At 39.3% G+C, this 118,445-nt stretch overlaps 2 protein-coding genes across 2 annotated transcripts in view; both read left to right on the top strand.

Annotated features, from left to right (window-relative positions):
- The first annotated feature begins 21,940 nt into the window (after positions 1–21,940).
- On the top strand, positions 21,941–91,801 carry SMCHD1 (structural maintenance of chromosomes flexible hinge domain containing 1). The gene is made up of 48 exons (XM_031052844.2): positions 21,941–22,150; positions 32,967–33,042; positions 33,506–33,667; positions 35,772–35,854; positions 35,957–36,087; positions 37,949–38,063; positions 38,203–38,322; positions 40,038–40,204; positions 42,304–42,397; positions 42,658–42,868; positions 43,188–43,317; positions 43,418–43,601; positions 44,092–44,289; positions 44,397–44,510; positions 44,957–45,063; positions 45,304–45,386; positions 45,537–45,650; positions 47,759–47,836; positions 47,919–48,038; positions 52,680–52,824; positions 53,059–53,155; positions 54,691–54,763; positions 56,358–56,497; positions 57,064–57,198; positions 59,592–59,819; positions 60,559–60,707; positions 62,284–62,372; positions 63,443–63,561; positions 64,248–64,415; positions 65,704–65,829; positions 68,200–68,279; positions 71,059–71,216; positions 73,696–73,811; positions 74,245–74,306; positions 75,022–75,109; positions 75,506–75,637; positions 76,861–77,010; positions 80,338–80,464; positions 80,607–80,726; positions 82,132–82,217; positions 83,283–83,405; positions 83,665–83,855; positions 84,627–84,736; positions 85,665–85,735; positions 87,256–87,427; positions 89,393–89,551; positions 90,263–90,380; positions 91,403–91,801. Exons 1-48 carry the CDS (start codon positions 21,977–21,979, stop codon positions 91,500–91,502), a joined length of 6,093 nt encoding a protein of 2,030 aa, XP_030908704.2. The 5' UTR covers positions 21,941–21,976; the 3' UTR covers positions 91,503–91,801.
- A 21,597-nt stretch (positions 91,802–113,398) lies between these two features.
- The window catches only part of EMILIN2 (elastin microfibril interfacer 2), a 26,418-nt gene continuing 21,371 nt past the window's right edge, over positions 113,399–118,445 (top strand). Inside the window, exons 1-3 of the mRNA XM_034060253.1 lie at positions 113,399–113,601; positions 113,768–113,890; positions 114,087–114,218. Coding sequence (XP_033916144.1) covers positions 113,477–113,601; positions 113,768–113,890; positions 114,087–114,218 — 380 coding nt within the window. The 5' untranslated portion in view covers positions 113,399–113,476. The remainder of the gene's footprint in view (positions 113,602–113,767; positions 113,891–114,086; positions 114,219–118,445) is intronic.

Consider the following 118,445-nt stretch of genomic DNA (forward strand, 5'->3'; position numbering starts at 1 on the left):
GGCTACTGATAGCTGTTAGTCTGTGCTTCTGTAACTGACTGGTCTGTTGATTAGTATCCACGGGTTCTTTGCCATGTGAGGTAGTTGGTAAACTGAGTAAATGAAAGCAAAATAAATGTCATTTACAAGGACTTGTACCAACCCAATGGTAATAGATTAAAGAATCAAGGTCACAACAACTTTTTCATGTACTGTGGCAAATGCAATATTCTGAAATTAGCCTTCAGTAATAAGAAGTCCACGTTTGTAATGTTGGCAAAATGTTATTGTTGTTGGGCTGTACTAATCTGTGTGTTAGTTAAACTGAGTTGACTCTAGAACCAGCTCAGGCTCTGGTCAAGGTTCTGGAAAATACTGTGGGCATTTTTATGTTGTATCACAGCACCAATTAATATTGGCCAATGTGTACACATTTTAGAATGGAGGGAATTTTTCAATATTTCTTGAACATAGAAATATAGAATAGTTAGGGTTGGAAAAGATCATCTAGTTCCAAATCCCCTGCCATGGGCAGGAACACCTCACACTAACCCATGTCAGTCAAGGCTCTGTACAACCTGACCTTGAACACCACCAGGGATGGAGCATTCACAGCTTCTCTAGGCAACCCATTCCAGTGCCTCACCACCCTTACAGTAAAGAACTTCTTCCTTATATCCAATCTAAACTTCCCCTGTTTAAGTTTTAACCCGTTACCCCTTGTCCTGTCACTATAGTCCCTAATGAAGAGTCCCTCACCACCATCCTTATAGGCCCCCTTCAGATACTGGGAGACTGCTATGAGGTCTCCATGCAGCCTTCTCTTCTCCAGGCTGAACAGCCTCAACTTTCTCAACCTGTCTTCATACAGGAGGTGCTCCAGTCCCCTGATCATCCTCGTGGCCTCCTCTGGACTTGTTCCAACAGTTCCATGTCCTTTTTATGTTGAGGACACCAGAACTGCACACAGTACTCCAAGTGGGTTTTCATGAGAGCAGAGTAGAGGGGCAGGATCACCTCCTTTGACCTGCTGGTCATGCTTCTTTTGATGAAGCCCAGGATGCAGTTGGCTTTCGGGGCTGTGAGTGCACACTGCTGGCTCATGTTCATTTTCTCATCAACCAACACCCCCAAGTCCTTCTCTCCAGGGCTGCACTGAATCTCTTCTCTGCCCAACCTGTAGCTGTGCCTGGGATTGCTCCGACCCAGTTGTAGGACCTTGCACTTGACATAGTTAAACTTCATAAGGATGCAATCAGCCAACTGTCCATGTCACTGACAAAGATGTTGAACAAGACTGGTTCCAACACTGATCCCTGAGGGACACCACTCGTTACTGGTCTCCAGCCGGACATTGAGCCATTGACCACAACTCTTTGCATGTGGCCATCCAGCCAGTTCTTTATCCACCAAGTGGTCCACCTATCAAATTGATGTCTCTCCAATTTAGAGACAAGGATGTCATGTGGGACATTGTCGAACGCTTTGCACAAGTACAGGTAGACGACGTCAACTGCTCCACCCCTGTCCATTATTTCCGTAGCCCCATCATAGAAGGTCACCAAATTGGTCAGGCAGGATTTCCCCTTAGAGAAGCCATGCTGGCTGTCACCAAGCACCTTGTTGTTTTTCATGTGCCCTAGCATGCCTTCCAGGAGAATCTGCTCCAAGATTTTGCCAGGCACAGAGGTAAGACTGACTGGTCTGTAATTCCCCAGGTCATTCATTTTCCCCTTCTTGAAAATGGGGGTTATATTTCCCTTTTTCCAGTCATCAGGAACTTCACCTGACTGCCATGATTTTTCAAATATGATGGCCAGTGGCTTAGCAACTTAATTTGCCAGCTCCTTCAGGACCTGTGGATGGATTTCACCAGGCCCCATGGACTTGTGTACATTCAAGTTCTTAAGATGGTCTCGAACCAGATCCTCTCCTACAGTGGGCCCAAGGTCTTCATTCTCACAGTCCCTGTGTCCGCCTTCCAAGACTTGGGTGGTGTCAGAGCATTTGCCAGTGAAGACTGAGGCAAAGAAGTCATTCAGAACCTCAGCCTTCTCCCAGTCCAGGATAGCCAGTTCTCCTGATAACTTTCAGAGAGGGCCCACATTGTCCTTAGTCTGTCTTTTTATTTGCAATGGACCTATAGAATCCCTTCCAGTTATCTTTCACATCTCTAGCCAAGTTTAATTCTAACTGGGCCTTAGCTTTATTATCCTGGGCCCTAGCTTCCTGGACAACATCCTTGTATTTTTCCCAGGCCTCTTGTCCTTGTTTCTGACTTTTACAAGCCTCTTTTTTCCTCTCAAAGTTTCCTCAGCAGCTCTTTATCCATCCATGGAGGTCTCCTGGCCCTCCTGCTGCACTTCCTTCTAGTCGGGATGCAACATTCCTGAGCTTGCAATGGGTGATCGTTGAATACCAACCAACAGTCTTGGGCCCCCCTGCCCTCTAGGGCTATATCCCATGGAACCTTACTAAGCAGGTTCCTGAAGACGTCAAAGTCTGCTCTCTTGCAGTCCAGGGCAGTGAGCTTGCTGCACTCTCTTCTCACTATCCTGAGGATCTCAAATTCGACCATCTCATGATTGCTGCAACCAAATCTGCCCAGGAACATCACATTTCCAACCAGCCCTTCCCTGTTGGTGAGCACGAGATCAAGCAGGGCACCTCTCCTTGTTGGCTCCTCTATTGCTTCCAGAAGGAAGTTGTCTTCCACACAATTGAGAAACCTCCTGGATTGCTTGTGCCGGGCCATACCGTCCCTCAAATGGATATCAGAGTAATTGAAGTCCCTCGTGAGGACAAGGGCCTGCGAGTGTGAGGCTGTTCCTATCTGTCTATAGAGCACTTCATCCACAGGTTCCTCTTGGTCAGGCAGTCTGTAACAGATCCCCACAGTAATGTCCTCCATCGCTGTTCTCCCTTTAACCCTGACCCACAAACTCTCTGTTGACTGCTCACCTGTCCCCAGACAGAGTTCTATACTCTCCAGCCTATCCCTAACATAAATACCAACTCCCCCTCCCCATCCGCCAGGCCTGTCTTTTCTAAAGAGCCTGTAACCTTCCGTTCCAACACTTCAGTCATAGGAGCCATCCCACCAGGTTTCTGTGATATCTATTATACCCTCATAGATGTGCACACATCTCTAATTCCTCCTGTTTATTCCTCATACTATAGGCATTTGTATAGGTGCATCTGAGCCACACTCCAAATGAAGCCAGCTCATTGGCTGGAGCTGCTGAAATATGCCTACATTGCTACAAGCATTTATTATAGGTGCGGGCAACTGACTGGGTGTGTTGGGATAGAATAATGCCCCCCTCCCCAACACATCTAGTTTAAAGCATCCTTGACCAGCCTGACAAGCCTCCTACCAAAACTGCTCTTCCCCTTTGTTGTCAGAGCAGTTCCACCAGCCTCCAGTAGACCTGGCCTCCCAAATTGACTCCCATTTTCTAGATACCCTAACCCCTGACTATGGCACCACTGTTCTAACCATTTATTAACCTGGCAAATCCACCTAGCCTTTTTAAGATCCTCCTTTTATTGGTATCTCAGGGAGGTGTTTGTTGAGTAATTAACAATAGCTGTTTTTCTTACGTAGATCAAAGTGGAAGAATTACTACTGGTCTAAAAGAGATTTGGAAACAAGTTAAAGTGTTTTACAAGGTTGCTCAGGATGACACCTCATGGTGATTTGAAGAAATCTGGAAAAAATTAACATCATGGCTACCCAATTTCTCCTGGTTAAAACAACTGCTCATAAGTGTGTTAATGATAATAGCTGTAATCTTGATCACACGTATCTCTATTCAATGCTTCTTTCTAGTGTTGTAAACAATCAATGATGAATTATGAAGAATGGAAGAGGAATAGGATAAAACATCAAGTAGAAACAGGAAAATATGTTAGAAAGACTTTGAGTGGTAATGGAATTACATAAAATAGTTGCAAAAAAATTTGCAAAAGGAAGTAAAAAGGGGGAATTTAAGATGGAGAAAGAACAGAATGAAGAGTAGCTCATTGTAAATAGAACAAACATTTTGCTTGTAACTAAGTGACCTGGATCCCAGGTAGACTATAACAATGATAAGGAAGAGAACTCTTCAGTTAATGTTTAGGGAAACCAGTTAGAACCAACTAAGGAGCTGGCAAATGGACAATAAGGCTGGCCAATTCCAAAGTTCAGCCAAAGGACAAACTGATGAAGAGGAAGATGATGAAGAAACAACCACCAGGGATCCCAAAGACCACTACCACATTATAGTGTGCATGCAGGAGTGAATATGTATGTTTGATGATTATATAATCAAGGCTTGTTTGGTGCTCGAGTGAGATGCACTAGGAAGAGCTATCCCCCGTGTCTCCCTGCTCCACAATACAGAATACCTGCTTGTCAACTTACACTTTGTTGGCGAGTTCTTAGGGTTTTTCTACAAATCAATCAGGAAGCAATAAAGAATGCCAAGTAGAGAAAATGGTCTAGATTTATTGCTCACACTTGAGACTATCCATGGTAGCGGTCTGACCATGAGTACCACATAATGCGTGACAAAAACCAGGTCTGGTGTGCTCCACTCCCTGTTGGAGAGCAGACCCTTTGTGAACCCCAGCTCATAAGGGTCTACCAGTCCCAGTATTTGCTAGAAATAGATGGGATCATCTTGTCTGACAACAGGATAACTGTTGGTATTGTCTCTCCATTCCTGAAGTCCTTATCAACAGCTTTGTGACAACAATGAGTCTTTGTGACTTGTGGTCTCTGTGGTGTTTTCCCTAGTTCTTCATGGGTGAGACTACAGTTTTAATTGGCAGTGTCTTATCTGCATTTCAGTCTTAAGAACCTTTTGCACAGGGCTAAAAGGCACATGAAATCACCTGTTATTCCAGTTTCATCTCCAGAAATCTTTACCAGTTTGGCAAGATTCCAAAGCAGAAGGAAAGACAGGTGGTGGTGGGATGTGTATAAATATTTTCAAACAAGATGTATGGAAATTTGTTTCACTTTTCATAGCAAGGTTGAGAAAAGTGAATGCCTTTATATCAGTAGAAATCATGTGGCCCTTTTGAGAACACTAGATACCAACACAGTCTTGTGTGACTACCGGTGCACTCAGCTGAAAGGAAAAGCTTTCATTATTCTGCCTCGAAAAGAGCATCTGGAGTTTGATTCAGAGAAAACTCCATGAACAAACTCGCCAACAGAGTTTCAAGTTGACAAGTAGGTATTCTTTATTACGGCGCCGGGAGACACGGGGGATAGCTCCTCCTAACGTGTGTCCCTGTACTGCTCTAGAGGCCATCCTTATATAGTCACTGGGAATATTACATCATTTCCAGAAAGTTTCCCGCATTCATACAAAAATGTGATGGTCGTTCCCAGCTTAATTAACATTACAGACATAGCAATAATCCTGTTCTTTTACTTATCAACAGGTTTAACTGCTCCCATCCTGGCCATCAGCTAGTCCCAGGTGCTACCCACCCCCTGGTCGTTTTCTATTCTGTTTTTCTCACACCTTTTGTACTGAGGTTCTGAGGACCTGAAACTGCCTTCAGGCAAAACGGTTACTTTTCATTACAAAGCCAAACTTATCATTACTTTAGAACTGATTACATTTTGTGCCTCCTTGTTTCAATCCCCCCTTTTTCTGTCCTTTTGCAAATTATTTTGCAACATTTTATATAATACCATTACCATCTAGAGTCTTTTGGAAGTTTCCTGTTTCTACTTGATACTTAAATTTCACTTCTTTTTCCAATCTTCATAACTTATCATAGCTCATTTACAATACCAGAAAGAAAATTTTGTTATACCACAAGTAATGAATATTAAGACAATATTAATATCCTGCAACCAGTTGCCTTAAACAGGAGAGATCAAGTAACCATGAAGTTAAATTAATGGAAGGCCCTGATCTCCTGATTCAGGCAACCGTGCACACACTCAACGGCCACTACAATTAACAATTTTAGCAACATTCTGCATTAATTTCAGGTATAAGTATTGGTCCCAAACTAGTATGCCAGTTATAATATAAGTTCAAATTATGACTGACACAATTTCATACACCAGGAGCCTGAGGGTTCAATCCACCATGTCTTCTCTGGTTCTGGTGCTTTCTTTATTCTTGAATAATGTATCCAATCAGGTTGTTCCTTTATCTTCACTGCTGTAAAGGTGGTCAAACTCTCAGAGATAGCCTTCTCCCACTTCCAGAAGACTTTCTCCTTTAAACTGGGACTGATACGGTCTTCCATATAAAATTTTACATGGTCTAGCCTTTTCTTTCGACCGAGGTTTAGTTCAAAGCCTTAATAGAGCCAGTGGTAAGGCTTGGTACCAATATTAATTTATTTCCTGACATATTTTACCAGTCTGATCAGATGAACCATCTTTTTTACTTGCCCACTGACCTGGGGCCTGTATGGTACATGTAGTTGCCAATCAGCTTCTATTTTTTGCTAGTTTCTTGTAACTATTTTGCTCTAAAGTGCAAGCCATTGGTCGGAAGAAATTGCCTCTGGTACTCCAAAACAAGGTATATCATACAACAATGTTCCAATTACTTGTCTTACATTATTTATTCTACAAGGGAATGCTTCTGGCCACCCTGAAAAAGTATCCGTTAACACCAACAAATATTGGTAACCTTCTGTTCTCGGTAACTCAGGAAAATTTATTTGCCAGTAATGTCCTGGGTAGCTTCCTCCCCAGTTGTACCAATTTGATTTCTATTTTCTCCTTCCTACAATTTGCCTAAGTATTTATACAAAGAGTTGCGACCCCAATGAGTTTTATTAGGTTCCTCCTGAAGTATCTTCCAGAGTTGATTACAGGGAATTACAATTCGCCCATCATGTATCTGAACCCAACCCCCTTTTTTCCTGTCCTTTGAGATCTTAAATCAATTTTCTATCCTCCTTTGAATATCTAGGTTTAGATTCCTCAATTGTTAGTTTGCCATCAAGGTTTAAAAGAATGATTTTAGATTGTTCAGCTTCTTGTTTGGCTTCAATATTGGCCAAATTATTTCCAGTTTCCTGATCAGAGTCACCAGCTTAAATTTATTTTTTTTTTTTTTAAAGTTTTAATTCTTTTCAGACGTCACCATGTCCATGGACCACAAATGCATATTTAGAATCAGTCCAAATATTTATCCTTTTGTCTTTAGACAGTTCCAGGGCTCTTGTTCAGCATGTTCCAGGTTTCTTTCAAATTTGGTAAAAACAAAAACAAAAAAAAAACATGAAGGAGATAACCAGTGGGCTTCTTTCTGTTCCAGAACTGCTAATACAACATGAGACACTAGTACGGTAATCTTTTGTCCCAAGGTAAATTTGCAAGCCTCTTCAATGTTCATGACAACTGCAGCCACAGCTCTTAGGCATCTGGTCTATCCTTTGCTTGCTTCATCCAGCTGTTTTGAAAAATGCACCACTGTCTTCTTATAGGGTCCTAGCTTCTGAGCAAGGACCAAAGCTATTCCCTCTTCATAGGAAATAGCCAAAATGATTTAGTCACATCCGGAAGTCACAGAGCTGCAGTTCTCATTAGCTCTGTTTTAAAGCCCTCCTCTACAGAATCGGTCTATTCCAAAGAGAGGTTTCTTTTAACAGTTCATATAGTGGTCTTACCAGAACACCATAATCATGTATCCATGTCTGCATCATCCAGTCATTCCCAGGAATGTACAGAACTCCTTGATGGTTGATGGTTGTGCCGTTTGATAAATGGCTTCTTTTCTAGCAGTTCCAACTTCTCTGTTCTCCTGTTGTTTCATATCCTAGGTAGGAGACTCAGGTTTGAATTAGTTTGGCCTTTTGTCTGGATACTTGATAATCATTCAGTCCCAGAAAATTCAATAATCCCACCATTAACGAGACATATTCTTCCTTTGTTCCTGTAGCAATTAATAGGTCATTCACATATTGTAACAGAGTCCCTCTGAGTGGGTGGATTCCATGTTTCTAGTTCCAATGTTAACTGATTTCAAAACTCGTTGCACTGGTTTAAAACCCTTCAGGTAATACTGTCCAAATTAGTTGAGTTTTCCTTACTGTGTCACGATTTTCCTTATTCAAAAGCCAATAAATTCTGGTTTTCTTTGGCCAATATTAAGCAAAGGAAGAGTCCTTTAAATCCAAGACAGCAAACCATTTGATTATTATTCAATTTAGTAACAAATGCCTATACCCCCCTTCCTTGGCAGTTCCGTAAAGTCAATCTGCCATTGTTGGCTTGGTCCATTTGTTCCCTTTTAGATTTTTCCAGATTGCAGGGTCACTTATATTACTCTCCATTGCCTCCCAGGGCCATCTCTCTCCCCGGTTATTTCCCCCACAAACACAGCAGTTAGTTACATTCAATGCTTTAGCTATATTTTCAGCAAGATTTAAAGAGATTTTTAGCAACTGTGGGAATTTCACATTGGACTCCAGTTTCCATTTCATGATAATACATGATGTTGTATTGACTCTTTATATTTTTCTTTGATCTTAATACTAATAATCACACCTGGGTCTTCTCCAGTTCCACATATTTTAAGTCCAATTTTAGTTACTTTTTTTCTGTTTCCAATTTTTCAGTTAAATTTCAGTTAAATTTACTGGCTTGCAGGCATGGGTTGTACAGCTATTCCTGCTATTAAACCTCACAGAGTCTTACATTGATAGTCATATCCCCAGCCTGCAGTATTCCAGCATACACAAGACCATCCTTTTCTTCCACAGAGGTGTGATGACTGATACCTAGCCGTTTGACTAGGTACATCATCAGGATTTATGTGACATTGGTATCCACCTGGGCAAATATATTTTGGTTGCCTAGCCTCCACTCTGAACTTCCACAATTAGTATCTAAATCATCATCTATAATATCACATGCATCAAAAATTATTGTCAGTGAGGTACTCGAATAGGTTATAACTTCATTATAACTTATTCCAATTAGTCTTCCTTCTGAATTTGTTCTCACTGAGTTTGATTGTATATGCAACTGCCTGTCTTTGTTCCTTTGCATTCATAAAAGGTGTGGTAGATCAGCATATGAGAGGTTACTCTCATATGTCTAGCTGTGGTAATGCATTCACTACAGTTGTTGTGAATGATTTTAGAAGCCATGGCATTTTCACATATGGTTCCTATCAGAACTGACACCAAAAGAGGTCCGGTCAGGATCATAGTGCTCAGTGGTCACAGCCCCAGGGGTTGCAGCCCTCACCAGACCTTTTCAGCTGCAGCACCGGTTCCCTCCGGTCTCGCCCTCTCTGGTAGGTTAAAGGTATATTCCCTGTTGGCTATTATGGCAATAGTATTTGACCCACAACAACTGTTCCAATGAGGTGGTAATTTCACACCGAATGCAAAAGAACTGTAATTGATTCCTCAAAAAATTGTTCCTGGTCTCCCCTACGAGTAATAATATACTTCAAACAATTGGGACACTTAGGTCTAATATGCAAATTGCAGTGTTTGCATATAGGACATGGACTGGTACTGGCCGTTATCCTATGGTTTCTTAAAATAATTTCAACTATATCTGCATTTCCTGTGTCAAATTTACAGGAGTCAATATGAATTCCCTCAGTTACTTATCCAAGTCCTCTTGAGGGTCAACTTGGCGTCTCTGGGTTCAGTCACAACTTTCCATTCTTTTATGGGTCCTTTTACTCAAGACACGTGTGTCCACCTTTTTTTTCAGCAGTTCTTATCGCAATTTCTGGAACTTCAGATGCCCATACTCCCAGATACACTTGATTAAGGATTTCTTCTATTTCAGGGAGGGTCCTCCTGTTCACTTTTCTGTTGAAGATATAAACTCAAAACTGAAATTAACTGATTTTTAACACTCAATTCCATTTTACCTTCTTTAAATGCTTCTTCTAGCCCTAATATAGATTTTGAAGAATTTAGTATGTATAAAAATTTATGCATTCCCGTTTGTTTTTCCAATTTGTACTGAAAGGGTTTCAGAAAGAATTTTTTTTTTTCCTTGGTGACCAGTAGCTCCCACATCTGTAACAAATTCTTTTCCCTCTGACTTAACGCTGAACAAGTTGCTCCCGTATCCACTAAAATTCTACTTTATTTCCTCTAGTCCCCGGTTTTAATTTAACCAGTGGATCTACTAGGGTAGATTACCCAGGTCCCCGTCAGTCTAGCTCCAATTCAGCCACCAGAGCCATCCCATGCACTTCCCCCAGCACTCATCCCACGCTCAACTACAGGAGCTGCCCAAGCTCCCCTACTTTCCTTCTTGGTTTTCCTTAACTTTAAACATCTTTCCCCAGTATCACGATCTGAACAACATCTCTCCAGCTTAGCTTTCAAGTTTTTCCCTGTCCTTTTCCAAAGCCAAAATTAAGGGATCTGGCAAAGGTATATTAATTTTGCATTCCGTCTGTCATATCTGCATACATTACTTAATTAAAATTTCCTTGCCACCTCAAAAACAACATTAATTATAACAATGTGTCATAATTCAAAGTTCCATTTTTAGGCCATTTTTCCTGATCTTTCAAACTATACAAAGGCCACCATTGGTTACAATATTTCAATGTTTTCTTATTTAGCGAGTCCCCAGAAGACCCTCCCAGTTCTTTCCAGTGGGCCAAAATGCACCCTAAAGGACTTTTTTTCAAGATTTCTCCACTCTGCTGATTTCCCATTATCAATCTTGCATTCACATACACACATGGGATCCCACACACACACTCCACACAGTTACAACACTTGAGACAGAGACTAAAATCGTATCAAACAATTAATAGTTATAACCTGTCACCAACACTAAAATCACAAGACGAAAATCATCACTATAATAAGCCACAGAATAGACACTCCACAGTTACAATACTTGAAACAGAGACACATTTATAGCAGTCTGTCACCAATACCAAAAATCACAAGACCAAAATCACAACTGTAATAAGCCACAATAGAAGTCAAATACCAGTAAAATCCAAAACCCTTCCTATAAGACACCCACTGTGTCTTGCAGGACCCAACTTGTTTTCTATAAGACACTCACATGGTCTTGTAGGACCCTAACCACAAGATGCCCACTTCCTCCTGTGATTGTAAACCACAGGACACCCGCTGCCTCTTGTTTTACACCTTTTGTACAAGACACCTACTGTGTCTTGCGGACCCAAACCACAAGATGCCCACTGCCCCCTGTGACTGTAAACCACAGGACGCCCACTGCCTCTCGTGCGTAAAACCTTTTGTACAAGACACCCACTGTGTCTTGCAGACCCAAACCACAAGATGCCCACTGCCTCCTGTGATTGTAAACCAGTAAAAACCTTTTCTACAAGACGCCTACTGCCACTGCGTCTTGCATGACCCAAACCACAAGATGCCCACTGATTCTTGTAGGTGTATACCAAACGGACGCTAGCAGCCGGGTATACGCCTTTACCCATGAGATTTCCTATCTAGATTTACGGAAGGCTTCCTCACCATGCGTACACTTACCAAACCAATTTACAATGCCTTCTACAAGACGCCTACTGCAACTGCGTCTTGCAGGATCCCCCCTTAAATATAAAAGAATACCTTTTATGAAGATGGTCCCTGTCTGCTCCTGCAGTGATCCGAATGAGTCGAGGGGTCCCTCCAGGAAAAACTCCCAAGGGCCCTAGGGAGCCCTGTCCTCAGCGGGTCCTGCAGCCGAGCAGAGAGGGTCCCATCTGATTCGGCACCAGAGAGGGTGCCAAACTGATTCAGAGAAAACTCCATGAACAAACTCGCCAACAGAGTTTCAAGTTGACAAGTAGGTATTCTTTATTACGGCGCCAGGAGACACGGGGAATAGCTCCTCCTAACGTGTGTCCCTGTACTGCTCTAGAGGCCATCCTTATATAGTCACTGGGAATATTACATCACTTCCAGAAAGTTTCCCGCATTCATACAAAAATGTGATGGTCGTTCCCAGCTTAATTAACATTACAGACATAGCAATAATCCTGTTCTTTTACTTATCAATATGTTTAACTGCTCCCATCCTGGCCATCAGCTAGTCCCAGGTGCTACCCACCCCCTGGTCGTTTTCCATTCTGTTTTTCTCACACCTTTTGTACTGAGGTTCTGAGGACTTGAAACTGCCTTCAGGCAAAATAGTTACTTTTCATTACAAAGCCAAACTTATTATTACTTTAGAACTGATTACATTTTGTGCCTCCTTGTTTCAAGTTACCAGTTCTAATTACCTGACAGGTCTTAATTAGCAAGGAACAGTATGCTACATTTGAAATGCAGAGAGGACACCGAAGTAGTGGGTTCCACTTGACTAATATATATGTATAGTGACTTACTGTCCTCCCCTCCTCCCAGCAGTTCGGCCATCAGTTGTAAGAGAGCCATAAGGAAAGCTGCAGAGTCAAGTCACACACCATAAGAAAGGGAAAACTACAGCAGAGGTTAAACTGTTCAGGCGAGTGTAGTTTTTTTAAGAGGGAAATCACCAATGTGGAAGACATAAAGTTGTAAAAGAATAAACAAGTAATTCAGCATCACAGATGATCTCTTCCAGCAATGATGAACCCTTCCCATCTGCCTGTTTACTCAGAAAACATTCCTCAGGTGTTTTATAATGGGTGCTGAGCACACAAATGCTTAGGCTAGAAGCTCCTTAAATCCAAACTCTTTTGTGTGTGCTCCAACAAAACCTCTGTGAGGCACGTCTACCGAATCTCTGCCCAGCAAGAGACGTCCATAGTAAGAAAGGCAGGGTAATGGTTACTGTGTCACCATCCCAAAATCCAGGGCATGAGGCAATGCCATGCAGAGGCATTTAGATGACTAAAGCATCAACCAGTCTTATCTGGCAGGTTGGCTTATACTCCATGGTGCCACTGCCTCTGGATCTGGTGCTGAAGGTATTCCTTGATGCTTCAAGAGAAAGCAACTAGGGGAAGGGGAAGAGTGTGAAAAGAGTGGCAAAAGTCAAAGGTGACAGGAAGAGTAGAAGGAGACTTCTAGAGAGGGGGAAGGAGACTTCCAGGGACAAAGCAAGTAGTAATGGTGTCCAGCTACAAAAAGTCTGAAAGATACCCAAATTAAGACTGTATAGCAGCAATATCAACTTGAAAAGCATGATGTCTCACACATGTAGTAGGACTTTTTTTCTGAGACATGGTATTTATGAATTTTTCCTATTTCTTGCACATCTTACAGGAAAGAATGATGTATTGTCTAGGAAGCTAGGGACCAGGATAATAAAGCTAAGGCCCAGTTAGAATTAAACTTGGCTAGAGATGTGAAAGATAACTGGAAGGGATTCTATAGGTCCATTGCAAATAAAAAGACAGACTAAGGACAATGTGGGCCCTCTCTGAAAGTTATCAGGAGAACTGGCTATCCTGGACTGGGAGAAGGCTGAGGTTCTGAATGACTTCTTTGCCTCAGTCTTCACTGGCAAATGCTCTGACACCACCCAAGTCTTGGAAGGCGGACACAGGGACTGTGAGAATGAAGACCTTGGGCCCACTGTAGGAGAGGATCTGGTTCGAGACCATCTTAAGAACTTGAATGTACACAAGTCCATGGGGCCTGGTGAAATCCATCCACAGGTCCTGAAGGAGCTGGCAAATTAAGTTGCTAAGCCACTGGCCATCATATTTGAAAAATCATGGCAGTCAGGTGAAGTTCCTGATGACTGGAAAAAGGGAAATATAACCCCCATTTTCAAGAAGGGGAAAATGAATGACGCAGGGAATTACAGACCAGTCAGTCTTACCTCTGTGCCTGGCAAAATCTTGGAGCAGATTCTCCTGGAAGGCATGCTAGGGCACATGAAAAACAACAAGGTGCTTGGTGACAGCCAGCATGGCTTCTCTAAGGGGAAATCCTGCCTGACCAATTTGGTGACCTTCTATGACAGGGCTACGGAAATGATGGACAGGGGTGGAGCAGTTGATGTCGTCTACCTGTACTTGTGCAAAGTGTTTGACACTGTCCCACATGACATCCTTGTCTCTAAATTGGAGAGACATCAATTTGATAGGTGGACCACTCGGTGGATAAAAAACTGGCTGGATGGCCGCATGCAGAGTTGTGGCCAACGGCTCAATGTCCAGCTAGAGACCAGTAATGAGTGGTGTCCCTCAGGGATCAGTGTTGGGACCAGTCTTGTTTAACATCTTTGTCGGTGACATGGACAGTGGGATTGAGTGCACCCTCAGCAAGTTTGCTGATGACACCAAGCTGTGTGTTTCAGTTGATATGCTGGAGGGAAGGAATGCCATCTATAGGGACCTAGACATGCTTGTGAGGTGGGCTGATGCTAACCTGATGAAGTTTAACCGTGCCAAGTGCAAGGTCCTACACCTGGGTCAGAGTAATCCCAGGCACAGCTACAGGTTGGGCAAAAAGGAAATTCAGTGCAGCCCTGGGGGAGAAGGACTTGGGGGTGTTGGTTGATGAGAAAATGAACATGAGCCAGCAGTGTGCACTCACAGCCCAGAATGCCAACCATATTCTGGGCTGCATCAAAAGAAGCGTGGTCAAAGGAGATAATCCTGCCCCTATGCTCTGCTCTCGTGAGACCCCACTTGGAGTATTGTGTTCAGTTCTGGTGTCCTCAACATAAAAAGGACATGGAACTGTTGGAACAAGTCCAGAGGAGGCCACGAGGATGATCAGGGGACTGGAGCACCTCCTGTATGAAGACAGGCTGAGGAAGTTGGGGCTGTCCAGCCTGGAGAAGGCTGCATGGAGACCTCATAGCAGCCTTCCAGTATCTGAAGGGGGCCTATAAGGATGGTGGTGAGGGACTCTTCATTAGGGACTATAGTGACAGGACAAGGGGTAACGAGTTAAAACTTAAACAGAGGAGGTTTAAATTGAATATAAGGAGGAAGTTCTTTGCTGTGAGGGCGTTGAGGCACTGGAATGGATTGCCCGGGGAAGTTATGAATGCTCCATCTATGGCGGTGTTCAAAGTCAGGCTGGACAGAGCCTTGGGTGGTACGGTTTAGTGGGTGGAGTCCCTGCCCATGGCAGGGGGTTGGAACTAGATGATCTTAAGTTCCTTTCCAACCCTAACTATTCTATGATTCTATCATTCTATTTCATTGCTACATCTGCAAAGAGAGAGGCTAAACGTGCAAACACACACACTGTTTTCTCAACTAGTTCTACTTTATTCACTCAACCATGGTAATATATAGCATACAGATATTGGTCCAAGCCATGAAGCCAAACAGCAACTACATCATTCCCAGCGACTGTAAATTCCATTCTATAAACAATCACTCCTTAGGCTGCTTCCCAACCCAACCTTGCACCCAAACAGTCTCTGGCTTACTCAATACCCAGGTGCACTATCAGCGATTCTTCTTCTTTAATTATCCACAGAGCGGGAACAGGGCAGCTTGCAGTTCCCACATTTCATCCCAGTCTTTATAACTTGTAAGAGTTGTGGTTGGAGTGGCTTCTTCAGACATGGTCTTAAAATAAAAAAAAATCTTTGCAAGTATAACAGCAAGATCATTCAATTCGAATATTAATGACTGAAGACATTAATCTTTTATTCGGACAGCCTTTACACAAATCAAGACCTGTCTTTATCACATACCTGTATTTATCACATACACATTTTCACATACTTGTTCAAAAATAATTCACACTTCTTTGTCTCACAAAGGAATAAAGGTTTTACAGTTTGGTCCATCATGACTGTATTTAGGGCTGCAGCGGTTTATTCCTGGTGGCTAAATGGCAAGAGCTTTTTGCTAGTTTTCACAGGGGTTTCCTGGTATTACCACAGTTTTCCTCAGAGTTCTGTGACAATCCCAGGAGAGCTTCAAGTATCCTTCTGTATGCCTAAATTATAGGTTCAAACTAACAATTGCATGTGTGGCTTTAAACTAACATAGTAAAATAGAGAAAACTGTTCTAACTTGCTAACATGCAGAGAGTAAGGAATGTCCAGCTGAAGGGGAAAGGAACATCATGGGATTGATAACAACTAAGTAGACAGCAAATAAGACCAAGGATGCCAGCCTTCAAGATAGCAGTGATGCCCACTGTGGAGTGAGACTGGAACAGAACAGAAGCAAGGACATATCACTGCTAACTCAGCACTAGGACCTTGTGAGCATGCACAAGCACTGAGGTCATTCAGTAAACACAGTGAGGAAGACTATCAGTAACCACCAGAGACCCTCACTCAGAAAGAAAGCACATGCATAATTAGGATGCAAATACCATAATTAGTTTTGGAAAATCTCATGAATATGTAAAACATTTCCTGGGAAGACTGTGAATATCCATGAGTATGCTAAATATATAGCTGCTGCTAGCAAGCAAGGGGTGCAATCACCTTTGCAAAACTCTTCGCACTGCAATAAAGTATGCCTGCTTTCTACAATTCCAAGTTTTAGAGTTTCTCCGACTGACTTTTGTGGTAACACTTCTAGTCTGGTATCCTTCCAAATATAGCTTTGGAAAATGATGCAAAAAGCTCTACAACAGTCAGACATGGGATGATTTGTTTTGAAACTTAAACTCTTCCTACTCAGTAATGCTTGGATTTTATTCTAAGGGCAAAGGATATTATAGAATCGTAGAATCAGCTAGGCTGTAAAAGACCTTTAAGGTCATCAAGAGCAACCATTACTTCAGGACTGCCAAGTTCTCCACTAAGCCATATCGCTGAGGACCTCACTTACATGGTTTTTGAACACTTGCTTTACTGAAGTCCAAACAGACAATGTCCACAGCCTTTCCCTCATTAACCAGGCAGATCACCTTATCATTGAAGGAGATCAGGTTGGTCAAGCAGGACCTGCCCATGAAACTATGCTGACTGGGCCTGATCCCCTTGTTTTCCTGCATGTGCTGTGTGATTTGTATGTCTCCTGGTAATAATTTCATTATTTATTTTTCCTAGTTCTTCATCTCCTTTCTACTCCTCTGAAGAAAAAAATTATTTACATCTTACTAAATTATTAATTAGGTAAAACCATATTTCACAGTTCGATCAATTTTTTTTTTAATGAAAAGTATATCTTCCTATCAGTTTTGCATGTTTTTTAGTATAACTCCATGTCCCTTCTTCTTGCTTTATAAGACTGGAAGTTCCTGATGATCTTTCATATTTTTAAACTATTAACTATGGTATTTCCTCAGCTCAGAAATCCCAGTTGTCTTAGACACACTTTCCACAACTAGTCATGCCTTATCTGTACTCACCAGAGCCACTGGATTTTAGATGAGCATGTCATGTTGTATTTTTGTTGATGAAGTACATAGTGACAGTGAGAATTTATGTGAGTTTTGCTCACAAAGCCCAGCTGACAGAGTTAATTTGGACCACAGAAGAGTGAATGAAAAGTCCATTGGCCCTCTCCCACCTCCATCATCTTTCCCTGTGTTGTCTTCAATTTTTAAAAATATAATTTAATCTATTACATTGGTCAGACCTCTCAGAACCATGACTGTCATGTCAATCCTCTCAACTTGACTAGCTCAATTGTGTTTCACAAATTTTGCCACTTTGGTTGCTCACTTGCTTTTGTCAAGAATAATCTTGACAGAAGTTACTCTTGGCAAAAGCAAGTGAGCAACCAAAGTGGCAAAATTTGTGAAAAATTGAAAAAAACCCACAAACAAATCCAAAAAACAGGTTTGATTGATTGATGGCTTGGCTCCACGGACAAAGATTTGGGAAGGGCTTTAACCACACTTACTACAGGCACGATGAACAAGGGCATGTGGGATAGGCAAGTCTGGTTGGAAAAAAGGCTGCTTAGGCAATCAGGAAGTTTCCGACCAGGACTGTCATCTCCTGAGCAATCCTGAGCGACCCATGCCCTGATCCGCCCTCATGCAAGGTTGGATCTGCAGCTTCCCATCCACTTTGTCACCTGCCGATTCGACCCTCACCTGTCCATACAGACAAGTGAGAGCGAGCCCCTCCAGCATGCGCAGTGGATGTTTTAGGTGAGGGCAGCATGCACGGAACTGACTCCACCCTTTACACCTGAGGTTTAACTGCTGTGGCCTAACGAGCTTGGACGGTGACAGCAAAGTCTGCAGGTCGTAGGTTTTGTAAGAGTGTCCTTCTCTTTGATGGAAGACAATACAAGGCTAGACAAGGTCCATCAGCCCAGGTTTGAAGGTAGGAGTTTTCCTTCTCCTATGAAGAAGTCCTGTCTCTGCTAATGAAGATTTAGGAAGGGCTTTAGCCCACACATTCTGAGGCATCTCCTGGGTCAACCTCGAGTGACCAATGATGCAATAGCACAGCATTAATTGTCAAGGCAGATTCTGACTTAAACGCGTTCAGTCATGAGCCTGCAGATGGTAGCCTCGCACCAGTGGCTCCTCAACCAAGCGTGTGCATCAGGGGTATGAACTTGTGGTTCCTCTCATACTGAGCAGGATTACTGTTGCAACAACACATCATCAGTAGGGTAAAATTAACCTGTCTCACAATTATTCACCCACTAATAGGGAACATGAGCAAAAAACAGGTAACACTTCAGTAACCTACTTCTCACATCTACCTTAGCTTGCATGTGGATAACAATCCACTGTTTATTTCTGTTCTTTGGTTGCTGTTTCTCAGATGGTTTTCTGAGTAATAAAGCTGTCGTTTAGCACTTCAGCAATTCAAGTAATGATGTTGTTTTGTTTTCACACCTCAGGGGTTCTCACTTAAGAAACTTCTTGTAAGAGGCCATGTGGAGGGTTTATTGAGTTCTAAATGCATGATGCCATGGGCTCCTTTAGCTAGACATAAAACCCTTGTTACCTTGAGGAAGAGTAGTGCTTTTGCTAGAGAATTTGGTATTTGTAGGTTTGTACCTACAAAGCATATGTAGGCAGCAGCATCACTCAGCAGACTGTGCCACTGCAACAAGCCCTACTAAAGCAGCTGTACACTTTATTCTAGTGAAGACACAGCAATTTTCATTACATGTATACAAAATATTTACTATCTAAAACTGTCCCGTGTTGGAACTTAGTTCATATTCTCCCTTAATACAAAGAAATAGATATTGAAGTTATTCTTTGAATGAAAAAAAATAGATGCAGGTATGACATAATGATAAATACATTCTCACGCACACATAAAGAACACATTCCTGAGCATCATCTGAAATACCAAATGGCAAAATTATTGCTTTTTCTACTGCTATTAATAATTCTGAAAAATATCATTGCCACAGAATGGACTCAGTCAGAGATCAATATGATCAGAGAAAAAGCCACTTATTGCAAAGCATTAACTCCTTATATACTATTGCTTACACACACCTACAGCAATTTGGCATATCATGATTGGATACTTGTCTTGAAGACCCTTAGTGACTAACATATAATTGGTTAAGCACAGGTGTGAGAACTTGACCTCAAAAGCTTGCCAACAGTCCACAGTTCTCATAACTCAGTGAATTCCAGCTTCTTCTTATCTTGCTTGCTTAAGCTTCCTCGGGCCTCTCACAGCCTTGCTGTATCTTTCGGAGTTATTCAGAGCTCATGTACCAAATATTCATTCTCCTGTGAGAACACTGTCTCCACATATCATGACATCTGACTTTAAATTTAGTAGATCAGCACAAGCAATATCCCTTTTTCCAGCAACAAAAGTTCTCATCTGTGAGGACTGAAAATGATTACTCAGTTGTTAATAGAGCAAAATACTTCACACTGCAGAATCCAAACTTTGCAACTGAGGGCATTATTTCAACCACCTTGAAGATAGGTTGAATAATGATGACCAGATTCTCATGCAAGTTAAGTGCCTGCATTTCAGGTGGAACCATCCTTCCCTCCTTGGCATATTAATTTTGAAACTAGATGAAGTAAGTCAGTCTTTCTTCTCCCCCAAATTAGTTAGCATTCTAAAGCTGAAGTGTTCTCTCAGAAGTATAAATATGCTGAAAAAGAAAGTTCTGTTTAACAAACTCATAAAGTAATGAGGTTTGATAAGCCCTTCCAAATTTTATCATCACTATTTAGAAGGGCTCTGAGTCAGAGACTATATACAAACTCTGAAAAGGCTTTTTTTCTCTTAATTGCATGGCACAAACACTCTTTGTTCGCACAAAATGCCACAGTGCTCAATTCCACTCTAATTTGCTTTCTTAAAGAGTGTAACTGCATGAACCTCAGTTCTTTCATGGAGATGTGGGTTTTTCTGTTATGCTTTTTCACTTGCACTATTTTACAGACCTCCTCTACATGCCAACACAGTAATTTCCTTTTAAAGAAAATTCCTTAAACCAGTCGCAGCTGCACTCTTCCCAGCATTCCTGTTTGTGGCTTTTCCAGATGTACCGGACAGAGCACACAGAGCAAGGGCTGTCTTCTTTTGCACAGTTTTCTCTTTCATTTCACATTCATATCCTAAGACAACATACACCCTATGCACAACATACATCCATTGAGCACTCCTAAAACAGAGATCAGTGAATACACAAAGCTTGAAAATAATTAATTACAACTGGGGATGTATGCGTGTGTTTCATAATCTTTTTAGAGGGCTAAAAGTCAGTGACTAGCTGTATATGTCTTCTAGTTCTCAATCTGTACAAGCAGTTGCACCAGACAATAAAATTGTCACCCTCAAAGAGTGACTATAGATAATGTTTCCACTTTCAGCACTGATGTATTCCTAGAGCAAAGACTTTTCCCAGAAGCGAGGTGTTACGCTTGACTGACAGTACTAAAGGTTGTGCGTAAATTCAGCATGTAAGAACACCCCACAGCATGAAAGAACTGCAAGTACCACAAGAACACACAAAACTGAGAACACATTCAGTTTCTCTGAGTTAGCCCCAACAGAAGCTACACTTTCTGGAAATCCAAATCCATAAATTGTAACTACTGACTTTTTTTCTCCAAGTTCTTTTATAAAGTGTATCCCAACTAGGTCCCTCTTAATTATGATAGGAGGAAGAGATATCAGTCTACCCTACAACGAATGAAACAACAAAAGATCCCAATAGCTTCCTTGACAGCTGAACCCTGAAAGACCATGGAGGCTTAACTGCAGACTCGCAGCTACTCTGTTCCTACTGTTCTATAACAGCACTAAGCAAAAGTCAGTAGGGGTTTTCATATACAAAATAGGAAAAGGGGGAATGGCTTAAATGGAAAGAGGGTAGATTAGATACTGGGAAGAAATGGTTTACTGTGAGGGTGGTGAGACACTGGCACTTTGAGCAACCTGGTCTAGTGGAAGGTGTCCCTGCCCATGGCAAGGGGCTGGAACTAGATGATCTTTAAGGTCCCTTCCAACCCAAACCGTTCTGTGACTTTATGACATACAAACCCCAAGAACTTTGAAGTTTGAGTTAAGTTTTAATTGAAATTTTATTTTCAAGACTTAAGACAACACACCAACTCATTCCCTCAGAGGAGGAAAGAGTTTCAAGCATTAAAACCAACTAACAACAGCTTATGAACCACGACGGGTGGTGGACGAGCTATCACTTCGCGTCTCAGACTGAAACGTCTCTCCATTCCAGGGCTAGCCTCTCCATTCCACCGCCACCACTGGCGGCACAGCGCACTCACACTGCCGGGGCCCGGCCGAGGCGCGAGGTGTCCGCCAGGGGGCTCTCGCCGCCCAAGTAGCGAGAGGAACAGCCGCTAGGCGGCGGCGTCGGGAGCATTAAGCGCGGGCGCAGCGGCCAGGCGCAGTACGCTGCTCCACCGCCAGGCGGCCGGCACACCGCCCGCTTCTGCCTCGCTGTGGCGGGGAGGGGGGCGGAGACCGAGAACCCGTTCCGGAGTCGCAGCCCTAAGTCCCGTTTCCGGTTCCGTGCTGCTCCCCCGCCTGAAATCCGTATCGCATCTCCTCCCCTTCCGGGCCTCTGCCCCGGCCTTTCACCTGCCTTCTTCTCGTTCCCCGGCTGGGGCTTCCATGCATGCTACGGTCGGCGCCAGGAGGGGGAGCTCGCTGGCCGATTGTTAGGTACCGCTGTTGCCGCCATCGCAGCGGGGCGGTTTCCGTCTCCTCGCCTTCCCCAACATGGCAGCGGCGGCGGGAGGCAGCCGCGGAACTCGCAGGCCGGTGACGCCCCGCGGCAGCGGGGACCGCACCGTGTTTCTCTTCGACCGGCGCCAGGAGCAGGCGGACCCGGACGAGAAAGTGCTCAACTACGGCAAGGACAACTACCGGGACTTTCGCAGCGCCGTCCGCCAGGTGCTGGGGACAGACAGGGAGGGCGGGAGAGCGGCGGCGGCGGGGGGCACTGCCACCCCGTTAACGCTGCCCTGGCGGAGGGGTCAGGAGTGGAAGAGCAGCGCGGGACGTGGGGAATGAGGGCTGCCGGCACGTGTCGCAGCCCCACGTGCTCAGGGAAGGCTCGAAGGGGGCCAGTCTCGGCGGCGCGCACATATTCCGGGGCCGTTGCCCGGGGCGGGGGGGGAGGGAGCGCACCTCCGCCACCCGACCTGGGGCGCGCGGGCCACCGCGCTGCTTCCTCCTAGGAAACTTTCCTGCCGGGCCAGGCGGGCGGGCGTCGAGGGGAGACCGCGTCCGTGCTCCTGGCGGCACCGGGCACCGTCCCGGGCGGCTGTAGCGCGGCCGGCTGTGCGGTGCGGAGCCGCTCGGCGGCAGCAGCCCCTGGCGGCGGGCGGGAAGCGAGCCGTGGCACAGGTGCTCCCCCGCGCGGGGAGCGGCGGCGGTGCGGGGCGGCTCGCCGGAGGGCCGGACTGTCGGAGCTTGTGCTGTCCAAGGTGCGAGCGGGAAGTGCCGGTCGTTTCCTGGTTTGAGCCCTGTAGCTGCTGCTCCTCGGAAGCCCGAAGGGGTGGCTGCCGGTCGGACGGTTCACCTGGTTGGGTCTTGGCTGTCTCGATGTCCTTTTGGTTTTGTTTCGTTATGCAAAACGAGAACTTACCCTGTCTAGAGACCTCTGGGAGGTGGAGATTTCTGTCTGCCTACGAGCTGTTTACTTCAGTTTGCTAGTGATACCAGAAGGCATCACCCACTTTCTGTCGTGGTTTCTTTTTCTGAAGGAGCAATAAATGCCATAAAACCTGTTAGCTGCTTGCACATGTTTTATGTTGAGGAGTGCACAGGAAAATGAGCTGTAAATCACACACAAATTTAGTCTGATAGCATATTCTATTTTAGTTTCCTTATGCAGTGTTATTTGCACTTTGTTCTCAAGTATATAAACTCCTGGGGACAATTGCTTTGTTTGTCCTGTGTCTGGGTAATCTTTAATTGTAATGGTTTCCTACTGAGGTGGAAGCTCTGAGTTATTAAGGTTAGCAGGAGTATCTGTTATACATGACTGACTGTCTCCTCATTGCACAGTTCTTCTGCCTCAGTGGTTTCCCATTTCAGTGTTCAAAATAGAATGTTTGTATTCTATTGGATGTACTGAATCTGTACTGCCACTACTCCAGGTGCTGCAACTCAGCAGTAACTTGGCTATGGAATGTTAGCACATCCATCCCTTGATCTGATCAGTGCCCCTAAAGTTCAGAACTCTAGAAGAAACAAGCAACTGAATGGAATATAGAAATCTGTACACTTTACTTAGAGTAACATTCATAGAAGTTAGTGGGGTGGCTTCATGGCCTTCTAAAAGCCAACTTCCTCTTTAGTGGAGCATCATCATAGGGGTTCATACCTCCTAGGAGTAATCATAAAATTGTGTGATTCTATGAACCAACTTCCTCTTTAATGGAGCATCATTATAGGGGTTCATACCTCCTATGAATAATAATGAGTATTCTGCGATTTCCTTCAAGAGTTGTCTTAATGGATCCCTACTGAATGGATCACAAAGATACTTCATATTTTCCATATTCAGAGCAAATATGTTGATGATTAACCCATCATTTTCTTACCTTTGGTAATTAATTGTTTGACTGAGGTTAACACTAAGTGTCAATTTGTTACAGTCAAGGAAATCTTCGTTTTCATGTTGTTTTATATATATGCTGCATTCTCCAGTGACTTCTGTTTCCATGCATCCTCAGTGTTCATTAGTTCACAGAGCTTTTGGCATATTTGCAGCCTAGTACAGAAATAAGCCATCATCACAAGATGTGATGTATCTTGGGTACAAACAGCCTCAGGGGTTCTTATCTTAAAAATGTATTGACATTATGAAGTTGCTACTTCAGCACCATTAGGCAGACCGCTCAGATATGCAACATAGCATATGAAAAGTCTGGTGCTACACAGCAGAACTTGCTGTGTTTGGATTTGGTGCCTGTGAAAGTAAAATTGTCAAGTATGGCTTCTTACCACATCAACACCATAATCCTTGTCAGCAGTCTTAGTGGCTCTTTTGGGGTATTAAGGGTAATAGTGCTCTTACAAATTTGTGTAGCAACAACCTCAAATGATCCTTCTCTTAGAAGAAAACCTCCAATGCATTGACTGTCTGCAAGTTAGTCAGAGATGTCTCTGTCACAACTAATTTCATTGTGGTGACTCTTTGCACCTTGGAGGTTTCTTTATCTTACATATGGTATACCTAACTCTGAAAGTGGGCTAAAATAGATGGTTTGATGTGACCAGTAAGTGCTGGTCCAGTGAAAGGTACGCAGGCTGAGGTCCAGGAAGTTTGATGTCACCTGTCTTCTACACCAACAGTGTATGGGTTCTCATTAGGCTTCTGGAAGAGACTTTTGGCATCTCAGTGCCTCTGGGAGCTTTGTGCATTGTTTGTGTTTCCATGAGTGTTGTACTCCAAAGTGCCAGTTTTCTGGCATCTTGAAAGTTGCCATTACTTTCAAGACTAAGGTGAAGGACAGGCTTTCCCCTTTACATGGTGCTGAAAACATGTGAGGGAAGTAATGAAAGTTCTGAAAGATTTGTTTGATAAACTAGTTTTGAATTGTTGATACTAAGATGAGATGGAATGTTGTATTCATTTCTTTCCAGTTAAGGCTACTAGAGTGCATGATCAGGTAAACATCACAAACCTAGCCGTGCTGTTCTCATGGGTATCCTGTACAGTGAGTGGCTCAACCTCAGCATAGGCTCAGCTTTAAAATTACTTCCGTTGGCAGTTTATTGGATGACTGAATGATTCAAACTTAAACGGGTTCAAACTTAAACAGGGGAAATTTAGATTGGATATAAGGAATAAGTTCTTTACTGTGAGGATGGTGATGCACTGGAATGGGTTGCCCAGGGAGGTTGTGAATGCTCCATCCGTGGTGGTGTTCAAGGCCAGTCTGGACAGAGCATTGGGTGATATAGTTTAGTGTGAGGTGTCCCTGCCCATGGCAGGGGGGTTAGAACTGGATGATCTTGGGGTCCTTTCCAACCCTAACTATTCTGTGATTCTGTAATCTTAAGGTCCTTTCCAACCCTAACTATTCTATGATTCTGCTGTAGCAGCTAAGGTGCACATACATTTCCCAGTCTGCCAGCTGGGCTGTGGGGGTGGTAATGTCTGACAAGGGTGCCAGAAATATTAAGCCTTTGGAACTATTTCTGCTGTGCATGTCTTCCTATAGTAAAAGAGAATTCCTCTGGATAAAAATGGATACGTAGGAGTCAAAGGAGATGATAAATTTTGAAAATGAAATTAAACCTGATTGTAGTATTTGATGATTCAGAGTTGAAAATACTTGAATGCCTGAAGGCCTGGTTTTAGGCTGCTACTTCTGGGACTTACGGTTTTTTTCATTATACAGAGTGAAGGTGAGCATCTTCATGTTTACGTAGCATAACAACTGATTCTTGAGACAAGAGGTTTGGCTACTCAAGAGGTCAATTTAGGAGAGAATCCATGTTTATTAAAAAACCAAAAAAATATCCTCCATTATTATTAAAACATTCTTTGTTAATTTTTGAAACTTTTGAGGTTTTTTGAAGCAAATATTTGATGACACTTTTTTTTAACTGTCCCTTAGAAACAAGTTAACACCTGACAGTGTGGTTTGATCTGGCTTTATAAACTTCTGAATTAGCTTCTAGTTCTGAATGTGTGTAAGGGGAAAGATTAAAAGATTTTAATTTTTACTTCAAAAGAAGCTGGAGCAGATATAGGCTTCATTTTCTTCCTTGCAGTGATCAATTGTAAAGCAGAAACCTCTTAATTAAAAATTATCTGTTAGCTTGATTATTCCACTTGAGCACTGTCGAGCATATGTGCAGCAGTCATGTAATTTCAGTCCCCAGAACCATGAAATCGTAGGGTGGATAAGTAAATTAAATATGGAATTTAGTTTCTTCTTAGGTTAGGGATAGGCTAGACAGATTTAACACCCATAAATCCATTGGCCTTGATGGAATGCACCCATGCATGCTGAAGGAGTTGTCAGATGTTGTTGCTCTGCTGCTCTCTGTCATCTTTGAAAAATCCTGGAGAATGGGAGAGGTGCTCAATGATTGGAGGAAGGCCAGTGTTACTTCCGTCTTCAAAAAGGGCAAGAAAGAGGACATGGGAAACTACCAGTTAGTTAGTCAGCCTCACCTTCATCCCTGGAAAGGTGATGGAGCAGGTCATTCTGGAGGTCATCACCAAGCATGTAGAAGAGACAAAGGTTGTCAGGATTAGTCAGCATGAATTCACTGAAGGTAAATCTTGTGTGATCAATCTGATAGCTTTCTGTGATGACATGGCAGGACGGGTCAATGAGGACGGAGCAGTGGATGTTATCTACCTTGACTTCAGCAAGGTTTTTGATACTATCTCGCTATATAACATCTTTTTGGGTAAGCTTAGGAAATGTGGGTTAGGTGAATGGACAGTGAGGTAGATCAAAAGCTGTCTGAATGGCAGAGCTCAGACAGTTGTGATCTGCAGAGCAGAATCCAGTTTGAGGCCTTTAGTCAGTGGTGTCCCCCAGAGATCAATACTGCATTCAGTCTTATTCAACTTCTTTATCAGTGACCTGGATGAAGGGCTTGAGTGTACCCTCAGCAAGTTTGCTGATGATGGAAAGCTGGGGGAGTGGCTGATACGCCAGGAGGCTGCACTGCTATTCAGGCTGGGAAATTGGGTGGAGAGAATCCTAATGAGGTTCAACAAAGACAAGCGTAGGGTATTTCATCTGGGGAGAAAGCACCCCAAGTACTAGTACAGGTTGGAGTCTGACCTGCTGGAGAGCAGTTCAGCTGAGAAGGATCTGGGACCCCCAGTGGATGACAAGTTGACTATGAGCCAGGAGGGCCAATAGTATCCTGGGGTGCATTGAGAGGAGTGTGGCCAACACATCAAGCGAGGTGATCCTCCCCCCCTACTGACCCGGGTAAGTGAGGTTATCCTCCCTGGTACTGGCCTGACATCTGACTCCCTGACATCTGGAGTACTGTGTCCAGTTCTGGGCTCCTCAGTACAAGAAAGACAAGGAGCTACTGGAGACGGTCCAGCAGAGGGCTACAAGGATGATCGGGGATCTGGAGCATGTCCTCTTATGAGGAGAGATTGCTTGAGCTGAGAGAGGACCTCATTAATGCATATAAATACCTCAGAGGATGGTGCCAGACTCTTTTCAGTGGTGCCCAGCGACAGGGCGAGGAGCAATAACTGTAAACTAAAACACAAGAAGTTGCACCTCAACATAAGGAAGAACTTCATTATGTTGACAGAGCACTGGAACAGGCTGCCCAGGGAGGTTGTGGAGCATCCCTCTCTGGAGACATCAAAAACCCATCTGGATGCATTCCTGTGTAACCTGCTCTAGGTGGCGCTGCCTTGGCAGGGGGTTGGACTGGATGATCTCCAGAGGACCCTTGCAACCTGAACAGTTCTGTGATTCTTGGGAGTACTATTGCTTGTACACCTTCCTCTTCTGTTAGTTATATGCCCCACTACTTGTCCTGATGTTTAGAGTATAATTGGAAAATACTTAGCTGCAATGAGCAGAATGAAGCTAAACTTTGTTGGCAGTAATTGTAGATCTCTTGCTCATGCTGTCCCGGTATGCAGTGAAGCTGGAGCACTTCAGTTGGTGGCTAAGCTGGCAGGAATCCTAGGCATTTACAGAGAGGTCATGCTGCTTTTAAAGCAGAAAGGTATATGTGCTGAAAACTGCACAGAAGTTTTGTGATAGGTATCAATAAGCTAAGGGACAAAAAAGGCATTCATTAAAAGGGAGCATGAAGAAGAAGCATAGACATGATGGAAACTAAAAAAAAAATAAGTGTTTGGGTTTGGGGGGGGGATTTTTGTGACTATTTGCTTACCAAAGCCTAATAAATAACATATAATGAAATTATTTGTGATTAGTGAAAAAATATTAGCAACTTCTGCTGTTTATATCATCAGAGGGTAACCTTTAAATGTATTTTAAAAGTATTAAGATGTTGTTCTAATAAATTTGCTCAATAGAAGTACTTCCTAATGATGAAATCTATTCATCTTACAATAATTATATTTTTGTACTTTAAAACCTGTTATTTTTTTTTTCATTTTTGAAGATCCTGTGTAATCAGAAACTAAAAATAGGTGTATTTTAAACATGATAGGCACACACAAACCAGTTTTTCCTTAATTTTTTAAGAAACTGTTGATGCTGTTAAGATATATATAAAACGCAACAATGTCATGAGTTTTTTTCTAAAACTGTCCTATTGCGTTTCAGGCTTTACTGAAATGCTTGTGTGTAGCAACTTTGCCACTGACATTTCAGTGGGAAGAAGGATGCAGTTTGCATAACTTTTGTGCGTTTGGGTAGTGCCTTGCTGTGTGTTGACTGATTGGAAAGATGTGTGGTTTTTGAGTTTGTGCACAAATTTGAGTGCTGTCACATACAGAGTATTTGCATTCCTTTAGCAGTAGTTATCCAGGTGTAGCTTCTTAGTTGTGACAGAGTATGTATTTGCTTTTGAAGAGTGGCTTTTGAATTCTTGTTACTTTAAGAAGTGATGTCATACAAAGTATTTTCATGGTGGAAGCTGTATGAAGTCAATGTCCAAATTTTGGTTGATAGCTGCACAAATATAAATATTTGCAATTGTCCTATTAGACACAAAGGCTTGTGAAGGTCTGATGAAAGTTACTATATTTGAGTAGACTCTGAGGAAGTCTAGTAATGACAGAATGCTCTTTGCATAAATTCTTTCCACTTGTTAAATCTTGTAAGTCTTGAAAATTTGTCTGAGTTAACTCATTGTTCTGGGCAAGATTTCATAGATTTATATGTGTGGCTCCTGTAGAAAGCTTCTGTTCTGCAATTTTCCTCTCTTTCTCATTTTCTGCCAAAATGATGGTACAGCTTTAAGATACCACATAAAATATTCTATTACTGGGTCTTGTGATAGGCAGCAATGTTCTTAATGTTTCTGTTGAGCCATTTGTTCACTTCTTAACACTTCATTGTAAATATTTAGAAGTGTATCAGCTGAACTTCTGAAAGCAGGCACTTCAAGTTCTGCAAATGCTGTCTTCTGTAATTCACTCTTTAGATAAAGATAACTTCATCAGTAAAGGATGGTTGGACAGTATTTCAGAACACTGTAGTTCACTGCTGATTCTGTCTGTATGTTGCATCTAGTGACCATCTGCCCAGAAGACAGGGGCTACTGGGTGTTCCTGTATTTCCATAATATGCAACTCTTTGCTTTGAGCTCCAAGAAGTATTTAGAAATAATTTCTACCTTTTTTGAATGCAACTGCTTTTCTAGACACTTTTGGATCCCCTTTCTTTTGGTGTTCAAGGATAATACATGTTTGTGTTCTGACACTGCGAAAGCTCGTTCAGATTATGGTTAAAGATGATTGTTCTGCTACCATAAGGGCTCAGTATCATATCCTCAGCAGCAGTCTGTTGTCATGATAAGACTAGCTGACTCAACAGTGAACTGGAAAAGCTTGTTTTATTGTGACTCTTACGAGTTGCATGCAGTTGTTCTCAATTACTTCCAGCAAGGTCTTTGTCTCCACTTAATCTTTTTATATCTTAGATTTTGTATTCGCTAATTTGTATGAATTACGTTAATAATATCTAGTTGTATGAATAATTGAAAGAGGTGATACAAATATCTCAGTATCCATAAGCACTACTGACACTTCTTGGTTTGAAAATCTCTGATTTGAGAATAAAATAATTTTCGATAAATGTGTTTTTATAGTTTTATCCATGGACTCATACATCATAGAATCATTGAATAGTTTGGGTTGGAAAGGAACTTAAGATCATTCAGTTCCAAGCACCTGCCATGGGCAGGGACACCTCACACTAGACCATGTCACCCAGGGCTCTGTCTAACCCAGCCTTGAACACTACCATGGATAGAGCATTCAAAACTTCCCTGGGCAACCCATTCCAGTGCCTCGCTGCCCTCAGAGTAAAGAACTTCTTCCTTATATCTAGTCTAAACATTTTAACCTGTTACCTCTTGTCCTATTACAGTCACTAGGATATTGGTACAGTCCCTAATGAATAGCCCCTCCCTAGCATCCTTATAGGCCCCCTTCATATACTGGAAAGCTGCTATGAGGTCTCCAAGCAGCCTTCTCTTCTCCAGGCTGAACAGCCCCAACTTCCTCAGCCTGTCTTCATACAGGAGGTGCTCTAGTCCCCTGATCATCCTCGTGGCCCTCCTCTGGAATTGTTCCAACAGTTCCATGTCCTTTTTATGTTGAGGACACCAGAACTGCACACAGTACTCCAAGTGAGGTCTCACAAGAGCAGAGTAGAGGGGCAGGATCACCTCCCTCGACCTGCTGGTCGCGTTCCTCTTGATGCAGCCCAGGATACAGTTGGCTTTCTGGGCTGTGAGTGCACACTGCTGGCTCATGTTCATTTTCTCATTGACCAACACCCCCAAGTCCTTCTCCGCAGGACTACCATGAATTTCCTTTTTGCCCAACCTGTAGCTGTGCCTGGGGTTGCTCTGACCCAGGTGTAGGACCTTGCACTTGGCATGGTTAAACTTCATGAGGTTGGCATCAGCCCACCTCACAAGTGTATCATGGTCTCTCTGTATGGCATTCCTTCCCTCCAACGTATCAACCGAACCACACAGCTTGGTGTCATCGGCAAACTTGCTGAGGGCGTACTCAATCCCACTGTCCATGTCAGTGACAAAGATGTTGAACGTGATCAGTACCAGTACCCATCACTGAGGGACACCACTCGTTTCTGGTCTCCATGCAACCTTTGAGCTGTTGAGTACAACACTGTGCACACAGCCATCCAGCCAATTCTTTATCCAGGTGGTGGTCCATCCATCAAATATGTGTCTCTCCAATTTAGAGACAATGATGTTGTGGGACATGACATGAAAGTGGTATTTTCAAACTGAGAAGTTTTCTAAGTTTGCCAAAGTTTACAAAGAATGCAGCCTCTTAAATTCAGACATAGACAAGAAAAAGAGTTTATCTGCAGTTAGAAATGCCATACTTGGTCCATGAATGTGCTCAGTAACTTATCTCTTAACTGACATGGAATGGACCTGCTGCCTGTAGATACCGTAATGCTGAGCTCACTAGGGGAAAGGCAGGTGTCTGTCTGTCTGCGAGGCTGTTTCAGTTGGCTTAGTTAAGGCTCACTCCTGGAATCCAGGAGAGAGCTGGAAGGATAAGGTTGCCCCTGCTCAGTTAGCAGGCTGCAGTCCTGTGCAGGCACTTCGTGTACTGGCATCCTAACAAACTTCTTTCTGCCTTTAAAGTAAATGCTGCAGTGTACATAAGGTTTTGAGAGCAGAGAGGTAGAGAAAACAGGGAAGCTGTAACTATACCTGGAGGGAAAAGATGCTTATCTGTGCTTTCAAAAGTAAAACTCTCCATTTATTCTATAATAACCGCTAAAATTGAATGACACAGTAGGAGGTTAGGTTTATAGTATCTAGATTTTTTGCTGCTTGTTTTCCTTGCTCTGAGTATTCATTTATTTTTTCCTCCACCGGTTTGTGATATAGAAATGTGTGTAGTGTGAAAGGCTGTTGAAGAGATCTGACCATAGAAGAGTTAAAAAGTAATAATTACTCTAGACCTCTAAGCCTGGCCATCAATGTCTTAATGTCATCTTCATCTGTTTCACTTGTACCAGGTGCTGTCAGAAGCTTAATGATTTTGCTGATGGATATTAACTGTATCTTTAACACAGTTGTAACTAAGGAGAAGGGAACAGAAAGAATGAAAGCAGGCTTCTAACAAAAGCTTAAGCAGTGTTTTAAAAATAACTTTGTGAGTCTGAATGCAAGGAATGGAAAGAAAAGAGGTACGGGAAATTATGAGGGCAAGCTGCTCTGGGAATGCAAGAGCTTCAGGGAAGAATCTGACTGTGCAAAAAGCACCTGTAGGAGTCATGATTGCAGGACTGATGGGGTTGTTGGAGTGAAACAGGATTTCCGTTGGCTTTTAATTGAGTTTCAAAGACCAAGGCAGGAGAAAATACAGGTTTAGCGAGGATGGATGTAGAGACATATGAGTCTATGTAGAAAACAGGGTAGAAAGTCCAAAGCTACAGAAATATGTTCAAAAGCTTGCATGCATGCAGCAATGCAGCCATGGTCATTTAGGTTCAGAAGAATACACTTCAGTGGTTTAATGGTAAAGAATTTTCTAAAAGAATTCTTGATAATTTTTTTCCTTTTTGTTTGTTTGTTTGTTAATGTGTGATATACTTGAAAAGCAGAAACATCGGTATGTATCCAACATTAAGAAATATTTGGTTGGTTTAATGTCTCAAAAGGGTGCAGTTAAATATTGAACACCCTCTAGGTCATGACTATTGCTGTTGTAGTTGCTGTTGTAGTTGCATAGTCTGTAATAGAGCTTGTTTCTCAGTCTTCGAGGTGATTACCAGTAAGACAGTTCCTCCTGCTCAAAATTTCTGTTTCTCATTAGAATGTATTTTAGGCAGGTAAAAATCCAGACTACTTGATTGCAGACAGTTTTGGCTAAGTTGAGAAAGCAAATGAAGTTAGGTTTTGGGATTAAACTATGTTGTGAATTAATATGGGAAAAATATTTGGTCACTTCCCAGTAGTCTGTGGCAAAGACCACTAGCTTACTTTGTGGGTTCTATTTATTTATCTGAGTATTTTATGGAGTCCTTAGTTATCATAACTGAATAACCTGCAAATTTTGTAGGCATTTGGCATAGCTGACGATGAAAACTTTGTTATCACCACAACAAGCAGGAAGGAAGTTACAGAAGACAACTTCAGTAAGTATCTAAGATAGGAAAATAAATACAGCTATTTATTCTATTCATTGCAGAGACTGCATGATGATTGTTTATACTCTCTGACATGCAATAATTAACTGGAAGCATAAATCCTATAGTAGTTTGCCAAGAATTGTTACAAAATTGAGTTTCACAAGCAAATTTTTACAACTACTCATTAGTATGATGACAGTTATACAAGGTGATCTTCAATCTTTTGTCACAAGTTCTGTAAGTGGTATGAAAAAATGTCATGTAAATAGCTATTGCCTGAGAAAAACTTGCATTGGTAAGCTTGGAAAAGTGAAAGGATTTTAAATTACATGCTGTTGCTAGGATGCTGAGCAGGTAATGCCTAAGAAAATACAGAGAACACCTGTGGCTAAACCTGTACTAGTTCTGAGAGCAGAAGTTGCCTGGTGCAGTGCTCTTCAATATGCTTTGTATTTCATCTTCTCTGCAGGTGAACTTGTTGAAGATGGAATTACTTTATATTTGCTACACTCAGTTGATCAAACACTGCTTTTGGCAACCAAGGAGCGAATTGACTTCCTGCCCCACTACGATACCCTTGTCAAAAGTGGCATGTATGAGTACTATGCCAGTGAAGGGCAAAATCCTTTGCGTAAGTACTTGCCAAAATAATTTAGTGTAAATTGTGTTTATATGTTGTATTTCCCAGAGATTTTGTATCCACGTCACATCAGCCTTCTACAGATGAATATACTGCCTTTTACAATGTGGCTTGAGTGTAAAATATAGCAGCATCTTTGATAGGTTTGTGTTCCAGAAGTACTGGAACAGGAGGAAAATAATTGAAACAGGAGAAGAAAAGATTTTGTCTGTCAATGTCTGTGGGCCTAGATAACAGAGTTTCTTGACAACTTACTCTAGTTTTTGAAGTACCTGAAACTTTTGTTTGTGTCCATGTGGCAGTATCATCAAAATAGATTTTCTGTTTTCTCTCCCTGCAAACTCTTGCCCAAAAGCCTGAACCATATTTATTTATGAGACAGAAAAATGATTTAAATATAGTATGTCAATGTTGTCTTCTGAAGTCTGTTGATTTTTTTAGTATTAAAGCAAACTTTACTACTACTAAGGGAAAAGTAAACTTTCCTACATTTTCCTCTGTCATACTACTGCTAAAGCAGCTTTGTTAGGGTGCTTTCAATCATCATTCTCTCTAAAAGGGGAGTGAACAAGCTTCAGGTGTTTGTGAGAAACTTTTCTTATGCATTTAAGTCAATTCTTGGTCTTACCTGTACTCTGTAATGGTTGACATAGGGAAAAGGATGATTCCTCCTCTGAGTGTACTGCATGTGTTCATATTGTTACCCCAAAAACCTTTAAAATGCTCCAAAAGTTCTGGTACTACTTCTTGTCATAACTCTTCAATCCCAAAGACACTATAGTGATCAAGATTATGAATAGAATAACCTTTAAATCTACTTCTGTAATGACATTACTGGCATATTTTTTCCTCATGTGCTACTAAATCTCACTCTTTGAGACTCTTAATTGTGAAATTCTGCAACACATCCATAATTCACATTTTCAGAACAGCTATATTAGACTGTCTACTTTTGTTTATTATGTACGGGAATTGAGTTGTTAGAGCAGATGGCAATTTTTGAGCATGTGTAAGTGCACTGCAGCTGATGCTCCTTTTTTATAACATCTCTTTAGGACATGCCTAACCAGTTTCAGGTGTTGATGTGGGGTCACTTTTCTTTGGTATGGAATAGTAGGATAGATGACATAACTGGTGCTCAACTCTTGTTGTTAGCAGTGAAGAAATTTGCAAAGGATCTGAGAACTGTTTTTATACTTGAAAAACAACTTGAGGGAAAATGCCAAATGCTTCAGTGTTGCTGTATGATACTAGTATGCAAGGGATGGCCAGTGTAAATTGTGCTGTCGCATTCTGAAGAACATTGCAAATGAAACTTTGTCAAAGACTGAATGGAAATACCTGTTCATTAGGGCTGATCAGTTGGAGTGAATTACTCCAAACTTTATGTGTTTTTCTGGATTGATGCCATTGTCCTAACTTAAATGCAATTTTTCACTAAAGTTAAGTAGTCCTAACTTTAGTTAGATAAGGGCTCCAAGTATTTTTAATGTTTAGAAACACAAACTTGTGTGAGTAAGTTTGGCTGGCTATTTCTGGTGTGTATTGCCATGTAACTGATAAAATTTTGTTCGTAGTTAGATTCACTGAATTGTTCAACCATTTTTACAGTTTTCTTTGTGTTCTTTTTGTAAACAAATAGCTTTGTAATTTAGAAGTTGTACAACATAGCCATTTAGTCTTTTTCAATGAGTTCATTCTTCCTTAATATTTTTTACAAGTGAAAGTCAGTTTTTTACATGCTTGACACTTTCATATGAATCAAATTCATTCCTAATCATAGAAGTTTGTCTTGTGGTAAGGAGCCTGTTAGTTCATCACTGTTCATACATACTTCCAATAATTGTGTTCTTACATCAACAGGTTCAATGATGAAAAAAATCATAATGGTATATGTGCATGTTGCTTTGGTTTGGTCATTTCTTTTTTAAGTCAAGATGTGATATAATTTTGTTTCTGATAGTGATTAGCTCTTGTCTGTATTTTGTGAATTGCTCAAAAGAAACTAAAAAACTACTCTGTGTGAGCCTGTTTTCTCAGTGCTGTCTTTTGAGAACAAGATTTTCATAGGTTTATTTTTCTTCAATTTCTTTAGCATTTGCCCTTGCTGAGTTGATTGACAATTCTCTGTCAGCTACATCCCGAAATACTGATATTCGGAGCATACAGATAAAATTGGTAAGCTAGAAATATGCTACTTTCTTCAGGTATAGTTTGCATTATCTTTTTTTTCTGGTGCTCCTTGGTTTTTGTTTATTGTTTCTTTTCCCCAAAAAACAGTTGTTTGATGAATCCCAAGGAAAACCAGCTGTCGCTGTTATTGATAATGGAAGAGGAATGACTTCTAAACAGCTTAACAACTGGGCTGTGTATAGGTTGTCAAAGTTTACAAGACAAGGTGACTTCGAAAGGTGAGAAAGTTTTGATCATTTTTACAACTAGCAAACTCTGTGCAGGTTCCCAGAATATGATTTTTAAGATTCATCTCTGTAAGAACAGCTAAAATCTGTCATTCTGTGATTACAGATAAATAGACGCCTACTTTTTGTAGGTAGGAAATAGAGAAGCTTCATAACACAAAATTGCTCTTATGATACTGTGAGAATGTTTTTTTTATTCTTGTGGCTTTTTCTATGCTGTCTTTGACTTGTCTACATACGCTTATGCACATTCTATGTTCTGCAGAGGTTTTTTATAGTGTATTCATTTATTACCTGAAAGCCTTTTAGTAGTTCATTAAGTAATGCATTTAATGTCTGTTATGCTACTAGACTAATGGTTACAGAGATTTTGTTTAGAGGGTTTTTTGTTCATTTGGGGTTGTTATTTTGGTGCTTTTTGTTTTGTTTTGTATCTTAGTTGAGTATCATTTAGTGTAATATTGTACCTGAAGATGACTGTAATTTTTGAAGGAGTTCTTTTGAAATGGTCTGCATTTAAAGAAGAAAGTGGAGGTTTATGGTGGGGTTTGCTACCTAGACAAACTAATTTTACAGTTTTGAATCTGTTCTCAAGGGATCTTCCATCTGCACAGCCAGGTTTAACCTTAGTGTACAAAATTCCAGAAAAGCAGTTCTGTACAGTTCTTGAGCTTTAGTCACTGTTTTAAATACTTTAAATCTAGGACAGTCAATGTCAAGATGAGGATCACAGCCTACATACATATGCATGTAACTAATTTGTCTATGAGAAACTAGAGTAAAAAGTAATGGGGTAAAGGAAAGTGGTAGTATAGCTGAGGAGGGGCTTTTTGCATTGGAAGCATCCTCAAATAGAATCACTAATAGCTATCAGACAACTGGAGATAGTGATTCTGGGTCATCTAGTCATTTCTAAAAAAAAATCAGAGCTTTTTAAATTGCTTTAGGTGAATTTAGCAACAGTAAAAATGTATAGTATTTTTTTAGCTACAGGTTTAAACAGTGGGTTGATAACATTAGTGGGAGCATAGCTGTAAATTATACCAGGATACCATCTACACCTTGATTTCATTTGGTACTGCTACGATTTAAAAACAGATGTTTGTCCTACTGTTTGCTTAAACTAGGTAAGACTGTCTATCAAAGCTGACTTAAAAGACATGGAATTTAGTTGCTGATGGCATATGTAGTCTTTCCAATAATGGTTGGCATTGTTTCCCATTTTGGCTCAGAAGTTATTTCTGTGAAAGGGATGGTGTCGGAAAGATGAGTTTTCTGTTTTGTAAACCATTTTCTTTTGCAGCAGCTTTGCATTATCTTCCCATGGTCAAAGGGAGAGTGTTGAGGGATTTGCCTTTTTACCTTCTACCATTAAAACTGTGCATAATTACCATACTTGTCACACAGACCTGTTGACTATGTCCCTGTTGCAGAGCTGTCACTGGAAAAGTTTTCATAGTAACAGTTTCTTTTTCTATCAGATTCTACCTGCCAGATATTTTCCTCTCTTTCATCTGAGCTTCAGTGTAAAAAGACTATACATAGATAGTAATAAGCAAAAGAGTCAGATGAAAAAGTTAAACTCGTATGACTGAATAAGATCTGGTTTGGTAGAAGGACCATAAGATAACTTAGGAAAAGAGTTTCTCAGTCACCGTCCTTTAAAAAAGAACACATCAAGAATTTTAGCTACATATATTGAAGTGTTGTGATTATAATACATCTAACATGAAGGATTTTTTAACAAAGTGACTATAAGAAGAAATTAATACAAGCTGCTCAGATCAGAAGTTTATTTTTTTTAAATTACTGTTGTTTTGAGAAAATGTATTAAAGACACTTTTACTCTCAGTGATCATTCAGGTTATGTGCGCCCTTTGCCAGTGCCTCGTAGTTTGAATAGTGACATCTCGTATTTTGGAGTTGGAGGCAAGCAAGCAGTGTTCTTCATTGGACAGTCTGCCAGAGTAAGTAAATGTCAATCTTCATTTTAAAACATTTTTACATGATCATACTATCCTAGCTGTTAATCACAGACTTAAACTATTTTATGTTAATTTTTAAATCTTATTTTGATTTTAAATACTGCTTTTTTAATACAATCAGATGATAAGCAAACCTGCAGAGTCTCATGATGTTCATGAACTTGTCCTTTCTAAAGAGGATTTTGAAAAGAAGGAGAAAAACAAAGAAGCAATATATAGTGGATACATTCAAAACAGAAAGGTAAATAGCTTTCCTACTTTCTCTTTTTTAATTGAAAGCATTTGCCAGGTTAACATGGTTTCACTTTCTAATATTCTTGTACTACCTGTCTAGGGGTATCTTTGTCTTACTGAATCATTTGCAAACGTTAAGTACAAAAGCAATGGGAAACTTGAATAAACTGTATCATAAGGCTTTATTTGTATGTGATTCTTTTTTCTCTCTTCAGCTTGAAGGATCGAAATGCCATATAATTTGATGTATCAGGTTAAGAAAAATATTTTTAAATACATTTCTAACAACAGCAGCTGTTTTTTCATGTGTGAAACCTAAAGAAAAATGTCTCTTCTGTGAATTAGTAAAGAATAAATTAGAGAACAAACTGTGCTTATGTAGAACTAACTGGCATATTGGAGAAAGTCCAGCCAGATCAACAAAACCGAGTAGTTACACAAATCCTCACTAATTTTGTGAAAGAAATTAACTGTTTAGTTTAAATGAAAATGAACAGTCCTGATAGTTTTCATGAAGAATAAAAGGTTAAGTGAAAAGCTGTAAGATAAGGAAGAAGACTGAAAAGAACTGTTGTTTGTACATTTTTGAGCAACGAGATAAAGGCAAGGGTATAGCAAAAAGTGCAGATGGAAACATGAATGGGTGCTGTATATGGTAAGGTAATAAGACCTTGATTATAGGGCATATCTTGTGGATATCAGTGTTCTTGGCTTTTTGTATGGGTGAGAAAGGAACAAGTGTTTTTTATCATGCCAGTCTTGGATCAGTGACTTGTGACAAAGAGTGAATCATCAGAAATACATGAGTTTTGTTTTTAATACTTATAGAGATGGGAAGGTAGAGATGGGAGAGAAGGTAATAGAGATGGGAATAAGAGACGGTAGAGAAAGTAACAGAGATGGGAATAGAGATGGTAGAGAAAGTAATAGAGATGGAAAGGTAAAGTCGCAGAAGTAGAAACTGAAAAACAGAAAAAATATTGGGTTTTATGTAGAGGGCACAAATGCTTTGCCTCCCCATTTGATATTATAAAGGGAGGATGAGAGATAGAAAAGTAGAAAATAAGCTAACACATTAGCCAGAGGAAACTAGCTGAATGACATGCGTAGCTACTAATAAAGAATTCAAAGAAGTGGTACAATCCTTTGAAAAGATGCAGTAATAATATAAAATGAAAGTTAAGCTGACACAATTTAAAAAGACCCAGCAATTGCTTGTAAAGTTCTATCAGAGGTAAAAAATAACTTCTAAATATCCAGGAAGGAAGAGATGATGTGAAGTATTCAAGTAATAGAATTGAAGTGGAGATAACGAATAGACAGCTTGAGTCTAGGGAATTTTTACAAATTATGGAAATAGCCAGGCCATATCAATATGAAATTAAATATGTATGTAAATATTTACTGTATTGAAAAATGGCCTCTAGTGCACATGGGTATCACACAGTGCCACATTAAATATGATTAAATACATTTCTAGACTGAGCACTTCAAATGCTGTGATGAAAGTGACTTGAAAACGGACTTGATGAGAGGTGTCAGATTCTTAGTTTGTTGATTTTAATTTGTAAGCTTTTATTTCAAGCAGTAATCCTTGTAGTACTTGGCATCATGTGTTCTGTATTATTTTCCTTTTGTGGGTTTTTTTAATCCCTTGCAAAGCTGGTGGAAATTCAGAAATTCAGTTTACATTCCTGCTCTTGTTATTTTACTTTTTTGTAGCCATCTGACTCTACTCATATCACAAGTGATGATGAAAGATTTCTTCATAATCTAATATCAGAAGAAAGGGATAAAGAGAGTTTCACAGCAGTTGTCATTACAGGTGTACAGCCAGATCACATGCAGTACTTGAAAAACTACTTTCATCTTTGGACAAGGCAGCTGGCGTAAGTTGGTGATTTTAAAGATTTGATTTAAAAGTGGACTACTAACAAAGATAATGATGAATTATTTCCTTTTCATATTTGGCTGTTGGATTTATTCCTGATAAGGCTCTTGATATATATATATTTTGATGCCACAGTTAGTCTTCCTAGCTAACAGGTTTTACAGAAACTGAATGGGGGGCCCCCATCTAAACAAACATCAGTTTCAGTGTCATGTTGTTGTTGTTACGATCATATCCAATTTAACAATTCTATTAGTGTAAAAATTACATCTCTGATTATTAATAAGTTACTTTTCTGATAGCTGCACTCCTAACCTTGATATCTAGTTTTGTTTGTATTTACAGGTTTTGGGTTGGTTTTAGTTTTGTTTTTAAACGACAAAAAAGATGCTGCTTCGTCCCAGTTTGAGAGGGAGGACAATATATGATACTGTCCACTCAATACCAAAGTAGTATCATTAGTGGGCTTGCAGAGCCTGGAGATATCAGTGGTATCTGTGAATTGTGTAGGATTATGTTAAGATCATGTGTCAGTGTAAACTGAACTGTGAAGTCATAGCCTAATTTTAAAATCTGTAAACCATAGACCTGTATTTTTAACATCTAATTTTACTTTGCTGTTACTTGCAATCTAATAATAATAGATAGTATGAGGATTAATGTAAGAATTAGATAATACCTTATTATATGAAAAGTAATCCAGTGTTACATGTAAGAACTTGTGGCTGAAACCCTTTTTAACCTCCTGAAAATATAGGGATACATCTACATTGATAGATAACTTAGGTCCCTTAGGTCTTAGTTACCTAAGCAGTGGTGAACACCCTCTTAGGTGTGTGTTATTTCATTCCAGTGATCTCTTGAAGGGAAAGAAATGCCTCTATTTGAGATAAAACCCAGATGCAATTATACAAGTATATGTCTCGTAGATATTACGGTAAAGCCAATCAGGTTTAGCTTCCCAGTGATACACAGTCATGCATCACTATGTCAGTGTAATGGCCTTTTTCTCCTCAAACACCTCCCCATATCTTGTGCCATCCGTACACATACCTTGTGCCATCCATGCATACCAGTTTCATTCTGCTTTAATGGCCTACAGCACAGCCCTCGTATTGTTTCATATGCTTTGTAGTGGAGGGATGGGAGATGAACCCCCAAAATAATTAGGTTTTTAGGTCATGAGAGCACCATTTGAAGTCTGGAAGAAATGCAGACAAAACGCTAAGCAGTTTTGACGTACCAGTCTGCTCTGAAGTTGTGTGCCAAGGAGACCGCGAGGAGCTTTTGTCTGGGAACCAAGATTTCACCTTCGGGTGCATTCTGTTCACTTCTGGATGTTAGAAGCAAAGCAATTCTAAACACTTGCAGATGCATGTGACATCCTTCATTCATTTAGTCCCATTGACTTGTGTAATCTCCTTTATCTGAAAATGACCTGCGTTGGGTTTAAGGACTCGGTCTTTGACACTGGAAGAATTAACTAAGCTGCTGAAAAGTTGAATTGAATGGATTTAAACTCTTCAGTTTTCTCAAACTTCATATTTCTGTGAAAATAATTAATCTATCTGATCATGTAGATTTGGGAGAGTTTTTAAATAGGCTATCCTTTTTTTATATAAATTACTTGTTTCTTAAATGTTTCTGTTATGATTAAATGGTCAGTACAAAACTGATATTGGAAATGATATGTGGAAAGTTTTTGGCTTTAATTCTTTTTCATCTCCAGAGTGCAGAACAAATTACAGTAGTTTTATTAGTTTGCACTTTGATGTAAAGATTCTGTAGCAGTGTAGCAATTATAATTTTTTTTTTACATACATATATCATTTTCCAATTTGTAATGTTCATAAATAAAAAAATTATCCTAATATGATTCTGCATGAAAGAGATGAGAGTTGAAAGGAGCAAAAAGGAGTCATACCCTTTAGTAAATCTTCTGTACCAGATATACATGTTGTCATGGAGTTGATTTGTAACAATGCAGTGAACCAGCTGTATTTTAAGAAAAATATGGTTTATTTAGATTTTTGAAAGTAATAATGTGCTAATTTTTTAATTTTACTTCTGGAGATTTATTTTTCACTTTTATTTCAGACACATCTATCACTATTATATCCACGGACCAAAAGGAAATGAAACATATGCTGCAGCGAAAGACATAAGCCCTTTCAACAACATTGACATTCAGGTAAGAGCTTATATACTTATTAGTCAAAATTTTTTTTTGCAGCAACTTACTTTATATTGTGCCTGTTCGTCTTTAATCATGCATTTTGAACTACAGCATTTAAAGATATTTATGTAATTTAATTTTTTAAAAGTAATACTATTTATCCTTGCACTATAGAAACTAAGTTATTCTGCTAACAGCTAAGATAAATGTCACAAATGCTAGTTACTGTAGGTTTTTTGGCCTAAGGAAAATCAACTTGTTTTATATTTTTCCAGATTTCAATGTTTGAAAAAGGAAAAGTACCAAAGATTGTCAATCTTAGGGAGATCAAAGATGACATGCAAACATTGTATATAAATACTGCAGCAGACAGTTTTGAGTTTAAGGCACATTTTGAAGGAGAAGGTATAGTGGAAGGCATCATCCGATATCATCCGTTCCTGTATGATAAAGAAACATACCCTGATGATCCATGTTTTCCATCAAGTGAGTGACATATTTTGCTGCTCATCAGTCCTGTAACAGACAATTCTACTACTCTGTTTTAATGAAATAAAAATAATAATACTCAATCCCTGTTTAAATTTTTTCCTTAACTTTCCTTAGTTTTTCTGCTTGGCATTCTTTAAACAGGAAAAAAAAATTAATCCTAATATATATAGCTTAGCTTGATATCAAGTGTACTGCTACTCTGTCTATCTTAATAAGTGTAGATTATTGTTAACTTAGACTATGCTCAGTTTTGATGATAATATTAGGGGTTTTAAGAGATTTATTCATGGAGACTGTCTTCTTTTTAATCAAGAATTAAATGATGATGATGATGATGATGATGAAGATGACTGCATTATAGTAGAAAAGGGTGCCAGAGGAAAAAGGCCTATTTTTGAATGTTTTTGGAATGGAAGGTTAATACCATACACGACTGTGGAAGAGTAAGTGGTAATCTGTTTCTGCTATGCAAACCAGTCTGTTTCTATAATATAAACCTCTTTATAAAGAAGGGTTTTAATGTCTGTTTTCTTCTGTTTTAAGTTTTGACTGGTGTGCTCCTCCAAAGAAGAGAGGATTGGCACCAATTGAATGCTATAACAGAATTTCTGGTGCATTATTTACCAATGATAAGTTCCAAGTCAGCACAAACAAACTCACCTTCATGGATCTGGAGCTGAAGCTAAAAGATAAGAATACTCTGTTCACGAGAATCTTCAATGGACAGGTAACCATTCCGTTAGGTATTTCTTGCTGATGAATTTAATGCATATGATATAGAAACCTTTATATACTGGGCATTTGTTTGTGTCACTGATTACCTGGATTCTGAACAGTTCACCTTGAGCACTTTTACAAGACTTTGTAGCAGATACTTCTGTTTTAGTGAGTTTTAGTGAGTACTGAAGTTCTAGTGAGTACTAAAGCTTACACCTATAAAAAAAATTCACTCTGTTTCCTTTTGTTTTCTTAAATAATGACTTTTGTTGTTACATAACAGTTCTTGTGGAAAGACTCTCTTCATATAAGAATATGGGTGCTGAGGGAAACACTTTCTCTGAAGTATAGATTTCCTAGAATTTCATAATGTTTCCAAGAATCTGGTTTTGTTTGAGTGCAGTATCACTGTATTCATAATTGTTCACACATCTGGAACTGACAGATTTAAATTTTGTCATACATTAGCAAAATGTATTTATTTTGTAATCTATCTATAGGAGCAGCGAATGAAAATTGACAGAGAATTTGCTTTGTGGCTCAAAGACTGTCATGAAAAATATGACAAACAGATAAAATTTACAGTCTTTAAAGGAGTAACTACACGTACTGATTTACCATCCAAAAGAATGCAGAGCCCTTGGACAGTTTATGCTGCAGTAGAGTGGGATGGAAGAACATACAAAACCGGACAGCTGGTAAGTTAGTTGTTTGTTTTGTAATAGAGCATTTGAACCCTATAAAAGGCAAATACTATGCATTTGATGCAGAAGCAATGTATTTATGTTAATTATTGTCTTCTCAGGTGAAAACTGTTAAGACTCTTCCAATATTCTATGGAACTATTGAGAAATTTTTTTTGTATGGAGAGCATGATGGGGACATATTTGCCACTGGAGGAGAGGTTCAAATTGCTTTGGTAAGGCAAATATAAAAAGGATTCACACAGCTAGTGTGGATGGAATCTTTAAACATAATCCTGGGTCAGATGTATTTAAATGATGGCGAAAATTACTGTGGGGGGTTCTTTTGAGAGTCAACAGTCTAGAAATAATAGAACTACTCAATTCCGTTAGTTTTACTGTAAATATAGTAAGATTATTATTCATTATCAGTGACCTCATTTACTTAAATTTGCATATGAAATAGAGTATCACACTTGATATCAATTGCATGTTATGCATCTATTCTTAACCCTTGTGATTTCAGCAAATTTTAGTAGTGTCTTGTGGTGTCACCAGGTAGTTATTTGTTATATTGCATTATGTCTATGCGAACTTGTTTAGTCCCTGCATAGACAGGTATTTCTTATCTGATATACTATAATTGGGCTATTTATAACTGTACACAACCTTTTTGCTTCAGGAACCTCAGGCATTGTATGCTGAAATGAAGACTATTCCAATCTCAAAGCTTGACAGAACAGTGTCTGAAAAAGCTGTTAAAAAATACATAGAGGATGAAATGGCAAGGTAAGCTCTAAATTGTAATTACTTACTTGTAATGTTCCTAATAACAGTTTTAGTATTTTTCAGGGAAATGGGAAAGTAGTCAGCTGTTTCAGTAGCAACAAAACGTGCAAGTCAAAATCTGTAAGAAATAGTCTGGTGTCATCCTCCCCAGAAAAATAGCTTCATGTATATTCTACTAAAGGTAAATTACCCTGGTTTTCTAATTTGTGGAAAAACTGTTCACACTTTCTTTTTCACTAGACTTCCTGACAAATTATCAGTAACGTGGCCTGAAGGAGATGAGTTATTACCAAATGAAACAAGATTTGCTGGTACACCAATAGGTATATTTTTTTTTTCCAAATACAAAAAATTAAAATATCCTTTTAAAAATATATTATGCATTCTTGTTGAAAAAAAACATACAGAAATCTCCAATCACTTATAATACACAGCATATTTTAACAGTTCAACATTTTTCCTTTTACATACAGGGGCATTAAGAATAGAAATTTTGAACAAAAAAGGCGAAGCAATGCAAAAACTTCCGGGTACAAGCCATGGAGGTTCAAAGAAACTTCTTGTTGAACTCAAGGTTATTTTACATTGTAAGTATTTCCGTATATTTAACTGATTCTTTACTATTTTAAAAATTGATAGTGGATAATGCATTTTTTTTGTGTATATACGTATTACATGTTAGAATTTGGTAGATGGATATAGCTGTTAATTTTAAGGACAATACCGCATCAGAGCATATAGCACTCCAGAGCCACATTTCATGAAATGGCAATCACTTCAATGGCAAGTGCCTGATGGTTAAATGCTGTATTATGATTGCATCTTCTGTCACATGTAATGAGGGCCTATCAGTTCCAAACTAATATACATAAGAATATGGTTAGAATGGATACCATTTCTAACATAGAAATTCACACAAGCTGCATAAAAGTAGGGACCACACTTGTTGAATTTCTAATGTAAAGTCACTTAGGAGTTTTGCAAGATCGAGTTTGTGTGAGCTACTGTTTCATGGTTTCTGTTGTATAGGTACTTCACTTAATACTTTTACACTGCATTTGTTGAACTGCATTCTTTCTGAGGCAGCTGAAATTGGTCAGTTGTGTGTTGAACACAGAATTAGAATGATAAGTTCTCTGAAAACTCCAACCCTACATGTGTGATATAAATCTAAAATTTACAGAAACTTAGTCTTGTTTGCCTTGTTTCTTTCCATATACAATAGGAAAATCCAATTCCTTTGTATGATAAGAGTTGTAAAAATATCTTTCTGAAGCACTGAGGTTACTGTAGTGATACATGTCAAAGGAAACTAAATGGAGCTATCTTAGCTTCAGTTCAGTATTCTTGTCATAGGACAACACTTGGTGTTTTAGTGGCACTTGTATGGGGATTGTCTGCTTGTTCATTGTCCAAGCTGGTGTGCTGGGGCATTAAGAAATCGGAATTGAAAAAGAATGTTCACATAATACAGATTATGAGATTGTATTTGCCAATAGCCTCATATAAATTGCAGGTACCTGTTAAAATACTCAAGTAGGTGCTGTGGCAATCTGTGTGGCAATACTAAAGCATCTTTTCAGGGGGGTTGAACCAATAAGCAAACTGTTTTTATTGCTGAAGTATTTATTTTAGAACTTTGTTGACTGTTCTTTTGACCAAACAATTATCTTGCTAATTCCCTCTTGTAAGCCACAGTCGGAAATGCAGTTGAGATGCATCTGTCTCACACATGCACCATTGAATTTTCCCAGATCAGGAAGCCTATGGCTATTGGCTATTAATACGTAATTCAAAACAAAATTACAGATGTTCTTCCTCTGTCTGTACTCCCCAAGGATTTATATTACACCATAACAGGGACATTTAGTTATCTATTGTTTTCAGAATGTTATACATGGAAACCTTGTTTACATGAGAAGCGAACATTGGCGTTGTAATAATCCTGCAAGTATAAGATACCTTTTCCTCTTTAGAAGAACATTTGTTTCCAAAAGGTTTCAGACAATAAACAACTGAATTACTTCATTTCTTTTTATGCTGTGTAATCTTACTACAGTTGCATTCTGTATTTATTACAATTAAGATAGAAATAAAATAAATATTAAGATATATTACAAATAAAGCATATATACATATTTTCTTTGTAAAATATTAATATCTTAAATATACTAAATTGTAATATATACTTAATATATATATAAGTGCCTCTTGAATGTGTTCCTGTATTTATGATAGGTTATAGAACCAGTCACTGGTGTTCTTAATTAGGAGAAAAAAAGGTATGTTCTTCTTTCCTCGATTATACATTCAGTCAACTGCACATTTGTGCCATGGCTCCCATTTAGCAAGCCATGTTGATAGCTGACCAGTTGCCAGCATGGAGTGCACACCCTACAAGTGATCATACTTCACAGGGAGCATACAACCAAAGAACTAACAAAATTCAACTTTACAAATCTGCTGCTTTCAGTCTAATATGTCTGAGGCTAGCAATTTTTAATTAAAATGGGATTAGGTAGGGAATTTTTCTTTTTTATATGTAACCAACATGATTAAGTATGAGGCTGAATTTATATTTATTAGATTTAGAGGTGATAGTAATACTTAACAATGAGTGATAAGTAATACTTGAAAAAAATGAACAATTATGGTGTAAAATCTAATTACATGTAGCTAATTGTTTATTTTGCAGCACCTACTGGGAATAAAGAAATAATTTCCCATATCAGTCAGCATGGAGGCAAATGGCCATACTGGTTTAAAAAAATGGGTAAGTTCCCATACATTATATTTTCAGTTCATTTATAATTTTTCTTGGTTTGCTTTCTAATTGTATTTGTATTTCTGTTTAGAAAATCTTCAGAAACTTGGGAACTATACCTTGAAACTGCAAGTAGTATTGAACGAAAGTAATGCAGACACTTACGCAGGAAGGCCTCTACCATCTAAAATCTTTAAATTTACTATTATAGGTAAGAAATCTAGTCATTCCAGTTTTCTTTTCGTGTCTCTATTTGAGTCATTGTATATCAAAATTACTCGTGTTTTCATGGAGAGGTAATTTTCAGTACTTGAAAGCAGCATTTGCATGTCAAATAATGAAATTTGCAGGAAAAAGCGATTTTTGCCTAATAGATTTTGATCTCACCTGTAACATGTTGGCTGTGCTATACAGTTAGTTCTACAAAAAGTACTAACAGAATCAGAAACTTTTCCCTGCTGTGAACTTTTCCAAATGTACTTAACAAAAATAAACTTCTACTTAATTAGATTCACCCTTTTTTCCTGATGCCATTGGCATAAATATTATTTCATAAAACTGATATTTTTTAGGCCAACTTTCATGCATAAACCACAAGGAGAAACTCATTCAAAAACAGATTATACATTTAAAATATACATGTTGAGACTGAAGTTTTTTGTTGTCTTCATTTTAATTGAAAGAAGAGTCCTATGCAAAATTAAATTCTCATTTAGTTGTAATGGGTGTGTATCTTTGGATTAACCACCATAAAATACTTACTGCAATACCAGAATAGAAATAATACCATTAATTATGTCTGATGTTACTCTATCTTGCCAGACACTCTTGTATGTATGTGGGCTAAAATGCTATGTATCTGATCATATCTTCCCAACAAAATTCATAGATTCCCATCTTAATGACACTATTGAAGCCTGTAAGATATATTTGGTTCCATTGTAATTGAGGTACAGCCTTGCTAGTAGGTTGTCTTAGGTTAACACTTGAACACGATGATCTTAAATATTCTTTCTCTAACCTAAATGATTCTGTGATTTCTTGAAGAAGTTTTATTTCTTTTGCTGGAAAGACTGCATTTCCAGGGAAAATAGACATCTATTTATGAAAAGGGGTAGAGCCTATAGGCTAGTTTGTAGTTGCTCTTTCTGTCCAGAAATATGAAATATAATTAACTTTTTAAATTAGAAGGGAGTATTGTTAGCTGTAAATGAGATTTCATAGGTTTAAAAACAAAGCATACTTTTGATTCCATATATCATAACACAACTTAAAAAAAATCTGTAGCTATTTACTTGCAAAATTAATCTGCAAAAATACATGCTAACTACAGATTATACATCCCCTGCACTATCTCATCACCAAGACTCACCCTTTTATGAAGATCTCTGAACTGCATGTACACTAATGCATGTAGCATGGGAAATAAACATGGTGAATTAGAAATAGCAGGACTGCAACATTGCTAGAATCATTGAGATGTGGTGGGATGGCTTACATAACGGCAATGTTGCAATGGATGAAAGACAGACCAGGAAGACCATTAAGGTGCCTCTTATGTAAGTGAACAGCTGGAATATATGGAGCTCTGCCTGGCAATGGATGATGAGCTAACTAAGATCTTCCAAGTGAGTATTAAAGAGCAAACCAGTATGGATGACACCATAGTCAGTATTTGCTATAGGCCACCTGACCAAGAAGAACAAGTGAATGAGGCCTTCTGCAGACAGCTGGAAGCAACATTTTGTTTGCAGACTTTGGCCTTTGTGGTGGACTTCAGCTACCCTGGAAGCTATATCTGCTGGAGAGACAACACAGGAGGGCGTAAGCAATTCAGGATGTTCCTGGAGTGCATCAATGACAACTTCCCAGCTCAAGTGATAAAGGAACCAATAAGGAGGGGTGCTCTGGTGGACCTCATACTTATAAACAAGGAGGGACTCACTGGGGATGTGAAGGTTGAAGGCAGCCTTGGCTGTTGTGACCATGAGATAGTAGCTTTAAGAATCATGAAGGAGGAGGGCAAAAAGGAAGCCCACAACCCTGGACTTTGTGAGAGAAGACTGCGGCCTCCTTAAAGATCGGTCTGGTGAAGTTTCATGGGGTAAGGCCCTGGATGAAAAGGTAGCCCAAGAAAGCTGGTTAATTTTCACAGATCACCTCCTCCAAGCTTAAATCTAGTCCATCCCAATGACCAGGAATCAGGCAAAAATGCCAGGAGGCCTGCAATGGTTCAACCAGGAGCTCCTGGCAAAACTCAATGCAGAAAAGTAGTATGTAGAAGGTAGAAGTGGGGACAGGTAACCTGGGAGGAATACAGAGATGCTATCCAGGCTTGCATAGATAGGATTAAGGGAGCCGAAGTCAATTGGAACTGAAACTGGAATCCCTGGCAAGGGATAGAGAAGGTAACAAGATGAGCTTCTACAAATATGTATGGGTGACAAAAGAATGACTTGGGTGAACATGAGCCTGCTGTTGAATGAGGCAGGGGACACAGGACATGGAAAAGGTACTGAACGCCTTGTTTGTCTTAGTATTTACTAGCAAGGTGGACCTTCAGGAATCACAGACTGCAGAGACCTGTGGAAGTTGGAGCAAGGAATACATACCTTTAGTGAAAGAGTATCAGGTCAGGGAATATGTAAGCAAGCTGGTTGTACGTAAGTCTTATGAGCCATAATGAGCTCCATTAGGAGTGCTGCCACCAGGTTGGAGGATGTGAGCCTTGTTCTCTACTCAGGACTGGTGAAGCCATGATTGCAGTACTGTGTCCAGTTCTGGGCACATTCCAACACACATGGACATACTGCAGAGAGTCCAGAAAGGGCCATGAAGATGATAAGGGGGCTGACAGATTGCCCAGAGAAGCTCTGGCTGCCCCATCGCTGGCAGTGTTGAAGGCCAGGTCAGATGGGGAAGATGTCCCTGCCCGTGGCAGGGGCGGTAGAACTAGATTATCTGTGATTCTATGATCTCTCATGTCAAGAAAAGCTATGAGAGCTGAGGCTGTTCCACCTGGGGAAGATACATGGGTACCTCATGTCTGTAAAGACATGAAGGGAGATGAACACCAGGAAACGCTTTTTCACTATGAAGTTGACTGAGCACCTCACTCTAGAGGGTGACTAGGTGCAGGTTGCCCAAGACATTGTGGGGTCTCCATTCTTAGCGACATTCAGAAGCTGTCTGGACATGGTCTGGGTAGCTGACCTGACTTGAGCCAGGGGTGACTTGGTTAAGATGATCTCCAGGCAGCCCTTCCAACCTCATCTGGTCTGTGAGCTTTATCTACAAGGGGGACAGGGAGAGCGGAAGGCAAAAAATACCACTGCCTTTGCATGTAGTATTAAATGGATATTTTTTGCCACAGATTGAGGAGGTAGAACGAACATCTGTTTCCAAGAAGATAGAGAAAAAAATAGATGCCTTCAATAGCCTCACATTTTTTCCACAAAACTAGAGGCTTTGAATGCAAACCCTTTAGGCAGAAAAGAGTTCTTTGTAGCATATTCTTCTAAAAGCTTCTGCAAAAGTATTGGCAGAATAGAGAGAAGTATTCTTGTATGATAATACAGAAAAAACTGTTTGGCATTACTTGAAAAGACTAATTATTTAAACATATGTTTGAAAACCTGGCATTGAAGTATCAAGATACTTCTGTGAAGTTCTAGGGCAGGGGAGGAAGCTCTTTCTCTGAATAAATACAGAAACGAACCTTGTCTGCTCCTTCTTTATCTAAGCAAAAATAGTATCTTAAAAGCTGCAAAGTTTCATTCTGTATTTTAAAAACTTTTTCTCAATACAACTGTGATTTTCCCCAGCATGGCAGACTTCAATTAGGTTCCCTTGGCCACAACAGTTGAAATGAACAAATCTCCTCCGAAAGGAGTAGACACACTAAAAATCTAATGGGCTAACAGTTTGGAACTTTTAACACACTTTTGGTAGTTACTCTCTTCGACAGTGCAGAAGTTCTTTTATTTTTGTCAGTTCATTTTATGGTTTTATCACTCACTTGTACACAAAATTGTAAACACTGTAAAGTTGAGGTATTTTTGTTATTGTAACCAAGAAATAATTTTGGCCAATACAAGGTAACATTTTCCCTCCCTTCATGGTTTTCACATCTCTTGTGAAAAGCAGCTCTCTGGTAATGATACTGGTAGGTATTAAAAGTAGCTGTTGATTTGTGTCTGAAATAATTTGATAGGATATTTATCTACCATGTAGCTCAGCACTGCATTGCTTCTTTTTTCAGAGGCCAAGATAGTTAGATTCCACAAAACATTACACTGATTTACAAGCCCTCATTTGTACCAGTCTACTTGGTCTCATTTTTTAGTACCTAATTGGAGGCAACATAACAGGGCCAGATTTCACAGGAAGGATTTTCTTACATTTCTTTTTTCAAATGCTCATCGTTACTCATCTTTATTTCTCACATTTGGGATAGTTGTCGAACAAAAATATTTTGTTGCATGAATGAATTTATTTGAACAGAATTAAAGCAATTAAATGTTTAAGAAAAGATATCCACAGGAACTTGTCTGCTTTCAGGTGCTGTATGGATGTTCTAAGTGTTTTGAAAGTTTTAGCTGTCCTGTTTTGTTATATACTGTTTTGTCGTATATGTCCTGTTTTGTTGTATACTGCTGTTATGTTTTAACTATTGCTTTTTTGTTACTGTAATTTAAAATAGACCAAAAGCATGATTTTGTTTACAACAGTATTCTGAACAGCTTGTTTAATTTGAGGCTGAAAACCACTTGGTGATTTAGTTGCCATCAATAAGAAAAAGCCAGCAAATACGCATAATTTCTTCTAAAAATATATTATTCTTTTCTCTTAGAGGGCAAGCCAGAGAAATTTTCAGTGGGACTTTTGGAGCTTCCGTTCCGAATTGGAGTACCTTTTAATATTCCTTTGGAATTGCAGGATGAATTTGGTCATGCAACACAGTTGACAACTAATATTAAACCAATTCTTGAAGCTAGGTAATGCAGCCGTCTTTTGGGGGCTCTTGGGGAGAGGGTTTGTCCTTTCTTCATGTGACATTGATACAGTAATTCTTTGGGGATTGTGTGAGTAATATATTGGATACTTTTCACATAAATTAACTTGCTTTTTTTTTTCTTTTATTTCCATGAGAATATCTGAAAGTATCTTGTATTAAAACACTGTGTTTATTTGTAAATTGATTCTAGTTTGTTTTCTATGTATTTTTCTAGTGGATTGACATTGCAGTATGAAGAAATAACTACAGGCACAAAGTGCGTCATTAAAGGTGTCATTGCTAAAGGCTGTATAAATAGTTGCCAGGGCAAGGTAGGCTAATGAATTTAAACTTGAAGTAATATATTTAAGGAAAAAACAAACCAAACTAATAAACAAAACCCACACACACACAGAGCAAGTAATTTTTGTGTAAAATAGATTGTCACATGGTGTTAGCTAAGTTTGGCCTACAATAATGGCTGTTGGTATTTGTTGGGGTATTTTCAAATGATCTCTTACAGCTCTACCTGGAGCAACTTTTCTTTTCCACAGCTGCATGCTTTTAGCTGATGGGACTGGAGTGAGAGCAGCTGAGCAACACTTGGGTATGGGGTAGAGTGTACCCAGTATGCTAAATCACAGAAGACAGCGTTAAGTAAAAAATTAGTATTGCAGAAAAGAGTTTGAAACTAAAAAAAAAAAGAGGGATGTATAAGAGGTGTGTCTAGTGCATAAATACAGTTTGATAGAATGAACTCCTGAAGAATTAAACTTACTAACATTAAACATCAGCTGTCAGTTATACTGGTTTCCTCGGTTTTTATTCCCTACCTTATTTTTCACTTCACTCCTTGGCCCCATCCCCAAGACTCCCCCCCTTCCCCAGTCCCTCAACATCTGACATCAGTATATTTTGCCTTCCCCTGTTCCAGTGATTCACCATTTGGTTTAATGGGGCCCCAGCTGGTATGTGCTGGTTGGCTTGTAGACAGATAAATGTAGTTAGTTGGCTGGCCAGTCAGAGCTGGACAGTTTCATGCACCTGTGTGGCCAGCCATCAGTTGCTGAGCTCATGTGTTTTGATGGGGCTGCAGTTGTGATGCACCAGCCCAGGCCTCACTGCACTTTCTCTTACCCAGCAAACCAGAAGAATTGCCTGCTCATTTTCATCCAGTCTACAAGGTGTTGATGTTGCGCATACCCTGCCAGGCATAGGAAGGGCTTAAGCCAGGAAACTAAACCTTCCCAGAGGCAGCATTTCTGAACATGTAAAACTGACAGTTCATGAATTGCAGCTAAATAGTCTCAAATATATAAAATACGAAATTCATATATCTGCAGTGCAACTAGTTTTCTTAAAGCTGGAGCTTTTAAGATTATTGATTAGACTGTTTCATTCTCTGATTTTAATATGATAATCGGTTTTAGTAATGCGGTTCTTCAGAAGTTGTTTTTCTTACGGCCTTATTCATACATGGACTGGATGATAATTGTGGTGGCTTGCTTTGGGCAATTAGCTAAGGAATAATGAACACAGAACTTGAAGACTCTTTTTAGAACTGTTTTTATAACTGATCTATTCCCCACTGAAACAGCCTCTAAGCAGGAAACCACAAGTTATGATAGCTGCTTTTAATGGTTTTAGAATCATATAGTTTAACATGCAGATCCTAGATTGAGCATCTCTGGGTATAGTAACATGAAAAGGCAAGATTTTTAGTACAGGAAAAATACCTTGATTTATGTAGGAGCGTGAGAAAATTTGGATAGACTTCTGAAATTTACATATATATGAATTGAGTATGTGAGTTAATTTGTGATCTGGTTTTGTTTCAAGTTAATATTTAAAATACTCTTTCCACTAGAACTTTAATCTGAAGGTTACTCTCCCTGGTTTGAAAGAAGACACACAAATCTTTAAAATAAGATTGCAGCCTGGTAAGTACTCTTAAAAAATTTAGTGACTTTCTGTTGCACTTTATTCTAACACTATTAATGAGATGCTGCTTCTCCCAAGAAGGTAAAAAATTTAGTGACACATAAAAAAGGATATTCTAGCTCATCCAAGTGATAACTGAAACTAAATAAAGTGAAGGGCATGTTGTTGTCAGGAGTAACATCAAACTCACAGTCCAATCTTGTCTGTGATTTTAGCAGCTAGAATTTTTCTGCTTGCTTGAGACTGATTTTTTAAATATCTTTCTAATACAGTGATACTGAATGAATTTGTTTATATTCTTGATTTTCTACAGCATTAAGCCCATTAACCTGTACTAATCTGCATTGACCTGTTCTCCCTGTGAAAAGCATGTTGTGAATGCATTAGTGCTCATGCAGTTTCTTGCCTCAACAAAGGGGGGATGCTTTGGCAGTTGGTATTGTGTTTGAAACTTTCACTGTTACATGTTGACTGTCATAATGAAAGAGAGGCATATATATGTCTGTAAGTCCACAGCCTGTACTAGAATTTTATATTTTGTTGATATCTTCATGCTGAGGATTCCCTTGCATGATACTTATTATCCCTTGTTACCTGGGTTTTTCTGGATTTGGGAGATAAGGTATAGTTTGAAGGCTGACTTTTTGGCCTCCCAGATTAACAGACTTCAGGCTATAACATCTCATTTTGCAGAGAAGTTGTGACTTCAAGCTTTATTAGGCCAACAGTGTTTAATTTATTCCATTATTATTTATCTTTTGAGGAGTTCAGCCTTCATGTAGAGGATGCAGTGGAACAGTCTGACTTGAGACAGATTGTATTTTGTATTGCTTGGTTATTTACTCTGGACTAAAGGCAACTTCATCCTTCATTAGAATCTTTAGCTTTTGGCAGTAGAGATGCTTCACTACTTCTTTCTTCTCACTGGACTTATCTTTGGCTTTTAAAGCTGTTTTTTGAGGAAGGAGTGAATAAAAGCTACTTTGGTCTGTCTTGCTTTTCAGCCAGTGAGTTTGAAATGGAAGTTTTAATGAATAATGCATAAAGGATGTTTCTGAAAAACGGCCTTCTTCAGTCCTTCAGAACTTGTCTTTTAATAGTAATCTATTACATCTTCCTGCTTTTAAAGCTTAGAGAATAATTATATGTTCCAGGAGGTAGCCTTACTTAAAATAATTCCACTTTAATATGCAAATAATGTCAATAAAACTTTCTTGGCTTGTATTTACATGGAAGTTGTAGCTGTGGTAGCTTTGGTAATTGAGCTGCTGGACATGACCATTGATCAGATATCTGAACATTGATATTTTTGGTTTTAACATACTAGGAGGAAGCTCCAAGATTCTTGTTGATGAACATGAATCCATACAGTATGTAAACACTAAATGGATTAAATAGCTATAAGTAATATATCATGTGTTTACACTTTGTGTATGTTTGATGTTCATCCTGTTTGCCTAACTAATATAATGGTTTGTTACCACAAATTTCTTGGTAGCCAGCTTTAAAAACTTTGTGAGATAGCACAAACTGAAATCCAGTGTCTCACAAGTTAAGATACAGCCTCTGTTCTTCAATTGTGCGTTTTTACAGGGCCTCCTCATCGATTGAAAGTAAAACCAGATTCAGAAATTCTAAAGATTGAAAATGGTACAGCTTTCCCCTTCCAGGTTGAAGTACTGGATGAATCAGGAAATATAACAGCCCAGCCAAGGTTGATAGTTCATTGTAAGGTAAACTGCATTTCATTCTGTCATAAGGATTTTGATACATGGTTTTTAAAGGGTTGGGAAAAACAGCTTATTTTGGCATCTAGATAGAATATATTATCTTTAATAATGCTTTTGAAGTTTCTGTAGTTTGGCTGCCATAATGGGGACTCTCTTGTCTCATCCTTTGTGAGTCATTCAGTATATTTCAGAATCAGAGGAATCTAGCCTTAGAAATGGAAGAGAAAAATATGTGAGGATATAAAGCTAAAAATTTAAGGGTTTTTAGGTCATATACATGTCATAAACAGTGCTAAAATATGTTAAAGGGAAAAAAAATCATTCTGCTTACGTTTGATTTTTTTTAAGGTGAAAATGCAAGTGGTACCTAAAAAATAATATTAGATAATATTATAATATTATAATAGAGAAATTATTATTGATAATATATTATAATATATAAATATTATATTATATATATGATGTATCATAAGTACTTCACAAAGTTCAGAAGGGAATGCAGGTGTTATTGTGGCTTTTAATTCTATTTTGTAAAAGAAACCTGAAGTTTAATTTTACATTTTGAATAGTTTCTAGGTGCTTCAAACCTTCCTGTGTATTCTGTAGACTGCAGTAATGCAGGAAAAAACATTCTGACTGGTCCAGTTATACATGTACAGAATATCAAGAAAGATCAGGTCCTGAAAGCAAGGATAGAAATACTGGTAAGTGTTGATTGGGATGTTTTGGATGAATGAAAGTTTGTTGTACTGTCTTGCTAGTGTACTGAAGTCTTTTATGAGTCAGCCTCAAAAAGTTACTGGTTTAGTTACCATAAGCCTGACAATCTGGTGGCTAATCATTTTCATTTCCAGAAAATTACGAAGTGGCAAAAGGTTGGGATATTTTTTTGTTTGTTGGTTGTTTTTGTGTTATGTGGGGTTTTATTATTGTTGTTGTTTGGGGGGAGAGGTTGTTTGTTTATTTTTTTGGTTTGGTTTTTGTTCTTCACGTCTTACTCTCTATTTCTGAAATCAGTGAAATGTTTCAGAGATCTGCATTATTTTGGGATTTTTTTCTTCCTGTTTTTACTCCCTGGATCCTTATGACAAATTGCCTTTATTCCATAAATATCTAGAGCCACAATAAGTATGATAACATGTTCCCCAAAACTTTAGTGAAGAAGGATAATTTCTCAGAGGTTTAAAATACTGTAGCTTTTTGTAGCATTTCTGTCTTGAAGCTCTTGAATTTTGATGTTTTTAAATACTGTTGAGCATCCAAGTTCCCAGGTAGCCAGGAGAGCCATGCTGCTGGAGCAAATAAGATGTGGTATTTTACCCTGGAAAATGTATAAACGAATATTAACATGGCAAGATGACCAATATGAACTGGTACTTACGATTATTCTTAAGTATTCTGGAAATTGTATAACATAGAACTTTTGGAATAGAAAACCTTTTCTAAATAGCTAGCATAAATTCTGGTGTCTGATACAGAATCAATGCATAGTTAGAGTTGTAAAGGACCTTAAGATCATCTAGTTCTAACCCCTGCCATGGGCAGGGACACCTCACACTAAACCATGTCACCCAAGGATTCATCCAGCCTGGCCTTGAACACTGCCAGGGATGGAGCATTCACATCTTCCTTGGGCAGCCCATTCACCCTTGCAGTAAAGAACTTCCTACTTATATCCAATCTAAACTTATCCTATTTAAGTTTTAACCATTACCCCTTGTCCTATCACTACAGTCCCTAATGAATAGTCCTTCACCAGCATCCCTATAACCCCCTTCAGATAGTGGAAGGCTTCTTCGAGGTCTTCACACAGCCTTCTCTTCTCCAGGCTGAACAGCCCCAACTTCCTCAGCCTGTCTTCATATGGGAGGTGCTCCAGTCCCCTGATCATCCTCGTGGCCCTCCTCTGGACTTGTTCTAACAGTTCCGTGTCCTTTTTATGTTGAGGACACCAGAACTGCACACAGTACTCCAAGTGGGATCTCACAAAAGCAGAGTAGAGGGCCAGGATCACCTCCTTCGACCTGCTGGTTGAGCTTCTTTTGGTGCAGCCCAGGGTACGGTTGGCTTTCAGGGCTGCAAGCGCACATTGAAGCCAGCTCATGTTCATTTTCTCATCAACCAACACCCCCAAGTCTTTCCCCACAGGGCTCCTGTGAATCTCTTCTCTGCCCAACCTGTAGCTGTGCCTTGGGTTGCTGCAACCTCGGTGTAGTCCCTTGCACTTGGCATGGTTAAACTTCATGAGGCTGGCATCAGCCCACCTCACAAGAGTGTTAAGGTCCCTCTGGATGGCATTCTTTCCCTCCAGCGTTATCAACCAAGCCATGCAGGTTGGTGTCATTGGCAAACTTGCTGAGGGTGTGCTCAATCCCACTGTCCATGTCACTGACAAAGCTGTTGAACAAGACCGGTCCCAACACCGATCCCTGAGGGACACCACTCATTACTGGTCTCCAGCTGGATATTGAGCCATTGACCACAACTCTTTGTGTGCTGCCATCCAGCCAGTTCTTTATCCACTGAGTGGTCCACCTATCAAATTGGTGTCTCTCCAATTTAGAGACAAGCATGTCATGTGGGACAATGTCGAACACTTTACACAAGTCCAGGTAGATGACGTCAACTGCTCCACCCCTGTTCATCAGTTCTCCAGCCCTGTCATAGAAGGCCACCAAATTGGTCAGGCAGGATTTCCCCTTAGTGAAGCCATGCTGGCTGTCACCAAGCACCTTGCTCTTTTTCATGTGCCCTAGCATGCCTTCCAGGAGAATCTGCTCCAAGATTTTGCCAGGCACAGAGGTGAGACTGACTGCTCTGTAATTCCCCGGGTCATCCATTTTCCCCTTCTTGAAAATGGGGATTATATTTCCCTTTTTCCAGTAGTCAGGAACTTCACCTGACTGCCATGATTTTCAAATGTAAGTTGTAGGTGTTCTGATTTACTTTTTGGCAAGTCAAGCTGATTTTATCTCAGAACACGTGATCACACTTGACAAACCAGAGTAATGCCGTAGGCTGTTATGGAGTGATATTTATGCATGCACATTTTATATTTTAATTGTGTATCTGTTTTTTTTTCTTTCTCCATGTATAGAATTGTAAAGATGTACCACCAGTGGACAAGATTATTAAACTTCTTCCTAGCAGTCATGTTGCAAGACTACAGGTCCTAAGTATGGATGGACAAAAAGCTATTCAAATTAAACATCAGGATGAAATTAATTGGGTTGCTGGCGATGTCATGTGCAACCTTATATTTCAGATGTATGACGAAGGAGAAAGGGAGATACACGTGACCCCAGCTATAGCAGAAAAAATTAAGGCAAGTACTTTTGAGTAAACAGCAGCATAATATGGGGGATAGGTACAGTGCCAGTTCTCTAAAATCCATGGACTTCAGACTGTGAAATAATATTACTCAAGACTGTATTATTAAACATGGGAACTTAAGTCTCTGCTTAATACATTTTTAAAAAGTATTTTATTAAAATTGTGTCCTAATGAGATAAAGACATTTAATGAAATGTTAAATAATGCTTCAGGGCAGTATTATGAAATGCAAGTTATTTCAGGTTATATAGCAGTAATTCCCAGTGTTTCTCCTAAGTACAATAAAATAATTCCAATATGGCGATGATTCTTCAGATCTGGGGTTTTCCCAACATACAGGAATCGTGAATAGGCAAGTTCCTTCATAAAGATTTGCTTACCTGTCTTATCCTTCTGTCTGTGTACATACATGGGGCCTAATACAAAGGAAGAGCTTCACCAAATATGTGACAGTTTTTTCAGTGAGGTTTTTCTGAATCAGATCTTTCCTAGCTCAAGATAAATTAGAGAAACTGAAGTACGTTTTGTTTTGTTTGGAGGGTTTTTTTTAAGAGTAATTTCCTGTATTTGGGACGATAGCATTGGTTACTGCTGGAAAATACACAGGTTTTCCACTGAAAGCTTCTATTGCCAGTATGTTACTTCGGCATAGCTAGAACAACCATGGATGTATTATGTAGCTAGTCATTAATAATTAACTTCATGATTAATTTACTAAACCTTTATTTTAGGTTAACTGGACACCTAAAATTAACAAAGAACAGTTGATTCAGGGATTATTGCCTGATGTAAAGGTACCAACATCAGTAAAAGATGTACGTTACTGTCTAATTACTTATCTTGATGACCACGTGTCTTTGGAGAGTGCATTCACTGTCAGGTTTGTTTATTTGAAATACTTTTTTTATGATTTATGTTGTTGGTGAAGGATTTTAGGTCTGTACTTTGCTGTAAATGAAAATTTTCTACTGAAAAATGGGCTGAAATGATGCAGTTGGCAAATTAATAGGGGATGTAGGTTTGCTTGGGTGGGTGGTTTTATGCAGATTTGTTACAGATGATAACATTGTCTATGTAAATGACTCCATCATGACCTGTTTGTACCCAACCCTGAAATGACTTTTGTAAGTATACATACACTGAATAAGATTGCTGCTATCTTTTAAAACTTGCAGTAAATATTAACTATTTTTACTGAAGAGTCAGGTCACTGGTTACCAAAGAGAAACATCTATGAAGTTAATTGTTAGCCTTACAAAAGTTAGTACTTTGAAGCTAAAGATAGTATTTATCTAGCCAAATGCTGGGTGCCTGCATCTGGTGTCTCAGTCAGAGGTGATAGGATGTAAACTGAACTTTAAAATTGCCTCACTTTCAGTGAGTCTAGGAAGTTAGCTCTACTTACTGTATCTATAAAGTTAAGAGGGATACAATACTAATGACTTTAGTGTATTTCATGTGTTCTTAATAGGTTAAAATTAAGTAACTAGTTAAGCAAACTGATGCCAGGGTAAATTTTCAGCAATATCAGACATTTCAGAGAGATGTAATAGAAAAAAAATTAAATAAAAATTGCATTAAGAGCATAATGCTTGTAAAATGCTGTTCATGATGCAGCATTGTCAGAGACAGAAAATTTTTCAGCTAAGTAGCATTTTCTATTTTAAGAACTGAAAAGCAGACTGAATTGATACCTCTCCTCTTGAAAGGAAGCAGAACAGTGGCTTGATTTATTGAATATTTTTAATACATATTACTTGTCATTGAAAAGCAGTCTCAGATCAGGGATTTCTGTTTAGACATTCTGTTACAGTTGTCATAAAAATTAACTGGAGGTTATTCTGGAGGTTCACTGAAGGTTATTCTAGTGGGAGTTTAAAAGATTTGAAATCTTTTTTTAATTTGAGTAATTTTTAGAACACACAAAAGGAGTAAAATACATCATGTTGGATAATTGTTAAATAACTTACTGTCAGATAAGTCTTAAATGTTTGGGAAGCCAGCAATAATATATGTCAACCATCAAGTAAAAGGAAGGAAAGGCTGAGGTTGTTTAAAAGCACCCCAGAAGATATTTTTAATAGACATAGTTTAGGCTGATTACTTCTGCTTTATCATAGTAAAAGAGGAAATGCAAATCTGATTTTTCTTTTTTTTTATTATTGTTCATCTTCTCCATATTTTTTTGCCATGTGCTCTGTTTTTGTTTTGCTTTCAAGGAAAAACTGTATCACTAAGAATCTTGAGCTATGTTACTTGTAATCAGGTCCTTAAGAAGTCAGCAGATATTTTTGTAGCAAGGGAGATTGATAACCTTTGCACATCAGGATTAATGTTGATATTTTAATTGGTTTTACAGTAATAGATGTATTTTACTATTTAGACAATTGTATATTATGATTTGAATGATTACATTCATGGAATGATTTTAAGTCAATTTTCATGTGATGACTTAGACCACTTCCTGATGAACCCAAACACATTAAATGTAAAGTAAAAGGACCAACTACTCTGCAGATGGGTGAGGAGCTACAAAGTGAAATCGGTGAGTATTTACATATTCCTCAGTTTCTTGTAAGATCCATTTCTTTGCAGTTTATTAGCCTATTAATTATATAGATGTCATCAAAAGTGAATTATCTTCAACTTCTTTTATATTAAAAACAGATTTACGTTCTCATTCATGGAAGGATAATCAGACTTCTCTGATTGCCATTGTATATTTTTTATCATTCTGAAGTTCATAAATTTTTCGTTAGTTAATGTATTATGAAATCCTACAGGCCATAAAAGCATTCAGATTATTTCGAAGGCATGAAATTCGGAGTGAAACACTTTAAGGTTAACTTTAATTTGTGAGGAAGGTATGTCAGGGATCAGTCTTTTCATTCTTCAGTTTCTCTATGCAGTTCTACATAACATAATAGGAAATTTAAAATTCTTCTAGTGTTCTGGGACATTAAAAGCTTGTGTGTGAGCAAAGAGAAGCTCATAATGGACAAACAGGTTGAAACAGCTTTTTATTTTAAGACTTTTTTTTCTTTTTATAGCAAAAAATAGTATTTTTAGTTAAAGAAAAAGTGGGGAGCACAAATATGTGATATGACTATACTTATACATATATAAATATATATATGTATCCTTTTGATACCCACAAGAATCAGGAAGTCTTACCAATGTATATAAATACCTGAAGAGAGTTACAATGTAAAGATGATGGAGCCTCTTCCTGGTGGTGTTCTGTGATAGGAAAAGAGGCAGTGGGCACAACCTGAAACACAAGAGGTTTCCTCCAAACACTTTTTCACTGAAAGGGTGACCAAGCATTGTTGCACTGAGAGATTGCAGAGCCTCCATTCTCAGACTTCCTCAAAAACTGTCTGGACATTATCCAGGGCAGCTGGTTCTAGGTGAACCTGCTTGAACAGATGAGTTGGACAGGTGACCTCCAGAGGTCCTGTCAAGGTCAGCCACTCTCTCATTCAGTGATACTCATGTAAATTTTCTCTGAATTGTATGTTGTGTATATTATATTCCAGATGTATAACATTTCATTAAAACAGCTGCTCAGGTAATCATCTTAATAATCATTTTAATCATCATCTTTTTTAACAGAGGTAATGCTTACAGATCAGTATGGAAATCAGGTTCAGTCAGCGACATCTGCGTGTGTGAATTACCTAGGTGTTTCTGCACCTGACCTTGATAAATCAAATTTGAAAATAACTTGGCAGGTATTTATAAAATAACATAAAGTTTATTTCTTTGTGGTGTTTGTATGGTGATTGTCGTAATTCTTTCACAGGTAGTTAAACCAAAACTGTGGAAAGGTAGTCAAATTAAACACTGGTTGGTAGGCTGTGAGAAGGTAGAGAATTAAAGCATTAAAATAATATAATCCTGTTCTATGTAGTACAGCACCATCTGTTGAAAACCTTATCACTGCTGCAAATATAGAATATGGGGAGCAATGCACTGCATGCTTGAGTTTCTAGTCCAGTGTTCTACATCTTTTCTTCTAACTTGTTTTTAGTCTTTTCTTCTGTGTTTATGGTATTACAGTTGATTTTATGATCTTTTGAAGAATCTTCTATAAGAGACTAATGGTATCATCTGTCATAGTTTAGTTTAAAATGCATTCTCTGCCTTTTCAAATATGTTGGATATAACTAAGTTGTGCATAACTCTTGTACATTGAAAAACAGGTTTCTGAGAAATGCTTGAGTTTGAAATTGATCATTTCTTACACAAGGAATCCATTTAAATCCAACAAAAGCAGTAGAGCTTGTAGTTTAATTTTTAGTCTACTGTCTCACAGTAAAAGTAGTAAGCATAAATATTAAAATACTATATTGCAAGAAATTTACAAATTATACTTTCTTTTAATTGTTCTTGATAAAATCTTCTTAATTCTCAATAGGAAAGTACTGTAACAATGAAAGTACAAGGTATTCGGTTTAAACCTTGTTTACCTGGAAGCAAAGAATTATGTTTTGCTTGGCGTGAATTTTCTGACTTTCTCAGACTAAACTTAACTGCAGGATCCCCTGCTAAGTTGCAGTTTGTGGATTGGCCAGAGTTAGAAAAGGTAAGTTGAACAATTTTGCTTTGGAAAAAATAACAACAAGGTTACTATTCAGCAGGTCTTTTTTATTTCCAGAGATTTTTGGAGCACAAGATGCAAAGCTGAAAACCATGATTTCATAGTATTGACATTTCTAAAAATTGTCCGAACATGACACCACTAGAGACAGTGTTTTCTTATATACAGGACTACGTAACACAAGCAAAATAAAGTATTTTGCCATCTAACTATATAGGTGTGTTTTAAATAGGAATGCAGATGTGAAACATTCCTCATACAATAGCTGACTACATTATATCATATATTCTATTCATACAATAGCTTACAACATTAATTTTGAAAAGTAACTTACTTTGCAGTAGTCTGACTTACGTGTGTTTACAATACTGTATTCCTTAATATCTCTTACTGTTTTTTCTGTCCCACTTGCCCTTATACAGATGATGTAGTTTTCTTTAGTGCAGTGATTTTACTGTGGGCTGGATCCTAGCACCTATCTCCCACTGTTGTTTGCCAAAGATACTGTCCTTAATGGTAGTAATAGTTAGCAGCCTATCTCTCCTTTATCTGCTATTGGGGTTTTTTGATTTTTAGGATGTAGGAAGTCAGTTCCAAATTTACTTAAGTTCAAGTGTTTAAAATCAGAAGGTGGGAAGGGAGCACAGTACTTCTTGGTACAGAGCTTTTTGTTACCATTCATTTATTTGCTGGGGTTTTGTTTTATTTTTCAATGTTTACTTTGGGTATTCATATGATAGTGCTGGAGTTGCAGCAGAATGCAAAATAGGAGAGTGGAAGCAGGTAAAAGAAAACTGGATCAGTAAGTAGAGAATAGGAATAAAGGTTGGTGTGTTGGGAAAACAGAGAAGGAAGTTACTGAAGAAGAAAAGTGAAACGGAAAGTTCAGGGAGTACCATAACTACTTTTACTGTCCAGAAAGCTGTGAAGGTATGTCAGAAGATAAAAGTTTTGGGATGTTTGCTCTTTCTACAACAAGGAAGCTGCTAAGCCTCTTTTAGAAGCGTGTCCTTTGATGTGACTTTCAGTGACATCAACATGAGTAACACATGCAGTTCAGTTCAAGTAGTGCATTTTATAATGACAAGAGAATGTAAATGGGAAAACTCTAGAAATACACTCCTGGAGTTTTACAGTTCTGTCATGGTCTGGCTGTTATAAAAGACTAATAGTATGGAAAAGGTGGATATTATTGCTCTGGGGGTTCTTGACCTGCCATGAATGTCTGATATACCTAGAACAGAATAGTATAATGTATTTGTATCTCTTTCAGCCTGTTGCAGTAATTAATGGTAGAGAACTGCAGAAGCCCCTTATTGTTCAGCTATGTGATCACTGGGGAAATCCAACACCTGAACCTAATGTCAAAATCAGCCTTATAAGGAGCAACAGCATAAAGGTAAGCATAGGCCTTATTTGCTGAGCTTTCTTTAATACATTTTTGTTTTCATGTCTACATTATCTTCTTTATTTTCAAGAAACCATTTTGAAAAGTGAATAAAATATTGTAAAGGCACAAAATAATTAATCTCGTATAATGGTAGTATCAGCAAGTAATGTAAACAGTTCCCAGAACAGATTGTTCAGCCTTCTTTCATTATAACAATCACAAATATAATTCATTCCTAAAGTATGATGTCCAAGTGTAATTAGTATACATTCTGCTGAATCTTTTTCCAAATTCTGCATGCACACAACCCTGTCCTGCCCCCCACTTTGTCTGAGGTAATATACTGAATAACAATCACAGTGATGTGGCCTGAACTGGCCACCAGATCATTTTTATCTGGTGGTTCTTTGATTGTGGTTCCTGAATATATGACTTGTGGTCTGTATGTAAAGTTGGTCAGCAGGTTTGATCCCCACTTTATTGTCTCCATGAAAAGCATTGGCAGTATGAACCAAATTAAAACAGCGAGGCTGCAAATCTTACCCAAATTTAAGTAGTTACTGTCCTTTCCATAAGTGAGATGTGTCAGATGGTCTGTACATTGGTCGGTACGAAGAAAGGAATTCAGCAGAATACTCCATTCATTAAAAGGTCTTGTTCTTGAAAAAAAAGTCGAAGTGTTAAATGTAATTGTTCATGCAGAGATTGTCATATTGAGTGGCACATTATCAAGGATATATACATTCAGCTCTGGACATGACATTTTTTCATGTACAGCTGGTCTTCTACCCTTTTTGTTCCTGCATGCCATGCGTTTGGTTTCTCATTTCCCTTGGAACACACAGAAGCTAAGAACTTTCTTTTGCTCATCCCCTCAAGAACTGCTACAGTCTAACAATTAATTTCCCCAAATTTAAAATCATGCTACTATTACTTATTTTTATTACCCTTTTTTGTTTGTTTGTTTGGACCAACTACTGCCTTTGTGATGGCAACTGCTTCTTCTTGGAACTTCTAGTTAGGTTGTTCTTGAGCAAACATCCGACCTTGACAGTAATACTGAGTGGTCATTTTGCCTGATCAAAGGCATGTTGCAGTGACATGCTGTGTCTTTTGAGCTATTATGCCTTCCTCCATAGAAGACCAGCAGTATGTATTAGAACTTAATGCCTGTACCATTTCTAGGAGTTACTTTTATAAGTTAGCACAGCAGCCAACTGCGTATTTGCTGAACAGACATCAGATCAAAATCATGATTTTGGAGAACCTCTTTAGAAAAACTGTCTTGCCTTGTCAATTTGAATACCTTGTGTGCACAGTCTTCCAAAGGAAATTAAAAGCTTTCGGAAACTGAAATTCTCAGATAAGCTGTCTGTCTATATTTCACATTCCGTTCTCTAAGTCTCCTAAGCTTGATATTCTGCGGTTGCAGCATGCATTTCATATACTTCATTCTCTAGCTTACAGGTCCAAAACTAGATGAACATTGAGAAATCCTCAGAACCTTTATGTTCAATAAAAACAGCTCAGTAGTGGAAGTGCACAAAGCACAGGTTCCTGTAAAAATTTAAACTTTCCATTCTGTAACGTACAGTAATTTCAGTTATAAAGTTATTTTGTATATACTTTTCAATAGAATATACTCTTCAAGAGAGTGTGTGAAATGTCTGGCAACCTTCTTAATGTATGTTTACAAAGCTGCCTTCCATCTGAACCATTAAGCACTTATTTTTTGCCATTGCTGTTCTCTGGTGACATGGTAGAATAAATTCATGCTCCCATAGCTGATCCATTATGAATCAACTTTCAAATTTTATTTTTTTTTTCCTAAAATAGTTTTATTCTTGTAGCTTGCTGACATGATATTTGGGAAAGAAAATAATTTATAAGAGGATTGCCCACATCAAATATTCCAAAAACATTGGTTTTGTGTAAGTGGACACTAGACACTTCAGTCTCTTGAAATCTGTGCTGAAATAGCACAGGGAAAGCAATTTAATGCAAACACTATTCAGATAATGACAGACATTTGCACCACATTGTTGAGTTATATCATCAGTGAAAAAGTTGATTCCTCTCATTAGAGACAAATTCATTACAGAAGAACTCAGAATGTGTCCATGGCTTCCTTAGCTGTCTTCCAAACCTTAAAGCTACGTATTAATGAACAAAAATATCCTAGTTCAAAATGGACAGGGAGAATTCTGAAACCTCTTCATATTGTATTCATAATTATATCTTTCCCTAATTTAAAGTGCAAAATACAAAGAAGCCATTGCTCAAAAGAAAGCAATATGCAGGCAGATGAGGTATCATTTTATTCTAAGACTTGATACTACTTCTGTGTCATTGAAAGAATAAAAAAATTTTTTTTGACAGATTGTTTCTTCAAACCAGCAACATAAAACAGATGAAACCGGTAGGGCTAACCTGGGAGTTATTTGTATTCATGCACCTAGGTAAGTAGTGAAAACTTCATGGAAAAGAAATTGAATGCCGATATGTCGCTTGGCTAGATGTTTTTAAGGTGCGCATTTCACAAAGGACTTACCAGAATTAGTCTAGAGCTAAGGTCAAACATTTTTTATTTATATGCTGGTGGAAGGCAAGATAGTGAGATATAAGAAATTAAGTGCTTAACTAAACAAAGTTCAGATGCTGCTTCTTTTGGTTTTGTGAGAAGCTGCTGTTCTAATTTTCCAAATCCGGTTTTTTCTTGCCATGGTACAACACAGCTTATAATTGTCAGCCTGTACCTAGTGTAGATGATGTCATAAACTGCTTAAAATATGTGAAATATGCAGCCTTTGGGTGACCAGATCCAAACTTATATTTTCAAGATAGGAACCCATTTTAGGAGTGTTGAAACCCCAGTCCTCTGGGTGCTAACCATTGTTTTAGAGGATTAGGTAAAGTGGCCGAAAGAGTTTTAAATTTATATTTTTATTTTTCCTTATTTGCAGTAGAACTAATGTCCCATTTCCTGCAGATGTCTGTCCCATGACTCCTGTTTCATGTCAGTCACCCTGGTTTCCGTTCATGTCCCAACTGACTTTTTGAATTCATTATTTCTATATCCTCTTCATATTCATGGTTTTGCCATCCACTCCTTGTATCCCTGAGCTTGTCTTGCAAGACGAGGTTGGATTTAGGTAGCTTAGGAGCTAGCAATAAGTGCTTGTTCTAAAACTTCTGAAGCATTACATTGTAGTTAATATTTTTGTATGCTGCTTGTATTTGGAAGAAAGTTTATTTGAAATGCTATTGATGTTGTTTAGTGTATTTATAATGCCTGCATCTTCGTAGGAGAATGATGAATATTAGCTATCGGTGTATTACTGGAGAAACAGGTTTGCTCAGTGATATCATACTATTTATAGCATATTCAGAGCTCATGTACCAAATATCCATTCTCCTGTGAGAACACTGTCTCCACATCGAATCATAGAAAGGTTTGGGTTGGAAAAACCTTAAGATCATCTAGTTCCAAGTCTGTGCCATGTGCAGGGACACCTTCCACTAGACAAAGTTGCTCAAAACCCTGTCCATCCTGGCCTTGAGCACTGCCAGGGATGAGGCAGCCACAGCTTCTCTGGGCAACCTGTGCCAGCAGCTCACCAGCCTCACAGTAAAGAATTTTTTCTTAATATTTAATCTAAATCTACCCTATGTCAGGTTAAAGCCATTCCTCCTTGTCCTGTCACTCCTTGCCATTTTCAGAAGCCCCTCTGCAGTTTTCTTGTCAGCCCCTTCAGGTGCTGGAAGCTGCTCTAAGGTCTCTGGACCCTTCTCTCCTCCAGGCTGAACAAGCCCAGCTCTCTCAGCCTGTCTTCATAGGAGAGGTGCTCCAGCCCTCGTGGCTTCCTTTGGGCTTGTAGACCTTGTGTAGACCTAGTAACTATGTGCTGATGTAGCCCTAATATTACCCATGTTCACTTTTAATCAGAGTATTAAGTAATAATTCAGTCTGGGACAGTGATAAAAGTTTCCTCCTTTGATGCCTGTCAGAGTCATTGCTTTAATCAAAAGCATAATCAAAACTGGGGAGTACAGCCCCTATGCAGTTGAGCACTATGTTCTCAGTTCTGTTTAAAACCTTAAATTTCAAGTTTTTAATACGGTAAATTAGTTTTTCTGTAGTGATGAAGTCACTGAATACTTGCAGTGCATTTTGCTAAATGTGAGTTGTAAGTGCAAATTTACTCCCTGGAAACTTTCAAAGCAGAATGTTCGTCAGGCAGCATTTCAATTAGCTACTCTTGCTTTCCACTTTACTGTCTTCTACAACTTACAGCTGTAGTTGCTAGATCGAGCTAATGAAATATTAAAGCAGAATTAAATTTAATAAGCTAATATCTTAAACTTATGATTTTACTTGTCTAACTTATAGACTCATAGAATTGTAGAATAGTTTGGGTTGGAAAGGACCTTAGGATTATCTGCTTCCAACCCCCCTGCCATGGGCAAGGACACCTCACACTAAACCGTGTCACCCAAGGCTCTGTCCAACCTGGCCTTGAGCACCGCCAGGGATGGAGCATTCACAACCTCCCTGGACAACCCATTCCAGTGCCTCACCACCCTTACAGTAAAGAACTTCCTCCTTATATCCAATCTAAACTTCCCCTGTTTAAATTTTAACCATTATCGCTTGTCCGGTCACTGCTGTCCCTAATGAAGAGTCCATCCCCAGCATCCTTGTAGGCCGCCCTTCAGATACTGGAAGGCTGCTATGAGGTCTCCACGCAGCCTTCTCTTCTCCAGGCTGAACAGATCCAACTTTCTCACCCTGTCTTCATATGGGAGGTGCTCCAGTCCCCTGATCATCCTCGTGGCCCTCCTCTGGACTTGTTCCAACAGTTCCATGGTCTTTTTATGTTGAGGACACCAGAACTGCACACAGTACTCCAAGTGAGGTCCCACAAGAGCAGAGTAGAGGGGCAGGATCACCTCCTTTGACCTGCTGGTCACACTTCTTTTGATGCAGCCCAGAATACGGTTGGTTTTCTGGCCTGTGCGCACACACTAAAGCCGGCTCATGTTCATTTTCTCATCGACCAGCACCCCCAAGTCCTTCCCCACAGGGCTGCTCTGAATCTCTTCTTCTTCCCTTTACTACTGATAACTTTTAGATATTTATCATGCTTTCATTTACATGATTCAGACCTAAAGTCTGTTGAAAATTGTCTTTTTGGAAAAGATTTTATAACAGTTTTCACTATTTTTGATATATTTCAGGGGAGAGCACACTTTACAGCTTAAAGCCACATACAACAAGACTGTATTAAATTGTCCTATAATCACATTAAATGTCCTGCCTGATCCTGAGAAACCTGTCTGCTTGAATGTTAAATATGACAAAAATTCTTCTTTTCAAGCAGGAGGTACCTTTCCTGGTATGTATAAGGATACTTTGGTGAAAAGCAGTACTCAAGAGCTTTGTAAACTTTTGAAAACCTATTTTGATGATTCTTCCTATGGTTTTGTGGGGTTGTTTTGGGGTTTTTTTGGTCTTTTTTGTCTCAGTTCTTTGTAACAGCTCTGTCTGAGATGCCTCTGTAACACTTGGAGAAAAAAGATATACACAACATATTTGAAAAGCATTTCAAATTGCCTCTTATTTATTTAGTCCAAGTTATTGGCTTTATTTGTCTATAAATGGTAAAACTGCAGAATCTGTTCTCTGTCCTTAGTGAAATATGAAATTTCTGATTTTTTAATCTTCCAAAAACATGATCTGAGCTAGTTTATTCATGTATTTCCTCGCCTCATTTTGTGTGGAATAGTAACAGAAGATGTACCTAGGAAATTATAGGCAAACTGTGAGCCAAGAGGAACCAAAAAGTGATCAGAAGTAAGCTGGGAACAGTAAAAAATATTCTCTTGTTGTGTGTTCTCACAAAAGGTTGATCTTCACTTTCTAACTAAGGCTGCTGAGTCATAAAAGAAAAAAAAAACCTTATTATGTTTTCTATCCCAGTAGTATTCACAATAAAGAAAACAAAGAGCAGCAAATTATGACCATGAGGAAACATCTTTTGTGAAAAGCAGAAGAGAATTTGAAAACTCTGCCTTTTTCCTATAAGGAAACTTTGGCATGAATAAGAAACCTATGCTAACTAATTATATTAATTCAGGAAAGAAATAGCCCTTATGATATGGTTCTTGAATTTGCCCGTGAAGTAATCATTTTTCTTCCAGAAGATATATGCAGTGAAGTATGCAACTTTCTTCCAGAAGATTTTCCTGTTTAATTTGCAGTAACACATTTTGCACTCTGAAACCATGATAAAAACATTCTTCAGAAAACTGAAGTCCTGTCTAAATACGTATAAAGCAAGTAGATTCTTTCACTTAAAAGACAATACTTCCTTAAGGAAGGCAAAAAAAAAAAACAACTTCAGTAACAACATAGTGGAATTTAAAATAACTAAAAGGACTTCTAGACCTATTTGATGACACAAATAGTAGCAAATTTCCTATACTGGATCGTATTCACTTAAGAATTATAAATTACTCATGGAATTGTTAAGCTACTAACTGATACAGTAATACTATTTAATTTGGCCTTTATTTGAAATGAATAAGTTAAGATGGCAAATCTGATGCCATTTCAAAAAATTTTCAAGAGGGCTTAGAGAAACTTTTCATCAGTATATATATTTTTCAGCACTGGGTAGTTACTGGACTGGAAGGAATATAAAGAATATAATTAAGTCAGTGCATAAATGTAGAAATTGGAGCAGGTTGGAAATTACATTCTTTTTGTACAGGGAATTAGCATCTTGCAAATGCCTTTGAAGAAGTTGACAGCTGTGTGAATGTCAGTGATCCTGCTGATACAGAGTGCTTGGTTTCTTAGAGAGCTCTCAGCAAGTTCCTAGAATCATCTAATGGTTTGGGTTGGAAGGGATGTTAAGGATCATCTAGTTCCAAGATGGCCAAGGACATCTTCCACTAGACCAGGTTGCCATTTCTCATTGTCGTGTCACTACAGGCTCTTGCAAGAAGTCCCTCTTCAGCTTTCTCACAGGCCTCTTTTAGGCACTGGAAGCTGCTCTAAAGTTCCCCCAGAGCCTTCTCTTCTCCAGGCTGAACAACCCCAATGCACTCAGTCTGCCTTCACAGGCGAGGTGCTGCAGCCCTGTGATCATTCTCATAACTCTCCTCTAGACTTGTTCTAACAGATCCGTGTCTGTCTTATGTTGGGGGCCCCTTTGCTGGACACAGTGGCTAGCAGATGAGGAAAATAGTAGTTGTGTTGTTGTTCCAACTACTGCACCTTGCTAGCTAGCAGTTCAATGGCTAAAGCACTTGTGAATGGGTTGCCCAGGGAGGTAGTAAATGCTCCATCCCTGCCGGTGTTCAAGACCAGGTTGGATGAAGCCTTGGGTGATATGATTTAGTGTGAGGTGTCCTTGCCCATGGCAGGGGGGTTGGAACTAGATGATCTTGAGGTCCTTTCCAATCCTAACTATTCTATGATTCTATGATTGTATGAAGGAAGAGGGAGATCTGGATTTCCTGTCTTTGAAGAAAAGAGTAAGCTACTTAACTAGAAGCCTGGCTTGCTATTTTGATAAGAATGATAATGTGGAAAAAGTAGACTTGAAATTTGAGAGGTTTTATCAAAGCACTGATTGGATAAAGTAGGTGGTTTCTTTTCTAAGGATAGTTACCTGGTCTAATTACAGGACTGGAGAGAGAAGGTTTTCCATATCTGATTTTAAACTTTTTGTTGCTTGAGTTCTGTTTGGAATGCGAGTTTTGTGTGGTTTTCCTTTAGGTATGAGGGAGAAAACAGAAATTAATGGAGTTCCATCTTTTTAATTCTGATTAAAAATAATCCTGAAAATCTTGGGTTTCATTCTACAGATTTTATGGTTAGTGTTCTTTCTGAAGATGACAACATTATCAGAAATATTAATCCAGCACGGATTTCAATGAAAATGTGGGAAGCACAGGGCAGTGGAAATAGGATGCCAATTGATGTAAGTCATCAAAATGTGTTTTCAAAATGGGTATCAAAATGCCATCATAGGACAAACTAATAGTAGAAACTTCCCTTCATTTAATTTAGATCAATATCTTCTTCTAGATTTTAAATTACAAGTATTACATATATTTGTTTATCGATATCTGTCCTGATAAAAGTTGGCGGATTGTTCAAATGTCAAGGCTATAATATGGACAAAAATGTTACCACTCTGCAGAAGCTATTTAATAACAGGGAGACTGTTAAGAATTGACACCACGAATCTTGCAAAAAAAAGAGTCTGGGAATTAAGAACATGAAACTACTATCTAAATTATAGGTGATCTGATTTAATTACTGTGTGCTGTCAGTACTACAAATACAATGATTGCAAGTAAAGTACTTGAACTTTCAGTATATGGCATTAATTGTTTTTTTCATCTTTTCAGGTTACAGTATTTAGCTGTAGTAAAGTGAAGGATGACAAGGAAGATGGCTTCTTCTACTTCAGGTATAGCAGCGTTCATTTTATAATTATTGACACGACTTACAAAACTCGGTTTGAAATACAAACAAGGAGGTTTAGATTTTGATGATAAATTGTTACAGAATTAGTATGATACAGTGCTACAGAATGGTAAGAGATACTAGCAAGATGTATTGAACATGAGGATTGAGTTCTTTCCTAAATACATTTGACATTTGTTTAATCTGCGAGTAAAGAAGAGTCTAATACATTATGATGCTGACAATGGAGAGACTACATAATCTACTTGTCACTTGTCTAGTAACATTCCTTTCAGTGTTACATTCAACTGCTGCAGAATTGCAGGTTAGACAAAGTGGACTTAACCCTGATTTAACATCTTCTGTAGCTGCATGCTAATCCTGAACCAAGAACTTGACCCTGTCAGTTTAGTGGTCTTTCCTTGGAAGACCTTGGGCAACATAGTCTAGTGAGAGATGTCCCTGCCTATGGCAGGAGGGTCTAGATGGAGGGGGAACTAGATGATCTTGAAGTCTTTTCCAACCCAAACCATTCTGTGATTCTATGATATTAAGGTCCTTTCCAAGCCCAACCATTCCATGATTATAGAGGAGTACTTAACAGGGCTTTTTAACTAGTTCTGGAGGATTACCCAGAATTTAGATTCCTTGCATACTTAAATACTTGTCACTTTAATATTGACTCACTTTTGCTGGGTTTTTGGTTTTGATTTATTTAGGGATAAAGTGGTTCCAGAGCGAGTTGGCATTTACAGTATCCAGTTTGCCTTCGCAATGGATAAGACAAATATTCTCACCAGTGACCAGGTTTGAATTTATAATTAATTACATGTAGCCAAGAACTTGTAATACAGAATCATCTGGGAGAAATATGATACTTTGTAGATTCAAAATACAAATACACTGATGTGCAAGCTTTGCTAAAAAAATGTGGTTTTATTTGTAATAGTTACTGATTTTAAGGTGTTGATTATGAAAATATATTTTTGGTAGCTTTTATAACTGAGCAGAAATTTTGTGGAATAAGAGAGCTGCATAATTTGCAACCTAGTGGAACTGGTCATGCTAGTTTATTTCAAGATTCTCAGTAGATTTCACATGCATTTGTTTCCGTATTTTTTGAGCAGCCTATGTGCATAGGGTGAATTTTATCAGTCTTTATTTTATTTTGTTTTATTTTATTCTTCCTCCTTTTTCTGCTAGATTACATTTGAAGTTGTACCTAATGACCCTGTACGCTTGTTACCTGATTCTTTACCAGCTACTCCGGCAGTTTCAAATGTTCGAGCTCTTGCTAGCCGTACACTGGTTAAGGATTTATGCCTCCATGTAACGGTAACTGTACTTAAATACAAAATCATAATTAGGGAAACGTGTAAAACTGCTAAAAATGTATTGAATTTTCCTGTAAGGCATTGCTGCTATCTTTCTGCAGATTAACTTCACAAAAAAGATGTGCATCAAATGATTTTCAGTTTGACAGGTGTATCTTGTTTTGTTTATAAACAAATGACTGAAACATGCAGTCCTTGCTGTCCAGCATCTTAGGCAATTGAAACCCATTTCTTGTTGCCACAGGAAAAAAAGATGTTTTAAGAATGGATTCTACTGGGGAAAATGCATACGTATAGCAGATTATTCTCTCCATGATTTTTCTTCCAGGAGATAGTTTCTCTTAGATATCTTCTATTACAAAAAAAATAAGATTTCCTGAACCTTGAATATTCACAAGGATACAGGGAGATCACTTACCAGTTCCCGCCATGGGCAAAGCAGACTTGACTTGTGGAAAACTAATTTATCACCAATTAAAGTAGATTTGAGTAGTGAGAAACAAAGACAAAAAAAGTAAAGCAACACCTTCCACCCTACCTTTCCCAGGCTCACTTTGCTCCAGACTCCTCTACTTTTCCCCAAGTGGCACAGGGTGGGGAACAGGGAACATGGTCAGTCCATAACAGCTGCTCTCCTTACACCTCACAGTTTCCCAGCTCTAGTGTGGGTCCTTCCATGCAGCGCTGCAGTAATGATCTGCTCCAGGGTGAACTGTCCTCACAGGCTGCAGTCCTGTGGTAGATACTCACCTGCTCTAACATGGGGCTCCCCATTGGCTGCTGTATGAATATCTGCTCTGCCATAGTCCTTTGTAGGCTGCAGGGAAATACTTCCTCCACCATGACATCCTCATGAGCTGAGGGGAATCTCTGCTCTGGTGCCTGGGGCGCCTACTTCCCCATCCCCTACTCCTCCTCTCACTTTGGTGTTCCCTCTTCTGTCTCTCATGGGTTTTTCCATCCTTCTCCTCATCTGGTGCATTATTGCCCTTTTTTAAAACATATTTTCCCAGAGCAGCCACTATTTTGGCTGAAGAGCTGGGCTGTGCTCTGTGGTGGATGGGTTGGAGCCAGCACAGGCAGCCCCAGCCTCTCCTCACAGAGGCCACCCCTGCAGCCTCCCCACAGCCAGCACCTTGCCACATAAACCCAGTTGAGTACATAAATTTATTACTTAGTTCATATTCCAGACTAATTTTTTTTGTTTTTTTTTTTTACTTACAGGATGAATACAACAACCCCACTGGAACTGATCTAGTTGGCAGAATAATAACAAAAATTAAGAGCCCCAATGAAGATGACACAGAGATCCCACAATTTCAGGGGAAAGTCAGTACAGTTGAGTTTCCATTTAACAGAGGAACAGCTGAAATTGTAAGTGTGACTAAAATACAGTTAGCTCCATGAACAATGGATCTAATGGGGCCGATTTTCCTGCAGTTTCAAAGTTGATCTTGCACCTCGTCATGTTCTGTAGAGGGCTAGCATCCCCTCTTGTAGCCTTCCCCTGCAGATAAGTAGATAAAACATTTCTTCTCTTTATTATTTGGTTTCTGATCTTCAGAAAATCTGAAGGAAGGACATTCTTTAAACTGTTTATCCTTGCCAAGCGAGGGAAGTTTATAAGTACATTCACTTAGGGAGTGGGACATACAGGGGGATCCAGGATAAGTCTTCGTTTGAATTTCACATGTAAATAACACTTCACTAATTTGTAGTTACACCACTTCTACATTTTTACATTTTTATTTGTAATACTGTCTGGCTGTAAGATCTTGAGATTATTTAGTCTGACATCCTCATATATATGTAATGAAATTTTTCCAGGTTCTCTTTACATTTTCTCAAGCTGACTAGGCTTATATATGCATTGCAGAAAGGCATCCTGTCCTCATTTGAAGAAGATAAAGCTGCCACTTCTCTAATTCTCTTTACACTTTATTTCAGTTACTAGTACCCTTGACCATTACAAATGCTTGACTTATTTCAGTTTAAATCTCCAGCTGTAACATCATTCATACCTCTGAAAGTACTACACATTGGAGTTAGGTCATCACAGTCACTTTTTCTTCAACAAATACAGATTGAATTTTTAAGACCTGTGAGTACCATTTGTAACTATTGTTACAAACCATAATATAAAAGTCACAAATTAAAACATGCATATGCACAAAACCAGAAGCTGTTCGGAACACACCAAAAAACACAGCTGAGCATAGAGCTACACATCTGTTCTGAGTGGAATGGTCACAGCATCATTCTTAAAAGCCTATAGAGAATTTCAGTAAATAGGAGTATTTCGTGTAGTGAAATAGGTATATATCCTGAAGTATATGGAAATCTTCAAACATTTAGAAGGTGTACTGAAGGAGAATCCAACTTTTTAAAGAAATTTCCTCAGCCACATTTTTTAACTCATTCATTGGAAGCAGCTTCCCAGCAGACCAGCATCAGTGTGTGCCAGGTGGAGGCAGACACTGCCTTAACAACAACAACAAAATCACCCAATAAATCTTGGAAATCACAACAATAAAACCTCATTAGAATCACTAAAATCTTCATAATTTATTTTATTCAGTACATCAACTGCTTTTATGGAACTACATAGATAAAACTTAATGACACAGCATAAATAATTCTCTGTTGATAACAACAAAGAACAGAAAAATCCAGTTAACACAGGCAAACATTTTTCACTAAACAATCTGTCAAGCTCTGGTCTACTCTGATCCATAAGGAAAAGTGACAAAATATGTATGAAAAACAAGCTAGAAAAATAAAATGCATGGACAAAGGACCAGATAAAATTAATATACTAATTGATTTATTGCATTCTCTGAATTTCTCTTGCTTCCCAGCCATGTTTCAGGAGTACTTTACTAACTGGTTTGTGAGCACTTTTTTCTTGGGCAGCTGGGATGGGAAAAGGTGCAGAAGCATAGGTAAGGGGTCATCTGTAACCAGTGGTTTGATGAGCTAGCATTTTTTTTCTCTGCAAATCTTGCATTTACACCTGTGGTAGAAATTTGAACAGATGTTTATAACTTCAAGTTATTAAGGGGTTAGTAACGCCGTAGAGTGAAGTCTGACAGTTCAAACAAAATTACTGGATAATTTTGCAGACTCCTCACTGATGCTGAAATAGCAATTTTTTTGTCTCCAGGTGCTAATAATGTGCTGTTTATCCATTGTGACCTAAACATTCCAGTCTTGCTTCAGTGACTAACAACCTGTGTAAGGTGGGGAGAGGCAGTGGATATTTCACATTTTTTTCTTTGGCTTTTTGGGGGTTTTACAGGATTTTTGTAAGCAGATGCTTTTTATTTCTACTTAAATGTTCCTGATTTAAGATGGGAGGAGGTTGTCACATCCTTCTACTCTCTCTTTATTGGGATTTGATGAGTTTTTACTGCTTTTGACAGTAACTTGTGTTTCGTAGTTTTCCACTGGGAGTAATTCCATTTCAGTGAATCCTGTATTTCTTCTTCTCTTCAGGCAGTTTTCAGTTGTCTAATTTATACCAATTTCTCTGACTTCAGACAATTCACAAAGCTCATGTGGAAAGGATTTGTTGGTTGTGATGCAATGTACTTTTCATATAACTAATGAGAATGGGATGGGACACACCACTGTTTTTTTTCAAGTATCTTGAAATTGTTCCATCTTGTTTATAAATATGATTAAGTACAATTACTGTCATTGTAATGAAGATGATAATCTGTCATGTTTACCCTTACACTGAGGTTCAGGAATACTAAACTTGTTTAATGAGGGAAAATGTTTGGATTTTCATTAGTATGCATTTTCTTAAGGAAATTATATTTCTCCTACAGACTTCTCCTAATTAAATATGTACCTGCAATATTTTTGAAAGCCATAAAGACTTTCTTTGAAGGTTATATATCTATCTCTTCTTTTAGGCTGCAACTACCTCTCTCTTGATTTGGCCAGTTGAGTAGCAATTTCTACACGTTAAAGGTGGAAACAGTATGAGTTTTATAATAAGCATTATTCATTTTATGCATGATACCTTTCCCAAAGTAACAGCACATTTAGATATTACCTATACTAATTTTATTTCTATATGCCATTCTTTATGGTTTTATAATATCTCCTGTGTTTAAGAAAGGCGAAGGATTTAGTTTGCCTTTTCAATAAGGAATTGATAAAAAATGGGATTGATGTTTGTGGTAGTGTTTGGATGTATATTCTTTATTCATTTGGGACCTGCTGTCTACTTCCATGGTAACAGCAGTAACTTTAACTGAGCACAGGGAATAGTTTGTTTTCCCTTCCCTGTGTTTATACATCGGGCCTTTCTTTTTAGTGTTCTGTTTGCATTTGTTTTCAAGCTGAATGAAGTACCTCTGAGGAAGTCTTACAGGACATTGCAGAGAATATTTTTTTCTGAGCATGTCTCTTATATATATAGCCAACAATAGTAAGGCTCTTTAAACAGGTAAAATGACAATCTTAATTCTTAAATATTAAAACAGTTACTGCTAAATATTTGTATTTAACTTCTCTTTAATAGTTGCAAAAGGCATTTCCAAGCCAATACTTAAAACTATAGTAATATTGTGTAGGCATCATGTGTTAGGTAACTTACAAGATTTAGCATTTGAAGAATGTTTATTTTATTTTGTGTCACTGCAAGTGTGAATATAAAAGTTATGTATGTTTGTTTGTTTGTTTTATTAGAATCTAGTGCTGGCTGAAAATAGTCCGGGAAGAGATAGCACTGAATATATTCTTGTATTCGAGCCAGATCTTCCAGGTTTGAAAAGACCTTTGGAACCATACCGTCTGTCATTTATGTTTTACAATGGTATGTTTCAAATACTTTAAAATGCTTGCTTTCCCTTAGAAGCAATTATTTTTATGTCCATAATACTTCTTCAAAACTGTGTAATAGCAGGGATTTTTGCTGATGTTTAAACCAGCTATGTTACTGTTTTTTTCTTCTTTAGATTTCAAGAAGCAGCAACAGATGGCAACACTTACAAAGGAGAGAGACCAATTATCTCAGTCCATTAGTGTTTACAGAAATTGGTTAGATACTACTAATCAACTTGTAAATGCAATTAAATGTAAGTCCAATCAAATATATGAATAAATTTCCTGGGAATTACACTTTTTTCCTTAAATAATTTTAAGAATATAAAGAGGGGGAGGCAAATAGGTATTGAAATCATGAGATACAGTAATTAAGGTTCATACCCTAATTAGGGCAGCAGAGGGGAGTATATCTTTGAATTAGCAGGGAAGCATCTAGTTATTTGATTGACCTGCCTATAAAGGGTCTTGCTTTGAGGTAGAGCATCTTATGCCAAAACTGTCAAAAAGAGAAATAAAACATTGAAGTGTGTGGTCTGATTCTGTTTTTCCATGGCTGCCTTGCCCTCCCATCTTTGCAATGGATGTGTGAATGCTCATTGATCTGGAAATCTGACAGTTGCCTAAGAGAACAGGTTTAGGGAATGAACCATCAATAATTCTCTTTCAAAAAGTTAGTCTTACATTTTCAAAATCTTACTTTTTCCACCCACATTTTGACCCTGTGTACATTATTCAAAAGTATTGTGTAGCTATTGTTTATCTCAATATTCTTCAGCTAATTTAATCCTTCATATAGTCTGTTAAACAGCAGAGCGGTGTAAGGGCAGTGGTTTATGGGAATGAGAGAGATGAAGAAAATGTTCTCTTTGCATTTTTTTGTTGGAATCATCCTGTCCATTGATTAGAAGCTTTGATTTAATAAATGCATTCTGAAATTTTATTTTAAGTAATCATTGAATGTAAGTAAAGCGTGCTAGAATTAAAGGATGATGCTGTTTCTTGTAATTTTAGCATAGGGCTATGTTTCTGTTGCTTGCTTCATGTTTCCATTATGGATGCAAATTCCTGAATTCCAGTGTGAAAGGCAAAAGGTTTTGGTTCGTATTTGCAGATTTTTGCACATCTCTAAGTGCACAACATTATGCTTTATGCTTAAATAACATTTTTGTATAGAAACCTATTTGAATAGAGTGGAAAGCAACTCACCTATTTACTCATTTGTTTTCAAAATTATTTCAGTTGCGATATGAGACTCGAGGAAATAGTGTCCAGGAAGTGCTGTCCCACATAAGAGAGTACAGAGAGTAGTGCCAGCTACCACTCTTCCCTTCCCTCTTGCCCTTTCACCTGTTGGAGAACCATTTGGAAAGATAATTAAGGATGAAAATTAAACAAAGACCTTAATTCTCAGAATGATAAAAGGACTGGTGCAAGCAACTATTTGCTGAAGTTGAAGCAGATGTCAGCTGCTGACATAGATTAGAAGCTGGACAAATCACAAGATCTTTGTGGACAAATCTTGATATTCTGTGCTGAAATTAAGAAGTAGATAGGATGAGCCATGGGTGGTATAATTCTGTTGTAAGAAATTCTCTTAAGAAGTGTTCCATTGCTTTCTAATATTTCCTTACTTTCTGTTGATTTTATTGGTTTCAGGTCAGGTTAAAGATGCTGAAACAAAAGAAAATCTCCTGAAGAGCCAACTGAGAAAATACCAAATTGAATTACCAGAGAAAAACACAGTATGAGTTATTTCTTTTTCACCTCCCTCATATCTTAAGAATAAATTTAATCTTAGTATGAAATTGGTATCATTATATAACATTATCTAATCATACTGGTATAGACACAAGAGCCTGTTTAGAAATCCTGAAAATTTAAACTATGAGGAAAATTTGTGAACAATGCCAAACTTTATTTCTTATATTTACTTTTCTGCTAATGTGACTATCTCTTAAAGAAACTGCTAGAAAAATAAGAAAATCTTATTTCTGATCCACATTTGGATCTTGTTTTTACCTTTCTGCTAAGGTTAACAATTCTGTTACTGTCATTGATAGTTTTCATAATGGGGTTTTGCAGGCTGATCAATGTACACTGGATGTATCCTGGAAAAAGTAGACAAAAGGAAAGTACTTCTTTTGCGAGAATTAGAGAATTTCATATGTCACTGGCAAAGTCAATATAAAAGTCATTTGAAAGATTCAGGGCAATGGACCCCATTGATAATTTCCTATAAAGATCCAGTTATATAAAGATCCAGTTATATTATCAAAACTTTTTACATAAAGCTACTAACATTTTAAGAAATATATAGGTAAACAATCATCTGTCTTCAGATCAAATAAAAACGAATGTTACAGTCACTTAAGCACAGATCAGTAACATTAAATTATACATGTTCTGCAATCATGGTACCCATGTTCCCCTTGCTGGCTACACTTTTCAGGTCTGGATATAGTCCCCTTCTAAAACTGCTTCTTTTTTACAGTCATGCTTGTCTTTTCATACTGGTTTAAACTTTCTTCAGTTTTAGCTCTAATCAAGCTCCAGTAGCTCTTTGTGAAAAGCTCCCTCAAGTCTTTAAAACAAAAAAATTAGCAATAAAAAAGTTCATAGTCACAACTGCAGTGTGCCTCCTTTCTCTCTCCTCGGAGATTATACGCAGCAGTCCCTTACATATTAAGAGTCTGATTCAGTTTATTGAAGGTTTTTTATTAAGAACTTGATTGAGAACAAGTAAGCTAACTACTTCTGCAGCTCAGACCAATGATACATGCTTGCTAACTTCAAATTTTAATTCTCAGCTTCAGTATGTGGATTCTCTGATAAAACAAAAGATGTTGGATCAAGAAGGAGTAATGAAACAGCCAAGGAGAACTTGTACTCTCCCAAACTATCCAAAAGGCAACCAGGATATTTTAGGCAAGGTAAGTTTTCTCTCTGAAAGCCTTTAGATGAGTTTGGTTGTTAAATGGTACTGATGAAATATTAGTCAACCAAATATGCGAGTCATTTTTGAGAAGTATTTTAAAAAAGACAGGATTCTCAACCCATCAGATGACTAGCTCTTCTAACATCAACAGGGGAATTAGATGTCTGATTGAAGTTGCAGGATAATTGTGATTAGTATAAAAAGGGGAAGTGGCCTTGGCTTCTGTGTTGATTGTTCTAACTTTTGTGGTACAGATAGCACATTTAGCACAAATTGAGGACGACGAAGCAGCAAAAGTTATCTCTTGGCATTTGGCAAGCGACATGGACTGTGTAGTCACATTGACTACTGAAGCCGCTCGTTCTATCTTTGATGAAACTCAAGGTCGACAGCAAGTGTTACCTCTTGACTCTATTTACAAGAAGACGCTCCCTGACTGGAACAAGTAGGAAAAAAAAATGAAATTTCTGTATTTGTATTTCATATTAATTCAGGGTTTTTTTTATTTTGTCCAGTTAGTTTTTTAAACTTCTATTAAGGATTCAAAGCATAAGATTTCTAGCTTCATAATGATAACAACAGTAATGTCACTTGAAATGTTAACTGAAATTGTAGCTTTATCTCCTCTGCTGTGCATTGTTCTTTGTTCAGTAGGGTTTTTCTATTAAAGAGAAGACAATTTACTTTTTCTTCACTTCTAAATAATTCTACCGCTTCACATCAAATACTAACTTTTAGAAAAATCCAGTTCCAATGTACATTCCCTAAAATCATCTAGTTATAAAACTGAATTCTGCTTTTCTGGTTTCCTGGAAGATAAAGGAAAATGCAATAATTCCATGCCTGAAAATAATTTGTTTGTGAAGATGACTGCTAATATCATGAAGAAATGCCTTTTAGGAAAGATTGAATACACAAATGCATTTATAAGGTCCAAAATCTCAGTTTTTCATAAAATAGATTATTAAAACTTGCCCATAAAATTAGTCACATGGATTTGTTAGATATACATCTCATTACAAATTAGTGTTTTACCAAAGAATCTTTAATAACACTGGCATTCCAGATAGTGTTGGGATCATTTAGTACCTAATGTGGAAGTGTTAAAATGCATTCAATTCCATTTGAGATTTCTGATGAGATTGTCAGAAACAATAATGAAATAAAGGTAAATCGCTTTTTCTTTTCCCACTCACTCTGTCCTTTCTTTAATCAGGCCTTTACCTCACTTAAGAAATGGAAAAACCTTCTTCAGACCTATTGGAAATCCTGTATTTGCCAGAGATCTGTTAACATTTCCAGATAATGCAGAGCATTGTCAAACAGGTAAATGATATCAAAGAAATTGTTCATAATTTCTTTCTTTGTAATAAAATACAGAAACATCAAAAATCATAATTCATTCAATAATCTTCATTGAGATGTTTTCAAATACCAGTAAGGACAAGAAAGCACTGCCACCCACAGGGAGGTAGTACTGGGGGACAGAGACCACATCCTTTTCCTACAGTTTTTTTCTTAGATTAAGGAGATCTAGTCCTTAATATGGAGCATTGGAATTTGTAATTTTTCATTTGACTTCACAACTTCTCAGTATTGAAATATTCATCTCTTCATAAAAACCAAGTTTTAATCCAGTGTATTTTCAGAAAATTAGATACTGTCAAGAGACTTCAATGATAAATTCTTTTCCATGTCCCTCAGGGGAATTCAAAACCATATTGCTTGACATATCTCATGCAAGGCTGCATCAAGCTAGGCTTTGTATAGAACAGCTTTTTCTGCAAAAACAAAGCCTTAAACTCAGTTGGATCATCAGCCTGTGAATGTTTGGGGTTTTTTCTTTGATAACCCACTGAATATTAAGAAACATGCTAAGAAACTGAGAACACAGTTCAGGAAGGACTTTAAAAAATTACCATTTATGTAATTTCCTAAAACTTGGGATTTTATTATGTGTGTCTTCATAAATGTAAAAGTAAGGTATCAAGCAAGTACTTTGGAAAATAATTGTCTTATGGCATAATTGATTGTAAACATAGTAAATTTTTTTCTTTATGAATTCTTTGATGAAAACAAGAGATTGCTGTCTATCTCAATGTCAGAATAAAATTTCATTGAAAAACATGCAGATGCTGTTTTCCTAGTACTTATCTAAAAGCTGTAGTAATGATGCCTCAGAATTTATTTTTTCGAAACTCAAGTTATTTTGTTTGCTTAGAAATTTAATTATTAAAAAAATTACATTTTTCAGTTTTTGGGATGCTCTTGGGTGACACTATCATTATAGATAATTTGGATGCTGCCAACCATTACAGAAAAGAGGTATGTTTCAATTATTCTTTGTATTTTTTAAAACAAACATATTGCATAGTTATATATTTAATACATTACAAACTTAGATTAATTGCTGAGTTTAATGCTGCATTACTTGTAAGTGTGCTTACCATCTGTGGGTCTCAATGCACTTAACAGTGAATGAAATCCCTTTTACTGGCAATGGCAAAATTACCTCTATTCAACAAATTCTATTACGTGAATATTGCCGTCAAGCATGAGAGCATGTTTTTAAATATAAACAGTTTTAGTTTTGCAGTTTAGTATTAAATGCAAGCACATCAGTACTTTCCAAGTTCCTGTACATATAATAAAACACAGGAATCTGAGGCAGATGATGACATTTCAGATCCACGAAAATCTGCATGTGAAACTTTCGAGACCCTTTTCTGACCCATTTTATTTAGGTTCAGTAGGACACATTTTAGCAGGCAAGAGGCTCTGAGGAAGTCCTGACACTGGGCACTTTGTTTCAGCTTACAAGTTGGCTAGAATTGAAATAATGATTCAGCAGAAGAATATGGAACTGTGCAGATTAAACATTAAGCTCTTGGGCTTGGATTTTTTTTCCCCCTGCAGAACTGTAAGAAATAGTGCTGTGGGGTTGTTCTTAAGATAGCAACAAGTTAATAAGGAATCTGGTGGCATCTAAAATTGGTTACCTGTTTTGTTCTTTCACAGTCAGTTCAGTTCTGTGCTCTGGGCCTTACCAGCTCGTTTATTGTTGGATTCTATTCCCTGTTTATTGGCTACTACTAGCTGGTAACCTGGGAACAAGGAGTGATTTGAATGCTTCCAAAGAGTGCGTCAGAAATACAGATACAGTCATAGTAAAAAATCCAGATGATTGACATTAGTATTTTAATGTGTTATAACCATATCTGTATCCAGCAAGTGAACATTTTTCAGCTGTGAAGACTGTGTGTGCTTCTTTCATCAAAAAGTATATTTTTTTTTACTGGAAAATAAAGCAGGAGAGTCTGGAGAATCAGATTTGGGTTGTTAATCAGTGTCAGGAGACTGACCATCGTTGTCTGTTCAGGAAAAGGAGTTAGTGCATGTGGTCATTTCCCAAAATTAGGTCTGGTTCATTTTACCCTATTAGTCTGTCACGCCATTTATTTCAGTCACCACCACAGGTAAATTTCATCAATTATATGGAAATTTTATTGAATATGTTATAAGAAGTAAATCCCTTGGAATTTAGATGCTTTAAGTCTTGGGCATTTTGGGGAGGGGAAGAGAAAAAAGCCATCTTCATCAAGTAGTTCAATAAGTGCTCACATTTTTTATCACCACTTAAGTTTATTGACATTACTTCGTAGTATGTGTTGCTAATTAGCATTACTTAAAAGCAAAAGTCATTAAATGTAATTTCATAAAATACATTCTCATTAGAGAACAAGGTGCATCATGACTGAAAGATACAAAGCTTCACAGCAGCACTGCTGAAAACTTGGGTTTTCCGTGGGGTTGCTAATTTAGTATCACTTTTTATACCTGTGTAGGTTGTAAAAATTGCACATTGCCCTACTTTGCTGACTAGGGCAGGAGACAGGATTCGTAGTAATGGAAAATTTGGAGGCCTTCAGAATAAAGCTCCTCCAATGGACAAACTCAGAGGAATGGTATTTGGAGCACCCATGCCGAAACTTTACTCTGCTTTTGCTGGACAGATAGGTGGGTTAATGAAGTCATGAAAATACAAAACTTCCAAAATTATATTGCTTGCCTATGTTTGTTTTTCTCTTAATATAAAAAGGAAAACTTCAATTTAGCATACAGTTATTTTAAGAAATACGACGTCTATGATGTCCTATTTATGAATTTCCCTTCTAAGTTTACAGCTATTACATTTCCTGAAAGAAAAAATAATAGTCATGAGATATTCCCCCTTTATCTTAGTTTTGTTAAAGAGTATAATCAGTTGTAATAATTCAAACAGCAGGCATGAGAAGCTTGAGCTGATTGAATTCCAGGATCTTTGAAAAATAAGGTTTGGGTCTTTCTTCTCTACAAATACCATACAGCAGTTCAGAATTTCTTACTGTGCAAGTAAGTTCTATGAAGCAGTGATAGAAAAATTCATGTTCTTGTAAGAGTTGTGCACAGCATCTTCTACATTATTTCCCTAACAGGAAAATACCTTCTGTTTCCTGTGGGATCACTTACATTTCATTATGTCTGGAGTCTTCCTTTCAGAATAAAGGTTGTAAGTTAAAAGATGGTGGCTTCTGATACGTAACAGCTGACCTGACTGATTTGTAAAACATTGAAAAGTCTTAATCTCAAATAAAGTTGTTCTTAAATACTTAATTTTCAAAAGAAAGGAAATGAGGTTTCTTCATTACAGTCTTCCTACAAATGTGCAATATAGAGGAGTGGGAGAGAACAAGAGAGAGAGAACACCTGTGTTTATTGGAGAAATTTCGAATATGAGCAAACTACATAACATTAACCAACTGAGGGAGAAAGAAGACTGAAAAGATCTTTCCTAAACATTTCAGTAAAAATACATTACATGTAGGGAAACCATAGTAAGCGTTTCAGCTACAGACTGAAATATCCTGGGTTTAATACACTGTGTTTTTCTGTCAGCACATTTTCAATTGTTGAACTCGGTTGCTACCCCATGTTAATAGAATTGGAATTGTCTGTAATTTAGTACAGGGACAAACATGGCAGAAGAAAATGAATGTTTTAATTTCACTGGGATAGTTACTAGACACTTAAGGGAAAATAATAGTGAAATTCAATATAAAGGACAGCAACTCATTACAAAAGACTTGTTTTGCACTGGGTTTCAGCCTTAACATTAGTTTTGACTTGCTCTTCTTCTGTGCTTGTAGCATAAAAGTAAAATATTTACACTGTGATTACACTGACAAGGTACTTCTAAAATAATCCATACTAAGAATTTATAATGCCTTTTGTCAGTCTTCAGTAACTATGTGAATGCTTTCACCCTGTGACAAATGTAAGGTAATTTAATGTTCAGTTAAGCTTTGTGCTGCCTCATACCACAAAGTAAAATGAATGAGTCTGGGCTAACATACTCAAACCTTTTATTACCTGACATATTTATTCAGTGCCTAGACAAAGAAAAATTCTTTGTCTTGTGTGTTAAAAGAGGAATAGAGTTGTCAGCAAAATAGGCCCTTGTTTATCTGAGTCTGCTGCTATGTCCTTGTTTAAATATCTGTAGGTAAGACAAAGTGAAACTCAGTAAATACCCTCTTGTTCCACAAGGTGGACTAAAATTCTAGTCAGTAATATGAGCTTCAGCTTTGTAGCATTAAAAGCAAAGCATATTACAAGCACACGTAGTGGCATCAAAGGTGGAGAATTCAGTTTGGAGCACACAAGCAACAAGATGCCTGTTGGCCACGTCATGTTCAGAATTCACTGGTACTTTGTCATCTAAGATGCAGGCTCAAAAAGAAAAGAGGAATCAAAATACTCGTGACTTTTACTCATTTTAACAATTGGTCCACTGTCAGTTTGGGTGGAGTTTTTTAAATAGTGCATTTGAAAGACGTTTTCTTATGAATCTTCTACAGTGTGTGGATTGTATTTGGTAGCCTTCTAAGTCAAAATGACCACATAGTTACTGTTTTCTGTTTTACTATTTTACTCTTCAATTAGATCTTCTGCAGCAATACCGCACAGCAGTGTTGAAACTTGATACTGCCAATAAGGACCTTGATTTACATTTACAGTCACTTAATGCTCCAGAAATGCAAAAGAAAAGACAGGAGCTTGCTGAACAAGAGAAAAGCCTCAAGCTAATAGAACAAAAATTGGGTAGGTTATTGTATTATATTTTTGGAGTCCTAAAGGAGGAGAACTGTTAATTCATGTATCCAGATGAATTCTACTGTTACAAGCTAACACGTTCAAACTATGAAGGAAGGTTGTTAAAATAAATTTAGAGCTTAGAGTTGTCTCATTTTAGGAAAAGAATAGAAAAACAGCATGTAGTATGATGCTGTGGATATTGCCTAGAACAGCACTGCCCTGTAGTGTGTTCAGATAATAAAAATGTGGTCAGTTAGTGTCTTGTGAACATGAAACTATGATCCTGCTAATATGAGATTATATAACAGGCTGCTGGCCCAGTGCTAGAGAACACTGACATTCTTTCTGAAATGTCTGTGTAATGAAGAGCTGAATTGCTTTTGCTAAGGAAACACAAACAAAACATTGTGCAATAAAAAGAAATGCACCTAATTCTGCATGGGTAGTATTTCTGAGTTAGAAGTTGGTTTTATGTCAATATTGAATCATTTGTGATATTTTAAAATATATCTAAGAAAATAACACTCTGTGACAACTATAAAGCAGATGGTTTTACCTGTCATCTTTGAATTCAGTTTTAGACATGAGGTAGCTATAAATTTTATGGCATGTCTAAAGCCTTTCTTAAAAAGTTCAACACTACTGTTACAGGAACCATTTATTAGCAGTAGGATTCATAATTTTTTTAATTCGTTTGTTCTTGTCATTTTTTCATAGGTATGACCCCATCAGATAAAGTCACTGAATCATTACTTCAGCCTGTAATGTTAGATATGCCTGACACCCCCATCCCTCCCAAAAGAATGCGAAGAGAAACAATGAAAAAATCGTATAGGTAGGTCTGTTCTAACTCTAGTGATTATTTTCCCATCTTCTGAATTCAAAGCAAAAACTATTTTTGTTTGTTTGGGTTTGGAGGGGGGGGGGATTGGTTGGGTTTTTTGGTGTTTTTTTTCTTTTTTTGCATAAGAGATATATATATATATTTTTAAGGCATACTTGTATACAGCAACCAACAAGTAGAGTTTTTGTAAGGCTGATTTTCAAGGTAATTTTGATTCCTTTAAAGTTTCTGCCGTTAATGATACAAATACAAATCTTCAATACAAAGATTTGCTTACTAGCTCTGTTTCTGTGTATGAACTGATTGATTGGCATCTTTGTGCATTCACATTCCCCCTGTATTCAACTCTCTTACACCCCAGAAATATTTGAGATGGTATGGTTTGTAAATTGTTTAGGTGTGATGTCAAATGTTTGGCAGATGAACACAGAGAATCATTCTTACATAACTTTTTCTAAGTAACTGTCTGAGGTAAGCTGATCTTAAAGTATTTAAGACAGTTATCTTTACCTGTGTATAAATAGTTCTGTATTGCCTCTGTGGCTATTGAGCATTAGTACTCCCAAAAATGTATCAGGGAAATCTGTAAGTCTGTATCTTCCAGATGACATGGAACTGGCTTTTCCATTTCTCATGTCTCTCCTCAGTAACAACATTGTTGCTGAACTGTGGTTGTATTTTTGAGATTATTTAAATCTTACTTGCTTGTGTTCTGTAAATCTCAGAACTAGTTTTTACTATATTACTATGTCTTTTTATATTTGTTGTTAATTTTTTTATCCACATGTGGAACTTAATTGGTTATATATTTAAACCACATAGTATTAGCCTGATGCTATGCCTTATTTCAACAAAATAATTCCAAGAATAAAAAGCTGTGCACAAATGTAGGGGTTTGTAATTTTTATACTAGTGGGAGTTCTGTGCTTTTGCATCAATTATTCCAAGTATATATAAAAAATATAGAAGGAAAAGGCTTGCTTCATAAGGTACTGTGCTATGGTTTTGTCTAGCTCAGAAGAATGGATCTCCTCTACCCCAAAGAAGCAGCAGCAACTGCTGCAAACACCCACTTCAGAACTTAATGGAACTTCACGAAAGAGAAAGGCATAGACTGATGAGACTTGCTGGAAACAGCTCTGTATTGAAAATGTGAATACCTTCAGCTAAAGAAAATATTCATGTTGTATTACCCATTACAACGAAGATTTTTATACTGATAGAAGATATAAATGTATTTCATTTAGTAGTAACAAAAAATAAGTCTTTAGCATTGATAGCCTAATTTTTGTATAGTTAATTTTCATTTCTAAAAGCTTTCAGAGTTTTTATGTTCATGTGTGAAAAAAGTTTAAAATATATCCTTTTTTATTTATGAAAAAAATCTTTTCAATAAAACTGCTTCAATACAAAGCACTGCCAATATAATCAATTGTAATACTTAAGTCAACAGATTGTGCCATTAAATGAGATTTGTAATTTTAAAAGCATCCTGGGCTATCTTAGGTAAGAGACCTTTCTGGACTGATGGATGAGCTGTCAAGGTAATATCAATTTGCAACGGAGGGTTTGAGCAGAGATATAATTGAGATCTAACCACAGCTCTTTGTGGAGTCATTCAGTGGTTAACAACAAGCCAGTATCTAAGGCTAAACCCACTGTGTTGCCATGAGAATTCATATCTCCTGCAGACAAAGTAGTAATTTCTCAGTATGAAGAGCCTTAACATGTTCACTAAGAGGCTATTCTAATGATTCGGAGAGTGGTGAGTAGGGATACTTCATGGGTGCGGATGAGACAGAATACAGAACCAATGCTAATCACTTTTCAAAATCTGTATTACCACAACCCCCATAAAAGAACCCACTGCTTAAGCAGACCAAAAATTGGTCCTTGACATCAAAAGTGTAACTGACAGAAGGATTTGAGTAGGAAATGTTGATGTCGCAAAGGAAAAACAAAAATCCTCACAGTTGAACTCTGTGTGTGCATATTAAAACTTGGAAGTGGGTACTTAAGCTGGAGGTAGAATAATTGTGTTAGGAAATTCTAGATACCTCGACAGAATTTATTAAGGAGAAATTAAGTAGTGGTGGAATGGTCTCCAAAACCTCATGTTTTAAAGGTAGTCTAAGGTAGACATAATTTTGTCCTGTTCTTAAAGAAAATAAATATATTCAAGTATGACATGTAATATCAGCCAACTATGCTAGCCCTGCCTCAACCCTTTCTCCTGTTTTCCTGTTTTTTCAGCTCAGAATTTAGACAGCAAGACTTAAAGCAGGCAGCCATAATGGAAGGTTTGCCATGTAAGAAATTGTCCCACCACACCAAGTTACTTGGTTGTACTTCTTTTAAATTCATTTCTTTTAGTTCTCACATCTGCCCAGCCTCTGGATGACCTTGAATCTTACTTGATTAAATATATATTCCAGCAGAAATGTTTCCTTTTGAAATTCACCTCTTGATGCTGGTAGTGCAGATACTGACCACTGAAGGCATGTGGTGGATCTTCCTGCTAGAAGCAAGCAGGAAACTAAGGAGGTTTCCAGAGTTGTGCAATAGTTACTGGAGATTTCAGGAATTTTCACCAGGGAATTTTCAGGATTTTTCAGCAGATGACTTCAGGTTATTAGAGTGCAAGTTACTGCTTTGCATAGCTGTTTAGGGCAGCTGACCTGGTGCTCACAAAACATTCACACTCTGGAGGTAAGTGTCAGGTTTTTTATTTTTACCCATTCTTTACTGTGTAACAGAGCAAACTAGGGACTGGAAACTAGGGTGTGTATGTTGTCCTCACTGATTCTGTGAGGGGTTGGTAGAGAATGGTGCAGGGAAAGTGAGAAATGGTTCTGGCTGGGGCTTGGGCCAGCTCAGGGGAACAAGGAGCTGGTTTCTGATGGAGGCTGGGGAGTGGCTGCTGCCTGACCCTCCAGCACAGGGAGGTGGAGCAGCTGTGCAGCAGGGCTGGGTGGTGATGGGGAAATGGGCTGCAGGCACATCAGGTCAGGCCCTGGCTGTACTGCAGCTGCTAGGGGCGCCAGCCACAGAGCGGAGCTGGCTGGGAGTCCCCTTGATTCCCTTTGGGCTGCTGGCACCTCTCCCATCCCAGCAAGAGAGGACCTCACCTTCTCCCTTTTTCTCCAACAGAGAGACTCCCAGACAGACTCACACGGTGCTGTTGTCCCACTGTGAGGTGATGTCTGCAATGGGCACTGGTGCATGGAGGGGACCGATCACTGTTCTGTCAGGAAGCTGAGTAGGAGCCCCACTGTTGTGCCGGGTGACCCAGCTCCACCCAGCAGGCCCTGTACAACCCACAGCAGTTTTCATGCTCAACAGATAGGGAAGACTTACCCCGCTGGAAGACCTGAGATCTTCTAGCAAGTGGGGATGTAGACTGCCTGTCTCAGGCAAGTGGGATTACCCCATGGTAGCCAGTGATGTGTGCCAGTGGCAAGTCGTTCCTTTCCAAACCACAGTGTTGTGGTGTTACAGCCCCACCATCGCTACCATGGCCCTGGTACCACCACTCTACCAACCCAGTATCACTGTCTTTTCCATTGCTTCTCTAGCTACATGTATCCCATTCCATTACTTCCTTCTGCCTCCTCCAAGGCCTTTCTGAGTCCCGCTGTCAGTCAAGGTTTCCAGTTCAGGCAAAGCAGTGAGAGGGAAGGAGGAATGGATGATGCCCAGGAGAGCACAAGAAAGGCAGAGCAGTAGGCAAGGCAGAGAACCACTGAAGGATGATGCTATGGTATCACTACGTCAGTAGGCTGGGTGAAAAGCGCACCCTTTCCAAATGTTCACTAGGACACCTTGTGAGACTCAAGCAGTATAATTACTGTATGAGGACTCCGAAGGAGGTGCATATTTGATGAGGTCTGTATTGTTACTCTGAACTCCATTTCGACTAAGCTGGTCAAGAGATTTGCCATCACTGTTGATGAATGGTCCATACTGTCAATGTTTACAATAAGAAGAGAGATAAGCTGTTTGTTGTGTTTTTTCAGGGATGCATTGTCTGCAGTTATTCCTTCATCCCTGTTGCTTTGTGGTTCTGGATAACTGGGATTCAGTAGTTCGGTTGGGAGGGTGAGGGAAGTGAAATAAGCTCCAATGTCCTTGGCAAACAAAGCACAACTCAGGTTGTGAGCACCCAAAGCAGTAAGGCATGTATGTTTGATGATACAGGAACAGCAATCTGCCAGGTGAAGTCTTGGTGACTGGCATGGGAAACATCGCACCCATTTTTAAGGGTGTAAACGAGGACCCTGGGAACTACCAGTCTGTCAGCCTCACCTCTGTGCCTAGGAAGAACAGATCCTCCTAGGAGCTATGCTGAGGCACACAGAGGACAGGGAGGTGATTTGAGACAGCCTGCATTGCTTCACTAGGGGCAAGTCCTGCCTGACGAACCTGGTGGCTTTCTCTGATGGAGTGACTACATCACTGAACAAGGGAAGAACTATGGTTGGTTGTCTTATAAGCCTTTGGCAAAGCCCCCACAATATCCTTTTCTCTGAATTGGAGAGAGAAAGATCTCAGGGATGGACTGTTTGGTGGATGAGGAATTGTTTGGATGATTGTATCCAGAGGGAAGTGCTCAGTGTCTCCATGTCCGGACAGAGATTGGTGACAAGTGCTGCCCCTCAGGGGTACATGCTGTGGCTGGTACTGCTTCATATCTTCATCAGTGTCAAAGACAGTGGAATCGAGTACACACTCAGCAGGTTTGCAGATTAGTGGTTCAGTTGATACACTGGAGGGAAGGGATACCATCCAGAGGGATCTGGACAAGCTTGAGAGGTGGATATGTATGATCATGAGGTGCAACAAGGCCAAGTGCAAGGTTCCGCACCTGGGTCAGAGCAACTGCTGGTGTCAGTAGAGCTGGGGGATGAGGGGTTGAGAGCAGCCCTGCAGAGGACTTGGGGGTAGTGGTCAATCAAAAATTGGATGTGAGGCAGTAAAAAAGCCAACCATGCCCTGGGCTGCATCAAAAGAAATGTGACCAGAAGGTTGAGGGAGGTGATCCTGCCCCTCTGCTCTGATGAGACTCCACCAGTACTGCATCCAGCTCTGGAGCCCCCAACATAAGGATGTGGACCTGTTAGAGTGAGTTCAGAGGAGAGCTATGAGAATTATCAGAGGGCCGGAGAACTTTCCCTATGAGAAATAGCTGGAAGGACTAGGCTTGTTCAGCCTGGAGAAGAGAAGGCTCCAGGGAGACCTTAGAGCAGCTTCCAGTACTGAAAGAAGGGGACAAACTTTTTAGTAAGGTGTGTTGTGACAGCACAAGGAGTGATAGTTTAGAAGTGTATAGATTTAGAATAGATATAAGGAAGAAAATGTTTACAGTGAAGGTGGTGAGACACTGGCACAGGTTGCTCAGAGAGGTGATAAATGCCCCATCTTTGAAAACATTCAGTGTCAGGTTGGACAGGGCTCTGAGCAACCTGCTCCTAGTTGTTTGCATCCCTGCTTATTGCAGGGGTTTTGTACTAGATGACCTGCAAATGTTCCTTGCAACTCAGACTAATCCATGATGCAATCAGGTAACTGTTTTCTTAGTGCTGCTCAGGTCTTTGAAGATTCATTAGAAAATAATATTAATTGTTCAGGCAACTATTACAGCATTCCATGAGTCAGTTTGCTTCAGACTTTCTATTCTTTCTTTTTGTTGTTAATCCCAGTAGTCATTTTCTACTGATACCTTTGTCCTCCTTTATTACAGTTTGTATTTTCTGACTCTTCAAGTGTACTTCTCTTTAACTTTCCTTTTTTCAGCATGTGATAGCAGCAAAGGGGTCAGGATTGGTTTTAAAGGTCTTTATTTCATCTCTTTCCCTAGCCAGTGGAATCAAAGACTTTTATGATCACAGAATGTGGCTGAGGTTGTGGTGGTGTCATTTTATTGACATTTAATAAAGCGTTAGTAAGGAACTGTCATTAAAATGCCTTCATGCATCAACATTTTCATGTGATATATTCTGCTCCCAAGTGGGGTTTTGTTTTTGTATTTAGGAAACTAAGTCAGTTAAGATTGCATTTCATTAGCCTACAGCAAGTATGGTTGTTTCCACTGAGGCAATCATCACAAAGAGATGCACAGTCAATTCCTTTTTACGTGCCAGGATGCAGCCCACTACAGAAGCCCAGACTAGTTCTAGTATTTTCTTTTTTTTAGTCTGTTTTCTTATTCTCTAGGAATTAAATAACATTTTACCAATAATAGCAGTAACAATATCTTCCAGTATGCAGTAGCTATTAGCCTCCCTCTCTGTCTGTTGCTGGAAGGGTGTATCCAGTGATTTTGACATTCCTGCCACATCAGATCATCTCCCCAAGCTTCAGCCGCAGGGATCATTTCTGTTTCATAAAAAGTATAGATGTGTATGTGCATACACACATAAAGAAATATATGTATATGCATACATGTAATTACTGTTATGTATTTCCATAAACAGGTTCTTCCACATCCACTGTGACTATGGAAATACATAAAATTGTAACAGAGCTACTGTGTTGACCAGATGTACTTCAGTTGCACAGATAATCTCTCTGTGCCTGTGTTGCTTGTCTTCTCTGGAACAACATGGTTCCAAGACACAAGAGTCGTCTCAACTTTAGCAAAAAAACTTACATTAAAAATGTGTGCCATAAACTAAGTGAATGCAATTTAATTGTAAAACAAGCTATTAATAAAAGTAAGGAAATTTTTCAGATATTAGAACAAACAGCAAGTACCTTTAATTTGCAAATATATTAATTCCACAATTTTTACTGTATGTTTAATGTGCATTAATGGGTTCTTGCAACTCTCACTAGTTTTAATAAGACTGAGCATTTATGAGTGCTCTAAAGAAATCCCCACTCATTACTTCATGGGTAATTATAGTATGCAAGTAGTTAGCAGTTTATGACTACAATATTTAGGCTGTTTGTATGCACACAATCAGGCAATTCTTTAGCAAAGGACTGTTATGTTCTAGTTGCTTGAAGGACATTTAGTGGGCTTTCATTTTCTATAATTCACTCCCTCTTTATCCCTCATCCTGTAACTCTGGCAAATCAACTATGCAGCATACAAGAAATATGCAAATTGTCTTTTTAACCCTAAGGATCTCTTAGCACATGATGTGCATGTGTGTGCAGGTATAATATGAACTTAAATTAGCAACTGCTGTCTTAAAGGATACAGATCCCAGTTCCAGCTCTGCTCAAGCTGGAAGAGCTGGTTGAGCAAGAGGAAGATTCATGATAGCCTGAGGAATGCAGTGAAAAGAATTCTTCTGAAACAATAGAGAAGGCCATTCTGCAAGTTGCTCAAGAGCCTCTTAAGCAGAGTCCTGGGGCAACTCTAGGAAACAGAATGTGCTGTGAAGAGTGAGAAGGGATGGTTAGAAGTACTTTCAATGTTAGAGACTTCTGGCAGAAGCAGTCATGAGAGTAGTTTTAGTAATGCGTAACAGAGCTAACTCAGTGAGGGAAATCAAAGGGAAGCTGGTGCAGTGGGAGCACACAGAACACTGGTACACGTGTGAGAAGCCTCACATGTGAAACTGAGCCTGCTTTTGTTGCAGATGGTAATTTTGGCAGATAAACTATCTTGAGAGAGCTGCCTTCAGTATGGTATCTTTTGTCTTCCATTATCCATGCCTGAAGGTACACAAGGCTGGTTGAGTCAAACAGCGCAACTGTGGTAAAAATGGGGATGGGTTAGGTCAATTACCAAGTTATGGTGCGTTGTTGCCATGTGTTGTTAGACATGAGCAAGCTTGCAACTAACCATGTCCTTCATTGGCATTTTAACTACCATTTTTGAGTTTGGAATTACATTCTGAGTGGAGAGCCTTCAGATGCCAAAGGCAGTTCATTGTCATGCACAGCTTGAAAGGAAAAAAGTTCCTCTGAAAGTGGGTGGTCAGGCCAAGACTGACTTATCCCGCTGGACTCTGAATGGCGATTTTATCTACAGGCAGAACAGCCCATCACAAGTCAGCATCAGATCATCCAACCTGTACAAAATTTGACCATTCTTGTCTTCCTCCTTACTCTGCAAACACTGTGAGGCCAGCAGAAGAGCTGGCAGAAGGCTGCACATGTCTCACACAGCGCAAAACCAAAGGGTCTTTACTTTTGTTGTTGAGAGTAAGCTTGTGATGCTAGTAGAATCTGTCTCTTCTACCAAACTCTGCCACCCACATGTGCCATGTTATTTCAGATACAAATGAGCCCTCAGGGAAATCTGAATGGAGGAGTGTGTGGCAGGGAAGGGGAAAGTGTGGAAGCAGTGGAGAAGGTATAAGGAATTGGACAACACCGGCTTTGAAATTTAGGTCTGAAGTTTCACATTTCCCAGAAAGAGACCTGACAGTTTGTTAGACCTCTTGTTGGACGCTTCCAAGTGTGTGAGGCATCTTGGGGTTAGATAGACCCAGCCATGGAGGCTACTGGCAGATGACTTTAAGAAACGTAACTCTGTGGTAGGAGTTCTCTATAATCAGATGCTGATGGCACAGAGAAATCAAACAGAAAACCAGAAACTGCTGCAGCTCCTGAAAATAAAATCACAGGTAAGTATGCAAGAAGTAATGTAAAAGCTAAACCAGGAGATGGACACATCCATCAACATGAAAAATAGAGCTCTCCTGTGGTCAGCTAATGGGTGACCTCGTCAGTGATACTCCAAAGCCTGTTACTGTTCCCACACTGACAGGAGGGCATGGATTCAGGATTCTAGCGATTATACCTTGCACAAGGTCTATGCAGTGGATTTTCAACTTACACCAAATAACTTGTCTCAAAAGACTTCTTATAGACCCCTTCACCACTGTGATCATGTAACTCCCCTGGTTTGCAGAAAGGTTACAGATGCAGAATCCATTTTAAACAAGGTTTGGTGGTACAATAAGCTGTTTTTGTGATGGTGAAATGATGATGATTAAACAATTCAGTATCTTTTTTAGATTTTGTGTCCTCCTTGTGGTTTTTTGTATGGCTCCCAGAGCTGTCTAATCCCGATTACTCAACCACCCACTGAATCACAGCATGGGAACATATGCTCTAGGCTATCCAAGTCCAGGTCATTTTTTATGTTAATATTTCAGAAATGAAGCAGTATTTTCTAGAAAATAAAGTGGACTTGGAGAAAGAGAAATAACCTTGGATATATGCAGGATACATGTTTTACATGCCATATGTCAGGTATTCTGGAGAAGAGTTGCTGGTTATATATTGATGCACTGATTCTTAAATCCCATAATGATATGTTAAATGTTCATGTCGAATATTTTCCTCCTGAAGCGATCTACTTCCTCTTATCTCAGAATAGCAATGTATATGACTTCTGCTGTAAAGAAAGATTGGAAACATTTTAACCAAACGTGTTGAAGTGCAAATAACAAGTGAACTTTTGAACTCCTTTGCATTCTCTGAGGGTCTCAAAGGGTCTCTGCTGGGCTCGGGGAAAGAGCAGAACATGGAAGCTTTTGTTACAATTTTGGCAAATAGAATTATCTGGAATTAACATGGTTTATTCAGAGTTGTTTATAGTCCAACTTTTACACTTGGGATGCTACTAGGAAATTGAAACCTCATTCATGCTTCTATGTTGAATTAAATGGAATATTTTCACACCTTTTTTTCTCTTTTTTATTTCATACGGATCTTGTCAATGGCAGAACTGTGTTTTCAAGTGATCTGTCAGAATTGTTCCATACTTTGGATCCTCCTGCACTCCACAGATAAGAAAACTAGCATAGCCATAAAACAAAAGGTATTTGCAGTGTATTTGCTTTGGTGTCCAGCTTATCACATCAAACTGGACTTCTCTTGAATAAGCGTTACCCATTTTCTCTTCTGAAAGTTTCATATATGTAAGAGAGTAACAGTGGCCCTTTGTCAAATGCATGGCAACGTTATCAAAATAGAGGAATTTGGGGTCAAAGAGTTTGCTGGATAGCTCTGTTGCCAAGACTGACTGTTCCAGGTCCTTATAAAGACATGCTGACACATCTATGTAGTATGTCAAGGACCTGATGATATGGAACATTTTCCACAGCACCACTCAAACTGTGAGCCTCTCCATTGTTGAAAAATTCCCGCATGTGCAGAGATGCATATGAAAAATAAGAATGAAAACTATGCCATCTTCAGGGGGGGAGGTAAGAACTGGGAAGAAATCTGGGCTCCTTTTCTCGAGTTGGCAAAGCAGGAAACAGTGGAGTGTTCTGCATTAAAATGCAATTTTGCAAAACATTTCCAATACAGTTAGAACTTTGGAAATTGTCAAGTTTATTCGTTGTTACCTCATTCTTTTGTTCTCAGCTTTCCGAATGTTTCCAAATTTCAGAATCGCAGCTATCGCTTTTAAGTTTGCTCTGTCTCTGGAACCTTTTTGCGATATTTTACATGCACACTGACTGTATATATCTCCCTTCACTCCATCCAGCAGTGCTCCTGATTCCTAGGAAAGAAGGAAATCTGTGAGAACATTCCTTAGGTTTTAGGCAATGCCCATTATTGCTCTTGGAACAGTTTGACAAAGCAGCTACACAAAGAGATACAAAAGTAGTCAAATCCTGTTGAAATTCACTTAGGTGAAAAATAAATAATGCCATCTCAGAATCCATAACATTTAGAGCTTTTATCTGCATAATTTCTCAGGTTACCTTTTAAAAGAGAACTGTTTTCTCCCTCCTGCATATATATATTTAGTAAAGACTGAAGAAAGATTTGTGAGTGTTAAATGTAAATTTTCTCTCAAAAGAAAACAGGAAAACCAGAATATTTAGGATGAAAAAAAAAACCCACTCAGATTATTTCTACCAAAGACTCCGAAAGACTTTGAAGATGAAGTGTTGGATGTTACTTCAGAGGATTAATTCTTTTCTCTCCTAAACATCAGGTTAAGTCTGCTGATATAAATTCCTCCAGGATGGAAAATAAAGATGATCAAATAGGATTCGTTCCCATAGGCAGTGATGCAGTAGACTTCAGTGGGAGCTGCTGGCTATTCTGTACAACTGAAAATCAAGCCATTGGATTTCTACCCACAGAACATGATATGGTGACTCTCTTTTGGTACCCATTTGTGTACATCATCGTGATACAAGTATACTTGATCTGCTCATCATTGACTGTTAGAACTGCAAAATGTGGCTGTTTTGGATGATCTAATTGTCAGTTAGTAACCTGCACTCAAGGTTTTAAAACCAAATGCTTTCTCCATTTTAATTTGTTTAAAGTATCAGAGAAAGAACCAACTTTCTAATACTGACAGGAGAACAGCTGTGTATGGGTCTTTTTCAGCAGCCCAGTCCTCTGCTACACTAGATAAATGTCTTGACCAGAGACAGAAGTCATTACTCACTTACATGTACAATTCTGAATGTTCCAAAAATCTGTGTTTTCAGCAGCAGCAGGTCCATGCAGCCACATCAGATTTTAATACCTTAAAGCACACAGTGGGCCAGAATCTCCCCATCTGAAATAGCTCCCAGGGTGTACCAGCCAAGACATCCTCCATACAAACTGATTCCCTGTATTGTATAATCAAATGCATTTTCCAGTAGGAAAAACTAATTAAAATGTTTTTTGTGGTGTTTTGCCTGGTTTCACAGCAACTGCCCACTTTTCTCAATACTCCACAGACCAGCCTGCTAGTGGTCTAAGAACCACAAATAGATATACTGTGCATTATCAACAATCTCAGCTACAGCACCAACTGCACATGCACTGGGCAACTTTATGCTAACTGCTTTTGCTCACTTTCACAGACGTGTATGCTTCACGCAGAGGCCCTTTGCCTTCAAAAGGCCCAAACCAACCTTGTCCTTAACAGCAGGAAGGTTGTGTTGTCAGTCCAGTATCTTTTATAGCTATTTTTTGCCAATTGCAAAACAGGACCAGACCCTAGAGATAGTCTGTAGAAAAGGATTGTTTTGTTTCCACCCCTGGATGTGTGTCCAACCCATGTTGCAATGTTTGGCTGTGGACTTTTGTCTTTTTTATTTTTTTTGTTAACTTGCTAAAACCAAAAGAGTCTATCCATGCAAAGGATCTTGAATTTTAAGCTGAGATCCTCACACTTTGAAACACTAATGCCTGGAAGCAATTATGAAGCCCGAACACTTAATCATTTCAGAAGAGTTTTGCAAGTCACCAAGAAGTGAGTCGGACATTAAGAGGCGTCTGTAGATTTAAGGGGCAGCTGAAATACAAACACCCAGTCACCACAGACTGAATTGAGGTAAAAGAAGGGAAAGTATCTTTTACTCTAAGTTACAGTAAGTAGATAGAAGAGTGAACTACTCTGATTTCATAACTGGATAGAGAAGCTAATGAAAGTATTTGTTGCCTTTTAATATGCCACATAGCAAATGGTGCTTTAAAATAATCTGTATTGCCAACTCGAGAACAGCAACTCGAGAGGACTGCTGAAAGTCAGAAGCAGTTGGATAAAGACAGCAAGTTACTGCAAAGTTCTAGCAATAAAAAATATCAAGAGGCTGGCTTAAAAGTCAGGAGATTTTAAAAGTATACAATTCTTTGTACTTGCCTTTCTCTTTCTGAGTCTGTAGGATGGTTTTGAGTCAGGTTTTCAAATTACTGTCCATGAAGGAATGCCAGAACTAACTTTTTCTTGCAATACAATCTGAAGTGCTCAGATCACACTGGAATTCCAAGAACTGGAGCTTGAATGGAAAAGCAAAACAGATGAGATGCTGGAATACTATAAAAATAAATAAATAAATAAATGTAAAGACAAATGAAGCACAATAGTTGCAGAGATTATTTTCGCTGTCTCATTTTTTAAAGAGAGGACTGATGTAACAAAATACATCCCATGAAGACATTCCTCCGCCATCAGGATTTCACTGTTGTAACTCATAAAGTGCATTGAACTGATCAGACTTCTCTAGGAATAAGGGTCTTGGGAGCATTCCCACTTTTTCAGGGCAAAAAGAACAGCTCATGCAAGAGGCAGTTAGGTTTTGGCTGTCTCAGGATACAATCAGTGAAGTGGCTCTTGTGAGTTATCTAAAACTAGTCTAAACCTCTTAAATTATACACAGTTGATGTTTCTAGACATTTGGCTTACTGTATCTGCTCTGGATAGAGATGTCATTTTCTGTGAAAGAGAACTGTCCCCAGAATTTGTGCTAATCTTCCACAGTATGCTATTTGCAGTAAAATCACCATGTAATCATTTGCAGTGACTTCCTTAACTTCCAATTAGGAAACATCCTAATGTGTTTCAGACCATTTAACTCTACTGCAGTTTAAAAATACATCTACAGCTACAGCTTCTATGATGTTATTTCACTATTAATGGCAAACTTCAGGGAAAGAGTAGGAATGAGCTGGTGAGACTTACTAATTGAATGTTTGCCTTCAAGTGGTAGCCTATTGCCAGTAATGGAAAACTGTTCAAACTGAATGTGGATACTGACAGGCAGTAAGGCAGCCCCTTATATCAGAGATGGCCCTGTTTCTCTCCAATTAAATTTGGAAGGAGAGAAACGATAGCCAGTTTATTTCTAGAGAACAAGCATGAATGTCAGCTTTTCATTTCTCTCAAGAAACAGCTACATAATGTAAAAAAGACCAGAACTCCCTACTCATCCTCCTCTGCTTTCTTCCCACTGCCTCCCCCTCCATCCCAGCCTCAGCTGGCCTACAACACTCAGTGTGAGTGCTATTATTACTAGAATACAGGGACTTTCATCTGGCACAGTGTTCAACCACTTCCCAAACTGAAACAGGCTATATTAGTTTATGCACGATAACCACATCTGTCTCTACAGATCTTTTCCTGGCTTTAACACTTGTTAGTATACCCGAAGTGGCAAAACTCTCTGTAGAGACCAGGCCTTGTCACAAAACTTGCAACTGTGTAACGCTGAAGACAACAGAGCTCTGGTTTTGTTCATATTCTCTAGCATCACTGACGGGTACCTATAAAACAACAGGATCCCTTCCTTAATGATTGCTCATCTTGGAGCAGTAATGACCCCACCATGTTGTTCTGTAAATGGGAATAAAAAGAAAAGCCTAACACCAACAGGCACAGAGACTATTAACAGTCCCTGACAGAGTTCATCCTAAAGTTTGGGTTCAATTTTGACTGTCATAAAAGTATTTTAAACAACACTCTGCAAGCCTGAAATTCTGTGCTCATAAAAGCAAAAGTGAATGCTATAAATAATTCCAGATGCCCTGAACTGAGTCCATGACTGAGTTCATTCTTGAGCACATGCTGCTGTACAGAAACTTTTCATATCTTACGTTCTCTTCAGTAAATTTTGAAACTGAGTTCATTTCACCACTACTGCATACAGTTTTGTTGTTCAGTGAAAGTATTACAGTCATTTGAACCACTGTCTTTCAGTCCACCATACAAGAAACACACCAGCCACATTCACCATTTTTAACTACTTCTCCCTCAGACATCATCCCTGTAGCCATCGCTCTTCCAAAATGCCATAAAGACACACCCTCTTCTGGCAATGGATATTTCCTTTAAGCAATAAAAGACAAATTAAAAAGGATACAAGTCTGTGGCTGATCAAGAACACTCATCCGTACAGCCTGCAGCAGGAAGGTTGCTGAAGTGTAGGATGTGTCTGAAAGAATCAGAGGAAATGGTGTCACCAGGAGGTTTTGCTCTCAGGTGGGAAAAAGGAAATTCAAGACTGAGCTAGGCTCATCTATCTCATAGATGCTGAAATCTCTGAGATGTTCTAGAATCTAAATATTTTTCAATATTTATAAATGCTTAACTAAAGGATATAAAGGTGCAGAATGGAAATGTCTGTGGTGAGTTTAAAAATATATTTAAATATTCCTCACTGTCTACAAATTGCAATTAACTCCATGGCTATTGCTCATTAGGAGGCATTTATTGAAACCTACCTATTAATCTCTCCCAGTACTGAAAAGAAACAATCAATAAGGAATATTGATTAGGAATAATGATAGGCTGAGAAAGTTGAGGCTGTTCAGCCTGGAGAAGAGAAGGCTGCGTGGAGACCTCATAGCAGCCTCCCAGTATCTGAAGGGGGCCTATAGAGATGCTGGTGAGGGACTATTCATTAGGGACTGTAGTGACAGGACAAGGGGTAATGGGTTAAAACTTAAACAGGGAAAGTTTAGATTGGATATAAGGAAGAAATTCTTTCCTGTTAGGGTGGTGAGGCACTGGAATGGGTTGCCCAGGGAGGTTGTGAATGCTCCATCTCTGACAGTGTTCAAGGCCAGGTTGAACGAAGCCTTGGGTGATATGGTTTAGTGTGAGGTGTCCCTGCTCATGGCAGGGGGGTTGGAACTAGGTGATCTTAAGGTCCTTTCCAACTCTAAGTATTCTAGGATTCTATAAGGCCATTGTCTGTGGAAAACACTTCTGTGCTTCCCCATTCTCCATGGAATGTACAACCCAATCTCAAAAAATAGAATACTTGGTTTTCTTTAATTAAACTATTGGTTTCTGACTGAGATTTTTGAGAGAAGGTGGCGGAATGAGGCACACAATGCACACAGGTGTTATCCATCAGAGGTCTGATTGAAACAAATCTTGGGTGCTTAATGTCTAGTTGAGATGGACTGTTAGCTCTATCAAACTCAGTGCTAGTGAAGTACTTACCTACTTCAAGGATGTGGGCTCATTTAGATTGCCTAACTGATCAAACCAGAGCACTGTTATCACCAGTTTATTTAATTGCAGCCCTGGGAAATACAGTACAAATGATAGTTTCCTCTGCATTTTACATTATGACACAACATGATACGATTTGTCACAATACAATAGTGGAGCTCACAGGTGTGCTGAGAAACTGGCAGTATATCATTTGTTGCCTGAGTCTGAGTTGACTATGTACTCTTTTGAGTAGAAGTTATGTGTTCATTTTTATGAATTAGATTGTGATAGCCTTACTATTTATAAAGGAAATCCTGCTCCTCTGGTAGGTCTGTGCACATGAAAGTTCCTCATCCTTTATTTGCAGGAGGTTGCCGATGTCCTTCCACACAAAAGCACCTTTGGGACTGAGTAGGTGAGAAAAGTGCCTTGGGGAAGGGTGAAAACACTGATCTGTTAGAAGGGACTCTTCCCACATTTCCCCCCCCCCCCCCCCCCCCAGTTTTGTGTTTCTCATGAGCAATCTCACTAGCTGCAGGCCTAGAGCTGTCATCTCACTTTGTTCACCAGCAGCTGCAGTCATACTTTGTGAGTTGTAGTCTTTGAGATTAAGGACAGCCACGTATCATCATCTTCTAGGGAAAATATAAGATTGGAAAAGGCAGATGAAAAATGAGAATTTGGGTTTGTTCTTGTCTTTTATTTATGTTTGTGCACCTTCAAACTGCTTCAGTAACCTTAATGGGAATTTACAGGACAAATAATGAGCAGTACATTCTACCAGGGAAAAAACAGGGAGAAACTAGAGAAATTTGCTCAGTGTCCAGATGGCTGAATTAGAAAAATGAATACACCTATATAAATCCTCTTCTAAAAACATTATGTGACTGCAGAGGGGCATGACGTGTTTGCAGCCATTATTACATTACATTATTATTACATTAACCTCATGAGGTCTTACTTACAATATTCTTGGCCATTTTGTGTTTGATCAGCTCACTTTGAAACACAAGATTTCTTTAAGAACCCAAAATCTTCTTTACAGTGTGTCAGGTGAGCATAAGTTAAATTTAACCTGGCTTCTGAATGCAAAATAGGTAAGAATCAGCAGAAACAAACAGAAGGCTTCTTTAAAACCAGCAGTCTTTTTTTTTTAATTATTTTTTGATTGGGAAATAATTAGGCCAGGAGTTATTTTTTCCAAGGGAGCAAGAATTATATGAATACAGTATCAGGTCTTATCAACACCAAGAATTTCCGCCTCCTGTTTTCAGGAAGAGCTTCTTCTTTTAAGTGGACTTGCTGCAATTTAATCAATTCTTTGAAATAACCCATCATCTATTATTCCTAAACTGAGACTATAATGTCTGGATCTGACGTGGTTAAACTCAGGTAAACTCTTTTGCTCAGTTCAAACACCAAGAGCTTCAGCAAGAGACTGGATAAAATTATGAGAAAAGAATTTAAGCTCCGGAACCATGTAATTTTCTATCAGGAACAATGTAACTGAAAATCTGTTGACAGCTTTGTCCCAGACACATAAAGCCACGTGCCACTGCCTTTCTCTGCTTTCCAGCTCATTTCTAAAATATCTGGAAGCCGAAATCTGACATATTCAATCAGAAATAGGCACATTAAGAAGGGCAGCACACACCAAGGAACTCTGGAAGCTGCTGTGTACTGAAGGGAAAGACCACACAATAATTAGTGCCCTCAGGTTTACTCTTTATCCTGAATTATTGCATCAGAGGTGAGATATCAAAACCAATATGACAATTCAATTTCATAACAGGTATGAAAGAAACTCTTTACAGCAAGGGTAAACGATGTATACTGTTTCAGACTCAGTCTTTTAAGTATGTTTCAACAACTGCCTGCAGGATTTTTGAAGGGTCTGTGCACAGGTAGTAGATGCAGCTTTGTTTGGACCAACTTTGTGCTGCTGCTGTATGTGCAGGTTAGAGCAGCACTACCTGTGGGAAAAACAAAAGAGCATCATGCATCTTCTCTGCTGAAGTAATTTGACAATTCCACCAAATCAAAGACAAGCATACGCAGACAAAACCTCTTCCCCATACCTCCTCCACCCTTCTACCCTCAACCCATCTGCCAAAAAATGCAATGTTGTCTGATCTTCTTTCCAGTATTCCAGCTTCTTCCACCTTTGCTCATGTGTCAGCCAGCCTCAGGCTCTTCACTTGAAGATTCTGCAGAGCACTAAAATGTTTTGTTCTGATTATCATCCTGAACTCTGATGTCTTGTTTCTGCACAGGCTCTACACTTGCTGTGCTTGGAAGTCCATGGTAACTGTAACAGTATGGCATCCAGTCCTATCACGTTACATAGTAACATGGCAGAGTGTTCATCTTTCCTATGGAAGCAGTGTAGACCTTAATCACTATTTCTTTAGTTGTCATGACCATTCAGTACAAAGTAGATAGGATATTCCACAAGTGTGGCACACTTAAGGTTTATGACGCTCCAAGACTCAGGAAGATCATTCCTTCTGGTGGGGAATAATGCACACTGATCTCCGCTGTCCTGCCTTGAAGCCTTGAGCAGATTGTAATAGTGCACTCAGATAAGTGTTCCCAGGGACTAGCCTTTGTTTATTTTGTTCCCTAGCCAAAACCATAGCTAAGACAATAAAGATCATCAGTTTCAATACAAACACTTCATGCATGCCACAACTGTGCAATGTTTGAGCTGTTTGTAATACACTGATTTGTTCTTCTCTTTAAGTAAGTAAACATAGCACAAACATGTTCCTTCAAAAGGGAAATAACACCAATAAAGAAAGGCTGGAGTTGCCAGGTTGCTCACCCATGCACTGAAATATCCCTGAGCCTGTTTCACAGAGCTCTTATGACACCATACCATAAGTGCCTAGATAGGCAAACATGGTACTTCAGCTAGGTGAATATTTGGCCTGAGCACTGGTCAGAAACACACGGAATCTGCATACTCCATAGCTGCTAGTGTGGATCTCTTTTGTGGACTTAACAGAATCTTTATAGGTATGGCCCTACAAAGTGGCTTTCCAGTAAAAGGAAAAACAAAATCTTCTGCTCTCCTTTCTCTCCTTTGCTTATTTACTCACACCTCACTAGGGCTTTTATTTGTTCTTTAACATGTTTCTAAATAGTAATTTTATTAACATTTATTATTTACTTATAATCTGGTCATTAATTTTCATTAAGCATTCACAGCAAAATATGTGTCTGGCTGCCCTCAGTGAGGTGATTACACATCAACTAAAAAAATCAAAATCAAAACCTGGCTTTTGCAGTGGGGAATAATCTTTGAAAAGATATTGCAAAAAAAGCTCATGATCTCATGTGAGAGGGGAGAAGTTGTAGGACACCAGTGCTAGGCTGAATTAGAAACGTTAACATTAATGCAAAGATCACTATGTAGTGACACATACATAAGTAGGACAGAGCTGTATCATGTCGCTGAAAAACAGTAACAGAGTTTGAACTCCTCTTTCCCCACAGAGTGCTTTTCCTGGTATATCCAAACCAGTTTGCGTCATACACCTCAGTTCAAGCATTCCTCTGTTAGCTTGGACTTTCCTACAGCTTCCTTTCAAACTTTTCTTTGTTACCAGTTTCATCTTCCCAGACAGACACTGTGACCTGCTTTGACCCTTGGACAGAGTTAAAACAGTGCCAAATGTAAGCCAGACTACGCACTGGCTGTAGGCTGGCTTCTCACATCTGATGTTCGGGTTAGAAGCACCTGAAAGACCTTCTGTGCCACAGACAATATTTCTAGACAAGAGAACATTTTTATTAAAGAGAAGTGTCAAGAGACTACAAACACCTTTCTAAATCCACTCACCTCAGGTTATTTTGGCAAGTTTTTGAGGAGGTGACCTTGAAGGAAAAGAACCCAGAATTCAAAAAGCAATTTAGTGCTGAAATCTGAGCTGCTACATAAGAGGGGTAAACCTCAGGGAGAACACCATTTCCTCTCCAGGCACCACACCATTAAAGACTTATTTCTCTTTTGCAGTTCTGCAGTAAATACTCTGACAATAGTATTTCTATTTATTCTACCTGCCTGTTCTGTGCACCCTTCTCTGGCTGACCCTTGCAGGTGGCCCTAATTGTTTCCCTATCATTATCCTGTAATGAAGTATGAAAACGTGGTTGATCTTGGTGCTGAAAATACAGCCAGATTACTTAGTAAAGAAACAAAACTTCAAAACAATTTAAATGTATTTACGGACTCACATCTGTGACCTCTGTCTCCCAAGGATGTGTGTACTGACCTCACCAGTCACTGAAGCCCTCCTCGGTGGAGGAGACTACATGCTCCATTTGGAGGGAGGGGTAGAGAGATGCTTCCCATGCACCGTAAGCATCATCTGTCCTGGGATTTCTGTGAATTTTAGAAATGAGAGGATCTAGCCCAAAAAGGAAAGTGTGAGCATTGCTGTCTCCTTGAGAGCATGATTACCTTCATACTTACACTCTGAAATAAAACTTGTTACACCCATAGAAAAAATGAGCCATGAGCAGAGCTTGGACCATATGTTGTGTGCACCTGAGCTGAAGATTCTCCCAGCACAGCCCTGTTTCTGTACTGGTTCTTGTTGAATCAGCTGATATCATAAGCCCAGTGTGAATATCAGAGGAGCTGAGATCAGCTCTATGCATCTGCCCAAATTAATTTGTTTCTATTCAGCTCAATACTTCTGAGCACAAGTCATCCTCTGCTGTTAGTCCTTACTGAGCCACCACACAGCCACACATAAAACCTCACTGCCTGCAGCAGTGCTTGCATTCCCACAGTTCCCACAGAGCTCTGGTTTCAGCAGGAGAAGCGACTGGCCCTGGAGGATTTTGTTTTTAATTGTTATGGTTTACTCTGATTTAAACAACCTCAACAATACGCTGTGCTTTGCAGTGGAAGAAGTCCCACACACCCCTTCAAAGAAATGTCAGTGAATACTTCCAAAGCCCTTTTTCATAATATTTACAAAGTAGTTGATCCAGACAGTAAAGGCACAACTCCTGTATGTCAGAAATCAAGAGAGGGACTTTCTCACACAGCTCTTGAATGAACAAACATGCACAGAGTCCTGAAGTTCCAGGCAAATCCCAACTCATTATCTGCCATATCCATGGGGCAAGCAAAGGCTGTAACCACTCTTCTTCCAACAGAGCTCCATGTTATGTCTGAACACACAATCGAGTCTGCTGTTCACAGGTGAGAAGGGTGCCCTCACGGCAAATCAGGTAACATCTGCTTTATCTCCCTTCACCACAATATAAGGTTAATGTTTTGCATATGGAAACAGAGTTGCTTCATGCTCATTTTGCTTAAATCTGCCTATTAATTTTTGTACTATGCAGTCATTCTCAAGCTGGGCATGACCTCAGTCTTTCATTATTTAATGACTTTCCCTTTGTGGGACAACGTACAGCTCTTCCATATAGCTCATCACTTTTGGAAAAGGACCAACTTCATAAGTTCCTTGACTGGATGAGGAGGAGAAAAAGGAAGAGCAAGCCATCTTTGTTGCTTTTTAGGGATTGAACTGTAGACTTGCTTTCTTCAGGCTGGAGAAACTCCAAATCATTTCTGCTGGCACTACTAATGATGCCTGACTGGCATGCAATTGCAGATGTAAACAGTGGCACAGCAAATTGTTTAACCTTCGCCTGAAGCATAATTTCCTAGACAGCGAGGTGTTAACCTCTCCAACGCAGCTGCAGAGGGTTAGGAGGGTGCCATTTTTCCAGCTGAAACTGGACAGTTTGAAGGGATAATCTCACATTTTCCCATTGCTACTTATCCCCAGCAAAGTGTTTCTACACATATGTAATGCAACACATGTCTCTTGGGGACAGAAAGCTTTAGTGTGTGTTTCCAGTGAAACAATTACTAAAAACCAGCCTGAAAGCATAATTTTGACACCGGCATTTAAACTTTAATTCCCTGTCAGACCTGGAGCCTGAGCAAGGCCATTGGGCAAGACCAGCTGTAAGCCCGGCAATGAAACCTGCCTGCTTCATCAGGTCAAGGCAGCCGAGAGGTCCAGGTTCAGCTCAGGCAGGCTGCTGCTGACAGCAGAGGAAAGGGCCCTGCACTGCTGCCTGCTTTGCCTGGATGTGAGACATAGCCTGAGTGGCTCTGGGGCCATGGGAGGCCTGGGCAGGGTTGGGAGTGGTCAGACTCAGCAACAGGCACTGCTCCCAGATCTCCCACCTCTTCTCCACTGAAGCGCTGCTCTGTCCTTTCCTTCTGGTAGGAGCAGGCTGATACAGCCTGGCCTCGATGCTTTGTTCAGTTTTGAATCATAGAATCACAGAATGGTTTGGGTTGGAAAGGACCTTAAAGCTCATCCAGTTTCAACCCCCTGCCATGGGCAGGGACACCTTCCACTAGACCAGGCTGCTCAAACCCCGGTCCAACCTGGCCTTGAACACTGTCAGGGCCAGAGCTTCTCTGGGCAACCTGTGCCAGTGCCTCAAAGTCCTCACAGTGAAGATTTTTTTCCTACTATCTAATCCAAATCTACCCTCTGTCAGTTTAAAGCCATTTCCCCTTTACTTGACTCCAAAGCACCATCTTCCACAGAGCTGGAGCTGAAGCAGATGGAGGAGCCTCCCCGTGGTCAAGACCGTGGTGGGACTGACTGCAGACAGGCTCACATAGGCAGGCCACTCAATCAAGGGGCTCAAGTTAGATTTGAACACCCAAGTGTATCTGAATGCCCATTGCTCTCTCTGCCTAGTGAACATTCTCTGTATGAATAATGTTCTACTGCACAAGGCTTGCAGAGGTGGCCACCAGCAGCCCTCCTAGTCCAAAGGGTTTAGATGTGCCATGGGGCCACACAACTGAATGCTGACCATCTCAAGGTATGGTGGCAAGCTCACCTAAACCTCCTCACATGCACTAGGAGTCCAACACCACTCGAAGGTGAACTCTGTGCCCCATTTGCCCACGGTCTGTGGGCTGCCCTGTGCCCCAGGACCCCGGGGGGAGGGCATAGAAACCTGCGTGCCCTGTTCTCAGCTTGCCAGCGGGAAAACCAGGCTCGGGGTCAGTCGGCGGCCAGCTCGGTCAGCGAGCGGGGTGCGGGGTCTGCTCCCCGGGTACCACTCTCATGGCGGTCAGACGCCATGTGGGGCCGGCGGCTCTCCCTCCTCCTGCGGGAGCGCCGCTCCTCCTCGGCCGGGGGACTACAGCGGGGCCGGGGCTGGGGCCGGGCGTTTGGGGGTGGAGGGGAGAGGCGCCTCGGCCGGAGGGGGTGCGGAGCCGCTGTAGAGGGCGGAAACGGGGTGGGGGGGATTTGCGTCAGTGAGGGAGCTGGGAGCGGGCGAGGGCGGGCGGGACGGACGGACGGAGGGACAGACGGACCGAGGGAGCCCGCGGGCAGGCACCCGCCGACCCCACTCATCCACCGCCGCTACCTATCGCCACATGGAGCTGTACCCGGGGTCGGCGGTGCCCTCGGGCTGGGCGCTGCCGCTCCTCCTCGCCCTGGGCGCCGGGCTCAGCCACGCCACGCCGCACCTGCGGTACACCCGGCCGGGCTCCCGCAGCAAGTGAGTACCGGCCGCCCCGGGGGAGGGCTGCGGGGGCCTCTGCCGGCGGCGGGGCGAGCCGAGGCTGGCTGGGGCAGCTGGGGTGCCGCGGCGGGCAGGCTGGGGAGGTGTGTGGTTGCCCTCACACCGCCGCCCGACCCTGACGGCCGTTGTCTTTTCGCCCCAGGAACTGGTGCGCCTACATAGTGAACAAGAACGTGAGCTGCTCGGTGCTGGACGGGACGGAGAGCTACGTCCAGGCCCAGTACAAGTGTGCCTGGAACCAGTTCCCCTGCCAGCCCACCCTGGTGTAAGTAGCCGAGAAGGCGACCTCGGGCGGGAAAGCGCTTGGCTATCCGTTGCCAAGCCCCGGAGGGGAAGCGATCGCTGCCGCTGCTCTTGGACTGTTCCCGGCACCCCAAAAGGCACCGGGGCGGGAGGGCATGTACCGCCTCCTGATCCCAGCACGCCCCAAACAAAGCGCTGGGTTTCATTGTGAACATAAGGCTGCCGGAGCTAATTAGAGCCAGATTGAGCGCGTTGTTGGTCCGCACAGGCAGTGCGCTGCGCGCAGGCGAAGGGGAGCAGCGCTGGCTCACCGCCGTGCTGCGCGCCGTGGTGGGGCTTGCAGGGTGGTGGTAAGCTCGCAAGCCGCCTTCCATAGGTGATGGGAGCGGCAGCACCTGCTGGGGCACACCTATGCACTCTGCTCCGGGTTTGGCAGGGTACGGCGGCGCTCAAACCCGGCTTTATAGGTGCTCTGTGTTGCTGGATCGGTGCGTAACAGCGAGGGAGAGCCAGGAATGCGAGCCAGCGCATTCACAATCTGTGTATCCCTGTCAGTTGTCCAGCATGGAGAGCAGCCAGCGCAGAGATTTTTACAGGGGGTTATACAAAGTTACTGGTTTGATTTTAAGCTTCATGCTGTTGAGTGTGACCGTATGGCAGTCCATAGAGTGACCACCTAGTGTGCTGTGTGAGCCCTGCAGGTACAGCAGGAGTCAGGGAATGGCTGTACCTTGCTGTATCTTAAGACTAATCTCAGGCAAATCCCCTTTCCTCAGTTTCTCACTTGAGAAGCAGTAAGATTTACACGCTTCTATTTGAAAGCTGTAGGTGATAAGCACTTTCTGAAACCATTTTACTTCCCTCATAAGTCATCAGAAGGACACCTGTAGATTTTTGTTGATTAGGTTAGAGTTGGGCTGAGGTAATGGTGAGGATTCTTTTATAACAAAGAATAGCTAGCTTTTATTTTGACATGAAATGGTGAGGATGAGACTAATACTGCTAGGTCCTGGGTGCTACTGAAACAAGACTGCTGGCATCAATGACACTGGGGCCTGTGACAATAGGTGTCGGGCATTTGGCATTCAAATGCACTGCTTTCTGTTTGTTTGGGTTGTTATTTTTGTTAAATACACAACTTTTTCTCTATTGAAATATATAAACACTGGAATTTGAGGGAAATAACAAAGGCAGCAGACAGCTGAGTAACACGGTCTTGTGTAATTTCCCTTCTTTCTCTTTGGAGTGTTGAGCTGGCCATTTTGGACTTCTGACTGAGCTTATGGGCTGTGTAACGGGGTGTGCCCTCTGTTGTGCAGCATCTCACAGATGAGTGAGGAGTGGTTGAAACTGAGCTCTTTGAACACATAAATCACCAAGCATTAAGATAAGGAATCTCAGAGGCAGTAAATTAGGATTTTCTTGGACTATCTGCTAGTAGATAATGAAGAAAGTGCAAAGGCATTGCTTCTAGCCTAGGAAATGCCTGATCTGAGGACTGCTTGAGCGAGTGAGATCTTTGGCAGGAGCCAGATGGGGAAGCCCAGCTTCAGCAGGGGGCTGGACTGGATGACCTCCAGAAGTCCCATCCCTTCCAGATGACTCTGTGGTTCTGTGAAATGGCATTGTCTGTCCTTGGTTTCTAAACATCTGGAGTTGGCTGCTGTCAGAGAGAGAATATGGGGCTGAACAGACATTTGGTCTCGCCTGCTGTGGCCAATCTCATGGGTTTTTTTTGTTCTTTTGAGAATGGAATTAGATATTTATCATAAGTCTTTTTTTCCTCACTTTGACTTTCTTTGGTGAGCATTGCTGTTACTTCTTTCTTCTAGCCGTAATGGCAATTGTAAAATCATTCCTTGTTCTTACATATTGTAAGAACTATAAAATATTGTAAGTACCTACCACAGCACCAGCTGATTAATACTGAAAGCAGCTGGAATATTAAAATCTTTACATTGTATTGTGTTCAAAACCCTCTGTGTATAGGCTGTGACTTGCATGTTTCTATCTGTTGCTGGTAATGGCAGAGTAGGAAAGGAACTAATCCAAAGCATTTAAAATACACAGTTCAAATCCTGCAAACCCTCAGCTTTAGTCCTGTGAAAAGTATTTAATTCAGTAGGAATACTGGTCTGAATAACAAAATGTGCTTATATATATTTATTAGCTAATGTTGACAAAAATAGGACAGGAAAGAGATATAAAAGCAACAAAGAAATGACTGTGAGGACTCTCTGAAATTATTCTCTTTTTCCTTTATGCACTTACATAGGCAAGTTAAAAATGAACTAAATAGTAGATATTCATCAGAATAAACTGCGGTCCCTGTGTAGTCTTCTTTTGATACCCATGGTTCATCTAAGAGCTCATTCTGCTGCACACAGTGGAGACAGTGAGATCCAAATCAAACAAAGAGCTTGTTAACTGTATCAGAGATGTATTGGTTTTATTAGTACTTAAGTACTACTAGGGCTTTTTTTATCAGTCAGTGGATTTATTGTTGATCTGATATATTTGAAGACAGTTTAAAGAGCCCTTCTGATGTTTAGGTTCAGTCTAGGTTATGCATGACAAATTACTTAAATTAAAAAGCTCACTGCATTTTATATGAGAGCATTTCACTGCCTTAAACATAGAGTTGTACTCTTGACTTCCACATGTTCTTCATGTAGAAGGGAGTGTATGTTGCAGATATGGATTATATTCAGCACTGATTTTATTGTTTTTAGAAACAGAAACCTCTGGTGATCAAACCTAAAAGTCATGAACCCTTTTTACCTACCCTTAGGGGCCATTAAAATATCATTTGTCTGAAATAAAGCCCCACTGTTGGAATGACTGCACTTCTAGGAGTGTTAACTGTAATTTCAGTTTGGCTACAGGGTATATTTCCTGAAATGTTGAGTTGAAATTCAGGAAATTATTACACTTCATTGTTTAGCTGTTTTATAAGTACATGGGCTTGATTGTGCATTTCCTTGCTGAAAAGTTAGTGAATGCTTTGGCTGATTAAGGTGTCAAGGATAAATGTGAGTTGAAGTGTGTCTGCTTAAGAGATAGGAAGAGAGAGAGGGAGTAGAAAGAAAAAGCAGAAAGGCCCTTTGAAGTATGTTCCCTTTGAAGTATGGGGGGCTCCTGATTTATTTTTCTTAAAACTGTGACTAGCAAAGGAGGGAGGAACTTTTATTAGTGGGTCTTTGGACTGAAGGTTACTTACACAAAAATACTGTTTTTTTTTCATACTAAAAAGGACCTCTATGTTCTGAAATTTGAAAGATTGTGTCATAAACAGGTGATCCCTGCCCACTTATTTTGTTATGAATTTCCTTTCTTAGTCTTCTTATGAATGGTTTACTAACTTAATTGGCATTATTAGCAGTTTGTAACTAATAGTGCTGTCTGATGGTTAAAGTAAAATGTATTGCTCTTCTGGCTAGTTTATACACACTCTCTAAGGTTGTAGCTTCTCTTGGAAATCCTCTGGTCAATGCTTCAGGGCAATGTGTTGTTATACCAGTTGCTTGTTTTGCCTCTAGTACTGTAGAGTATATTGGGACACCTGGCTGTACTGTTAAGTGCTCCAGTTTATGGCCCAGCATTTTGGGGCAAAGCCGCTCTCACTAGTAAGGTTTTGATTGTAAAGTCTGAAGTGAACTGAAGTGGGTGAAGCAGAGGGATGTTTTCTGGGTTTCCATCTTTGCTGCAGAACAGCAAATGGGGCTTCCCTGTATGAGGCAGTAAATCAAAAAGAAAAAGATTGGGAAGAATCTCTGGAGGACATGTAATACCCCTGCAGCCCCCAGCTAGAAATGGAGCCAGCTTCAAAGTTAGATCAGGTTGCTCAGGGACTTGAAGAAAGGAATGTTTTGTCAGATCCCCCAAGTCAAGTACCAGCCCTCATTAATTCTGCTCATGTGAGTAAAAATATCTGTGTGCTCAAGGTGTGTAACAAGTCAGGTCACCTGTCCTTAGTTTGTGGATGTGGATTTCATTATATATTGTGAGCTCATCTTAACATTAATGACTGATGTGTAATAAGCAAACCCATTATTTCACTATGTTGCGCATGCTTAGAAAATGGTCAAGAAAATGATGAATGAATCAATGGCTAAATAAGCAAGCCTCTCAGAATCTCTCATTGAGCAATAATTTCCAACTTCTTGTCATTTAATACTTTCAAATGACCATAAATAAGCCCACTGCCAACTAATCACAGTTTTAATCACTGCCAAGAGGAAGATTTAAGGGAGAAGACTGAAATAACTTTAGAGGCTCTTACAGCTAGTTTTCTGCAGTCATAAATACAAAGATAGATGTCTATACTTATGAGTAATACACCACTCTTAGTAAGCGGTATTCAAAGTTTATTAATAAAATAGTATTGAGTAAAAGTGGAAATTTTATTACTGCAAAAGAATGTATCAGACTTCCAGCTAAATGGCTGCATTGATTTACCATTTTCTGGCAACCCCAGAACAAGCTGGGTGGAGTACATCAGCCCCAGCCTAGGAACATATAGGAAATCCACATGTAGTTTTCAACCTTTCAACACTCCCAAGGTAGTTTTGTCTGAG

The sequence above is a fragment of the Melopsittacus undulatus genome, chromosome 1 (assembly GCF_012275295.1).
Source record: "Melopsittacus undulatus isolate bMelUnd1 chromosome 1, bMelUnd1.mat.Z, whole genome shotgun sequence".
NCBI classification, from domain to species: domain Eukaryota; kingdom Metazoa; phylum Chordata; class Aves; order Psittaciformes; family Psittaculidae; genus Melopsittacus; species Melopsittacus undulatus.

Bases quoted from the DNA above. Each gene is read 5' to 3' on its own strand.
- SMCHD1 (XM_031052844.2), top strand. From the start codon at position 21,977: ATGGCAGCGGCGGCGGGAGGCAGCCGCGGAACTCGCAGGCCGGTGACG. The intron at 71,217-73,695 runs GTATGTATAAGG...TTCATTCTACAG, and splicing joins AGCAGGAGGTACCTTTCCTG to ATTTTATGGTTAGTGTTCTT. The intron at 83,856-84,626 runs GTAGGAAAAAAA...TTCTTTAATCAG, and splicing joins ACGCTCCCTGACTGGAACAA to GCCTTTACCTCACTTAAGAA.